This window comes from Pipistrellus kuhlii, unplaced genomic scaffold, assembly GCF_014108245.1.
Source record: "Pipistrellus kuhlii isolate mPipKuh1 unplaced genomic scaffold, mPipKuh1.p scaffold_m20_p_32, whole genome shotgun sequence".
NCBI classification, from domain to species: domain Eukaryota; kingdom Metazoa; phylum Chordata; class Mammalia; order Chiroptera; family Vespertilionidae; genus Pipistrellus; species Pipistrellus kuhlii.
Window position 1 is genome coordinate 6270582 of NW_023425532.1, and position 144179 is coordinate 6414760.

General features: G+C 38.0%; 1 protein-coding gene across 1 annotated transcript; it reads right to left on the reverse strand.

The window, feature by feature from the left end:
• Window positions 1–16738: 16738 nt before the first annotated feature.
• TSPAN7 (tetraspanin 7) lies at window positions 16739–100494 on the reverse strand. Its single transcript, XM_036460520.2, has 8 exons — window positions 100327–100494; window positions 35749–35937; window positions 29601–29675; window positions 28484–28579; window positions 26939–27094; window positions 22491–22574; window positions 17942–18017; window positions 16739–17679 (listed from the first exon to the last, which is right to left on the reverse strand). The coding sequence occupies exons 1-7, from the start codon at window positions 100405–100407 to the stop codon at window positions 17949–17951; spliced, it is 750 nt and encodes a 249-aa protein (XP_036316413.1). The 5' UTR covers window positions 100408–100494; the 3' UTR covers window positions 16739–17679; window positions 17942–17948.
• Window positions 100495–144179: the final 43685 nt, after the last annotated feature.

Genomic DNA, 144179 nt, shown 5'->3' on the forward strand with positions numbered 1-144179 from the left:
TGCCCTCAATATGAGTTGTAGCATTTACCTCACAATACCAGTGGAATGTTTGTTACACATTTAAAATTTTGCCAATGAAGAGGTGAAAAATAATTCCTCAGTATAATTTTAATTTGCATGTCTATAACTGTGACTGACATTGATTTTTTTTTATGTTTTGGGGCCATTTATGCAGTTTTATTTTGGGGAATCATGTGTGTATTTTCTTTGTTTATTCACCCATGTTTCTTGAAATAATTTTAGATTTTTTTCTTTTTTCTTTTTTTAAATTTGAATTTCCAATTCATTTGGAGATTGTTCTAGTGTACAGTTGTACAGTTTGAAGTATACATCTAATTTTGTATTTTTTTCAATTCAAAAACCAGTAGTCCAAAGTCTTCATGAGCCTAGAAATTAGAGATCTTATCTTTATCGTACAGTGTATACTAGAGGCCCAGTGCACCAACTCATGCACATCAAAAAGAAATTAGTTAGAAGAAATATTTTAATATCACTATTTGCCCTTTATAATAGAAGTGTCAACCAAATTCACAATCAATGACAGATCAAACACATGCATGTTATTGGCGCCAGTGAGAGCTTTATATATATATATATATATATATATATATATATATATATATATATCACACATGTATGAGTCAACTTAGCCTTTTACAGACATAGGATAAACTTGCTTAAGTAGACCTGCTTTCTGATGTAGCTAAACTTTTTCCAGCCCAGTGAAGCACCCCAACTTCTCTTTCAGGTAATTGTCAGCAACACAGCAGTAAATATCAACACGAAGCAGATTATTATCGTAGGTCATGCAGGGAGAACAAAGGGTATAATATTTAACTGCAGCAGTGTTTGACTATATTCTACACAGTGAGAAAACCTGAAATCATTTTCAAGGTCCACCATTCCTTACTTCTTTTCAGTCAGGTCTAGTTTCTAAGCTTTCTAAATCTCCATTTTCTGGCTAATGAAAAGGAGATAATATGATTCCACCGAGTCTCCTATCTACCTACTCCAAGACTTCCGGGAGGATCAAATGAGATGAGGCATGGGAAAACACTTCACAGATATTTGGTTACAGTGTGAAATGTTTCCATCTGCATTGAGTGTCTGCCCCCTAGTGGTCATTGGGCATCATAGCAACTGATCAGATGGTCATACACTTAGCATATTAGCCTTTTATATATATAGATTAGCATCAGGTACCTTGTTTAATTTATAGACTTTCTATTCTCTTCCATTGGTCTCATTCTTTAGCCAAGCATCCTTTCAACTGCTGAGACATTCCTGTATGTTTTAATTTCTGGTAAGGCCACTATCCTTGTATAGTTTCTACTTTAGAATTTCACTGGTTTATTTTGTAGTGAATATTCTTATAAATTTGTTTATGATCATTGAACCTTGGATGAAAGGACATGAAGGATTAAGATGACCTTCATATGTTATAGAAGCTGTTTTTCTATAGATGATTTTCTTTCATTTTTAAAATAAGTAAAACTGAGGTTGAATGAAATTACCAATTTAGAAAGAGAGCATTTTCTTGTAAATCTAAGTTTAACTTTGCATGGGCCAACATAACCCAACAGAATTTGCTCTAAAGAATTAACTTATCTCACCAAGTAAAGTAGGTAAGCCCACAGTAGTCAGGGCTATACCTTCCCAGATCCAAGGATGAACTAACTAAGCCAATGAGACATAAGGTCTTGGCTTCAGGTCTAATGACTTGAAGGGGTTTAGGAAGTGGTTGTTTAGCTATGATGAATGAAAGTTGAAAGAGTCATAAAATTTGTGAGTAAACCCTGCACGTATTACATGAATCTCATACTTTACCTTAAGCTTCTCCTTCTTCATGTTGGAAAATGGTGGCCCAGGCAGCTTGGCTTTGTCCAAGAGGAGCTATTCATTGCACATCAGCTTACCCATAGGCATTCATCTCAGGGAAAGTATATCCGGGCATACCTGCCTGGGGAGGGACTGAGGTTTGGAGAGGTTGAGAAAGAAATTCAATATAAGGGTATGCTTGAATTAGGTCTTAAAGGACAACAGAAGTTTGTGATAGATGAGTTTGGAGAGAGCATTCCAGAGAGAGGTAATAACACAAAAGCAAAGAAGTTCAGGGATGCATAGTTTATTCTGGGAATGGCAAGTGGTTTGCTGGAGATGTAATGAGCCACATAGGGGCATAGATGGTGCCTGTTTGGACAGACAAATCCTGCAGTTTTCTTTCTATAAATATCTGAAACTTTACTGTAACTCTTTTCTCTATGTGACCAATCACTGAAGGATTCTATATTTAGCCTGATTTTTATTATAAAAATCTTACTTTCACATAGTAAAACCTTTAATAGCACACATAAGTCTTAGTTGCCCCCACACTTCTCCTCCAAAAAGACTATTGCTACAGTTTCTTACATATATATTTTTAGACTTTTCTCTTCAGAAACATGTACTAGGGATCTTTATCATACTATGGGTATATGTCCTTTTTCAAAGGAGATTATACTTGGGTTTTTCCCCCCACTTAATTACTAATCTTCTCTATAACTATTCTTGAAAAATCACATCATATTTTGGAACAACACCTTTTTTGAATTGGTATATTGACTTTTTCTCCACAAAATATACTAAATAAATGCATGATAATGAGAATTTTGACACTTCAGTTCAGACAAAGAGACACTCACCAATTTACTCAAATAATAGAACTGTGCAACATGTTTGGATGAAACCAAAATGTTTTGTTTGGTAACTGCATCTCAAGCAAGATGGATGAAACAGTAGTGCCTTTTAGTCTGTAGTTTAGGGGTGTCGAACTCAATCAGAGAAGGGGCCAAAATCTAAAATCCAGCCTAAATCGCGGGCCGAATGGTTTACTGAACAGTCATAAACTGTCATTGTGATGGAAACGCAGCGGAGTGCAGTGATGACAGCGCGGTGCGGGCCACATTGCAAGGCCTGGCGGGACGGATTTGGCCCGCGGGCCTTGTATTTGACACATGTGCAGTGTAGTTCATATGTGCTATTTCCACATGATTAAAGCATCTATGCTATAACTTTATTTTAAGAACAGTGTATTGGCAAGATAACTATGAGTCCACATAAAAGTGAAGAAAATGGTGCAAAAAGCAGAATTCACTTCTGTGCCCCACTACACCACCAACCACCTACTATTAAGTCTCTTGTTTTCATCATTGCATCAATTTGTTTTTCTATCTATAAAACATTTTTGGTTATTTGAGTTTGGGTTAGAGCACAACACAATTTTCCAATAAGATTAATGTAGGTAGTTTTTCACGAAACAGCTCTTCACGTGGAGGCCAGGCTTTTGGGAACAAATCAGAGTCTTTCAGGGAGTATGTAGAAGGTCTGTAAGGGTATGGATCATGGCCAAGGCCACAATAGTGTGCACCCCAATCTATACCATTTGGTTTATGACTTTCCAGGGTCCAGTGTCTGTTGATACCACAGTGACTCCAACCCTCTTACTCTGATCTTTTACTGAATAATCTACATTGTTGTTATTGTGTGTTTTTTAAAGAAAAATCAACAGTAAAAAAAATGCTGCAATGGGGATCCTTTCACACACATCTTTTAAAAATATATTTTATTGATTTTTTTTACAGAGAGAAAGAGAGAGGGTTAGAGAGTTAGAAACATTGATGAGAGAGAAAATCAATCAGCTGCCTCCTGCACACCCCCCACTGGGGATGTGCCTGCAACCAAGATATATGCCTTTTACCGGAATGGAACCCAGGATCCTTCAGTCTGCAGGCCAACACTCTATCCACTAAGCCACACCAGTCAGGGCCCGCACACATCTTGAAACACTTGTGTAAGAATAGCTATAGGATAAATGTCTAGAATGGAATTGCTGTGTCAAGGAGTGTATGCATTTACAATGTGAAAGTGAATACCAAATTGTCCTGGGAAGATGCATTGATTTATACTACCATTAACATCACCAAGAGTCCCTATACCCTTACCAACAGAGAACAATAGCAAACATTTTTAGACTGGAATAGCAGTCACTAGTCTGTTTCTATGTGCATTTTTGCAATGTTAGTGAAGAGTGAAGGGGAGTATTTTTCATATATTTATGGCTGTTTGCAATTCTTTTTCTTTCTTTTTTTTTAATCTGCCTCACCATGTCCTTTCCCCATTTTTCCATTAATTTGCTAGCCTTTCCTTCATTGAATTTTAAGACTTAAGGATGTTAAATAAAGGTGAAATGCAATCACATTTTAGAAAGTTCTTTTGTTATCTAGCACAACATGGATATCATTTATCATGCAATTGACTATGTACCCGTATTTTAATGATTTCTGAAGAATTTGAGCATAGATTTCTCGGCAAATCTCTGAAAGAGAAAAGTTACTATAAAACTAGTTTACAAAATCTCATAAGCTAATTTTCACTGAGGGATAATTTTATTCTCTTTTGAAATTTGAGGGTTAGGCATAAAACCACAGTAAGCAGGACATTTGACAACAAAAAGAACAGAGAAATTGCACCTTCTAAAAAAAATGTCAGACTATATCAAGAGTGGAAAATGTAAGATACACTAGCATTGTATTAATTTCTCTGAAACTGTTTCATTTCTCTCTATAGGTCAGAAACATTTCTTCTTACTCCTCTTTGATAAACACATACTTGCTAACTGCTTGTTAATGAAGGCAACCCCTTTTCTGCACTGAGCTTTCTATTTCCCTTTATACAGAATCTCAAGCCCCCAGGCAGGTATTCGTGCCCTTTCAGACCTGGCTTTGAGATACCTTTCCAGTAGGACCTGTCTCAGTTCTCAAATGTGAACTAGCTGATCCATCCACAGTAGACATTACATTGACCGGCACCTATGACCTATCTGTCCCAAAGGTCAGCCAGGTCCTGCCTCTGTTTGTAATTTTGGTTCCCTCACGCCTAAAGTTCTCTATACCTTATCCTCCCTAGGTATTTGCTTCTCTCTTAGGCTTTCTTTAACCTCTTTATGAATGAGTTTTGTTTCCTCAAGAGTTCTGTGATAGATTTCTTAGTGGCTTCCTCCTCTCATAGGGACTATCGCAATGCTAAGCACTCAAATATTTACTAGCTGAATGGCATGAGTAAGATCTTGAGATACTTCTAACCTATAATGTGAGGTTCTTCTAAAAAACTTTCTACTACAAAATGCTTGCCTTTGACCATTCCTTTTCTACCCCAGCCTGGTGATCCACATCTTCCACCTATCCAATTCTGGAATTCTCTGGCCATTCAGTCCTTGCCCTTCTGCTCTACTTCTCTTCTTGAAAAATCTCATCCCCCCCCATTTGTCTGCCACTTAAGAGTGTAGCATAAACAACTCTGAAGCCAAACTCAGACCCCCTGGCTGATATTTACATATGTACCAGACAACTGCACTTAGATATCTCTGAGGTACCCAATCTCAACCTGCCTAAAACTGAACTCATTGTTGTCTCCCAGCCCTGCTCCTTTTTCTGTGTTCTCCATCTCCACTGGTGGCCCCACTACCCTCCCAGACATCCAAGTTACAATTACAAGAGTCATTCTTGTGTTCTTGTTTTTTCATTCGCCTGTCATTCCCATATGTAATCAATTACCAAGCCCTATAGATTTGAACACAAATATGTAACCACTTTTTACCCCAACTCTGAAAGTGCTTTAGTTAAGGCTTGCATCATCTCTGGATAATTGTAGCCACTGATTAAGTAGTCTGTCTGACCTTAATTTCATTCCCCTCAACTTCTTCCACAATGATCAGCTTTTCCTGTTCAAAACAGTTACCCAACCCCTTGTTGCCTATAGGGTGATATCTCTGATTATCAGGCTGATGTATAAGGTCCATAGAGCTCTGTCCCTTGTGTCCTGTCTTTCACAATTACCACTGAGTACAGAAGCAACACAGAACTGATTATGATACTTGTCCACCCACCACCATTACTACCCATCCTATATTCTTGCTTTGACTCTTGCTCCGAATGTCTGTCTTGCCTTTAATGCTCTTCCACCTTTTCTTTACCTGACCGCATCTGTTTATACTTTCACAGTGCACTCAGGATGCCATTTCCCAGGAAGCAAAGCATTTTATGGTATCTGATCCCTCCCATTTTGAATCCCAACTAAGCAATACCCATCCAAATCATTATAACACCATATAGAATGAAATGTTCTATTTATAATCTTTTTCTATTTCTATATTTGGCTTCCCACTCAATTGTGAGCTCCATGCGGACAGGGCTCATATTTTATGCATATTTAGCCTGACATATATTAAGTATTCCGTTTATTGAATGAAAAACATCAGTGTTAATGTCTCCTCAGAGTATAGGCTATTGCAATTTTATATATATATATATATATATATATATATATATATATATAATTATATATATATATATAAACAAATGATATATATATCTCATTTGTTTGTTTAGGATACTTCATAATGCACTACTGCTTCCTTATAAAATGTATATTTATGTGGATTTATGTGGGATAAAGTTTTCAGAAATTGGCATGAATGCCATGATTTATTACATATATTTGATACTTGCTTATTTGTTCCTTTAGAACTATTCCTGGCTAAACTTTAACACAGTGTTACCAAGTGAAAGAACTGAACTCTATGCCTGTTGTGAAATGACTGTGTTATATGTTAAATGTGTGTGGCAATAGGCTACCTCATAAAATCAGATTTGTTTGGATATTGTTTCTGGGATGAGACACAAGTTGCCAAGTGATGAGGGTAACCACAAGCATAAACCTGAATAAACCAAGTGGCTATCAAGATGAAAAGGATTGTAAAATTGGAGTTGGAGAGGAACAGAAAATAATACAATATTGCCTTTTATTCATGTAGCTGCTATCATGGTTCCTAGGTCAGTATTTCTTACCACGTGGTGACTTAAGCATCAGAACAGAAAAAAGTTTAGGCAAGCTTATTTTGGTTTCTGGTTCTTAGTAAGGAAATATGATAAATTCAAATTCAACTTATCATATAAGAGGCAGTTGTCATCAATATATCTCAAATCACTCCAAATGTGAATGGCTTTTCTGAGTAACCTGTTAATTAGCTTCCGTCGGCTTCTGCCCCCTAGTGGCAGCTTAAATCATTTTTGGTGTTTGGTGCCAGAAAGGGATGATTTTCCCTAAAAATAATGAAAAGAGAGTTTCTCTGTGTACAGGCCTTTGTATTTTAAAATTGAAGTTTTATTTCCTTTGTAACTATTCAGTAACTACCCACTTCTAAAAGTCTAGTTTAACTTATAAAGAACTCTATCAAGTGTTACTTTACATAAACCTAGGCATGCCCTTGAAAAATATTGTGGCTTCTTAATTACGGTAGAATGATTGACACATTGATTTCATTATCTTAATCCTGTCTAAAATTATTAACAGGTCGTTGTTCCACTTGATCTTTCTTCCCTTTTAATCTTTGTGATATTTGTGCTTTGTAATCACTTTGTAGACAGCAGTCTCAATGTAGTTTTCATTTTACATTAATCTGAAATGAAATGTTATTGGGTGAAATATCTCTTAGGAGTATAATGAAAATCACCCATTAATTTTCAGGGCAAATGGACTAATTACTGCACTCCCCTGAAGTCTGTATTAATTGTGAATAACTTTTTATAGAATTCAGTACGTGAAGTTAATTTTGATTTCCTCTTTCCAATGTACAGCATATCTGAAATGCTTGACCAGAACAAGAAAAGGAGCTTTATAAGTTTTGGGTGCTTAATAAATATGCTTTGTGATATTGCAGTTTGTATGTGTCAAAAGTAAAAGAAATTTGGGGATTCAGGAGGGAATGCTCATGTTTTTAATTAAAGAAACTGTAATTGGGAGACCTTAATATTTTATGAGCTCACACAGTGCACTCTATTTATAATAATAAAAGCGTAATATACTAATTTGATTGGACAGCTGAATGATCTTCCGGACGTCCTTCCAAACAAAGCTGGGGCTGCGAGGGCCTAGACAAGCCACCAGGGCTGCAAGGGCCAAGCCCGTTGCACAAATTTCATGCATCAGGCCTCTAGTAGAAGATAAAGAAGTCAGTCACAAAAGGCCACAACTTGTATGATTCCATTCATATTAATTGTGCAAAAAAATCAACTACATAGAGACAGAAGGCAAATAAAATGGTTGTTAGGGCTAGAGATAGGAGGATATGTTAAATATAAACAAGCTTAGGAAATTTTTGGGGGGGGGTGATAGAAATATTCTAAAACTGAATTATGGTGATGTCTTCAAAACTGAATTTACTCAAACAACAGTACACTTAAAATTAGTAAATTTTTTAAAAATAAGATAGAGAAGAGCCAGCATAGCATGGTGGTTAAGTGCATGACACTAGTGCCAGTTTAATTAGATGAGAATCCCAGCTCCACTGGTATAGCGTGGGGAAAGTTTCTTAACCTTCCAGTTGCTCAGTTTAATAATCTGTAAAATAGTAATAATGAGAGTGCTTCCTAATTCATATTGTTGCTGGAAAGATTAAATGAGATAATGTATATAAAGTCTTTAGAAGAGTTCCTGACATTAATGCATTAATCAATGTCAGCTATTTTTGTATTAAAAGACATTCTTATATCTGTCCTCTCATGTTCATTGCACTACTATTCACAAAGCCAAAAGGTGGATGCAGCCCAACTGTCCATCATTGAATGAATAAACAAATGTGGTATATACATGTAATGTAATATTATTAAGCCTTAAAAGGGAATGAAATCCTGTCACATGCTACAACATGGATGAAATCTTGAGATATTATGCTAAATGAAGTAAGCCAGTCACAAATAGACAAATACTGTATCATCCCACTTATATGAAGTATATAAGGTAATCAAATTTATAGAAACAAAGTAGAATGGTGGTTATCAGGGGCTGGGGAAAGGGAAAATGAAGGGTTGTTATTTAATGGGCATAGTTTCAGATTTGCAAGTTGAAAATATTCTGGAGATTGTACAACAATGTGAATACACTTATCACTAGTGAACTGTGCACTTAACTATGATTACGATGATAATTAACAAGTGTGGGAGAGGATGTGGAGAAAAGGGAACCTTCATATAATGTTGGTGCAATGGTAAATTGGTGCAACTACTGTGCAAAATAGTATGGAGGTTATTCCAAAACTTAAGAATAGAACTACCATATGATTCATCAAATCCTCTTCTGAGTATTTATCCAAAGAATATAAAAGTACTATATCAAAAATATATATGTACACCTATGTTCATTATAGTATTACTTACATTAGCCAAGATATTAAAACAACCTAAGTATCTGTCCATCAATATAGATGAGTGGATAAAGATTTCACATATACACCTGTGTGCATGCACACGCGTGTGCACACACGTATGATATATGACATATGTACATATACACATGGAATACTACTTATCCATAAAAAATATGAATATCCATAAAATATCCATAAAAAATATTGCCATTAGTGACAACATGGATAGATCTTGATAGTAGTATTATGTTGAGTAAAATAAGTCAGATGGAAAAAGACAAAAAACAGTATTTCACTCATATGTGGAATATAAAACAAGAAGTAACAATCAAACAAAGAAAATTAAAACAAACACATAGAGGACAATAGATTGGTGGTTACCAGAGGAGATGGGGGTGGGGGATGGCAAAATGGGTAAAGGAAGTTTAATATACAGTAACAGATGAATCTAGAACTTTGATGGTGAGTATACCATAGAGTATACAGATATCAAATTATGCTATACACCCTAAATTTATATAATTTTATTAACAAACTAGAAGCCCAATGCATGAAATTCATGCAAGGGGCTCAGCCCTCACAGCTGCAGTGGCTGCCTCGGCTCTCGCAGCCCTGGGTTGTTCAGCTGTCTGGTCTAATTAGCATATGACACTTTTATTATTATAGATGTGACCTCAATAAAAAATGAATTGCCCTAGCTGGTTTGACTCAGTGGATAGAATGTCAGCCCACTGACTGAAGGGTCCTAGGTTCAATTCTGATCAAGGGCACATACCTTGGTTGCAGGCTTGATTCCTGGCCCCAGTTGAGGCAAATGTGGAAGGCAATCAATCAATGTGTCTCCCCCATATTGATGTTTCTCTCTCTATGTCTCTCCCTCTTCGTTCCTCTCTCTCTCTCTAAAAATCAATGGAAAAATATCCTCGGGTGAGGAGTAACAAAAGAAAATGAATTAAAAAATTATAAATGCTGAATGCAAATTTCATTTGCCAAACCCCATTCTGGAAGTCAGATGTGGTAAAACAAAGAAAAGGTGCCTTCCCAAAGGTGTCCACTTCTGAATTTTCACTCACCTTCTCCCCACCTCAGCAATCCCCTGCTGTTTGGTTTATGACTTATATGCATAAGGTCATTCTATTTACTGCCTTCAGTAGTTTGAGCTAACCCTCCCCTGGAGGAATTTCATAGGTAAACTATTGCACACAATTGCATAAAATAAATTTAACTAGATAGGATGAGTAGCAAGCAGGCTAGTCTTTCTGAGTGATTCTACTGAGTTCATCCCTGGTAAAAAAGGGGAAATCACTACATATAAATGAGATCTAGCTGCTGTCTTAACCAGCTGATAAATTATATCATCTACTGGAAAGGAATTCTCAATGCCCTCACCATTCCCCCACCCATGTATAAGAATAGCCATTTCCCATTCTTTGTGTACTAGATTTCAAATGCAAGGAAAATGTCAGGCTGAGGTTGACTGTGTGTAGGGGTTCTATCAGAGTGACTTACACTATAAACCTGGTTCACCAGGTGGCCAAACAGCTCACACTTTCAGGACATCTTTCAGTGTGTGGCCTAAATCAGTGTTCTCAAACTTGGCTGCACATCAAAATCCTCTGGGGAGCTTTTACTCCCAGGTGATTGCAAAGCACAGCCAAGATTGGAAACCAGTGACCTAAATCAGCACCTCTCAAATATTTGTGAATATGAATCCCCTGGAGATCTTGTTAAAATGCAGATTTGGAGTGGGGCCCGAGATTCTGCATGCGTCACAAGCTCCCAAGCTAAACCCACACTGCTGACCTAGCCATATTTTGTGTAGCTCTGATTCCTTTCAGTAGCATAATAATCAAACTCAGTGATTTTTACACCCTTTTATTAAGCTATAAAACCATTTCTTCAAATCCAGTTTTACAGGAGTCATGTATAAAACATATAGAACTAGTGTGATTCTCAGGGTGAAAGGCCAGAGCTCACCCACAAAGCTAAACAACAATGATTATAGCATGCACATTCCTTGTTAATATATACACCACATTCATTGTTATGCCCTTCTACAGGAAGTTAACTCTTCTTTGCAAGAGAATAGCTATCTTTAGAGATTAATTTCTTAGAGAGTCTTCAGGGTCCTTATTTGGGGAATGATTTTAAGTTTATTTATATAACCATACATGGATGGTTTCCATACATACAGACAGCCATCAGAAGCCACACTGCATGATCCAAACTTCATGCATGTACAAACCTGATTTCAGTCCACCTTTAAATTAATTCAGATGAGAGGATATCAGAGCCTGAGTCCTCAGGCTCAAAAGTAATTCAAACATATAGTGAAGCTTGGACTGTTTAAGATAACGTAAAGTTACATCACCAATGTTACCAACTTTTATTTTTTCTTTAAAACATATCACTAACTAATCTTATCTATTCACACATTTATCATCTTGCTTCTGTGGAAATATAAGTTACATGAAGGCAAGAGCCTACTTTGTTTTGTCACCTCTGTAGTCACACATTCAAAAACAGTGCTTGACATAGTGTTTAATAAATATCTATGGAATGATTGCATAAAGGAAATTTATCAAAAATCTCTATTTCTTTTCATCCAAACCAGACTGATCCATACCTTCCCTCAGTGTGGTGTCCAAGTCAGCACTGCCACACTCTGGGTTTCTATACTTTCAGCCCTGTGGTTGTTGGCTCTGGGTTTCTATACTTTCAGCCCTGTGGTAGTTGGCAGCTGAACTGTACAGATCTGTAGCTCCAAAAATATGTGTGAGCTAGCTCTTTTAAAATGAAAGTTACTGGCATATGCATAGTCACTGAAGTAGCAAAGATGGGTAAAATTGCCGAGAAGAAGACTATGCAAAAGATGGCCTAAGCTTAAGCTCTCATGAACTCAATATTTAAAGAAGAAAATGCTTAGCATGCCCCATTCCTTTGCACACAGAGCCTCTCTAATATAACATAATTTCTAGGCCCTTACTATTTTGGACAGTATATTGGGTATATTCATTTATTGGTTTATCAATGTCCCCTTAAAATTTAATCATTTTGCTACTAAATAAATTACAAATAAAACAACCCTCAGGTCCCTTCATTTACCTGTAATAACTATCACTTAAAATAATTAATCGTCATGAAGTAATGGTGATGGAAGAAAGGGTAAAAATAAAATACCAAACCATTTACTTTTGAAGGTTTCTCTTCACTGATATTTTAACAAGACGTGTGTGGAAATGGGATAAATATTAGATATTTTTTTTCAAGAGAGGGTAGACATGCAGAAATGACAAAATCTCCTAAGATAATGGAAAAATAGTTCTGATATACTTGAAAACTAGCAGCTTTTGATTCTGCTGACCATCAGTAATTCTAACTCTAAACAGAAATATTATAGGAAGTGGTGCCAAAAAAAGCGTTGGCTAATCTCGAAAGAAACACCAAGATCAATGAAAATGGACTTTAAACTTACTTGTAAAGCAGTTTTCTTCCTAAATTTAGTTGCTATCTCAACTGTTATGAGTCATTCAATAAGTCCCAAAGAGGGGGGGGGAATCAAATATAGTTGTGGCAGGCATCCTTTAAGATGGTCCCCAGTTATCCCAGCCTCAGGGCATTCACACCTTTGTGTACTCTCCTCCCCTACTTGGAATAGACTTAATTCACTAACTTCTAACAGAATATTATAGAAGTGATGGCATATAATTCCTGAGGTTAAGATTATATATATATATATATATATATATATATATATATATGGCTTCTTTCTTGAATATTCTTTCATACTTCCTCCTCTGTTGGATTTCCCATTTTGGGGCAAGCTAGCTGTCAAGGACCCCTATTAGAGAAGCCTATTAGATGGCAAGTGCCCAATGCCTGCCAACAATCATCTGAATGATATCAGAATCTGATTTCCCTTCCCCAAGTAGAACTTTCACAGAAGATCACAGCCCTAACCAGTAGTTTAACTGCAACTTCATGAGAGACCTTGGGAGCTAGAGGCACCCAAATAACCTTGACCTGAATTCTTGATCCATAGAAATTGTGATAATGTTTTTTTTTTAACCTGCTAAGTGTTTGGGGTAATAGGCTATAAAGCAATTTATAACTAATATAGCTGCATTTGTAGATATTATATTGGCCTTTTCACAATCAACTGTACAAACCTGAATTGTTCTGGTACAGAGATGAATTAACAGCTTATATTGGGTCTAGTAATAATTAATGTCGTTTTTAAACATTCGTTTAAAATCTTGCTTGGCGTTGACTTGTATTGACATAACCTTCAAACACGTGGTATCTACAGAATGTGTGAAGTGCAATTAACAAGTTTTGCTTGAAAAAGTTTGTGTTTGGTTTGGTTTTTGTTGCAAAACTAGGGCTAAGAAGATGGCGGATGAAGAGCATATTTGGCACTGCATGCTTTACGAGTTCCAAACAGGCGTCTTCAAACTACGGCCCGCGGGCCACATGCGGCCCGCAGAGGAGTCTGATCCAGCCCGCCAGGTTTTTTGGGCAGTGAGCACAGCCTAGGTGTTACAGTAGGAATTAGTATTTCATATAGTCCGGCCCTCCAGCTCTCTGAGGGACCGTGATCTGGCCTCCACTTTAATAAGTTTGAGGACCCCTGAATTAGGAAGAAAAGCAAGTGAGGCTGCAAAAAACATCTGTAGTGCTCTTGGTCAAGATGCAGTTAGCACCAGAAAATGCCAGCATTGGTTTGAGAAATTTCGCGAGGGAAATTTTTCGTTAGATGACAAGAGTGGTCGAGGCCGTGTGTCCAATTTTGATCAAGAAGCTCTTCAAGCTCTTTTGGTGCAAAATCCTCAAATTACCCAACAAGAGCTTGCGACAACTTTAAATTGTTCACAGAAAACAATTTCCAATCAATTGCGTGCACTTGGCAAAGTCCAAAAGTTTGGAAAATGGGTTCCTCATGAGTTGACCGACAACAACTGTAATCAAAGAGTCACAATTTGCAGTTCGCTCCTCTCTCATCAAAACCGTTTGCCGTTTTTAGAGCAAATTGTTACCGGAGATGAACAATGGGTGCTGTATGTTAATTTGAAAAGGCGGCCTCAATAGTTGGACAAAAATGAGGCTCCGCAGCCCACGCCAAAACCTGACTTGCATGCGAAAAAAGTGATGTTGTGTGTTTGGTGGAATTTTAAAGGAATTCTTCATTATGAACTTTTACCATCTAACCAAACCATTACAAGTGCAGTGTATAGTGCCCAATTAGAAAGGTTAGCCCAAGCTTTAAGAGAAAAAGAACCCGCGCTGATTAATCGGAAGGGCGTAATTCTTCACCACGATAACGCACGACCGCATACTGCAAGAATCACTGCTGAAAAACTGCGCCAGTTGGAATGGGAAGTTCTCCCTCAACCTGCATATTCTCCTGATATTGCCCCTTCCGATTACCATTTGTTTCGTTCTTTGCAAAACTTTCTTCTTGGAAAAAAATTTAATAATGAAGAATGCCTCAAAAATGCATTGACCGAATTTTTTGCATCAAAATCACAAGAATTTTACAACAGAGATATTAAAATGCTTCCTGAGTGTTGGGCACAAGTAGTAGAAAACAACGGCAACTATATTGTTGATTAAATTTTGTTGTACTGTTTAAATAAATTTGATTTAAAAAGTATTAGAAAACGACATTAATTAGTACTAGATCTAATATAATCTATTATATACATACAAATTAATCAACACTGCTCAAAAACAAATATTTCCTTATGCTTCTTTACATTACCCATAGTCAAAATCCAGTAAGTACTCAATCTTCTTTGAATTAAACTATATTACTCCATGGAAACATCACACAATAGGTCAAAAGGATCTAGAACAGATAAATGAACTCCTCCTAGTCAGGTATCTCTCTGCAACAAACAGTTCTGGGTAATAGGTCAAGCATTTTGTTTGTTGTGGAGAGATACCAGGGCGAGGAAGAGTTATATGTTCTTGGATACTTTTAGTGTTTATTAGCCTATTTATACAAGTTATGTTGGAAGTTCTATTAGGAGACAGAGATCACCACTTTTCCTCCTCCAATAAACAAAATCTGGGGATTCTGACTACAAGTTTAGCTGAGAATCCAGGTTCAATCATAATACTACTCATGTGGAGTTGTTTGAGTACACTGGGAGAAACTATGATATAATCATGAAATAAAAATAGTGATATATTAACTGGAAAAAAAGTCATAAGGCAAAAATAGAGTGCCATAGAATTGTAGAGATAAAAAATAATAAAAAGAACAATAAAGCCAAGAGCTGGTTATTTGAAAGGATAAACAAGATTGATGAACCTCTAGCCAGACTCACCAAGAAACAGAGAGAGAGGACCCAAATAAACAAAGTCAGAAATTAAACCAACCCCACAGACATACAAAGGATTTTAAAAGAAATACTACCAACAACTCTACTCTAGCATATGAAATGGACATATTCCTAGAAAAATACAATCTTCCAAAACTCAATCAGGAAGAATCAAAAAATCTGAATAGGCCGATAACTACCAATGCGATTAAAGCAGTAATAAAAAAAAATTAAAAAATTAAAAAAACCTTCCAGCAAAACAAAAGTCCTGGTCCAGAAGGCTTCACATGGGAGCTTTACTGGACATTAAAAGAAGAACTAAAATTTATCCTGCTTAGACTATTCCAAAACATTTCAAGATGAAATAATACTTCCAAGCTCTTTCTATAAAGCCAGCATTACTCTAATACCAAAACTGGATAAAGACACTACAAAGAAATTGAACTACAGGCCAATATCCCTGATGAACATAGATGCTAAAATCCTCAACAAAATTCTAGCAAATCAATACAGCATTACATCAGAAAGATATTGGAATCTCCATACTAATTACAGGTTGTTCTACAGAGTAGGAGGGGACTTTTAAAATCCACTTATTTGGAAAACAGATCAATATATGCTTTACTAGCTTTTTAAAAGAATGATTATTAAGAAGGAAAAATAGATCATAAATAATACATATTGTACCTATTGCTAAAATGCACTTTCAATCAAGTGTAAGGATTTCATACTTCAATACAAACTGTGTATTGGGAGCACTAAATGGTGTTGTGTGATGTCATCTCTTCCTTAGATTAAGTGCATTCAATCCAGAGATTAAAGTGTAATATGTACTGTGCTCATTAGAATACATGCTCATTAGAAACAATGAACCAAAGAATAAATGCTCATTTCCTTTTCCTAAACAAAGATATTCAGACTCTTAAAACCTCTGCTAAAAAGTTCTATTTTTGTAGTCAACAACTTATTCTGTTCATGATAAATTATGTAAATTTCTAAAATTCCCATTTAAAAAAAATCTCTTCAACTTTTACACTGCCTGATGCTATTTTTGTGTGGTAAGATTGATGGAAGCATTTATGGAGGGGTGTATCAGCTTGTAGCAAGATAGAATAGAAATATGCGTTTAAAATTTCTATAATAACTAAAGAACAAAACCAGAACACAGTAATTTGTAGTGACTCTATTTATTAATACATGTATCACAAATGTTCACAATATCAATGCATTCTTGTTGGCATGCTAGAGGCATTATTTTTAAAGATCTTTTAAAAATATTTTGACATTTGTTCCCCCTTCACACTCGTTTTTTAATTGATTTGATGATGTCCTCAATGTCTGTAATATCAATGCAAAGGAAAAGTACAAAAAGAAGTAAAATAACACAATAGCAATTAATTGGAGAAAAACAGAAGTAATATTTTATTCATGTGAAGCAACAATTCAGCTTTTTAATTCAGGTTTCAAGTGAGAGGTATAGGTATACTAAACTGTCTATACATACCCAGGCATGTAATAATAATGAGCAAGGAGACCACCTAAAGTTCAACAATTTCCTTCATGCCTTTTCCTCCTTATAAACAATTACTGATGTATCTCTTTACATGTTCTAGAAAGCCTGGAGAAAGTAAGAAAAAGCCTTAGTAAAGGGATAACCAAACTATAGGAAGTTAAGCCAAAAGAACAGATAGCTGTTTATCTATATCAAGGGGAGTGACATTTATAAATCTTAATGAAGAGTTAACAGGAGCCTCCCAAAAACATGCAGGGCCCAGGTGGCCAGTGATGGAGTGATAACCAGTCACCTATCATGAGTTATAGTTAGACCAAGTACAGATGGAGGAGCCTTGGGTTGGCTCCACTAGGACTAGATGCAAGGAATCTCGCTATACTCTGGCACAACAGGGCTTCACAAAATGGAACACTACACATGGTTTATGTTGAAAGGCAAGGTAGTGACTGTGTGGGAGTATCAGCTGCACACAGGGCATGAAGTTAGGGGAATAGGGAAAGTATAATATATACTGTGCTCTAACATTCTTTAGAAGTCTTTCAAGGATTGCTGCAGTTCCTTTATTAAATCGGGTCTCTTATTCCGTCGTTCTTGAAAGACTACGAGAGAGATTAAAACATGTGAGTGACTCACCATTAATAAGGATTTAAAATAAGGTAACAATCTGAGAAGAGTATTGATACATTTTCCACAATAGTGGTGATCACATCTCCTTCCTAGCACCACCACAGAAATGAGGTTTTGTCAAATGGACCAGTGCCACCAAGATCAGGTAGTTAAGTGGCTGGATAGTACCCTTGTGCTTTGAAAAGTAGTATGTTCCCCAAAGGGATAAATTAAACACTCCCCACTGCCACTCACCTTCTCCTTACACCATCTCATACTGGTTGGCCGTGATGAACCGGGAAAGACAGCAGGCCAGCAGCATGCCAATCAGCTATTGCCAGGAGGAAAAATGAGAACAGAAATCTTAAGCCACTGAACTACACTGTGCTTTGACTCCCCGCCCCCCCCCCCCACCTGAGTGCTTTTGTACATGAATGGGAAAAGGTCACTAGAGAAAATGATTAAACCTGATTTCATCTGAGGTATCTAAGACTAAGAGTGTCTAACTGCTGATAGAGGATAACTAGAGGTTCTTGAACTGGCCACAGGTTCTAGTTCACTCTGACAATTTAAAACAACTTTTGAGTCCCAGTTGGTTTGGCTCAGTGGATAGAGCATAAATCTGCAGACTGAAAGGTCCCAGGTTAGATTCCAGTCAAGGGCATATGCCTGGGTTGCAGGCTCAATCCCCAATAGGGGCATGCAGGAGGCAGCTGATCAATAATTCTCTCTCATCATTGACATTTCTATCACTTTCTCCCTCTCCCTTCCTCTCTAAAATCAATAAAAATAATTTAGAAATAAATAAAAACTTCTGACACATAAGTATTAAAATGTGTTTATATGTTATAAGAGTAATGAAAAAATTAAGTACCACAGAATTAGTGAGAGATACATTTTAATGCCCCAATTAAATTCAAAACTATAAGCACATGCACTGGATGATGTTTCAACATAGTATGATACCCCAGCCATACCCAACTGACCAAATAATAGTTCTTCCCTTGAGACAATGAGATGCTATTCTTGGCCAGAAGAGTTTGCCAGTGAAGAAGTAATAAAGTCATGGCCTGTTAGAGGCTGGGGGATGTGGGTGAAGGACAAAGAGGCAAAGAGGAAAGGGGGGCTTTAATTTCTCTTCGTCTCTCAACCATGTAGATATCTTGGGCATAAATGAGTCCATCTACATCTAAGGGCCACCTGAATAACCAATATCAGTGTATCTCTACCTCCTCAGAGGACATCAATCATCTACCTGTGTTTGTGCCTTGACTTAAACTGTAGCATAGATAGATCTGATAAAAGCTGTTGTGACATTATGAAGACATCCTTAAGCACATCTGTTCAGCTCACTGGAAACCGAAATTCTCTTTCTTGACTCTGGAGGATTAGCATGCTTTACACAGGAGCTCAAATGTACACCTGAATTTAGAGGTTGCAGTCTCTCTTAGCCAAATTAAGTCTCTTCTCCTTAAGCAGTTAGCCATATTTTATTGGATCAGAGTTTGGAATGACCTTTAGAGAAAATTGGTAACAGTGTCCTTTTAGTCACCCTTATCTTATAGGTGTAATACCTGCAGCCAAACTGGGTCCCATTCTTGGTCAGGGCAACACCTGGACTCTGTTCTCTGAAGAGTTTGTTACACTGAAAACTCCTCAGGACAGAGACCTCAGAGCTACCATTTACCCTGCTTGTGGCTGGTGAAATCCCTAATCCTATATAGTTTAGGCAGTTATAGATCAGCTTATTTATATTTGATTGACTAAGACTTTGTACTTAGTACCCATCTAATTTTTTGAAATAACATTTTATTTTATTTTTACTACTATCTGCCTTGTCAGTATGTATTCTATTTTCTTTTGAGTTGTTAAAACCTCAGGGAGGTCCTACTGCTTCAACAACAGAGAAACCAGAGAATAGAAAGAGAGGCTGTCAGCAAAGACAAGAGATGTCCAAGGCAACAGGGCAAGGGTGTCTTCCTCTGCCATCATAGAGTTGTAAAGGCAACTTTCTTAACAAGAAAGTGGCAAGCAATAGATAAAAAAATTTAGATCCTTATAATGCCTGTCAATATTTTATTTTAATTACTTAACTGGAAAACTAAGTAAAACTTTCATGACTTTAGGAAAGTACCAAGGAATCTAACTAGAAATGAAATGGTATAAATGTTGTTAGGAAGCATCTGAGGCCCTGAAAATACTAATAGCCTTTTTGGGGCCATGTCTTATCAAGGCTATCAATAGCTTTGTCTTGCCCTCTACATAGAAAAGGTAAACAAGTCCCAGAAAAAAAATTCCCAGCCAATAATGAATCATCCCAGAAGCCTGTGAGCTCTGGGTGAGGCTCTACAGTGGTGAAGGTCAGGGGATGGATAGGTAGGAGGAGGATCTATTTTTTTTTATGAGTACCTTTTTCCTTCCAATTCCACAGATTCAAACCCTTTCATTATAAAAGCACAGAATAAGTTCCCTTTAGGTGCTATCCGAGGCAAGAACAAGGGTAAACTTTGGCCTAGATGTTTAATAGAGCAGACCAGGTGTGGGGGTCAGAATTGTAAACCTGGATCTATAGTAGATGCCCAATCTCAAGCAAGCCATTCAAACCCTATGAAAACACACTCAACCTCTTGCTATAAATTTATAGGGCAGCAGGACCTGCATATCAATTTCAGGCAAATGGACTTTTTCTTGAGAGGACAAAGGCAGTAGGAGAGAAGTATAAAAGGCCTGCTTTAAATTAGTTAACAGGGCCAGAGTTCTTGCACATTCTATTAAAAGACTAGACTCAGCTTAGTTTTCTTTTTACTTTATACCATCTTTAATTTCTGAGACAACAGATGTACAAATCCAGTTTGTTCCAATAGATGATAGCATGGAGGTCACAATAGCAGGTGAGGAAAAGGACAAGGAGGAGGAGGAGAGCAGGTGAGGAAACAAATCCCCTCTCTTATTGCCTCATAGGGCCACAGAGAAAACTCAGTAATTCCACATAAGGGATTTCTTCATGGTAGCACAGAGAGATTAATGCTCAATAGGCCAGGTAACCATTTGTCTAAGCACAAATCAGGTTCTTTATGACTTGGGTCACCTCACTAATGAAAATAGGATTGTCACTTCACTACCTCATGGCCACATGTATATATTCTTGGATGATGTTTCATACATGAGATTCCAGGCTCTTTGAGGCTCTCTTCTCCCCATGCAGACTACTGGCATCATGTACCTTTATGGTTCTAGGATAGCCATTAGTGAAGATTTCAGCATATTCCTACCTCCAAAGGGACAGCTCTCAAGTGCCCAGAAAAAGTCTGTCCTGTAGGTGGGTATGAACGTGTTGCTGCACATACATGTGGAAAGTAAATTGTATGTGCAAGCTGTCAAGTGCATCTTGTACATCTGCATCGAACACATGGTTTGGGATCCTCTAAAATGCTCCTTTGACTATTACAGATATGCTACTGAGATGTAATTACTGAAATATGATAGTAACCAGAAGAAAGTTCAGGGCAACAATTTCCTCTGAAATGCCTCTGGAGACTGAGTTAATTGGCCCTGTTTGTGACAGCACTCTGGTTTGTCTCTGTGTGGGTGTATTGAGATTTAACTCACTTCATGAGTTTCAAAAAGCAAACCAATGGTCAATGAATTTTGAAGCCGTCACAAGAATGACGCACTCCTATTGGCTGAACCCACATGCTCTTGTGAAATGAAACATCACGCAGGTTTTTTGAACCTGCTTGGAACAAAATTTTCTACTTATCTATGGCAAAAACTATCAGGCTAATGTTCAATTCCTGGATCTGACAGTCACATAAATATGTTCATCTCATGATAACTTATTAAACTGCATACTTTTAAGTTATGCACTTTTCTGCATGTATCATATTGTAATAAAAAGTTTTAGACTTAGCAGGAAGGAAAGTACAAGGGAGTGGGGAAAAATAATTACAGTCTGAGAGAGCCAATATAGAATTCAGGCAGGTGAAATTAGAGCTGTGGACACATTACTGATAACAATAATTAGACTCAGTTGGTCTGAAAAAATTCTAAGTAAAACATAAAGGTTTTATTTAAGTATATATCCCAATCCTTCTACCCATAGTAATATTATAGCCACAGTATATTTTTTAGCCAGGAGATCAGAAGCTTGTGGGACATTATACTGCCTGGTGGAGATGGACAAAATTTTAGATTTAGCTTAATCTTGTTCCATCTTTAGTTTGCATAATTACCTCTCGAACTGTTTTTTAGAGGCTGGGTAGAGATAAAGGAATATAAAATGCAATATACAGAAATTTGGTTTCCTCTTTAGAAATAATAGTCAAACAGAGATTAAAATAATAATCACAAAATGAAGTTGGCTAAATTTAGGTTTTCTTTAAAGGGAGAGACCTCATGCATAATCTACAGGAATTAAGAGAAAAGTGATAGGTTACACAGGAAAAAAAGGCTTCCCCCCAATCCAGATCAGCCATTTGATGTTTGGAGTTGTTTATGCTCCAATTAAGCCAGCATTTTGTTCAGTTAACCTCCATTTGACCTACAGAAGAAGCAAGTTGTTTTTCTGGAGCTAGTCATTAATTGAACTGTAACCAATATTCCCTTGATGGCAAAACTTCATTTAAGTTGAAAAAGAAAAATCAATAAACAGATGACCTAAGGACTAATGAGCATGGAGCTCTGACCCCATCTATCAGCCTTTCCCAAGACACAGTGAGGCAGGCAGAGCCTGGAGATCAGGGAGGGAAAGGAGAGCAGGAGACAGGGAAAAGGCTTGACTGGATCACACAATTATGTAGGCTACCTGGGAGAATGCAATTCCAAAAGCCACTCCAGCAATGATTCCCATGTTAGTCTCCATGAAACTGGTCACCAGATCATAACAACCCTGGAAACAGAGAGAGACAGTATCAGAGGCATGTTTTATCCAGGCCAGACTGGACTATGTTAACATTTTTAATTCACCCTAGGAACTTACCATCATTCTTTTTACACTTACAAATAATGAAAAATTTCCTACATACAAAAATATATACAGAGTAGAACAATGAGCCCCTAAGTGAACCTTTTTCTAACATCACAATTAACATACAACTAATCTTGTTTCATTTAAATCTCTCATCCCTTGGCTGAGTTATTTTAAAGTAAATCATATATATATATAGTGTATATATATAGTGTTGACCCTTGGATATAAAGTACATTATATATATATATATATATATATATATATATATATATATATATACACACACACATATATATATATATATATAGTGTTGATCCTTGAACAACACAATGGTTGGGGTGCTAACCCCTGCATGAAAGTCCATATATAACTTTGACTCCCCCAAAACTTAAATTGATCCTCAGTATTTCTCAGGGGTTTTTGGTTACAGGAATCCCCGCAGACACCACAATCCAAGGGTACAAGTCCCCTATGTAAAATGGCTCAGATCCATGCATACAATTAGCCCTCTATATCCACAGACTCCCACCCATAGTTGAAAATTGTACACGAATTTATTGGGGGGGTGAGGAATCAGTGTATATGAAGACCCACACAATTAGTTAAACCCCCATTGTTCAAGGGTTAACTATTATATATTCATTGGCAAATATCTCAGTAGTAGAATTAAAATTAGCAATGAAACTGTAAGACCTATGAAGCAAACACTATAGAGACACAGAAGTAAACTTGAACAGATGAAAAGGCAATTTAAATCCTTGAACAGGAAGACTCAGAATCATAATCATAGTTAATAGTATTTTAACAACAAATGGAAAAATCTTGGATAAAGTGAAATCATCTGGTCAGAGAGAGGTGATTGAATGCCTGACAACTTTATGGCATTTTAGGATTCTTCCTAAAGAGACTATTATATTTGTTGTTGTTTTTTAATGGGGAAAACATAAGTTCTAGAGTCTTTCCTACAAATTTACTATATCCCCTTGAACAAGTCACTTTTCTGTTCTGATGTCAACATCCTTACCCATAAAATGAAGGGAATTTTTCTTGAACATACTGGATTACATTTTAGCAATCTAATACAGATAGGATACACCAAATGTATATCACCCATAATGCAGAGGCAAAAACTCACTCTTCCTGTTAAAAGCCTCACAGGTCAAACAGCAGGGAGGGAGGAGGATGAAGTAAGAGGGAGGGAGGGGGAAAGGAGGAAGAGAGAAAGGAGGGAGAGAGAATGAAAAATGAGAATTAATTTATATGTATATTCATTCAAAACAGCCAAATCAACCTAGACTTCTGACATATGCAGCTTTTTGAAAAACTTGGTCATTTTCTAGTTTTCTGTAAAAGAGCTTCAATTGGAATGTATAAAGACTGTGAAAAATCAAGACATTACTTTTATAACAGAGTAAAAGGGACACTTGTTTATTAAGAAAGGCACTCTGAATTGTCATAACATGTAAAAAAAAAAAAAAAAAAACAAAGCAAAAGAACAGTGTCTCCCATTTTTAAATTCAAAATTCAACCATTTAACATTTTTCATAGCCTGTAAAAATTCTGCCAAGGCTGTGTCTTCTAATAAGTGATATTTTATGTATTCACAGTCTGTTTGCAGAGAAAACGATGCATTAACTTAGCAGCAGTGCTTTGACACATGTTTTTAATGCAATGGACAAACTATACTCCTTAGTTACCTGACATAAATTTGAAGGCCAGGGCAGGGGTGGGAAAGGAAATACATTATTACCATGGGGTGTTTTGAAATTTGATTCTCTCTTTATAGTATAGGCTTGCCTGCTAATTTCATTTTTACTAGTGAAACTATATAATCACACTATTTTTCAAAAGACAGTGAAAGAGAACAGTTTGGGGTAGGAAGAATTCAAAATGAGAAGGGTGGTGAATATCCCTAGCCATTTCCCAATGATAGTAGCTGAGTGTTTTGCTATGCTGGCCATTAATAATTGTGGCTTCTCCTCACAGCAATGGTCAATGATCTGGTAGAGGAATGAAATTCACATCAGCACTGGTACTAGGTCAGCTCAAAATATGGAAACACAAACCCAATTTAAAAAAAAACTAGAGAGAAGTGAGATGGGTTATTATTTTACTCTGCAAAATAATTTGGCAAAGATTTTTCTGGCTCATCCCATACATAGAGAGGTCACCAGTTTGATTCCTGGTCACAGCACATGCCTGGGTTGCAGATTTTACCCCCAGCAGGGTGTGTGCAGGAGGCAGCTGATCAATGTTTCTCTCTGTCTCATTCCTTCTCCCTTCCTCTCTCTCTAAAATCAACAAAAACATTTTTTAAATATATAAAGGAATTTCTATGGAGGAGGAACTCAGCCAAAACTTTTGGCCAACTGAACCTAAAGACATGCCATAATCCTGCTAACAGAAACAAAATAAAATCTGTCTCCCAAACAAAACAATAAATATCCTGCTTAGCTGTTTTCAGCTCCTTCCTGCTCTCTCACAGTTATTTATACAAGGTAGGTTTCTCAGGCTGTCAGATAAGGGCTAGAGTCATCTTTATGTGATCCTTCCTATGAAGACTGGCTGTGTCATTTTTAATAGAAGCCACAATGTAGTAGAGTGGAAGAAAAACATCATTGTCATGACATTTACTATACTACAGGTAATAGAAAATATTATAATTAACATTTACTGTGCCCTTACTCTGTGCCAGACACCATGCTTTAGATACTTTATCATCTTCAATCTTCCTATCAATCCTAAGGGGCAGGAACTATTATTATCCCCATTTTACAGATGAGAAACACGACTGAGAAAGGTTAAGTAACTTATTAACACTGTATGACCAGCAAGTGGCTGAGCCAGAATTTAATGTGGAGTCTGACTCCAGACCATATATATGATCTGGACTTCTAGACCTTCAACTTGCACAAAAGAAGAGGAAGTTTGGGTATAAAAAATACTTTTACCAAAGGTTGAGGTTTCTGCTTCTACAAATGACTTCCTGAGGCTTTGGTACACCAATATCTCCCTGCCACAAAGCTCTTCTTGCCTTTTATAAATCAGAGTAGCCACCTTGCGCTAGTAAGGTGGCATTTCATAAAATGGCATCATACTGACATGCATGGGTGCTTAGTGGGAATGTCCATGAAAAAAGCAGAAGTTATATTACTGATGAGAGGCAAATGGGCTTCAAACTTTAGGTTTATAAGAAAATTTCAGTAGGAACAGATGTCTTCTTATCCAAGATAAGAAACTGTCAGTACTGAACATGTTACCTCCCCAATCCAATAGCAAAGTCAGAAGCCCAGCATGACAAACCAAGCTTCTAGAATGGCAGCAATGCCTTGCAGTTTTTATGCAATAAATACTAACATTAAATGGGTAAAATACAGAAACCAATATCTTAACATTCTGATCCTGAGGAAATGCTACCTCCTATTAATTTTTCAGTAGTTGGCCCAGACCACATAGAATTTTGAAGACCTTAAAAGAATAGAATTTTATCTAAGAAAAGAAAATTTACCTGATGGCCAAATAACCACAAGTAAACTTAATAGTAGGGTTTTATTCTCTCTCTTGTTTATCAAACTATATGTTCTAAACATTTAAGAATATAGATGGCCTTCACATGCATTTGTACCTTATCTTTAACATAGTCTATGTAAACAGAATAAAGAATTGATATTCCTTTTCTGACTACGGAAATTTCATATTCCTCAATTCCACTACATATTAACTTTCAAATATCTTTTAGCCAGTTTTTCCTCTCTAATTCCTTTTGTAGTCAGGATGTTGACAGTGAGTTGGATTAGAATTGTTTATTTCTTTTCCTATGACAGTAAACTCCCTAAAATAAAGGCCACCCTCCTAGCAGAAACAGATGCTGTCTGTCAACTCTACTCCCCCTTCCTGCTAAGGACTGACACCCAGCTGTAAATGATTTTGTGTTTAGTAGATATATTAAGCAGGGAAAAAAAGACACCCAGAAAGAAGAAAGCCAGCATTCCGTGTTTGACATCAGCATCAGGTTTAACAGAAACCACTTGCTAAACCTTCCTAACCATGCCTGGCAGATTCTTGCTGGGAGAGAAATGCGGAGCTGAACTGAGTTACAACTTTTTCCTTAGAAGTGGGCAGCCTCAAGTACCTTTTCCAGGCAATAAAGGACCACAAAGGCAGATTCTTGACTCCTTCCTAGACTACCATTTCTTACCTACTTGTCATAATCTCACAGAAACAAAAGTGATCTCCCCAAACATTCACCACTGGTCCCATCATGACTGAAAGAAAGCAAGTACCTTCTGGTAAACTTTGGTGGAGGCCACAGTCAGATTGCGCAGATCGTGGGGATTACAATCAGTATCATTCATGCAGCAACTTGTGGGGATGCCATGATCTAGGAAGTAGGGGCTGGTGCTCCAGTTGGTGTAGTTCTGCACACCACAGCAGCTCAGCTGTTAACAGGGAAAGGAAAAGAATCAAAGTGTGTCAGATCAAAGACTGTGATCTCCTCACTCACCGCCCTGTAACTTTTAAAAGAGAAACATGGGCCTAGCCTCTGAGTCAACAGGCACAGCTTTGGTGGGTAAAGATGAGTTGAAGCTCCGCTAACAATTGTTCTCACTGGGAAGCCCATTTGAACTCAAAGAAGAAAGTTCTAAATGATGGGTCATGTTGGCATTCTTATGACCTCCTTAAATCAAAGCAGTGGCCTGGTTATGCATCAAAATCAACTATGTCAGCTGGGTGCTGTTAAAGGTATATAGATCAACTCAATCAGGACTGCTGATGGGGAAGCCAAGGCAAAAATGGTTTTAAAAAGCTCTTCAAAGGATCTATACTAATAAGTAAATAAATGGGATTTTTTCGGGGGCAGGGGAGATGCACATAGAGGTAAAAAGAGAGTTGGTGGAGCTATACTATAGCCCACCAGCTGCCTGGTTTCATAAATCAAGTTTTATTGGAACACAGCCAGGCCTCTTTGTTTACATGTTAACTATGGTTGTTTTTGTGTTACAGAGGCAGAGTACTTGTGACAGAGACTGCATGGCCCTCAAAGCCTCAAATAGTCACTATTTGACCCTTCACAACTGCTGACATAGAGAATATTAAAGCAAATTGGGTAAAATATAATTAATTAGTGAGTCTGGGTAAAAGGTGTATTTTTTGATAAGTTTGAAATTTTATCAAATAAATTACCCCCAAAATTAAAATGCCTCTGAAGTACATCAAAAACATCCTAACGTCAAACAAACAAACAAACAAACAAAACAAAAAACTCCCCAGGTGATCCTCCTGGGCATCAGGCTTCAGCACCAGCACCTGCCCTGCTGAGTGCCTGTAAGCAGGAAACTTCTACTTTCCTACTATGCTTTGTAAAGCACCAGGCTGTCTGGGCCATTCATATACCTGACAGACCCTCAGTTTCTTCTTGGTCCACTCTCTATCCTCAGTATGCTGCAAAAGCCTGTGAACGTAGTTTACTCAAGTTCTTCACCCAGACTAAAGATACCACTTCCAGGAATGCCAACCTTTGGGAGCCAACTCTAAGAAAAGCTGTCATACACTCACTGCCTACCTCCTTTCCAAGGCTTCAGATCTTCAAATTTTAAGGTCAAACTTGCTTTTCTTGAGATCCTCACAATCCTTACTTTAAAAAAAAAACAGAGCCAGTGATGCTTCTTGACAGTAATTACCTGGGTAATTGGAGCCTGGGCAAATACCCTAACCCTTGGAAATGGAATGTGATCAAAAGTTTGAGAACAGGAATCAGCAGCAGCAGACAACTCTAAAGCCACACCTCACAGGCAGTTCCCAACCCCCACTCCTTCCCTAGAACTTACGCTGCGCTGCACATGGTCCACTGCCTGGCTCCTCTCATCATTGCCATTGTAATTCTGCATGGCATCCATGTAAGTCCTCAGGAAGGTATCCTTGATCTATGGAAGACCAGGAGGAATAGCTTTAGAAATCTAAAATTTTACATATAAATTAAAAACAAAGAGCTGTGGGGGTTTGGGATCATGACTATCTTTTTTCTTTTTCCCTCACCACCAGGCATAACAGCAGGGCTCCTCATTACTGGGATGTAGATTTTACCCCCAAGTGGCAGGGGTGGCCCAAAGGGACTCCGGGGAGGAGAGAAGAGAGCACAGGCTGCTTTGGGGAAATCTAGCACTTTGCCTTTGGGACACAACTAGTTTGGTTTGCCTTCACAGTCTCAGAAATAGTTAAATAGATATACACTTGTGCTTTGCTCACATAGCTATCTTTAAAGGAGTATTTAATCTACAATATATTGAAGGTCACTGCTTTAAAACAAGGTGGAGAATAATTTTATGTAATCTATCTATCTATCTATATATATATATATATAGATACAGATATAGATATAGATATAGATATAGATATAGATATAGATATAGATATAGATATAGATATAGATATAGGTATAAATCTAAGTGACCAACCGTCCGTCCAAATGACCAACCCGCCAGTACATGATGCACACTGCTAATTTAAAAATAAACATTGACTCATACATGCACAATACATATACTAGTAAAGCTCTCACTGGCGCCAATCACACATGTGTGTTTTGATCTGTCATTGTCAATCATAAATTTGGTTGACACTTCCATTATAAAGAAAGGATGAATAGCAATATTAAAATACTTCTTCTAATTAATTTCCTTTCAATGTGCACAGACCCATGCACTGAAGCACTAGTAACTATATAAAAAACAGAGTGAGGATCAACAACTAAGTTTTTGAGTTTGGCTAAATTCCTGCCTTTTAAAATTTATTGGCATTTCTCCCCACAATATGAGATATTTGGAAAATAGCAATACCACTGGAGATGCCAGCTAGCCTATATGTGTCCTATACACATTTCAAGAGGTTTCAAATTTCCTCCCCCAAAGACTCTTTAACTAAGTGATCCACTTTGTATATACTCACCTCATGACGAAACACAAACCCTGAAATGCCAGCTACGAGCTCAGCCAGGAACACCAAGGACAGAAACATGGCATACTGAAAATCAAGTGGGCAGGAAAAAAGTCAAATATGTCAAGATTAAGAAGAGTGCTTCTTGTCAGGAAGAATTAGACAAACCCTCCTTTTTCCTAGACAAAGCTTAGGAAACATTTAAAAATACTCTCCTCCAAATTTACCCACATGAGCCTCAATATAGGAATATGTCTGTTTAACAGAAAGAAGCATTTTGGGACTAGTATCATGCCTGTCAGCTCAGGTTGACCAAGAGAAATCTAAAAGGGCTTTCTACAACTTAAGGTATCCATTATTTTTAATATTAGAATCCTTGAACTAGTCTAAGGCCACGCAAGTCTAACACCACACCTCACAGGCAGTTCCCAGCTCCAACTCCTTCCCTGGAAGGTCATTCTGGAAGTCACAGGACACAGTTCCACCCTGTCTTGGAGTCTTTCATACCACCTTCCTCTTTATGGTCATTTGGCATCTGCCTGCACCTTCATCTAGCATCTGAAAACCCAGCTCTACCCACCCACCCCTTGTAGTTCATTTAGTTTTCAAACTGTTTCAACTGCTGGAAAGACTTCCTTTCTTTTGTCCACAGACTGCCTACCTGTAACTTCCACTCACTGGTTTGAATCTGCTTTCAGGAGATATAAGAACCAGCCCTCTCTTTTATACAGCAGGCCCTTATATGGGCAAACACAGCCTTGGCACACCCTGCTTTTTTCCATTCAGACACACTACTCTAGTTTCCTTAAGTACGTCTCATATGAAATGGCTTCAAAACCTCTCCCTTTGGAATTGTATCCCTCCTGTACTTACAGAAAAATCAGAATGTGCACAGGTTGACCTCCTTTCCTTAATATGGTGGTCAGACTCGAATGCAGCATATACAACAATGGCTAATAAGCTACCTACCTACCTTTCTTGTTCTGCAGAGTACATGGAGTTCATAGCCTTTTAAAAAGCCAATATGCTACACTACTGACTAACAATGTTCGCAGGCACCTAAAACCCTTAATGCTTCTTTCTCATTTCATGCTTCCTGTATTTTCCAAGTTGATTTTGTGAGTGTGCATATTACATGGTAGTTACAAGACATTAACGGTTTCCATTTTTGTGACTTTGTAAAGCAGATGAAAGGAAAGAGAATTGATTCCTTTCCTACAAGGCATGTGTCTTACAATATGCTTCTTGTCTCAAACTATATAAAAGCCCTCAATATTTGGAATGGCCCTAGATGATGCTGAGGAATTTAGAAAGACTGCACATGGCCATACGACTTACTTGTAAAGTGTACACATGTCCTATAAAGTATAAATATATACACAGGATCATAAATTAATTTTCTCAGCTAGTGACACATATATTACAATGAAGAAGTACTGGCTTAAAATGCCAGTTTCATTTGAAATATTAACAAAAGTCTCTATACACTTAAAGTACAGCCACTAAAATAACTCCTAAGTTTGAGCCCTAGTCTTTCTGTGGTGAAAGTCTTAGGAAAGAGGCAGCCTCCCTAGACCCCATAAAGTGAAAATAGTTATTTTCAGGGGTTTTGCAATTAATGAGGTTAAATGAGAACTGTAAAATTCTAGACTGACAATCAAGTTATTTCCTCTCTCATCAGCAAGATCAGCAATATCCTGTCTTTCGGTGTTTCCCTGCTATCAGAACCTTCCAGAGAACAGCTTCTTCTCCTTCACAAGGCCTTAGCCAAAGTCTATTGGGAAGATCTTGTGCTAAATACAGATGGTAGGTCAAAATCAGATAAAGACAACTCAATGAAAGAGAATTACAGGCCAATATCCCTCATGAACATAGATGCCAAAATCCTCAACAAAATTCTAGCAAATCGACTCCAGAAGAACATCACAAAGATCATATACCACGACCAAGTAGGATTTATTCCAGGAATGCAAGGATGGTACAATATCCGCAAATCAATAAAAGTGATATATCACATAAACAAATTGAAAGATAAAAATCATATAGTCATATCAATTGATGCAGAAAAAGCATTTGATAAAATCCAACACCCTTTCCTGATAAAAACTCTCAACAAGGTGGGAGTACAAGGATCATACCTCAACATAATAAAAGCTATAAATGATAAACCCACAGCCAACATTATACTCAATGGGCAAAAACTAAAAGCATTCCCTCTAAGAACAGGAACAAGACAGGGATGCCCACTCTCGCCACTCCTGTTTGACATAGTACTGGAAGTACTAGCCATTGCAATAAGACAAGAGGAGGAAATAAAAGGCATCCAAATTGGAAAAGAAGAAGTAAAGTTATCCTTATTTGCAGATGACATGATATTGTACATAAAAAATCCAAGACTCCATTAAAAAAAAACGAATTGACTTAATAAATGAATTTGGCAATGTAGCAGGATACAAAATTAACGTCAAGAAATCCATGGCATTTCTATACACCAACAGTGAAACTACAGAAACAGAGACTAAAAAAGCAATTCCATTTACCATCGCACCAAAAAAATTAAGATACCTAGGAATAAATTTAACTAAGGAAGTAAAGGACCTATATGCGGAAAAGTACATGACACTGAAAAAAGAGATAGAGGAAGATGTAAAGAGATGGAAGAACATACCATGTTCATGGATTGGTAGAATCAACATCATCAAAATGTCCATACTTCCTAAAGCAATCTATAGGTTCAATGCACTCCCCATTAAAATACCAATGGCATATTTCACTGACCTAGAAAGAACTCTCCAAAAGTACATTTGGAACAATAAAAGATCCCGAATAGCCACAGCAATCCTGAGAAAGAAGGGTAAAGTAGGAGGGATCTCAATACCAGACTTCAAACTGTATTACAAAGCCACTGTTCTCAAAACAGCCTGGTACTGGCACAAGAACAGACATATAGATCAATGGAATAGAATTGAGAACCCAGATATCAACCCAAATCACTATGCTCAATTAATATTTGACAAAGGAGGCACGAATATACAATGGAGTCAAGACAGTTTCTTCAATAAATGGTGTTGGGAAAATTGGACAGACACATGCAAAAGAATGAAACTAGATCACCAACTTACACCATACACAAAAATAAACTCAAAATGGATACAAGACTTAAACATCAGACGGGAAACCATAAAAACACTAGAGGCATCCACACGCAGCAAAATCTCAGACATATGCCAAAAGAACTTCTTCACTGATACTGCCCCTAGGGTAATAGAAGCTAAAGAGAAAATAAACAAATGGGACTACATCAAAATAAAAAGCTTTTTTACAGCAAAAGAAATCATCAACAAAACAACAAGAAAGCCCACGGTGTGGGAGAACATATTTGCAAATAATACCACTGATTAAGGTTTAATCTCCAACATCTACAGACAGTTGATACAACTAAATAAAAGGAAGATGAATGATCCAATTAAGAAATGGGCAATGGACCTAAATAGAATCTTCTCAAAAGAAGACAGAAGGAAGGCCAAAAGGCACATAAAAGCATGCTCAAAGTCACTAATTATCCGAGAGATGCAAATCAAAATGACAATGCAGTACCATCTCACACCTGTCAGAATGGTCAACATCAACAAATCAACAAACGACAAGTGTTGGCGTGGTTGTGGAGAAAATGGAACCCTCATGCACTGCTGGTGGGAATGCAGACTGGTGCAACCACTGTGGAGAACAGTGTGGAATTTCCTCAAAAAACTGAAAATGGAACTCCCATTTGACCCAGTAATCCCACTCGTAGGAATATATCCCAAGAAACTAGAAACACCAATCAGAAAGGATATATGCACCCCTATGTTCATAGCAGCACAATCTACAATAGCCAGAATTTGGAAACAGCCTAGATGCCCGTCAGCAGATGATTGGATCCAAAAACTATGGTACATCTACACAATGGAATACTATGCTGCCATAAAAAAGAAGGAATTCTCATCATTTGCAGTAACCTGGATGGAATTGGAGAGCATCATGCTGAGTGAAATAAGCCAATCAATGAAAGAGAAACACCACATGACCTCACTCATTTATGGATAATAAAGAACATTATAAACTGATGAACCAAAAGATAGATATAGAGACAGTAAAGCAACAAGCAGACTGTCAATTTACAGTAGGGAGGGGAGGGAGATCTGGGGGAGATAATAGATCAACCGAAGGACTTGTATACATGCATATAAGTACAACCAATGGACATAAAACTCTGGGGAGGGATGGTATATATAAGAGGAAGGGAGGGGGGCAAAAAAATCAATAAAATATATTAAAATAAAATGATTTAAAAAATAAAAAAATAAAAAATAAAATACTACAGTAAAAATTATCCTGTCTCTGGAAAGAGACATTTATGTGTGTCAATACCAGCTCTCTGTACTGGAATATTACCTATATGAACCTTGGCAGGTTATTTAACCTCAAAGACTTTATCTTATAATGGAAATTACTTCATTCAGAGAAAGTGAGAAATAAATGTAGTATGCATACAGGATAGCATCTGTCAGGTAAAAGAAACTAAATAATAACTTTTAAAGGTAAAAAATAAAAACCTTTTGTACTCCCCAAAAGGCTCATCTGCTAACAAGTTCTCAAATGTTAGGAGAAAATGGGTAGCATGGTGTGGCATCACCTTCAGAAGAGGCCAGAGATAACTATTCCATTGCTGTAGCCTCTCTTATGCCCTTCACTCATACTATTTGAGCTGGAAGAAACCTTGGTGATTTAGTCCAATACTATTCTTTCATAAATGAGGACAGATGTCCAAAGAGGTTACATCCTTGCCACTAAACACATAGACAGTGTCAGAATCACTCAAGTCTCATGACTAGGTTTACTCCATTATTGTTAGACAAATGAATATTTAGCAATCCTTCTTTACTATTCATTTGAAATTAATTCTCCTCTTGCTGCCCAGGTGATGTAAGCATGCATCCAAAGTTGAGGACTACTATACTAGACTGAAATAAATCCTAGTGCTTGTAAGAAATACAAGAAGGAAAACTTAGTCTATTAGTATAGAGTAGCAGCTGAAAGCAGCAAATGTGCCTCAATATGACTTCACTATGGTTTTGCCACCAACCCAAAAGAATCAGTGGTGGCAGGGCATGTCTCTTGCATGGTCTGCAGAAGAGAAAGTGCCCAAATCAACCATGGCTCCTGTGAGGTTGTCAACAAAGGCACTGACCTGTGCCACTTTGAAAGGTGGTTCCTTTAGAGTGAATTACCTTTACACCCACATCTATCACTACATGGTATTAAATGTTACTACAACCTAGAGCTAAATGAAGAAGCACAAACAACAAAGTACTGGTGGTGGACACTTTGCTATTGAGCTCTCAAATGTTAGGAGGTGCGTTTGCTACCTTTTATCTATAAAAGCCTTTAACATTAACTTTTATTAATGAGGAAGATGAACAGTGAGTAGAGATTTAGGCAACTATTCTATTAAAACATTAAGAATTGCAGTAACAATCTTTTAACATCCTGCCCTTATTCTTTAGGAAACATCACTGCTCTGTCTGCCCTATTGGAGTAAAGGTACCCAGTACTGGTCCTGGTAGCCAATAGTTGGCACTGCATCAACCCTCTGTTGAGTGGAGAAGCTCTTGATTAGCTCAATTCCCATAGAACCAAGGTATACAGGTTTCCAGAAGAGTGCGCCCATGCATCCACAGCCAAGTTCAAGAATACAGAAAGTATTTCTCCAGTGGGAACTTGGAGACGAAAGACTGCTTATGTTTGGGATGCTGTCTTGCCCCCCCCCCCCAAAAAAAAAGCTGCACATCACATGCTTGAAGAGATTTCTAAGACAGGATTCAAAACTGGAACAGGACATCTTGCCACAAGGATATAAATGGCCTATTAGAACTGATTTCTCATCATTTACCTCAGGGGACCAGGACTGATTTTTTTTGTTTTTGTTTTTGTGCCAGGCTGTGTTTTGTGTTGTTTTTCCCTCTAAGGGATTAAAGGGTGGATTATGTAAGAGTCTGACTAAAATTAGAATCAATGAATATTGAGGTCTTATCTGTGGCTTCAAGAAAGCCACTTTGCTTTCATGTGATTGATTGCAAAAAGGAATTGAAAAAGCAGTATGTTGTTGTGACATACTCACCAGTTTCAACATCCATGGGCTACCACGGCATGTAGCAAAGCATCCAAACAGGCCAAAAACAACGATAGTAGTGCCAGTTCCAATGAGGACATAGGGGGCATTTGTGGAGTTCTCAGCAATGAGGGAGATATAGGTGCCCAAAGTGAGTTTGCCCCAGACTCCAACAGCCAGCAGGATCACCCCAGTGATCTGAAAATGGAAAGGGAGGAGAAGAGAGAGTGTAAAACTGCTGCTGAGAGAGGTGACAATCAGTGTGGCCTGACTATGTTAACTCATTTGAATGAGCAAATTGGCAATTGCTGTAGGATTCCCTAGAGAAATGGGAAAATGTTGAAGATTGTTAACTAAAGTCATCATAGAGCAAAGATACTGATTTTGTACAATTAGATCTATCTTACATAATCCCATATGCAGTTACTACATTAATCGGAAGTGAGACCAACAATAAAGAAGTTTTTAAGCTGCTTAAGAAATATATCCTAATACAGTTCTCAGAGACTTACTAGGTCTAATCTCAGAGCCACTGCCTGATGCTGAGCTAGGTATAACCCCAATAGCAATGTCAGCTATCCTCCTTAATGGTATGTGTGTACATAGCATGTTTTAAGGACATTTCACATGTTTTAAGGAACAAGGTAATTCTCTTTCAATATTTTCACAAAAATCTCTACAAAAGCAAAACTTTCAAAAATACTTTTGAATCCATATTGATCCACCACCTTATTTATATTACTTTAGTCGATATAAAACAACAGAAGAATCCAAATAACTCCTGGAATTAACTTTAATGCAACGTGTCAAACCCTACTGATCAGGCCAAAAGAAATCCCTACAGCATGTCTAAACTCTAGAACCTTTCATCAATTGGGCCCTTACTTCAGAAGATAGACTTGGGGCTGCATGCTATGCCTTACTCTCCATCTCCTGAAGCTTTAGTTACTAAAGCCAATGGTTGACTGTGTCTCTAGCTCCAAAACTGGATTCTCCTTCAGTTTATTGGTAGCTTAGCAATTAGCCCTCCACTACCACTTATAAAAGCTTATGAGGCCTAAAAGAACCTGGGTGTCCAAGGGAGCTCTTCCCCATACCAAATGCCTCAGTTCCCTGTGCAGTCTGCCCATTCAAGTGAGGAAGCCAGATTAGAAACTGGAGAAAACCAGTATGATACAAATCAATACCCACCTCACCAATATTTACCCTATCGATCAATACTGTTCACTGTTTCATAACATTTGTAAGTGAATACCACCAGATACATGCTGCATGAGTAACCAAACAGCTGGGCCAGTGAAGATGCCAAGGACTCCCTCCATATATTCTGAAAACTCCTTATGCAATTTGGAGCCATCAAGCTCCATCATCATACTGTTTCACTGTGCAGGAAAAAGAATAGACCCTGCACCTTTCCCCATATCAGGCGAGAGTGGGCTCCACATATTTGGGGAGAAGGGTTCAGTAGAAACAAGAATGGTGATACTCCCTTACCCCTACCCCCAATAACCTCTCTACTTTGTAGAAATATTAACCATGAAAGAATTAAAAGCATAAAATCATGAAAAGATTGAGGAACTAATGGAACTTTTACAAGATAAAGGAATGGGATGTGATATAGTCTTCAGGAGAAAATGTCTGACATTACTATTTGGGAGATAGTGGCCCAGTGGAGGTCTACTGCCTTTGAAAAGTTCCAATGGAAATGATTTTAGTAGAGAAGACAACCAAGATCTCAAATGTTGCCAAGAGTTTCACAGCCTCTGCTGACACCTGGTGGTTGCTACAGAAAGTATCTTCCTTGAACAGCCTCTTCTTCCATATTCCTCCAAATAGAAACATAAAAGGTTTTTCACCTACCAGAATCAAAATGTAACATTCAATTTTTCATTTATTAGGAATAAGAACAAATTTAATTGAACATTAGGTAAGAATGGTAGTATCTGAGCTGTCTTTTATTACTCAATGATTAGTATAATGCCAAGCACAGAGTAAATGCTCAATATTCATTGACAAATATATTTTATATCTCTGGGTCTTAGAACCTGTTTTATAAAACAGAGTCCATCAAACGCCAAATACTTACAAAAATTCTCCATAAGGTAAATACTGTGAGGTAAGTTAAAAATGGAACCAAAGAAAAACTTTCTCCCTTACTTCCCACTCTAGCACTATCTGCCTAAAGCTGAAATATCACAATGTGTTAAACAAAAACAAAAATTCAATTAAGCTAATCATTGTTTATATAGACTGAATATAGGTCTCATTTAGAAACTTGAAATTTCACATGACTGTCCCCAAAGATTCAGTTATACTTCAGACATACACTGAGCAGCTGGAGTCTATACATTACTATTACCAGTCATTATTACAATATTGTTTTAATGAAAGTATACACTGACCAAATTTGAGTCTATTATCATATATTTTTATGAACAGTGATTTCATGATGTTCACTTACCACCATAACAAATATTATATGTGGTTGTCAAAGTTAACACAAATTCTGATTTTAAGGCAAATAGTGTTAACATTTTTATTCCTTTTCCCCTTTCCAAAAATAAGAAATCTCTCCTCATGCAAAGTACAAAGTCTATAAAAACCTATAATATCAACTTGTTAAATATTCATTTAATGTAAATTATACAAATATCACCATTCCCTCCCTCCCCCCCCCCCTTTTTTTTGCAAACCTCAAGGATGCCTTTTAAAGACTGCCTGTGGGCACCATATTGCATGGGGGGTGGGGGGGAACCACCCAACATCTTGACATTGACCAAGTTGGTCATCCTCTAAGGAACTCTTCCACTGAATGACATGAAGACAGGGATAGCTAGGCCCCTTCAAGCACCCATGTGTTAAGAATTAAGACCAATCTAGAGAGAAAATGCCTTCTCAAATGTTGGTCTTCTACTGAAACATTCCTGATGAACAAATTGTGTTGGAAAACCCAAATTCCACATATTTGCAGCCTCATCTTCTTCATGACTCTTTGTACATACTATATCATTCCAGGAAAGTGTAGTTCTCTATGCACTTCCCATTCTTTATTGCTTCTTAACCATTGCCCTTGATGATTCTATTACCTAGCTTTGTTACCCTTCCTATCACTTCCTGTCTGCATCCTAAACTCTTTTGGTACACTGTACACACTTATCCCAGCCTCCTTAACAAAACTTACTCTGTAGTATTCCATTGTTTGTCATGCTGTGTTCTATTCTCCCTCCCATGCACATCTAGTAGTGATTCCCTTAAGGGCAGAAGCTGTCTGTCTTGGACATAGTCAATGTTCAATAGGTCTGTTGAATGAATGAATAAGCAACCAATTGTAGATTTGACAAGGGAAAAATTTCATGTTATGCATCCACCTACTCTACCCTCTGAAATTCTCTGAAAGCCTAGCCAGTATGAGTCAGCATTGTAATCTGGAGAAACAACAATGTTAAGGAGGTAAGTAAAACCATATCTGGTGATGGTAGTAGTGGTGAACTTGGGGTAAATATTACAAAACAATTGCCAGGCTATGGGAGAATAAAAAAAAAAAAAAAAAAACTACAAACAAAGGATCCAGGGATACTGTACTTTCATGTTTCTCAGATGCCCAGAGGCATTTTACTTGAGCCCACTTCCATTTGTGCTCACAGACCACAGATATTCTGATTAAACTTGTGTCATCAGAATAACACTCTGAATCTGTCACATTTACAACTTATTTTATTAAAATTATTTGTGTAAATGATTAATGTTTTAAAATAGACTAAGAACCAGAATTTACTGGGGCTTTTCCATGGGCTTGAGAACTCAGCCCAGATGAATGGCGAGAGAAGACCTGGTATATTTAAAAGGTAGATAAATGGAAGAGTTCATGGCTGGGTGTTAGGATGTCAGGATTTCAGCTGTAGTTTTGTCACAAATTAGCTATGTGGCCTTGGACAGATCAGCTAATCTTTAAGGGTCTCAGTTCCCTGATCAGTAGGACCAGGAGGTAGGCAAACCTGATTTTCAGTGCTTCCCCCATCTCTAACATTCAACAATAAATATGAACCTCAAAATTCATATTTATTCAAATTTATTAACTCTGAAATATATTATAATTATAGATGTGCCATTAGATAAATAAGCACAAGAAAGTTTGTGAGTTTCTCCCTGTGACTGACAAACCATTAGCAGTGAGAGTAGAAAGTCAACTCATTTCTGGATGCAAACCCGACTCACTGTTCTGCCAGCTTTCCAAGGTGACAAGTGGTTGCTGGGTGAGGGAAAGGAACATGCACAGTGAGTCATGTGTTATAGTTTTACACAGATTTCCAAAAATCCATTAGCTCATTGGCATGACAACAAGCTTTCCTTTTAAATGATGACACTGCTATCTTAAGAGCAACAAGACATATGCTTTGAGCTTCTTCTTTCTAGGCAAGTATGTTAGCCAATTCAATCTTTTTCTCCCTTAGTTTTATGTCTATGTATACGTATGTGGAAGAGAACACAATACATGGTGGGGAGATCAGTGGCATCATTAAATAGAATAGGGAAATTGAGAACAGTGAGAGAATTAAGAGGATTTTAAATGATGTTAAAACTGAATTTGAAAACCAATAGGAAATCTCTCTGTTCTAGGTCCTGTTTTCTGTTGCTTTTGAGGTGACACATATAACATGTTCAGATGGCAGTTATGGATGGGAGGCTGGAGTTCAGAATTTAGGATTTCATCAGAGCTGCAAGTGAGAGTTCAGGCCAGAAGTGACAGCTGAAGGAACAGTGTGTCTCAGGAAACAAAAGCAGAGGATGGTTGGAATGACAAGGGCTAAGGCTAGAATATGAGAGGACAATACTGGAAGACAGGTGATAGTGAGGAGATGCAGAACACAGTGGACATATCTATGAAGGTAGTTGCTAATAGGAAAAGTAGGAGACATGGAAGAGACTTTCTTTCTCTTCTAAAAACTTAATGGGGGAAGGGAATACCACCACAGTTCATTGACCCCCATGTGTGCCAATGAGCAGACATGGTACTCATTTATATATCCAGTACAGCCCACTAAGATTATATATACTATTTATTTCATCTTATAGCCAATTCATACAATTCAAGTTCCAAAGAATTCATTTGTTACAAACTTTAGCTTCCATTTCAATTTTATCAATGATTATATAACCATGGTCTGAAGTGCATACTGTCTAACAGATCATAGATGCTTTTGAATATATATATAGGAATTTGAATGGCACTATGAAAAGTCAGGAATTTCAGCTCTGATTGTGGGCCTACCATAGCATCTTCTTCACCTGGGTAGTGAAGCAGCTAATCATCTCATAGGAAATGACACTTAGAATACATTAAGTCCAGCAAACAATGCTTCCTTCTCCCAGATGTCTTCAAAATACAACTGCCTGCCAAAACTGGTTTGGCTCAGTGGTACAGCGTCTGTCTGAGGACTGAAAGGTCCCAGGTTCGATTCCAGTCAAGGGCATGTACATTGGTTGCGGGCACATCCCCGGTAGAGAGTGTGCAAGAGGCAGCTGGTCGATGTTTCTCTCTCATTGACATTTCTAGCTCTCTATCTCTCTCTCCCTTCCTCCTCTCTGTAAAATATCAATAAAATATATATTTTTAAAAATACAACCACCAGCTTATATATCAGTCATGTTGCATTATCTGTTTCTTAGTTCTTCATCTGTGAAATGACTAGACGGGCTCCAGTCACATCTATAGGAGCCGAGTGCTTAAGTTTTGTCTGTCTCCTTGAATTTCCCAAATGATCCTCAGAAGGGCCAAGATTCAACATTTACCAAGGGCCTGTATTGGTTGGGCTTTGTAATTAGTCCATGGGAGTCTAGGTGAGGAGTGGCTTGAGCATGTAACAGGCTAGAGACTGAATAATCTCTAATGGCCTAGAGGCCCAGGAACTGATAGAAACTGATAAATATGGTGACAATACTTTAAGAATTAAACACTGAGTCTGAACATGGTAGAAACATTTGAAATAGGCCTATCTCAGAAAATTAGGGCTATGTGGCTGCTAAAATCAAAATAAAGGGTACTTATTAAAATAGCCTTTTACTACTTAAATAACTAAATCCCTTCCAATAAGGCCCAAGCAGTTCCAGCTTATACTTAATTCTATGATTCAACAAAGTGTCACATTAAATTTCTAAACATGTTTTTAGGAACTCTGTAGATCTCACTAGGATAGAATGGACATCCCTGAATTGGTTTCTTATTTTCTGTATACTATCTTACAAGATTCAGAATTTTAGGTCTCTTCCCTCTTTAAAAAAAAAAATCCCAAAAGAAAGGCCCTAAAATCCTTTCACTTATTAACACATTGAGAAATATCCCATTATGCCATGGAGAAATTTTAAGGACAGCTTATCATGAGCCTCTTGGCATTACTTTTTTTTATTTATACTAGTAAGTATTGTTGATGAGTTCTCCTTAAAAAATTTACACTAATAAGGTGTGTCATACTCCAACTTCTAATCTCCAAGAGCATGTAAAAGGAAGAAGTGAACAAACCGGAGGTTAAGGCTGTCTAGATGTAGCTCACATCTCTGGTTTTAGTAATGACCCAGATATATAAATAGACTGCATATACTAGTAGGTGAATACCTATTATGAATTGGGGCCAGCAAAGCCACTTACAAGGAGATTTACTTAGAAATTAGGAGCAGCTAAAATGGCTGAAGTGACAGAAGCTTAATGTTTTGGGGATTCCCTATATGACACAACCCCATTTGATTTCACTTGTATATAAAATATGTTGACCCAGTTAACACATAAAGCATGAGTACCAGGAGTATGAACAGCATTAGCATTATTAGCAGGTGGCTGACCAAGTGCAGGAAGCACTGTAGAGAGAAACCACTTCCTTTGCTTCCATTCCTCAGTGACCTAGGACTGAACCAGCTGTGAAAATATGGATAAAATTCTAAACTAATAAGAAAATATATTTTAAAAGAAGATCATGTCAGGATAAGCTTATCAACAAGCTACAACTATATTATTCATGTGTATTGATAGAAAGCTTCTGCTGACCACAAATGTATCATATCCTGTATTGTTAATTGTGTATACATCAAAATTTAAAGAGCCTTGTGGGAGGAAATAAGGTCCTTTAACTCCTTTGTAAACACCAAAGCCTCACTCATATCCTGTGCCTGATTTTCTAACACATCATGTCCTTCAGACATTCTGTCCTAATATCTATTTTAAGTAGAATCACTGCTTGTCTGATCATAATTCCCATTTTTTAATTTGAAAGCTAGCTTGTCTGATCATAATTTCCAATTATTTTTAAATATATTTTATTGATTTTGTACAGAGAGGAAGGGAGAGAGATAGAGAGCTAGAAACATCGATGAGAGAGTCATCGACCAGCTGCCTCTTGCACACCCCCTACTAGGGATATGCCCGCAACCAAGGTACATGCCCTTGACCGGAATCGAACCCGGGACCTTTCAGTCCCCAAGCCAACGCTCTATCCATTGAGCCAAACCGGTCTCGGCATAATTTCCAATTTTTAATTTGAAAGCCAGCTAGTCTGACCATAATTCCCAATTTTTAATTTGAAAGCCAGTCACTGCACATATAGTGACCACATAATAGAAGCTTCATAAATGCAGAATAAAACTTAGTATCAATCTCTTCTTCAAATTCAGCTCCCTTACAGTGGCCATGTCCTTGAGAGTTACTGAATAAGAATGAACCTGTATAAACTAGTCCTAGCAATTATTCCATAAATGTGAACCTACATGCCAACCTGTGACTAAGCAGTACATGTTTCTCTCATGATTATTATGTTGAACAAATTTAGATTTCTAGGAGTTCCATTATTTTAAAAAGGGAATTTTCTTTGCATAATTTCTAAATGGGATTATCATCTTTAAAATACCAAAAAAACAAAACCATAGTCATATATATATATATATATATATATATATATATATATATATATATATAATATATTAATATATATGATATATATATATATATTCATTATATCTTACACATACCTGTGTAAATAAACAGGAATAAGTTAGAACTTAGTGAAGAAATCTATTAAAGCCTGTGCTCTACCTGGCTATGAATTGATGGGGGTGAGTGGGTGAGGGGGGTTTGAAGAACTCACGCCTCTTTGTCCATGAAATTGGAGCTGATAACACCTAATGCTAGAAGAGGGCCTATTATTGAGTAAAACAATATGTGGAAGAGGTATGCATGTAATATTCAATAATAAGATACCTCTTTTAAGTAGTTCTAACTTTCTTGTGGGATGAGTTAGGGGTCAAAATCACTTCCCTCTCAACATTCAAATATCCTCACTACACAAATATGTGATACTGCTACCAATAACACATAGGGGGAAAGTTCAAATGTCTAATGTTGATAGGTATTCTGGGAAAAATATTAACTGAAGGGAATTGACCACATAACAGGTTTTTATCTGAGTGCAACTACCTGCCTGGTCCTGGTAAAGTCAAGTCCATATAGTGGACATTGCTTCTCAAAATGCTTCACAAATGTCTGCTTTTGACCACAAGGGGGCCTAAATAAGAACACATGGGAATGATTGGGTCTAATCTATCACCACTAATGGAAATGTAATTTGAAGCTCTAACATTCTATAACTCCATGAGGTCTGTAATTGACGGTTAGGAAAATGAGCAGTGCTTATACCAGCAAAATTTTTCTCTCTGAAAATAAACAAAAAACAACTGTACAATAGTTACTATGTGCTGGACACTATACTAAGTGTTCTAATGTAGCCTTACTGGAGAAGGTTCTCTCTCCCAAACCCTCCACTTCTAATAGTTCTATAAGAAAACCTCAAAAGTAGTGTCATCCATCCTGGCACTGATGCCAGATTGACTCTCAAGCCCTGAGAATTTGGCTGCCACAATTAAAAAATATAATATTCAGGCATAGTCACTACTTTATTTAAAAAAAAATGCTCTCCATTATTCCTCCCCCTTGAGGCAGAAAGCTCTATAGAAATGAAAATATGTTCTGCTCCATGCTACATCTTGACACTTTAAAAACCAGGATGGGAAATAAATATCCTGATGTATATGTTATGATAAGCCAGAAATGGTAACTATCACAAACAAATCTACACAAGGACCATTTGATTTTCAAAGTGGTGTCCTATCTGCCTACCCCATAGCCTGTAAGGGGAATATGCAATCCTTCATAAACTAAGGGCATAGTCTGAAAACACAGTTAATTGTGTATGTGCCTGGAATAAATGGCCTTTATTGAGCAGTACTGTGCTCCCTATATACTTCATCCCATTTATTTATTTCTATCACACTTATTTTTAATCTCTGTTTTACAGATGAAAAACAGGCTTTGAAAACAGAGTTAGACATGATGCCTGTTTCAGATCAATTTTCAAAAGTCTATATTTATGCCAGAATTAGGAAAGTTAACAGAAGGAAAGATTTTTGTTTCAACACAAGGAAATTTTTTCTAGTAATAGGCATTGCCCAAAATGAAGTGGGTTGCCTTGCAAATGCGACAACAGAAGGCAACCATAGAACAGAAGTTCTATGGATGGAAAGCCAGCAGGGAAATGCAGAATTGCCTGAAAGGTTATTTGATGCTATTGTTCAGGAAACCTAGTGATTTTCCTCACCAATTATCTCCCTGGATTTTCGTATATGACTGAATAGGAGCTTTGCAACACAGGAACCAGGGAAACCATTTTCCCAGATTCTGAGTTACATTTCCTTTTATCTCTAAAAGGAAGTGAAAGACCACATAATTTTTGTCACATGAAGAGCAATGTAATGAGATTGCAACTAAAATAAGCTGTGTTCTTTAAAAGGGGATATGGCACTTGAAGGAGTGTTTGCCCTATTAATAATAGCTCTATTTTCTCTAGACAACTATACTCTACCATATTTCAGCTAGAGTAGAAATCCTGGCTGACTTTAAGAATCAGTGAAGCTGGTTAAATATATTGTAAATGTATGAAGACTATAGAGGCAACCTTCATATTTTTCACATATAGACAAAGGTTCTTTCAAAAACATGACACACATTAGAAAAAGAGAAGCTATGTATCTAATAAGGTGCTATTAGTAACAGTATATTGCACCAGAAATCTATTCCCTATAAAACAAGTATATAACTCCTTAGAAGAGCTATGTAACTAGGTCTTGGTCATGGTGATAGGGGAAATATAGCTCTACTTTTTATCCCTGTGGTGACACAGCTGCCACTGCTGAGCTCACTCCAGCATGGTGCCTGCTGGTTCTACCTGCTTAGGCCTCCTGTTCCACTGATGCCCAGCCAGGTCCAACCTGCCCTCCAAAACCCAACAAAAATGCCCTTTCTGGCAAGAGGCCTTTCCTGAAAGACAGTAATAATTTCATCCTCTTCTGTTTGTGCTTAGGATTTTCCATGCTATCTCTTATAAATGGTCTTTTAACTTGTGTTCTACACCTCTGTGAACACTTTAGCACAGCCCCAGTAAACAACTCCCTGAAAGCATATGCGTCCCTCTTGGGACTGTGTTAACTATATATATCCTGTGGCATCTAGCCTCTGCTTTTGATAAACATGATTAGATAGAGCACTCTGATAGCAAATAGGTCTCATCTAGGACACATCTAGCACAAGCAATAGAAATAAAAATCTTCCAAAATGCTAGATGGTATTAATATTTTTTCTTAGTAAATAATATACTAAATTTAAAAAGCAAGAAAGTTTAGAATTGCGCCAGGGGCCCTCTTTACACAATGGGAATAACATAATAGTGGCATTTGTTGATTCTTAAGTCATTTAAATTGCAAAACCCTAAACTAACCTATGATATATAAATCATAAAAGTGACTATCCATGGAGGGGACAAGGCTGACATGAGGGGTGATGGAGAGAATTTTTATCTTGATCAAGCTGTGTTTTGGGAGAAGGCCTCAAAACTCAAGCAGAAAAAAAATTAGTGAAGAAATGTTATATAATCACTTGAGGCCTGATACATGAAATGTGTGCAAAGGGCTCAGCCCTCGCAGCCCCAGCTTCATCCAGAAGGTTGTTTGGAAGGATGTCCAGGTCATTTGGCTGTCAGGTCTAATTAGCATATTATGCTTTTATTTTTATATATTAGAGACAGCAGGATTTCATGTAACAAGAAAAATATTATCTTACATTTGTAATGTGCTTTACAGTATAAAGTATTTTGTTCATGAAATTCTATGTAATACTTGTAATATCCTTGTCATCTTAACATACAACCAGTAGCATTCAGTATCAGTGTCCTACTTACCACACCCACTCAAGAAATGCTTATTTCCTCAATAAGATTTTGTACCTGTTAGAAATTAACAGTCTTAAAAAGAGAATTGTGTGACAAAATTCTGTATAGAAATATATTCAGTGAAACTTAGGACAAATTTATTGTGATGGTTTATGTATTAACTGAATGTGTTTTCTCCCTTCAATCCAAGTGGGAAATAATTTACAGAACTTAACTAAAAGTCTGTAGCTAGCAAAAACAACCTGTAGAAACTTCTGTTAGAACAGGACAGTGAAGATAATTTTTTAAATGTTTGCCTTTCCAGCTGAGTGTAAATAGAAGAAAATCTATAGTCAGGCCACCCCTTTCTAAACTTCCTTGCAGATCTTCTGCTCCAGGGCACCTTAATGTTCTTTAAAGATCAGATTATTTTAAGGCTGAATTATATTCAAGATATAGATTAGTGCTGCTCTTTCTAAGTAGAGTACAAGAGAATGTAAGTGCTGATTTCAGTGAAGGACCAAGAACTCAACCTGCTCTCTCATGGCCTCCAGACTCTGGCAGCCTTAAGACACACATATACCAGAAGTAAAGATGAAAGCAATGAAGTTGCTTGATTGCACATATGCTTGTTCTCTCTCCTAAAGAGAGAATTTTAAAAATGAAGTAACACCTGAAAACTATCACTTTACTGCAATATTCTATCATTTCAGGACATTCAATTTCACATGAATGCATATAATTACAACATATATATCATATATCACTATGCACATAAACCGTGATGAAGTCACTAGAGCTTTCCTCATTTGCAATGTGGGTTCAGTGATGACAGTGCTTTCTTGCTAAAGTTGTTGGGAAGATTAAGCAAGTTGATATGGGTAAAGTACTTAGAATACTATCTGGTGCATCCGAAGCATTCAATTAATGTTAGCTATTATTTTTGTCAACTTCATCACCTTGTCCAACCTCCACAATTTTAAAAGTAAGAAGACAGGGCTAGAGAAGCAAAATATTGTCCCCAAGATCATGCAGCTAGCTAGAGGCAGAACCAAAACTAGAATTTAGTCACTTGTTTATCCATATAGATTCCTTCAAAGTCTATAAAGTGTACCCTTTAAAGGCCTCTGAAAAATTCTAGTACAGCAAGCATGTCAAACTCAAAGGCTAACATGGGCCAAATAAACAAGGTTTAAGTTTATGTGGGCCACAAAAACAAAAAACAAAAAACAAAAAAACCACAAGCTTCAATTTCCATAGAAACGTAGGTTTATTTTGATAGAGACATGCTGAATAGAAAGGGCTGAAATAAATGAAATAAATTTATATATATATCCCCTAAGCGACCATTACAACTAGTCTACTGAACAACCAGTCAACCTAACAACCAGTTTGCTATTTGCTATGATGCACCCGTTGCTATGATGCACACTGACCATCTGCCCCCTGGAGGTCAGTGCACTCCCACAGCCAACCTCCTGCATGTAAGGCACGTAAGGGAAATGAATGCAACACAATTATAGTAATCAGTCATTAGTGAACATTGTAGTTTGTTATTAATAACTAGTGGCCTGTTGCATGAATTTGTGCACATTGAAAGGAAATTAATTAGAAGAAATATTTTAATATCGCTATTCGCCCTTTCTCTATAATAGAAGTGTCAACCAAATTCACAATCAATGACAGATTGAAACACACGTGTGTGATTGGTGCCAGTGAGAGCTTTATATGTGTCACACATGCATGAGTCAACTTAGCCTTTTATAGATATAGAATAAACTTGCTTAATTAGACCTGCTTTCTGATATAAAATTTTTCAGCCCAGTGAAGCACCCCAACTCCTCTTTCAGGTAATTGTCAGCAACATAGCAGTAAATACCAACACAAAGCAGATTATTATTGTAGATCACACAAGGAGAACAAAGGACAAAATATTTAACTGCAGAAGTGTTTGACTATATTCTGCACAGTTACAAAATCTGAAGTCATTTTCAAGGTCCACTTCTTTTCAGTCAGGTCAAGTTTCTAAACTTTCTAAATCTCTATTTTCTGTCTAATGAAAAGAAAATAGGATTCCACTAAGTCTCCTATCTACCTATTCCAGGACTTCTGTGAGGATCAAATGAGATGAGGCAAGGGAAAACACTTCACAGACATTTGGTTAAAAGTGTGAAATGTTTGTACCTGCTATACAGCAAGTCCTGTTCCTGAGCTGAAGAAACTGCAAGGAAACTAGTCTCAGGGAAGAGGAAGCTGGACGTTGCTATGTGACATCATTACCTAGCACCCACAGAGACCATTTCCAGGCTTGGCTGGGCTGTGGGCCACATTTTGCACCATGGGGTCTTGGCAGTGTCGGCTGTGATTTTATGGGGTGTCGCTTCAGGGTGATGGCAGTCGAATGTTGCTTTGTGGGCACCATGTTAGCAATGCCATTTCTCTGTGGGCATCATGGCAGCTCCTGCATTGAGTATCTGCCCACTGGTGGTCAGTGCATATCATAGTGACCAGAAAGACACTTAGCCTATTAGCCTTTTATAAATACAGATTATGTATAACAGGATATTATAAACCTTTAATATAAAAATTACAAAACTTTTATTAAAACATTTCTAACATACCATTATATTGGCTGGGCCACAAAAATATTCATTGTGGACTGATATGGCCCATAGGCTGCGAGTTTGACATGCTTGTAGTACAGAGAGGGGTATGAAAGAGTTTCTGGGAAATGAGTAGATTTATCAGAACTGTTTATAGTGACCATATTTAATTTATTTAGAAATTCAAAAATCATTAAGAAAATTCAAAAGATACAAGTTAAAAGGGACACTCATTAAATTATTGAACAAACAAGGTACACTATGCTGAATGAAGATTTATTTTTATGTTAGCGTGCCTTCTCCCTATTCCCAATAACTATTGTCCAGTCATACAGGTTGAAAAAAAAATTGAACATCACAGAATGTCACAAGAACAATAGTGCTGCTGTTTCTTAAACTCAAGGTCAAAAGCATCCGCATTTCTCAGCAAAATGGTCTCAAAAACAGGTGACTCGGAATAATTTTAGCCTATACATTACTCTATTGAATCAAAATATCTCTCCTGTGCATAGTTTACTGAGAACAGAGGGATAGTTTGAGCTCCACTAATTTTATCATACTCATTGGAGCTATTCATCCTACATTAAGAGCAAAGTTCATAGTGATGGAGTGAGAGAACAGAGAATTCATGGGGTGCTATGAACTCTGGTGAGTTACTTTATTGGTCTTTTATAGCAAAGATATCAGCCCTTTTGCCCTTCTCATTAACTTTCATTCATTACCACCAAAGCAAAATGGTTTAAATTTCCAATTTTTCCTCCTTAACCTCTGCTTTGTTCCCTTGTCACTGATTTCTTTCCTTTCATGTCAAGCTTCCATACCGACAATTTTGTTTTCCTTAGTAAAATTGAAGAAACTAGTTTATTATAGACCAAATCTCAATTTCATGTTTTATTATTAAGTACTATTTCCTGAGTCTTAACAACCAAGCACATTGCTAAAAATGTCCCCATTGTGACCTTTTTTGTATATTTTTTTTATTTGTTTGAATAAAAAGTGTCAGCTCTATACATTTGCTCATACAGTTTCTCCAACCTGAAAAACACTCCTTCCCATCTTTCAATATTCTACCCATCCTTTAAAGTTCAATTTGGGTCATGCAATTTTCTTTGTTCTTCGACTCTAAGAAACATCTCAAAGGAATGAACTTTCATTTGAGAAAGTTCAAAGCCTCTCTTTAGAACTGCAGACAGTATAAATTCTTAGAGAGGGCTACACTCTGAGCATCAATCACACTGGAAACTACTTGGGACCTCTCATTGGAAGGTTGTGCACTCATCTCTAAGGTCAAGAATCTATTCACAAATCATCTTTGACATGAACACTGAGCACAGTCTTATGACTAGATGCAAAATCTAGCTCCTGTAACTACCTAACCTTGGATGGGACCATGGGCAAAGCTTCCCTTATCTCATGTGTAAGTAGGGGGATACCATGCTTATCTCATGGAAGTATTGTGAAAATTGAATTAATTACAGCTAAAGTGCTTCATACTATGTCTAAAATTTAGAAAGTACTCAATAAATGTATTCCTCATCACTGCCATTTAACCTCCAAAGCAGAATCAGTCTCCTCACCAGCAGATGTCTCCAACTTAATGTCATTGGAGAGGTATGAGGTGTGAACTTGCTCTAATCTTTACTTCTCATATAAATGCCAGTCCCTGAAATTTCACTTTATTTTTTTTTCCTGGAGTTTATTTTTTTCCCCATAATCTAGAAGTTTTTATTAAAGTTTCTCCTCAATATTTAAAATTATTGTTAATTTAATTTAAGCAAAGGTGAGTATTTACATAATGGGAAAAAATCTAGAAACAAAGCAGTAGAAATACAATTTTAGAGAAAATAGCAAATATATGTCAGAGAGGGCTTTAAGTAATTTGTGGCAAAAGCCTCTTTTTTTCCATTAGAAATTATATTTGGTCCAAAGGTTATGTGTTATTGTTAAGCTGAAATTTCACTTTAAAAGGCATATTTTGTATTAAATAATAGTATTTTAAGAGAGAAAGGTGTATTTTTTTGTTAATCCTCACCCAATGATATTTTTTCTATTGATTTTTTAGAGAGAATGCAAGGGAGGGGGAGAAAGAGAGAGAGAGAGAGAGGGAGAGAGAGAGGGGGGAAAGAGAGAGAGAGAGAGGGAGAGAGGGGGGGAAAGAGAGAGGGAGAGAGAGAGAGAGAGAGAGAGAGAGAGAGAGAGAGAGAGAGAGAGAGAGAGAAATATTGATGAGAGGCCTGCCATCGAGGTACGTGCCCTTCACTGGATCAAACCCATGACCCTTCAGTTCTGTAGGCCAATGCTCTACCTACTGAGCAAAACTGGTCAGGACAAAAGGAAAATATATTAACAGGCAATATAATAGCAATCCATCTTTAGGTGTAAGTGATTTAATCTAGCATTCTGCTATTTTCTACTGTATTGAAAAAGTTGTTTATAGGTAGCAATCAGATTACACCCTAGAGTGCATGCTTAGTGTTTTTGAGAGAATATGTCACATAAAGTTAAGGTAATAAGTAGACACAATTTCAATTAAAATGGACAGAAGCTAAAAGGCTACACTATATTGCCAGAATTAGGGAGTTAGTGGGGAGAGAAGTATAACTCCCTAAGATGTTATACCTGTAGGGAGCTCCCCTTCCTTCCCCCAGAGTTAACCACAGATTCATGCCATGCCCTACAAAGTCAGGACACTTAGTAGAAAATCCTTAACACTTTCCTTCAACAGACCATTCAAGAGTTGGGGGGCTTCATGGTACTCTTGGGAGCTCCAGGTCTGCCATAATAGCCAGCCAGCCCTCCTGGAGCTGGGAAAATCTATTACCTCTTGAGGAGCATACAGCATATCCTAATCTTGACACATCCTCTGCTTCACAATAAGCCCCAAATCACTACAATATGAAAACATTTTTTTTTTTGCATCACTTGAAACACCAGAGACACTTCTCCATGAAGAAGCTTCCATCAATGAGAAGCCTACTGTGTCATAAGCCACTTGTGTGGCACAGCACTGCCATCCAGGAGAAACAAACTCCTTGCTGTTAGAGAAAACCATTGGCAGCCATCCATGCTGGCAAACTGCTGTGTATATGTGCACACAGAAAGATTTCCTATCAGCAGGGATTTGCTCTCCTGTGAGGAAAGATGGCTGTGTTTCAAGAGGCACCAGGAAGGAAAACTGAGTTCAACATCTCCAATAATAACTAAGCAACACAGGAAGGAAACCAAACTCTGCTGAACTTGGCTACCCAACGTATCCAAAATGGACATGAAACAATGACTGCTATGACATTTCTAAATCTAGGACCAAAGCCATAAGATTATGTATCTCTTAGATATGTACATGGCCTTGAGCATGTAAAATGAAGTCAAATGAGGAAGGAGTCTTAGAAGAAGGAAATATGTGCTATGGGACACAAGGTTAAAACAACATCAGAATAACTGTATTCATGGACACTCACAGGTCATATGAATTAAAAACAGCACATTAGGAATTTTCAGAAAGGAATTTTGTCTGTAAGAGTACTCAACAGCCAATTTTCAGGATACCAAAAGCAACAGTAAGCTAAAATCCTACCACAACACAGGAAGTTCCAGTGTGGCCGGCTAAGGGAAAAACCTCCCAGAAAGTCCACATGTTTTGTGAGATCTAAGCAATTTTCCCTGTGATACTTCTTCAGTAGGACCACAGTTTTATTAGAGAATGTACTGGAAAAAATTACTGCCTCACCCTCATACCAGCTCTGCTAGTCACAAGGGGCACAGCAGGGCCCATCCCACCAGGTGCCTCAGCACTGTCCTCTACTGTTGGTATCATCTTTCACTTCTGCTCAACATGATGGCCTCAGGGCTAGAGTTCCAACTTTTTCCATGATGCTCTACTCTTTGTGCTAATTGTCAACCAAAAATTACCTTCAGGATTTGCTGAGTGGCCTCTCTAATCCCAAGTGTAAGAAATTTGTTTGTGAACCGGGACAACTGTTTGAAACAAATGGTAATTTGCAGTTTTAAATGTCTCTTTATGAGGAAAAAAGGATTAATATTCACTCAAAATCAGAGTAATGGTTATGAAACAATTTGAGGAAGGGAAAAGTAAAACAATAGCTTTTGTCCAAATGCTGAGTGGTTTGACTTATTAAAGAGTAGAAAGAGCATATACACTTAAACTATTCTAATCAATAACAATGAGAGATTGTTGCACTATTTGGCTCAAATGTGGCCTGTCTGAGGTTAGGGTATCCATGTGCAAAAACATTTTACCTAATTAGAAAGTGCATATAAATTAGTGGGGCTGCCAGTAGGGAATTTTAAAAATTTATCTGAAAATGAATCCTTTGCCAGAAATAGGAAGCCTGCAATGAAGTTATTCATAAACTAAGGCCTGCATGGCACCCCCTGAATTTTGCAATGGGGTAGCTACTAGATTTTACATTGGAAAAATAAGCCTATTTCTAAAAGTAAAGGGAAAAATGGTTTTTCCTGTATTTGCCTAAGAAGCAAAAAATAAAAAATAAAAATAAAACACACACACACACACACACATATATATATATATATATATATTTAGTAAAATAATTATTATGTTAATCAGAAACTTGATTATTTTAAATGAATACATTACTTAATACTGTTTAATAACAATAATAATAATACATAATCTTTCAGTCTAATACATTTGACTACCTTCCCAGGGTTTGAATTTTAAGAAACTTTTTCTTGACCTAGAATTGTCTTTAAATCATTTCAGCAGGTTCTAGAATGCCTCAAGTGTTTGTTTTCTCTCTCATAAAAGAAAATTTTATACTTAAAATATATGGGAAACTCTGTTAAATAAGGAAATAATTATATTATATTTATATATACATATTAAATAAATTCTAATATGTTTTCATTTATAACTAATTGTTGTAAGTTATAATATTCTGGAAATTGTGTTTTACAGAAAGGACAAGATTCCATATCATTTACATTACTCTATAAAGTATCTGAATTTATAGAAATACTAGCAGGAAAAATCAGAAGAAACAACAATTTTATTATGGAGTTGAATAAATTAAAAAAATATATATATAGTTTTTGTAATTTTTGTTGAAAGTATTGCTAATTCTTAAACTTTTTGTTTTTCAGATATAAGAAAACATTTTTAAAGCAATTTAGTAAATTAAATGTTTCTCTCGGCAGGCAGTCTGGCCTAGGGTAATCTGACTAATGCTACTGTGCCTTCCATCCTCTGTGTAAGGAAAATTATGCAGTAGGACCCCATTCCATTGGGAAGTTTGTTGAGGAAATCATTCCCATTTGATGGTTTTGGGGGACCAACAGGTTATAGATTGGAGCCCACATGGTCATTTGCAAGCCAACCATATTGACATGCTGGTAAACTATACATCTAATGCTAGTTATATCAGTTATACAGATATACCTGAGGTTTGGACTAAGGGAGGGACGAGTTCCCCATGACCTTGAGTACTAGGCTTGCCAGTTCAGAAGATTAGGCCATGTTTTCAGCCCTTTACCCTTTGAAACTGTGGCACAGTGAGTAACAGAACCCCTCTGGCCATTACAGTATGACTTTTATTGATAATCTTACTGACAATAACCTGATTTGCACAATTCACCCCTCATCTTTGTTATGGGCTCCAATTTACTAATAAGTTCATCTTTTCTAGTACAGGTTGAAGAAGGAGCTTATTCTGCATCCTGTATTACCACCCATTACCTCATTGAACATCAGCACTATTATGGTACTTAGAAGATAAGCAGAAATCCTGATACCTGTTAATCGCACTAGGAAATGGCAAGGCTCATCAGCTATTGAGGTCATAGAAACCAATTAGCCAATTATGGCCCAAAAGATTTTTGGGAATACTCGTTGAGGCTGCTGTTATTCTTACTACTTTTAGCGTCGCTGTGGCGGGCCTGAGTCTGTGCAGACACCACATTTGTGGACAATATGGCCTATAATGTAACTAGGGAATTCACTGTACAACCACACATAGATTAAAAAATATATATTAGCTAGTCTACAGACAGTAGAGGCAGCCATTGAATATCTGGAGGAAAGACAGAATGCTATATCTGGGGGAAAGGCAGGACACGATAGCATACAGGCAAGTGCTTAATTGCAACTGGGAGCATAAGCACATATGTGTCACCCCTTAAAATGGAGCAGTAGTCACCACGAGTGGATTGATGTTAAAAAGCATCTATATGGAGTCCTTCATGATAACCTTACTGAAGAAGTAAACATGTTGCAAAGGCAAATTAGAGTCCTTACTTGCTATCAATAAACATGAAAAACAGACTACTGCTTGGAATAAGGTAAAGGAGCATTTGGAGTGGGTAGATCCCACCACATGGTATCCTAAAATCAATTGGTACCTGATCAGACTAACCATTGCTGTCATTGTAATTATCTGTTTTTCTTATAGTCTACAAAATCAGAACTAAAGCAGTGAATGCACTTTGCAGACCCCTACCTTCCAAAGCAGAAAATTTGCCGCCTCCCTCTGTCTTCTACAGCCAACAAAACAAAAAGGGGGAGTTGTGGGGAAACACAGGACTTGGTTGGGAAAGTGTGTAAGGAGGATTTACCAAAAGGTAGGTGTCCTCTGGGAGGACCTTGCCAAAGGCGATAGCCCCTTCCAAACAAGTCCTATCCCCTGGGTGCTTTGCTAGAATCTCTATGTTTAGTCTTTAAAGACCCAGCCTTGTAGAAGCATATACTTTCTCAGGGATACTTGCCCTGCTACTTGTATCTAGAGGTTAATTTGAGTTCAAGCTGAGGTAACAATAAAAGTCAATGAGGCAGACAGACAGGGCTGCTTTTACAACTAAAGAGTCCCTTAGCCCTCTATTTCACAGAAACCTGTGTTGGGGTAATCTGTTCATCCATCGCTCAGGGTCTGCTGGTCAGCCCTGGGAGCTACCTTAGGATAGGACGAGCTTCTAAAACAGACAAACGCACAAATTTCTTCCTTAACCTTATGTTTCTTGTTCATGTAGAATTATACTGTGGAAATTTGGCAGGGGGACATCCAAAGATGGTCTTCAGTTAAAGAGAGATTAAGGGAGACACTAATAAGAATATATTACACTGAATAGTGCATAAAATGTATCTTTTCTATGCCCTGGTAACTGGCTACGTACAAGTAGATAGTGTTCCAGATTCTGGACAATTAAAATGTTTAAAGGCAAAGGGGAACTGTGCTTCCTTTTCATATTTTTCACAAATAATAAAATTATAAAGACAATTGTAAGTTCATATGTCTTATAGAAAACAAGAAATTAGGACAGACATCTGCAAAGTATTTTCAGTACCAATTACAAGAACTTTCAAACCCTTGGTTGTGCATTAGAATAATCTTGGGAGCTTTTTAAAATTCTGATGCCTGAGCCACCAACCCACATCAATTAAATTAGAATCTCTGGGGATAGAATCCAAGAGATGCTAATGTGCAGGGAAGGATGAGAACCATCACCTTAGAAGAATGGGCACTCAAATATTTTTACTTTTTGAGTGAACAAGATACTGAAAGATTAAATACACTACTTATAACCAGGTAAGATAGGTCTGCCTTAATCATTTGTTTCTTCTTGACTTAATCTTTTAGGCTCTAGGAACTGTTTCTAGGCAACATTTCTTAGTTTAGAGAATAGTAATACTGAAATCTCTTTCTAAGGACCTGTGAGCTTACTGACCTCTAATAAGACTGTACTAAGAGAAGTCAGCATAAGTCAAAAAGCAGAGAAGTTATTCCACTGCTAGCATAAATAACTTAATAACCTAAAAATAAATACAATAATTTGCCCTTCCATAGCACCTTTCATTGTGAATCTGGTTTTAAGGGTCTCAAGATATGTGCATGGTCAGAAACAAACTGGCAGCAATGTTTCCTCTAGCAGCCTTATGATTCAAAGTTTTAAATAACAGCACTCTTCAGGGCTGAGGATTGTGGCTTACTGGATAGAAAACTAAAATGCTGACTAGAAAATTATGGCTAATACTTGTATATTACTCGATTGTACTTCTTGCCTAGAGTCAACCTGGACTGTTCCATCTTTATATATTACTACACTGGATGACCGCAGCTATCTTCCAAGAGAACAAGAATATATGAAACCTGGCTGTGAGACCTTGGGCCTCTGTTCTCAGCCTTAAAATAAGTGCAGTGAATGACAATGTGTTTCAGTTATAATATTGAGACACTTATTTCTCCTGTTTGTGACTTTCCCCCAAGCACTTGGTGGAAAACAGAATATCATGAAGAAATATATAGAACAATATTTGAGAGAGAACATAGTGGGACCTTAAAGAAGGATACAGCTGTAGTTAGAACTGGTTCTTTTGTTGTTGATTTTTAAAATACTTTTATTTATTCAGAGAGGGAGAGGATGAGAAATAATCATTGATTGGCTGCCTCCTGTATACCCGCCACTGGGGATAGAGACTGCAATCCCACATGTGCCCCTGACCAGAATCCAACTCAGGACTCTTCAATCCCAAGCCCAGTGCTCTATCCACTGAGCAAAAACTGTAAGGGCTGTTGATATTGTTTTGAGGAGAGATCAGTTGATACTTGGTATACACTGAATAGGAGATATCAAAGTAGAGAAGACTGTAGAATATGAGTTTGGGATTCAGAAAAAATCCTGGGAGTTTTCAAGATTTACATGGTATTTAAAAAGTCATGAGATGGGGACCCCATTGATGGAGGGGCATGCGACTAGGTGTATGCTGGCTGCAAGCCATCTGGGGGATCATTACTCCAGCCTGATCCAGTAGTTGGCCTACTACAGGGACCCCTTTTCACCTGCGGAGAATTAGGTGGCCACTGTCTAATAACTGGCTCACTTCGCTGTTTGTTTCGAGTGAGGCTACTTGGGAAGCACTTTAAAGCAGGGGAGAGAGGAATAAAATATGCTGTTTAGAAGAAATCTATTATCTAGATTCATGACTGGCTTGACCAGGCCTTCCCAAAGCCAATTGTGACAACTCAGAAACTGAGAGAGAAATCAACGCAGGAGAGAGACATCCTAAAAAGAGAGACTATGGGGAGACAAAGAAACACTCCACAAATGAAAGAAAAGCAGGCATCACCAGAAAAGGAAGTAAACGAGTTAGAGGCAAGCAACCTACCAGAGCAAGAATTCAGAGTAACGATCATAAGATGGCTAAAAAGAATGGAAGACAAATTTGACAATATGAGTAAGACCCAAGAGGAAATGAAGAAGGACCAAGAGGAAATGAAGATGACTCAAGAAGAAATAAAAAATGACATCATTACTATGAAGAACTCAATAGAAAGCATCAAGAGCAGACTAGAAGAAGCAGAGGACCGCACCAGTGAGCTAGAAGACAAGATGGGAAAAAAATACCCAATTAGAGCAGCTTCTAGAAAAAAAAAATTATGAGAAATAATCATTGATTGGCTGCCTCCTGTATACCTGCCACTGAAAAGGGGTCCCTGTGGTAGGCCAGGAGCTTTGGGACAATGGAAAACAAAACAATATCTGAATAATAGCGTTTCTGGGAGGAAAGGGAACTGAGGTAGACATGGAAAACGTATTTCAAGAAATAATGACAGAAAACTTTCCTGAGATAGAGAAGAAAAAACCCACACAAATCCAAGATGCTCACAGAGTCCCAAGCAAAATGAATCCCAGAAGACCAACACCAAGGCATATTATAATTAAATTGGCAAACACCAATGACAAAGTAAGAATCTTAAAAGCAGGCAGAGAGAGACAGAAAGTTACATATAAAGGAACCCCCATCAGACTAACAACTGATTACTCAACAGAAACTTATCAGGCCAAAAGGGAATGGGATGAAATATACAAAGTCATGCAAAGGAAGGGACTGAATCCAAGAATACTGTACACAGCAAGGCTATCAATCAAAATTGAAGGTGAAATCAGGAGCTTCACAGAAAAAAAAGACTAAAGGAATTTATCTCCACCAAACCAGCAATGCAAGAAATGCTAAAGGGTCTACTGTAAAAATAAAGAAATAGGAAGCAAAGAAGGAACACAGGGGTATAGAATAAAAATGATGTCAAATGAGTACCTATCATTAATAACTTTAAATGTAAATGGTTTAAATGCTCCAATAAAAAGACATAGGGTAACAGAGTGGATAAGAAAACAAGACCCATACATCTATTGTCTACAAGAAACCCACTTCAGAAAAAAAGATGCACACAGACTGAGGGTGAAGGGATGGAAAAAAGTTTTCCAGGAAAATGGAAATGAAAAAAAGGCTGGAGTAGCAATACTTATATCTGACAAATTAGATCTCAGAGTGAAGAACATAACAAGAGATAATGAAGGCCACTTCATAATACTAAAGGGAACAATCGAACAAGAAGAAATAACCCTGGTAAACATATATGCACTCAATACAGGAGCACCCAAATACATTTAAAAAAAAAACTGCTGGAGGACATTAAGGGAGAGAATAATAGCAATACAATCATAGTAGGAGATTTTAATACCCCACTGTCCTCCTACAACAAATAATCTAAACAAAAAAATCAGCAAAGAAATATCAATCCTAAATAACTCACTAGGCCAGATGGAATTAATCGACATCTTTAGAATATTCCACCCCAAAGCCACAGAATATACATTCTTCTCAATTGCACATGGGACATTCTCAAAGATAGACAGCATTTTGGGACACAGGCAAAGTCTCTTCAAATTCAAGAAGATAGAAATCATATCAAGCATCTTCTCAGATCACAGTGGCATAATACTGGAAATTAACTAAAATAAAAAGAATCCAAAGAAATCAAACACATGGAGACTAAACAGCATGCTATTAAACAATGACTGTGTTACCAGAGAAATCAAGGAAGAAATTAAAAACATCCTGGAAACAAATGACAATGAAAACACAACAATCCAAAATCTATGAGACACAGCAAAGGCAATTTTGAGAGGGAAGTTCATATCCCTACAAGCCTATTGCAAAAAACAAGAAAAAATGGTAACAAATTATCTAACTCTACAACTCAAAGAGTTAGAAAAAGAGCAACAAGAAAAGCCCAGAGTAAGCAGAAGGAAGGAAATAACAAAAATTAGAGCAGAGATAAACGACATAGAGACCAAAGAAACAATACATAAGGTCAACAAAACCAAGAGCTGGTACTTTGAAAGGATAAACAAGATTGATGAACTTCTAGCCAGGCTAACCAAGAAACAAACAGAGAGGACCCAAATAAACAAAATCAGAAACGAAAGAGGTGAAATAACAACAGACCCCGCCAAAATACAAAGGATTGTTACAAAATATTACGAACTACTCTATTCCAACAAACTGAACAACCTGGAGGAAATGGACATATTCCTAGAGAAATACAACCTTCCAAAACTCAATCAGGAAGAATCTATAAATCTCAATAGAACAGTGACTTGGGAAGACATTGAAACAGTCATCAAAAAGCTGCCAGCAAACAAAAGCCCAGTGCCAGATGGCTTCACAGGAGAGTTTTACCAAACATTCAAGGAAGAACTAAAACCTATCCTCCTCAGACTATTCCACAAATCCAAGAGGAAGGAACACTTCCAAACTCCTTCTATGAAGCCAGAATCGCCCTAATACCAAAAACAGATAAAGACAACTCAATTAAAGAGAATTACAGGCCAATATCCCTTATGAACATAAATGCCAAAATCCTCAACAAAATTCTAGCAAATCAGCTCCAGCAGAGCATCACAAAGATCATACACCACGACCAAGTAGGATTTATACCAGAAATGCAAGGATGGTACAATATCTGCAAATCAATAATCGTGATACATCACATAAACAAATTGAAAGATAAAAATCATATAGTCATATCAATTGATGCAAAAAAAGCATTTGATAAAATCCAACACCCTTTCCTGATAAAAACTGTCAACGAGGTAGGAGTACAAGAATCATACCTCAACATAATAAAAGCTATATATGATAAACCCACAGCCAACATCATACTCAATGGGCAAAAACTAAAACCATTCCCTCTAAGAACTGGAACAAGACAGGTTGCCCACTCTCACCACTCCTGTTTGACATAGTACTGGAAGTATTAGCCATTGCAATTAGACAAGAAGAGGATATAAAAGGCATCCAAATTGGAAAAGAAGTAAAGTTATCCTTATTTGCAGATGACATGATTTTGTACATAAAAAAACAAAAAGACTCCATTAAAAACTAATTGACTTAATAAATGAATTTGGCAATGTAGCAGGATACAAAACTAAGGCCAAGAAATCTATGGCATTTCTATACACCAATAGTGAAATTGTAGAAACAGAGCCTAAAAAGGCAATCTCATTTAACATCGCACCAAAAAAATTAAGATACCTTGGAATAAATTTAACTAAGGAGGCAAAAGACCTATACACGGAAAACTACACGACACTGAAAAGAGAGATAGAGATAAATGTAAACAGATGGAAGAACATACCATGTTCATGGATTGGTAGAATCAACATCATCAAAATGTCCATACTTCCTAAAGCAATCTATAGGTTCAATGCACTCCCCATTAAAATACCAATGGCATATTTCACTGATCTAGAAAAAACTCTTCAAAAGTTCATTTACAACAACAAAAGACCCCGAATTGCCACAGCAATCCTGAGAAAGAAGAGTAAAGTAGGAGGGATCTCAATACCAGATTTCAAGCTGTATTACAAAGCCACTGTTTTCAAAACAGCCTGGTACTGGCACAAGTACAGACATATAGATCAATGGAATAGAATTGAGAACCCAGATACCAACCCAAATCACTATGCTCAGTTAATATCTGACAAAGGAGGCACGAACATACAATGGAGACAAGACAGTCTCTTCAATAAATGGTGTTGGGAAAATTGGACAGATACATGCAAAAGAATGAAACTAGATCACCAACTTACACCATACACAAAAATAAACTCAAAATGGATACAAGACTTAAACATAAGATGGGAAACCATAAAAATACTAGAGGCATTCACAGGCAGCAAAATCTCAGACATATGCCAAAAGAACTTCTTCACTGATACTTCCCCGAGGGCAATGGAATCTAAAGAGAAAATAAACTAATGGGACTACATCAAAATAAAAAGCATTTTTACAGCAAAGGAAACCATCAACAAAACAACAAGAAAGCCCTCTGTATGGGAGAACATATTAGCAAATGTTATCACTGATAAAGGTCTAATCTCCAACGTGTACAGACAGCTTATACAACTTAATAAAAGGAAGATAAATGACCCAATTAAAAAATGGGCAATGGATCTAAATACAATAGAATCTTCTCAAAAGAAGACAGAAGGAAGGCCAAGAGGCACATGAAAACATGCTCAAAGTCACTAATTATCCAAGAAATACAAATCAAAACAACAATCCGGTACCATCTCACACCTGTCAGAAGGGACAACAACAAAAAATCAACAAACGACAAGTGTTGGAGAGGTTGCGGAGAAAACGGAGCCCTCGTGCACTGCTGGTGGGAATGTAGACTGGTGCAACCACTGTGGAGAACAGTATCGAGCTTCCTCAAAAAACTGAAAATGGAATTCCCATTTGACCCAGTAATCCCCCTCCTAGGAATATATCCCAAGAAGCTAGAAACATCAATCAGAAAGGATATATGCACCCCTATGTTCATAGCAGCACAATTTACAATAGCTAGGATTTGGAAACACCCTAGTTGTTCATCAGCAGATGATTGGATCCAAAAACTATGGTACATTTACACAATGGAATATTATGCTGCCATAAAAAAGAAAAAATTCTCATCGTTTTCAGCAACCTGGATGGAATTAGAGAACATCATGCTGAGTGAAACAAGCCAGTCAATGAAAGAGAGACACCACATGACCTCACTTATTTATGGATGATAAAGAACATTATAAACTGAAGAACCAAAAGATAGATATAGAGACAGTAAAGCAAGAGGCAGACTGTCAAATTACAGCGGGGAGGTTGGGGAGATCTGGGGGAGATAAGAGATCAACCGAAGGACTTGTATACATGCATATAAGTATAACCAATGGACACAAAACTCTGGGGAGGGAGGGTATGTATGGGAGGGGGGAAGGCCAAGGGTATATGTACAAAAATAATAATTTAATAAAAATATATTAAAAATAAATAAATAAATAAATAAATAAATAAATAAATAAAAAGTCATAAGATGGGATGAGATCACCAAGTGAGTTAGTATAGAGTAAATAGGCACAAACTGAGACCAGGGGCCTGCGTATATTAAGAGATTGGGGAGAAGAAGAACAGGTCAAGGATGCTGGGGGTGGAGGGAAGAGTGAGGTATAAGGAAAAATCAAGAAAACGGGGTACTTTGGAAGCCATGTCAAAAAAAAAAAAAAAAAAAAAAAAAAAAAAAACCTCCTAGAATATATATGAGCTTTAAAATTCTCAACAATTGACTTTTAATCCTCTTCTTACTTAATTGGAAGAATAAAAGATTTGATCTTCTGCCTTAGGAACTCACCAGTAGCTCATGTCATCATTCCAATGAAAGCTAAGTTGCTCAGAAAACACATGGTCTGCCAGTAACACTTATTAATAGGAATAAATAAAACTGAGGATCATCACACTTTGTGTGTGATATGTTTACAAAGTGCTGCCCCACCCTCAAAGGGCTTTCCTTAAAACTCCATAGCCTCCCTATGATGTGAGGAGGGGTTGTACTCAAATAAAAAAAATCTACAACTCAATTGATACTTGTTCAAGGCCAGCCATCTAAGGTTGTAGAAAAGCTAGATGAGAGCTTGGCTCTTCAGACCTCAAATCTTTGGCTCCATCTCACCATATTGCCTGTTATATAAATGAAGAGAAAAAACATTTCTTTATTATCCTCAGTAGGCAAGTCTATCCTGAACACATTAAAACAAGTGCACAACTAATATTTACATACTGCTTTGTGGATCACATCATCACAAACTCATCATCAGGGAAAGAAAAAAAAATACTTGATGAGTTAGGGAAACCAAAGTTAAACATAGGCATGAGAAATAGGTCTGTTTTTCTTTGCCTCACCACAGTCTTCCTTTATACTCTACTGAAGGTGAATTGCCAACATGGTTATCAATTCTTTCACTTTTCCAAGAAGATTCAATCCTGATCTAACACAAAATATCACATACCAGCCAGAGCTTTAACCAAAGTTACGCAGAGCCTTTCAGTTCCAGGCAAATCAAATAAAGCTTAGATTCTAAACCTAAGCATGAAAAATTTCAAAATTCTCTTAAAGAACTAATTTCAAAGCCAATAATCAATAGACTGATCTGGCCAAGGCCTGGTAACCTGAAGTTTTTGTCTTGCATCAGGGATTCAGAAGCAGGGTAGTACATTAAACTAAATCCTTTTGGCTATAAAAAGCCAAGCAGTAGATTATAAATGTAGAAGCAACTTATCTCTACAGCACTCCCTAGATTAAAATTTTGCATCCTCATCTGTTTCTGAAATAGGCCTCATTGGAAAGTAATTATAATACATCAGCAAAACCAAGTGGGTTGGGTCAACACAATTACCCTCAGAGTTGGATGCTGTTTCTATAAAAACAAGTGATTCAGCAATTATTCACTCATTCTCATCAGAAAGCTGCTGTTTTTGTTTGTTTAATTTCTGAAAGCTCATAAATGAATATAGTACAAAATATAAAATACACAAAGACATTATATGATAAACCTACCTAAAACTTCTTAAACCATTATGTCAAATGAAGGTTAAAAATTATCTTTAAGAGTAAAAAATGAAATTACATATGATGGACTGATATTGTTTAAAAACCAGTGAATCAGTATGTTCTAAGGGTAAATTAAAATGTCTAAATGTCTTTCTAAACCTATGCTACCCTTTGCTAACACACAGTCCTCATATATGAGGCCTGCTTACATCAGGCATAGTTTCTTAGAGTATAGTCAGTAACTTTTTGGCAGGCTGTAGGTACTTTTCCTATGTGCTAGTCATTGTGCTAAATGTTGGAAATAGGCAGACAAGTCCACCCACCCTTCCTCTGTCCCTCAGGAACTTCCAAATAGACCTGAATAACAATAAACACATCACACTTCTTTATTTAACACATAAATACCATTGTCTTAAAGAAAAGAATGGGAAAATATAAACTTTTTAAATTAGGAAAATCTGAGTAGCTTCATTTTTGGTTTGAATAACTCACTTTTTTAGTAATTCTTTTTGCATTTCATCTCCCAATGTAGGTTTCTTAAAAAATTTCTGTATTTATTACTATCTACAAACCCCAAATAAAAAGATGATGCATAAAATGCAGGAAAACCCCAAATAATCCTAAAAGTCCATTGTTAAATTGTATAAAATTTTGCAGTTTAATCTCAATGTGCTCTGTGTTGGCAAGCCACAATACAACATAGAGAATGTCAACACTGTGGAAGTCACAGGACTGCCTAGATTTACAGTCTAATTTAGGAACTAAAATGACAAGATGTACTGCCTGAAAACAGGCTCCTGCCCTTCACACAGCTATCAACCCCTTAAGGTTTCTATGGCTCTAAAAATAAGTAGCAAAGAATCATTTCAGAAACAATACAAAGACCTTCTTTAAAATTATTTTTTATAGTTAACATACAATATTATATTAGTTTCAGTTGTACAACATAATGATTACATTTATATACCTTACACAGTGATCATTCCAATGAGTCTAGTACCTATCCAGTACCATACAATGACCTTTTAAGAAGCTTTCCAAGAAGAACCCTAAGGCCATGTCTTAGGTAATGAACACTGGTAACCTTCCCATCTCAGCTGCCCTTTGAAGTATAAGCAAGGTGAGGGCAGGAAGACTATCTTCTACAGAAAGAGAAAAGCATACTATTGCTGTGTTCTTTTAGGAGGCACCAAGTGCTCGAAGCTGAGTGAACACAGCAGGGGCTGGACAGCAGTGTGGGGTTCATATTCTGACGTCCCAAATTCCAGCAGGGCAGACTATAATGCTACATTCCTGGCACTAGTGGGACCCAAACAGCTGCCATGGCTACTACTATCTCTACCACCTGGTCAAGCAGCTGGACATTCTTATCATCCAGGCTCTTGACACTAACAGAAAACTGCACTTGTGGGTTGGCTAAGATTTCGGAATAAATGGTAGGTAACTTGACAATGGCAGCAAAATTATCAGATACTAAGATTAAAATCTCAGAGCAAAGATGGGGATGGAGTCTTTAGTAAGACGCAGGTGTAAGAGGAGCACAACATGCTCAAAGCCAGCATTTCAATCAACTGCCTAGTCTGTGCCAACAGGTACACCTCCCACCATAAAAAAAAAAAAACCTCTTACCACCCACTCTCATTTCACACAACCAGAATCTGTGTCCACTATCTCTGGAAGTGCCTGTACCTAGTATAGTATTTTTCAGAGAATTCTTCCTTTTAAACTGCTGAACTCATTAAGAAAGGAAATTTATATGAATATTTCCCATTAGCATGAAATAGCATCATTTTCAAGGGAGCTCTGTGACTAGAGGTACAGTCTGAGAAGCCAGGACTTAGTGAAAGACTTGTGGGTGACTAAACCTTCCTTACTCTCTCAAACATAAAGGACTGCTCCTCTGGAAAGCAAATCAGAGGGAAATTAGGTCTTAACCACTATGACTTGATGGTAATTTCCAGATACACTGTATCAAGGACACCGACCTATCTGTCCCTTTGCTTTTTCACACAGAAATAAACCAGTAAAAATGAAATCAGCTTGCTGACAGTCTATGGCTTATCTGAATTTCCCCATATTCCAGAAATGTACAAACCAAGTTTGCTATTCTGTCCATAGAGGAACAACATTTGATGGAGCAGAACAGCTGCTGCCAGTTAAAGATCTACAGGGAAGTAAATGTGTAATAGATTGCCAACTTAGTGAGTTCTCACTTACCTGATGTGTTTATTGAGATATCTGTACTCATGACTGACTAAAACCCATGCTGTTTTCCCAGTCTCTGTCCATCTTACAGTCCCTCCCACACAGGTCTAATGCTCACTGTCTCTCTTCTCCACTTTCCTACAACTGCACTAAGAGCTCCCAAGGTTTAATTGTCCTCTGTTGCAAATAACCTTTCCTTAGTCCATACAACTTTTTTTTATGATCATTTCAGATTAAGTCTCCCTCCATCCCTTTGGTTTTTCTCTTTGACATGAGCAGACAAATAGTCAAGATAAAAGATGGCAATGAGTTTTCCCCAATATCCTGTCCCTACCACACCCTATAACAAAGAAGCTATTTATCATTATTTGGTCAAACGGATGGGTGAACCTCAAAAAATGAGGGTTGGTTTTCCTAAATCAGGGGAGAGGAGTCCATAACAAAAAGGGATATTCCAGGTAAAAAAGAACAAATAATGCACCTGTATATGGTGTTCCTCAAAGTGTGGTATGAAGAATTCTTGCTGGACCAAAACTTTGGAGATGTGTTCAAAATGCAGATTTCTCAGTCTAACATCAGATCTATAGAACCAATCTCTTAGGGCACATGTGTCAAACACAAGGCCCGCGGACCAAATCCGTCCCGCCAGGCCTTGCAATGTGGCCCGCACCGCGCTGTCATCACTGCACTCCGCTGCGTTTCCATCACAATGACAGTTTATGACTGTTCAGTAAACCATTGGGCCCGTGATTTAGGCTGGATTTTAGATTTTGGCCCCTTCTCTGATTGAGTTCGACACCCTTATCTTAGGGTGTATAAAATATTTATTTCAAAGGAAAATTCTGTATCATGTACATATAGCACATCCTTCTAGATTATCAGGTTTCATGCTTTTTTGCTGGTGCTATTTTGCAACTCTCTAAGTTAATGTAACTGACAGATTTTTCCTTTTAAACTGATTATAGCATGTGCTAGGTTCCCTAATATGAGTAAAATAAAATTGTTTCTCTCTCTCTCTCTCCTTATCCCTTCCTCTCTGAAGTCAATAAAAATATATTTTAAATAAAATAAATAAAAAGGTATAATCTAGGCAATTCTTCAGCACTACAAAGGGGAACAATCAGCACTCTGTGGCAAGGCTGGCAAAAGACAGCTTCTTTTTGTAAAGTTTTCTTGGAACACAGCTACACACATCTATTATTTATTGTCTATGGCTACTTTCAAGCTACAATGGAGAACTTGTGACAGAGACCCCATTGCCTACAAAGTCTAATATATTGTATTTATTATCTGACCCTTTACAGAAGCACTGTACCAACTCCAGCTCTTGATGACTAGCTTTCAAAAAATATTAATGTATATATTAATGTGTATATTAATATAGTACCTACCTTAGAAAGTTGTTATGCTTCAATGAATTAATACACATAAAACAGAAACTAAATAGCAGTAAATGCTGTCAATTAGTGCTATAGTAGTAGAGCTCCCAATTATACATCAGTTGTTATAGTAGGCCCTTCCTTCATCCATGTTCCTGCTAGACTTTTCAATGACCATGCAACTTGGGAATTATGCCATCCCTGGTACTGACACAGAAACAGTACCAGAGATGTCAAATTACTTTTCCAATAATCCAAGGTGTGGGCAGAATTGAAACCTATATCCAACTCCAAAGACCAGGCTTTTTCCAGTATAAGTCCCTTCACCCAAGATCTAAAGGGATAGTGACTCTAAGATTAATTTCTCCTACATTTCTCTTCTGTGGTGACAATTTCTTCTACATTTTTCTTCTAATTAAAAATCTGGCTCTGGTATAGCAGTTTTCTTATATGAGACACCTAAATGTTTTTCCTTGGGTAATAAGAATGGAAGAGATATTCCTGTAATGAAAAAATGTTTAAAAAATAAATTAAAATATGAAGTGAAACTATTTTATTTCTCCCAAGTAAAATACTTAAGGCATATGTTACCCATCATTTTCTCTCCTATGTAAAGATCTAGTTAAATTTTAAGGTCAATACTGTAAAGCAGTTTACAGAGTGTCCTTACAATGTTCTTTTCTTTGGAACTTGAATAAACATAAAAAGACCCAAGTGTGCATTTTAAAACAGCTGAAATTGGTCCAGCACTCTTTTAATCCCTTTAAGTGAAAACTGTTCTCTCCATAGAGACTAAAGATAATTTGGCTTGAAACACTGCATTAAAATGTAACCCCAGCTAATTTCAGAAGTGCAAAAGCAAGTTGATGTTTCTTTGCATTAAAAAAAATACACCTTGTTTTTAGCTATTTGTGCTTTTGAATGCATTCTTCTAGGCAAAAGACTAGCTATAGTTATGGGAAGGAATATACAGTAAGCAATTTTATTCTTAACAAGCAAGTAGTCGTTCTTAGAAAGCTCATTAAAGCTGAAACCTGGGGGGGGAGGAGTGAAGACTGAAGACAGCATAGAAGGAAGAGGGAGGCAAAGTGGAAAGCAAGGCAGCTGCTGCCGCTGGAGGGAAAGTACTGGCAGAGGGGTGGGTGGGGTGCATAGCTGCATGCGGTTGTGGCCACAAGGAGGAGGCCTTGGAGAAGGCCACGTTGGCAGGGGGAGGCAGTGGGTCAGGTGGGAGGGCGGGGCGCCCAGCCCCAGAGGCAGTGGCAGAGGGTGTGGCCACAGAGACCACCACAGCTGGAGAGGTGGGGGTGGTGAGAGGGAACTCATCAGGCAGAGGCTTTAGGCTTGGGAAGGGGCTGAGCCTGCCATTGGAGGGGTGGGGATCCCCTTCCCAAGCCTAAAGCTTGGGATGGAAGCTTTAGGCTTGGGGAGGTGCTGGGGGGAACCCCTCTCCAAGCCTAAAACCCAGGGCAGAGGCTTTAGGTGTAGGGAGGGGTCAAGCCTGCGATCTATGGTGCCAGGGGCGGAGGAACCCCTTCCCAAGCCTAAAGCCTGGGGCAGAGGCTTTTGGCTTGGGAAAGAGCTGAGCTTGGGATCAGAGGGAAAAGGAAAATATCAATGGAAACATATCCTTAGATGAGGATAAAAAGAAAAATAAAGAAATGTCATATCTACCCTAAAAAAATAAAAAATAAAAAATAAAGCTGAAACCTATTATATGAATAATACTCTCAACATTAAAAAAGTAGGTCTCATTATTTGCCAATACTTCCAATACTTTAATATTCAAAACTATCTAGTCCATATTTAAAGCTATTAGCAAAGGCCAGGAGCGGCCAGGCCCGGAGTGGCCGGGCCCGGAACAGCCGGGCCCAGAGCAGCAGGGTCGGGAGCAGCCAGGCCCAGAACAATAGCAGCCAGGCCAGGAGCAGCCAGGCCTGGAACAGCCGGGTCCAGAGCAGCCAGGCCCAGAGCAGCAACAACCAAGCCCAGAGCAGCCAGGTCGAGAGCAGCCAGGCCCGGAGAGGCCGGGCCCGAAGCAGCCAGGCCGGAAGCTTCCAGGCACAGAGCAGCAGCAGCCAGGTTGGGAACAGCCAGGCCCGGAGGAGCCGGGCCCAGAGCAGCCTGGGTCGGGTGCAGCCAGGCCCAGAGCAGCAGCAACCAAGCCCAGAGCAGCCAGGTCGGGAGCTTCCAGGCCCAGAGCAGCAGCTACCAGGCCAGGAGCGGCCAGGCCCGGAGTGGCAGGGCCCGGAGCAGCTGGGCCCAGAGCAGCTGGGTCGGGTGCAGCTAGGCCTGGAGCAGCAGCAGCCAGGTCAGGAGTGGCCAGGCCCGGAGCAGCCAGGCCCGGAGGAGCTGGGCCCAGAGCAGCCGGGTTGGGAGCTGCCAGGCCCAGAACAGCAGCAGCCAGGCGGGAGCAACCAGGCCCGGAGCAGTAGCTGCCAGGCAGGGTGCGGCCAGGCCCGGAGCAGCAGCAGCCAAGCCCGGAGCAGCCAGGTCGGGAGCTTCCAGGCCCAGAGCAGCAGCTACCAGGTCAGGAGCGGCCAGGCCTGGAGCCGCCGGGCCCAGAGCAGCCGGGCCCAGAGCAGCCGGGTCGGGTACAGCCAGGCCCGGAGCAGCAGCAGCCAGGCCAGGAGCGGCAGTGGCCAGACCCGGAGCAGCTGGTTGTAGAACAGTCCAGAGCAACAGAGGCCAGGCCCGGAGCAGCCAGGCCCGGAACAGCTCACTCCTTGCCTGCCCCTGCCCCAAGGCTGCCTCTCAGACATGGCTGGAAACTTTTGGGGGAACTTGAGGGTCTGCTGAATCAAGTGATGAAGGCTTAGATCTGGATGTGTTAAGTTATTAGTGCTGGAGTGTTGATCTATGAGTGCCTTGTGTGGGGTCTGGATGAGGTTGGTTGATCTATTTGGAAATGTATTTTGTGTGAATTGTATCCTTGGGCATGTGGAGGTATTATTGATTTGAGAAAATGCTAAGTAACTGATTTACTATCTGAAAAATTTAAAGTTCTGAAAGTTTAAGGTCTCTTGCCAAAAAGAGGTTTTAAAGCTAACACCTTAATTTTAATGGAGAAAGGGGAAGACAAGCCCTTCCCAACCAGAACAGGTAATCCAATTCCAAACAGCAGCTATCTTTAAAAAATGTGTCCATTTACACTTGAATGGCTATACCTTTTAATAGCCTAATGGCAAGTTTACATGTAAACAAGTTTGCTTCTCAATTCCCAGGGCAGAAAAAAAACAAGGTTTAAAATCATTAGATTTTAAAATTTATTCTTAGAAGTGTAAAAGTTTATTAATTAAAAAAAAACAACAACAACAACAACAAAAAAGGAGATTGAAAAACCTGATGAACAATAATGGCTGTTCATTGTAGTAGAGTCGGCGATGTGGGAGGGGAGTGGACTGACTGTTCTCGTGGAGGGGGGAAGAGACTGAACATAAACTGTGCATCTATGGATGAGGACAATGGGGGGTAGGGAGGGGGCGGAGGGTGGGGTGGGAACCTGGTGAAGGGGGGAAGAAATGAGGAACCTTTGTAATATTATAATATGAACAATAAAGATTGATTTAAAAATTAAATTAAATTAAATTAAATTAAAAATTAAAAAAATAAAGCTATTGTCAAAATTAGAGCCCTGAAAACCATAATTTTTTTATATATAATTTGTTCTGACAATTGGTTTGAAAAAGGTTTGCAAAAAACCATAAGAAATAATTCAATCTCTAAAGACGCTAAATATCCCACTGCCCATTGCAACCATATTTTTTTGCAAATCAATAGAGTCCTACTGTTGCAGTAAAAAAGCAAAACTGTCAATAGGGAAATGACATGCTAGTGTTCTTGAAATTGAATGGGCAATGAGTTACCTAGCCTTGTAGCCATACACAAAATAAGTCCTTCTTTATAGCACAGTCTCACCAATGACACACACATTCTACTGGGTGGGCCAGAAAACCATGTTTGCTTTGTTCTCCAGATAGATAGCACAACAGTGCCTATGAATGAACTTCAGCCACACACCAAGTTAACAGGGAAGCATGAGGCACTGCAGCTGGGGAAAACAGGCACTTCTCACACTCAAAGGGTGCCACATTCGCTTTTCAAAAGCCCAAACAAGATTACTCAACCCAATATATGTGGGAATATTTTTCTCCTTGAAGGTCCAATTTACTCAGAGATCCCCACAGAATTCACAGATATTCGTTTAAGTCAGCTCCCACTATAAGGAAAGCATGTGGCTTGTTTAAAAACCTTTCACAGGGTTTCAAAACCCAAATCTTGGGCTGAATTCATATCCCAGAGTTTTAGCAGTGACCCTGAGTGCACTGCTTTATCTGAGTGTCACCAATTTTGTCTTTTGTAAACTAAGAGAAACATCCATTCCCACTTGCAAGTCTACACATGTAAAGTGTTCAACAGCAACTGGCACAACAGTAGTAAATAAGTGGTCAGATACCTTGTTAATGGATGTTGGCTTCAAATAGACAGAAATATACTGGAACCAATAATGTAAAAGGAAAAGAAAAGTTCCAGCTTACAGGTTAAGTTGGGGGACTAAATACATGAACCTAATTTTACTCTCTTGTAATCTCACTAAAACCACATAAAAGAATTGTGTGTGTTTTTTGTTTTGTGGTTTTGTTTGTTTGTTTGTTTTTGTAAAAGACAAATCAAGGAGAGGGAGCAACAGCAACCAAGTTTTGGAAGTTGCAAAGCAGAAAGACAAGCAGTAACTAACTCAACAAGTTATCTCAGACCATCAGAGAGAAAAGCTGAACATGGGCACCAAGCTGCTCTGGAACTGGGGATAAAGAAGATAGCAAAGTGTAAATGTCTGAAAAGAAAGCTCCATTCCACTGAGTGATTATCCTTTCCCTGATACAGTGTCATTTCCAATTCTTAGAAGGAAAAGAGTTTACAAGATTCCCAAGAGAAAAAATATCAGGTCATAAGTAGCTTGTCAGGAATCAGAATGGCTTCACACTTCTTGACAACAGTAGTAGAAAGGACAGTGGAGAAAAGTCTTAATTTCCCTTCAGAATTTTTATTTCTAACTTGGAATTCTATTCCCAAACTATCGGTCAAGCATGATGATAGAACAGACATTTTCAGGCATGCAAGGCCTCAGAAAATTTACTTCCCATATACTTATTCTCACAAAGTTACTGGAGGGTATGCATAACCAAAACACTACAGAACCATCAGATATGCTCATGGTGGGGAGCCCAATTTTGGGCTGAATTCATATCCTAAGGCCTTGCCCACCCACTTCCCCAGAATAACCTCATGGCACTTGAACTGAGACTTCTCTCAGATACTTGGCTCACTTCCCTTCTCTTTGGACCTTCATCAGCTAGAAGCATTGTCTATCTTATCTTATGGACAGCTAGGTTTTTGCTTGCTGCTTGGTTTACAAAACCAAAACAATGTAGTGTTTAGAGATACATACATACATGGGGATACTAAAAAGAAAAGTAAGAAAATGAGCAACACAAGTCAGGTAGTGATCGTCTCTGAAAGGAAGGGGTATCATGCAACTGGGAATCTTAAAGGTTCTGCTATTGTCCCATTTCTTAAACATGAGTGGTTATTCTCTATACTATATTATAGCTACTGGACATTTTTTTTCTGTACTTAATGATACATTTTGCAATTTTGAAAAAATTATTGGGGTCACAGATTATATTACAAATTCCACAGAATTGGTATCATTTGTCTCTGTTGTCCCCCAACACAGCCATAGACAGAGTATTCCAGTTATCACAATCCTTTCATGTGCCCCAAGACAGCAGCCACAGAAATGCAATTTCAGAAGACATTTTACAACAGGAACAAACAGAAACAGGACTTTTTGTAATTAGCTTTCATGTACAGCTATAATGAGAAATGCCCTTGTGCTCCTCTACCAGTGGGATTCCCATGAGCCAACATGCTTCTGAGAGAAACTGAAATGTCTAGTCAAAATAGGTTGTGCTCACCATCTCGCTGACATGTTTTAGTCTTACTTGAATAGAATGGCAATTCCAAAACAAATATCCTAAACAACAGCTTCACTTTTCCAGCATGATTCAGATGAAACAACAAAAAATTTTACCATTAACTACTGACCCATGTTTCATAGATTTTCTTAAATATTATGTATGCTATGCTCATACCACCATGACTAAAAGTCATTTTCTTGAAAAGCGATTTGCTATTTAATTTCACAAAGCTGCTCCAACAGAAACAGCCATTCCAAATTCTAAGTGCTTTTAAATTTTTTTAAATTTTTTTATTTTTTATTATTTTTTAAAATTTCTTTATGGATTAAGGTATCACATATTTGTCCTCATCCCCCCATTCCCATCCCAATCCCCTCCCCACATATGTTCCCACCCCCCTGTTGTCTATGACCACTGGTTAGACTTATATACATAATGTTTCCCTTCCATGTCCAGTCAAAGAAAGAAAAAAAATTAGTTCTATAGTTCTCACAGGGAATTGAAGATGCTGCAGCCCAAGCCTCTTAACTTTGTTCAACCATCTGGCTGAGACATGGCTTTCCTTCCCTACTGCTCTTTTTCTGGTAAAGTAATGGCCTTCAGTAATATATCTTCTAGATCAGAGTTTCTCAACCTTGGTCATGTGAATCACCTGGATAGCTTTGAAAACTACTGGTCCCTGAGGCCCACTGGTTTACCAGATGAGGGTCTGTCTGATCTACTTCAGCTTGAAAAGCTCTCTAAGTGACTCTAATATGCTGTCAAGGTTTAGAACTATAGCTAACTGGAGGATAATGGTGAATAATTTATTCCTGTTATAGATATAAACTAACATTTCCTAAAACCTATCACTGCTATGTGCATGCTTATATATGCCAGGCAACACAACTAAGTTATTAGGAGCACACAATCTTGGTTTTGCCAATCCACTTTGTCACTGGCTAAGTATTCTTAGGCAAGTTATATAATTGTCCTATATCTCAGTTTTCTCACTTGTGAAATGGGCTAATATTAGTACAGATAATTCATAGGATGGTGGGTATTAAATTAGTTGGTATTCACAGAATGCTTACAACATTGGCTATGACATAGAACATACCTTAGAAATGTTTGTTAAAGACAACATCAAGCCAATTTCTGTCAACTCCCAAAGAGAAACTGAAAAATAAATTGGCAATTGTATTAACTAAAATAATTCAGAACCTAAAAAAAAAATGTTCTTCCGGATGCCAACTGCAGATTTTCTGGACTAAAATCACACAAATTTTCTGTACTACTTTTTATGTTTTATAACTGAACTTCATCCAGCTCTGGTGAAAAGGACATTTTTGAGGTCCAAGAGGGACATTTAACAAAGCCTAGCAACATTCTTTCTTGCTGTGTCCACCCTTCTTTTCATCATTCAGACATCCATGTCTTTGTTAATAACCTGGTGTGAAATCAGAGCACTCTATTTGCAGGAATTGGCAAAAATGGATTTAGAATTTCAAGTTTTTCTTTTCAAAGGAATACATCCTTGTCTCACTCAGAAGATAAAGGAGTAGTTTTTCAAAGGATTCTTTGTACAATTGTAGGAAACAGAGGTCCCTGAATTTTTTAACTTTATTTTTTCTAATGCTGTATGCCAAACACCATGCACAGAAATCTGTTCATTCTAAAAAATATTTAAAACAGGAGATCAAACCTGAATGTAGTCTTGAAATGTATGTGTGAACCGATATTTGGCTGCATGGGCTTTTCTACTGCAAGAATAAATATAAAGTAGTATTTGAGAAAGATATTTTCATACATGCAGCTCCTAAGCACAGAGGAAGCCCAGTGGTAAACACTTTAGCATCTCACCCACCATCTTCCACTAATAATGGAACTGGCTGACCATGGCAGTGCAACAATGCTGCAGAAAGGTTGTGTGAAGAGAGAACCAGAAACACTTCAGATACATCCAGTTTGATAATGCTTTCATTCGACACTTAAATTCACTAATGCCATGAAGCAGTTCTTAAAAATATTAAAAACTTATTTTGAAACATGTAGATTACTAATCAGACACTGCTAAGAGTGTATGAACAGGCCCAACATTTCTACAGGGCACTTTGTACTGGTATTGGATTACAGAGTGAATATCCTCTGACCTATGATTCAGCTTCTGAATATTTATCCTTAGGAATTAATGGGGCACACAAGTAAAAATGCATATGCAAGGAAGTTCATCACATTGTTTAATAGCAAAAAACAATAACCCAGGAATAAAAGTATCATAGAACACTGGTTATCTAGAGGATTCTTATGGTATAGAAATGTATTTAACAAAATGGAAAAATATCTGCAATACTGTTAGCAAAAAAAAAAAGTGATTAAATAATTTGGATAGCTGGACTCCATTTTTGTAAAAAGTAAGGATACTGATTATAAAAAAAAAGTATGAAAGAATGTACTACAAAATGTTAAAGGAAGTCATCTCTAAGTAATGGGGTTGTGGGAATTTTCCTTTGGGGAGTAATTTCTAATTATTTGATTATGTATGGCTGGTAAAATGAAATGAGTGATTAAAACATGAAATAAAAATTTCTCTCAAAACTAAAATTAGACCAAAAGCCAGTCCTTCTGTAGATATTAAGCATGGCCATGGTTTGGTTTCCCCATGTTCAGAATGAAAGTGAGTCTTTTTTTTTATATATATATATATGTTATTGATTTTCCACAGAGAGAAAGGGAGAGGGATAGAGAGCTAGAAACGTTTATGAGAGAAAAACATCGACCAGGTGTCTCCTGCACACCCCCTACTGGGGATGTGCCCGCAACCAATGTACATGCCCTTGACCAGAATCAAACCTGGGACCTTTCAGTCCGCAGACCTACGCTCTATCCATTGAGCCAAACCGGTTTCGGCTGAAAGTGAGTCTTAAAGATTATTGAGTAATTAAATGGCCAGTGCTCACATCTGGTCTCAAGCACATGCCTCAGATGTGAGAATATGAAATCAGAGAATTGTAGAACATTCGAATTAAGCATGGCTTTCTAAATTTTATAGATAAATGCTACCAAAGATGTGGTTGCTTAACAACATTGCTTATGTGCTTATTATAAATGCTAACTTTCAGGCCTTACCAGAAGCCCATGTATCTGCAGGTTTACTAGCTCTCCAGGTGCTTAGAGCTATCTTAAGTGAAAACTACTATAAATAATAAACCAAAGCACAGTGAGGGTACAGTTGTCTTCACAAAAATAGAGGAAAGAGAACAGTTATTCTAAGTGAAACATCTAAATAAAGCTACATTTCTTCATCTGTTTCAACATTTACAATATTGTATCTGCAGGTCTCTGGATTATCTTTAATTTCTACCTATCTTTTCCTTTTTACATTACTACACTGGAAAAACTGTAGGAACCAATAAAGAGCAGCCTAAAGCAATCTCTGAAGCATAAAGAAGCATTTAATTCAAACTCTTTTTACAAACCACTGGATAAATAAAATTCATCACACACCAGAGTTTGGGGATGTCAACTGCATGCAAATCACATTTAACCAGCTAAAGTTCAGACTTCTACATTAGCTCCTAGGACATAGGAGCAGCAAACATGACTATGCATGAATCTATAAGAATTGGAGCCCTTATCTTATCTTCTCAGGCTCTCCTATTCTACATCCACACCAAGATAGAGAGGAGCTCTTAACTGTATGCAGTTCTATCTCACATAAAGCTGGATTCCCAAAAGGTTCATTACTAAGTCATTTATTTGAAATCTGGACACATTTCTTCATACAAACAATGTTATAAATTACGTTCAATTTCAAATCACAATAGATTCACAATAAAACTGATACTATTTTTAAAATCTAGCCATTAAAAATGCTTCTACTAGGAAAAAAAAAAAAAAAAAAACAAACATGTTCTAAGATTCAATTTAAGTGCATCTTCACAAGGAAGACTTCCCTTGTTACAATGGCTCCCCTGAGTGTGGGGGTCACAGTAATGCATGTGATGAGGTGGAATTGTTGGGGGAAGATGTCCTTTGTGGTGTTTATATCCTCCCTAATACTGACATTATGGGCTCTAGATTCAGAATCCCATAATCAAAATATCTCTCTTACCATATCAACTGCCACACTAAAACTCGCCCACTACTGCCTTCCCCCCATCTTGGGACCACATGGGGGCGGCCATCTTATAACCACATGAAGGTGTCCATCTTGTACAACGGTATGACGGTCAATTTTCAAATTACCTCTTTATTATATTGTGTGTGTGTGTGTGTGTGTGTGTGTGTGTGTGTGTGTGTACATATTCTCTACTACTATCCACACCAGGTGGTTGCGGCAACACACTAGTTGTCTTTCCCACTGCTTTGTGCCACCTGAGGAACTCACCATTACTCTTACCTAAGCCTGGAATGCTTCTAGAGCACATGGCCTATGCCCTCACTTCAATCAGGTCTCTGTTCCAATGGCACCACCTCATAGAGGCCTTCTTTAAAATTACAAACACTTACCTCTTCATTCCAAAATCCTTCATTTATATTATGTAAGTGCTATGAAAATAAATTAGAAATTAATACTTGTCAATTATATTTGTTTGCCTTTCTTTGACTACTGATTACAACAAATGCTTTCTTAAATGTTTATTGACAGCTATGTGTATATTTAAAATTTTTCTTTTGTAAATATCTTATTCATGACCTTTCCTGATTTTTCTGTAGTCATTATTTGTCTTTATTATTAATTTTTAGAAATGTTACTCCTTTGTCTATTATCTATAATTTTCCCAGGTGTATTTTTCCTTGTTTATTCATTGTATTTACCATATAGGAGTTCTTTATTATTGTGCAGACTAGTTTATTAGTTGTTACAATTATCCACTGCCTTTAGTGCCTTATTTTCTCAAGAAGACACAAAAGTGATTAGGTTATATGCCTCAGACACCTTTCATAAAAATCCCTTCACCAGACTGTCCTATGATTTTGAACTCAAAAAGTACATTCATCATACCACTGCAGAAACTTGGCTTTCCTCTATTCTCAACTCTCATCCTTCATCCCTCATTCCTCATCCCAGCAATCAGAAACTCTGCATTCATTTTATTGAAAGCATCTGACAACTCAAAAGTCTACTCTGAGAGACTAATTAACACCCCCAAATGTCACACCTCCTGGTATCCATGCTCTTGTATAGTCTCCCCTCCAACAATGACTCTGGGCTTTATGATATGACTTGAGTAGGTCACTGGGAGTCTAGAAAACTTAATGTAGATAAAGGCAGAAAGAGTGTGCTTGTGCTACTTCTGGGAACTCTTCTACTAAGATGTGAAAAAGCCCAGGCTGGCCTCCTAAAAGATGGGACAGAATGTAGAAATAGTCCCTATTGCTACCAGAGAGAATACAAATCAGCTTTCCTCCTAATTGGGAAAAAAGAACATTGCTTTTAGTTAGAAATTCTCCAGAGTCAATCAGGCAATAAGTTAATGACACTTGCTAGCTACACAGAGAATAGAAAGGAGGCTAGGAAAATGCAAAAATATCAGTAAATTATAGTCTTTCAGGCCTCCTATTTATAGACCATCAAATAATAAGATCCCACTCTTAGCTGGGTTGGGCAGGCATGACAGAACAGCTGGCAGAGCTTAAGAGCTTCCTTTGCAGATTGAAGAAACAGAACAAAGGGCCAAAGAAGATAATGGCAGCCAGCAAGCCCTAAGTGATGTATTTTTCACAAATGGGCCTTCCATTTCTGTGCTGTACAAAAAAAGAAAGTAGGTGGTTGGGGAGATAAACAAGATCAAGGGAAACTTAAGACTCTTTGTCTGCTTAGACTTCCCAGCTGGGTACACAGCTCAACCCAAATATCTATGCTCTCCGGCTGTTACTAAAAATACATGGAATAGCTCTTTCAGGAGGAAAACGGTCACATATCACCAAGGAGATAGGAAGACACTCATGATATAGTTTTTTAAATGACTTAGAAATCCAAGCAACGCTTGATTTTTCTATCCGGACTTTGCCAACAAGGTAAATAAAGCTCCTGCCTAAAGAGAGATAGAATTCAGATATAATTTTGTCTGTGCACGTCTGATACTAGGAATCAGCTGAAATCTAAAGTGCCTTTAAACTAGCTCGTTGTGAATGCAGACATTCTGGCATGAAAACTAAAAAACGCTGCCATGGACATAAAAATGCACATTGTCTTGCACCAATTGCTACTAGAAAGAGATTGCAAGGATTCTAGCAGAAAAGGGAATGTGGGATTGACAAGAAACAGCATGACAGATAGTGCTGTTTGGGAGCAAGTAAAGCAAAACAATTTCAAATAAAGGATTTTTCTCAAAATTGGAAGACAGGGGTCTTTTTCTTTGGTATGAAAAACAGAAGAGATAGGATGCATATTTTTCTCACAAGCTGCACAGTTGCTTTTCTTCGAATAGTGTCCTTTGCTTTCTTTCTGTTGCCAACAAAATGTAGGAAAAAATGGGGGACTCCATTAAAGCTGATTGCAATTCTTCTCCACATCTCTAGAACTTGATTGACTCAAATAAGACATGCTATTTGTGCATTGTTTCGATTATTTTCTCATTTTTGTAATGCCTGTTTTCTTTGAATTCACCATTAATATTACATTTTAAATTTGGTCATTTTATTAACTTCTTTCCCATATTAACTACTTAAAATCCTTACGTATGTGCTTGATCCACTTTCAAAAAATGATAAAGTGTACAGACTCCCCTATAATTTCTAAGTAAGGGTTTTTTAAAGTATAGAACTCAGGTAAAAATAATTTAATAGCTCAGTATGATCAAAATCCTTGGTTCATGACCACTCATCATGGCGTTCCTGCTTATTTGTGTTTATTATATTAACACACACAAACCCATTATCTAACATGGAGATTAAAACATGGACAAAAACTTGTATCTCTCTATGTGGTCTCTAGGGAAGGGCTCTTGTACCTATTTTTAAAAATATATTTTTGTTAATTTCAGAGAGAGGAAAAGAGAGGGAGAGAGAGAGAGAGAGATCAATGATAGAAGAGAATCATTGATGGGCTGCCTCCTGCATGTCCCCTACTGGGATTGAGCCCAAAACCCAGGCATGTGCCCTGACAGGGAATCAAATCCTGACCTCCTGGTTCATAGGTCAACGTTCAACCACAGAACATTTCTCAGCCTCAACACTACTGACATTTTGGGCCAGATACTTCTTTGTTGTGTGTGTGTGTGCGTGGGAAGGGGGGGTTCCTGGGATTTATAGGATGTTTAACAGCATTCCTCTACCCACTGGATGCCAGTTGCACCTTCTCTCCTCAGTTGTGACAACCAAAAATGTTTCCTGACATTGTCAAATGTCTGGTGGGCAGAGCGGGGGGGGGGGGGGGGGGGGGGGGGGATGGGGGGGGATGAGGGCAAAATCACCCCAGGTTGAGCACCTTTGCATTAAATCCCTACAGCAAGATCAACTATATAAATTTAAACTTAAGTGGTGGTGAAGGATAACAAACCCAGAGAAAGAAAAAAATGGAGAATGTTGATGACTTTAAGGTTATGTAGGACACTTTCAAATACAGGCAATCAATGCCTTCCTCCACAACTAATGAGCACAGGCAAATCTGGAAACATCTCAAGTATTATTTTCCCACATGTTGTCATTAAATTTATGTGTGAGGTTTTATCAATGCCTTCCTCTACAGCTAATGAGCACAGGTAAATCTGGAAACAGCTCAAGTGTTATTTTTCCACATGTCATTAAATTTATGAGTGAGGTTTCATAACCATAAATCATCACCATTGACCTGCTTCTCAGTAACTTCATAAATTGGTCATTTGTTCCAGTAGAACATGAGGGAATTAAATAAATGATCATATACTCTGAGGACAGAATGGAAATATGCACTAGACTTTTAAGAAATGATTTTTCAAGGAATTGGCTTTTCAAAACCTAGGACTCTTAGTTCAATGTTTAGTCAACTTAAAAGAAAAATCTATTCTACATCCCACTAATTAACAAAATTCATATTAAATAAAGTTGTATGTAAAATAAACTGTGTAAATTGCTAGCTTGATCTAGTTCATCTCCTAATCTATGAGATACCAGGTTAAAAGAATTAAACTTTTAAATAAGTCTACATTTAGAAATATATTCCAAGGAAATTATGCCTAAAAGAAATTAGATAAAAATATTCAAAACCTTCCTGATATCAAATATTGTATAATACCCAATTCTTCAAACTGAAGTAAAGGAAAAGACATAATACTTTATCATACACATAGATGTTGGTTTAAACATGAGTTTCTAATCCAATACTTGGTCTCCAAACCACTGAGCTCCAAGTAATGGTGCTAAGCAACAAGATTCAGAAAAACAAAGAAGCAAGCACAGTCAGATTATGCTGTGGGTAAATGACATGATTAACAATTATATACTTTGTACATATACAAATTACTATTTGTGTGCAAATATTGGATACAAATATATTTTTACAGTTATAAGAAATTATACTTATAAAATATTCTTAAAATGGAATTAATCAAAAAATTTTAAATCATAGAAATTAGGGGGAAATAAGATGCATTTTTATGGGAAAAGAAAATAATTTCCCCAAATTGATATAATGGGCAATAAACATATGAAAATATACATTTCCTCATTATTAATGAGGGGAATATAAATTAAAAGAGCCATAATATTATTAAGTAAACAGTTGATTGGAAAAATATTGAGGAATTTAACAAGACAAAGCACTGGAGATGTGAAACATGGGCAAAAATAAAGCAAATAGAGTTTTCCTACAGAGTGACCTCTTATCATATCATCTTCTCTCCCATTGCAAGTTCACACTTGAATGACATCAGCTGGAAAAACCAGAACTCACTGTGTTTAGGATGATTATAATTGCATAGACTTGAAGGTACAATGATAAATACCACAGGCTAATTGGAAGTGAAATGACAACATGTTCATCAGGGGCTTTTCTAGATGTGAACTGATTCTACAGCTAATATTTATCAGCGATGGAAAATTTTTGAGTTGGCAATTATATTTAATGCTAAAAAGATTTTATTATCATAAAGCAAAATTCTGTATTTTAGTGGTATAATCATAAAAGAAAGATAGAGATACTATGTATGAATAACCCATGAAGACACATCAGTTAGGATAAAAGAAAAATAAATGGAGAAAATTTCAATGTTAGATATAAGGGAAATGAGAAAGAAGGAAAGGAACAAGCAAGTTTCAGAAAATGGCAGAATGACCCACCCTATTTTCATTAGCTCATACCAATCACAATTATATTTAAAAACAAAATGCTTTCTATCATGGCCAACTATTACTTGCCCATGTGTAGGTTAACCAAAGAGGTGTTTGTTTGTTTGTTTGTTTGTTTTGATTTTACATTTCTACTGCCCTGTTTACATACCTCCCTTAAAGAGAGGCAAACAATAAAAACTTGCTTTCCTGTTGTTTTTAATGCTAAAAGAACTGATAATTAGGAAGACAAACCTGATGCTGCTGCCAGTGAATGGAGGGAAGGGGAGGGAAGGTGATAACAATTCAAATCAGTAAACTGACTTCTAATATTCATTCACACACCTTTCTTTTCCTGTATTTTATCTCAAAATAATTCCCATGCCAAATACACAGAAATTTTAGTTTAAAAGACTTTGATCTCAGTCCCCGATGATGGAGAGAAGTACATTTCCCCTCCATTTGTGATGTAGGCCAAATCAAAGCTTCCCAAAGGACTCATTGAGCCACCACTCAGAGAGCTGCCTATTCTAAGCCATTTGTAAAAACTAACAGGATAGCTACCACCTCTGTATACCAGGACTATTTTATGAAGAATACAACATACAAAGCCGTTACTTATTTATCCTCAACACATCTCTGAAGAAAAAAACCCTGCCAGCCTCACTTTGCAAATAGAACAGCTGCTGTTAATGTGATTAGTAAGTAACTTGCTGCTACCCCGTAACAGAACCTTCATTCCTTAAATAAGACTTACTGGAAATTCAGGCTTCCATTATTGCTGCTAGCTGGATGCTTTGCTATACTTTTTACACCTATCGATATTATCATCAAGCAAGTTAGCATCAATTGCATTTAACTCTGGGCTCACTCTGTAGTTGAAAAGAATACCGTTTATTATCTCATGCCTCTTACATGGAGATAAGGGCTTTTCTCAATTTGCATTTCCACATCAACCATCTCTTTCAATTCTAAACCTGCCTTTCTAATGGCTTCCAACATCCACATAATCAAGGAGAGCTACTGTTAGGAAAAAGAATGGGCTGCTATAGAACTGTCCAGGAACCTACACAATCTAGTGACCAGGAGTCCACTGTCCCACTCAGCTGTTCACCACTCTCATAACTTGGGTTTTTCATGTCCCTGAAACTTCCCCCAGTGTTTTGTTCTCCTTCTGTCCCTATACCAGCTGTCTCTCTTGTATCTCAAGTTCAAATGCCTAAAAAAAGAACTGTTCCACTCAGACCTTACAAGCCTGATCATCTCAAGTTCCACTGACTAGCCAACAAGCAAATATCCAAAGGTCTTCTTCCCTTGTCAAATAACTGTGACCATGGTGGACGGTTGGAAGGGTCAAGAAGTACAGAGATGGCCAAAAGTAAAGAATTGCCCAGGTCTGCTTTTGTTAGCAAAAACAAAAATTTGCAGGCTTCTGAGAGCTGGCCTATTTTTTAAATCTATTGGTACTCAAACTAAACACATACAAAATTGAACACATCATGCTAGTCTCAAATCACTTCTGGGGCCTGCATTTCCATGAGGGCATAACTTCATGCCGGTTTTTTGAGCACATAATACTGGGTTTCTCACTCACTCACAAATATCCTTGCCACAACATAAAGTGGCTTTGTGCTATTCTCTGTTCCAGTTTCCCCAATCCCCAACTCCCGTTAACCTTTGTTAAATCACATTGTCACACTATGTTAGACCTTTGTTCTTCCTAGTTAACCTGGTTTCATAACTTCTTGCCTTTCTTATCCTAATTGTACTGTTTCTAGATTAGACATACAGATTGCTTCCAAAGTTACCATTCCCTGCTAAAAAATATGGCCTTGACCCAACCTCAACTCTGCCTCTCCACCTGCCAGCCAAAATAGGTCCAAAGCCATAACCCATGAGGCCAACCCACAATAACGCCTATGCCTACTTAGATCCATCACATGCTTTGTCCCTTATTACTGCTAAACTCACTACTGTCCCAAACTAAGAAACCATATTGCTTCCTCCACACTTCTATTTATGCCACTTCCTCTATCCAATAGTCTTTTATTGTTTAAAGTATTACATATACTCCCATTCAACCCAGTAATCCCACTCCTAGGAATATATCCTAAGAAACCAGAAACACCAATTAGAAAGGAAATATGCACTCCTATGTTCATAGCAGCACAATTTACAATAGCTAGGATTTGGAAACAGCCTAGATGCCCGTCAGCAGATGATTGGATCAAAAAAACTATGGTACATCTACACAACGGAATACTATGCTGCCATAAAAAGGAATTCTTATCATTTGCAGCAACCTGGATGGTATTGGAGAACATCATGCTGAGTGAAACAAGCCAGTCAATGAAAGAGAAACACCACATGACCTCACTCATTTATGGATGATAAAGAACATTATAAACTGATGAACAAAAAGATAGATACAGAGACAGTAAAGCAACAAACAGACTGTCAAATTACAGCAGGGAGGATAGGGAGATATGGGGAAGATAAGAGATCAACCGAAGGACTTGTATGCATGCATAGAAGCAAAACCAATGGACACAAAACTCTGGGGGGGGGGGGGACATGTATGGGAGTGGGGGGGGTCAATGGAAAGATATGTACACATATAATACCTTAATAAAAAAATAAAGTATTATATATAGTAGTACATATATCTCTTTTTTCGCCCATTGACCTTCCTCCAGCCTCTCCTACCCGCTGTTGCATGCCCTCACCCACTCCCCAGTGTCTTGTGTCTATTGGTTGTGCTTATATGCATGCATACAAGTCCTTTGGTTTATCTCTCCCCCCCCCCCCAACACTCCCCAGCCTTCCCGCTGTAATTTGACAGTCTGTTCAGTGCCTCTGTATCTATCTTCATTATCCTCCCAGAGCACCATTTGTCAAAATCTCATCATTCTCCAAGGTTGATTCTGTCCACATGACCTTTCTAAATTCCACAGCTAGATGAGTTCTCTCCTTTCATTCCATAGCACTTAATTTAAACTTCTAGTGCTTCTAGTCCAGTGCTGTCCATTAGAGATATATTAGTAAGCTATATGTCTAACTTTCAATTTTTTAGAAGTCACATTCACATTAAAAAGGAACAGGTGAAATTAATTTTTAAAATATTTTATTTAACTCGATGTCTAAAGTGTTACAATTTCAACATGTAATCAATAGGAAAGTTGAGTTATTTTACTTTTATCATGTTAAGTCTTCAAAATTTGATGTGTATTTTACACTTAGAGCACATTTCAATTTGGACTATTCATATTTGAAGTGCTCCATCCAGTCCCCGTCTCCTTCCTCTGGCCATCACCCCACTGTTGTCTGTGTCCATGGACTATACATATGTCCTTTGGCTAATTTCTTCACCTTTCATCCAGTTCTCCCAACTCCCAACCCCCATTGACCTTTGTTAAATTATATACACTAGAATTTATTTCTGGATTTCCTATAATTTCACTGACCTATTTGTCTAGTATATTTTTTATTCCAATTAAAATCCTTCTGGAATCCCAGCTCTCTTTGATTGCAAACTATAAAACTCAAAAAGTAAATCATCATTAATTTCCAGGATGGAAAGTGTTCTGATTAATTTATATGCTTATCAAATATTGTCATAGGCCCCCATGTGTAAGAAATTTTAAAAAAAACACTCTACACTATAAGGAATAATATTGCTAAAACACATATATCAAACTTCACAAGGCACTTGAATGTCACTTAACCTTCAACACTTTACGGAGGTGTGGAAGCATAGATATTCTCAATTCTGAAGAGGAAACTGAGGCTCAGAGTGGCTATGTGAGGTCACTTGTGTAAGGTCACCTGACAAATGAAGCAAGACTTCAAATAGAACTAATTTTAAATCTCCTGCAATAGAAAGCAAAAATTAAAAGAATACCAAGTGGGTGATACAGTTTTGAATATGAAACAAAAATTGGGAGAAAAATCTTCAAAAGCTTCATCAGAAATAAAAATTGAACACAAATCAAGACAAAAATGTGAAAGCAATGTTTAGGAACCGTTATTGCTCAGCCTCATTATTAAGCTTTAGGTTGTGGGAAGTCCTGGTATAATCCCTGGAAATCATAAACTCTTTTTAGTGTTTGTATAATAATAGAACAATGAACTGACTGAGGAGTTCTATATATCACCATATGATGTTTGAAGTATGGTAATTGAGGTGCACAAATCACCTCATTTCACTGAGAAGCAAGAATTGGTAATCTAAAACAAGAATAATTATCTCTATTCTCCTGGGATGGAGGGGAAATAAGATTGATTATTCAATAGGCACGATAAATAGTAACCACTAGAACACACTTTTAAACCTATTTGATCAATGACAATTCACCTAAATCTAATTATCAATGACAACTCAACTTGCATCAGGGAACATACTTCTGGAAGCCAATTATAATTAGTGTTCCATAAAATTCAATGTCAACCAATCAGCTGCAGATGCACTGCAGTGAATATGTTTCTCAAAGTCAATCAACAATGTTCTCACCCAAATAGTCATGGTTCTAAGGCAAAGGTCAACTTTTTATGCCTCCTAATCAAAGTGATCCCCAACCACCACCACACTCTTCCCAAAGAGATCAGCAATCTGTTTCACTCATAAACTTTGGTAAATAATGAATTCAGCTTTTGTGTTTTACATATTAGACAATAGTTTCTTTTTTTGACAGAGGGCAAACAATGATGCTTAACTTCTCAGTGCAAAGATGAACAGAAATAGATTCCTGCTAACAGATGGAAATTACCCCAAACTCTGAGTGCAATTGGAGAACCTTGCCAAAGACAGACTGAGTGAGTGAGAAAAATTACTAGATTGACTACATCTTGTTTGTGGAACCTCCTCAAACTAGGTTTATGGTACCACAGATCAATAAACAAGAAAGAATTCATATGATAATATTTTTTTTAATAACAAACTGTATCATAGACCATAGAGTCACCTTCCAAAAATCAGAATCACCTTGGGAATAGTTTTTTAAATAACAAGCTGAGGCCCCTCTCCAGATAAATTGAAACTTCACAAGAAGTTTCTATCTGTGTGTTAAAAATCCCTTTAGCCTGGCCATTGTGTCTCAATGGTTGAGCATTCTCCCATGAACCAGGAGGTTACAGGATAGATGCCTGGGTTGCAGGCTCTATCCCCAGTATGTGGTGTGTAGGAAGCAGCCGACTAATGATTCTCTCATCATTAATGTTTCTACCTCTCTGTCTCCTTTTTTTCCTCTGAAACCAAAAATATATATTTTTAAAATCTCTTTAGTGTTTCTGATGAGCACTCTTCTATTTAGGAATAAATAGCAAGGTCATGTAAGAGTAACAGAGCCATTTTGGGTTACTAAGAAACTGGAAAGCTAGTCCAGACTTTTGTACAAAGCAGATAAAACCAATAGGCCAATGCTAGATACTCCCTAGCTATCTCTATATCCAGAAGATTCCAGATGAAACAGGCCTGCTATTATATACTGAGTTCTCTCTGCATTAATGGTTTTCAATCTTACTTGCAAAACCAAATCACCTGGGAGATTGTTTTTAACTAGTGGCCTGGTGCAAGAAATTCATGCACATTAAAAGGGGATTAGAGGAAATATTTTAATATTGCTATTTGCCCTTTCTCTATAATAGAAGTGTCAGAGATGAAAGAAAATTAGTAAAATGTATATGAAAATCTCTCTCCTGTCAGTCTGGGGCAAGCCATGGGACCCAGAGTCAAGTCCCCACCCACCCACATGCACCTCAAAATCGCAAGAGACCCAGACCCAGTTGCCCGCCCCACATTGGGCTAAATCCAGACCTGGCTAGTCCCACCCCATCAAGCCCTGCTGGGAAGAGGGGTCGCAGCCTCAGGTACCCCATTGCACCCTCAGGTCCCCTGGCCTGGTGCTGGGGCAGGGAGCACACCTTGAGGGGGTGAGGTCTGATATTCTCCATCAAGCCCCATTGGGCAGGGGGCGCAGCCTCAGGTCCCTGCTGATTGCTCATCAAGGTTCTTTATGGGAACTCAGCCTCAACTGTGGGTGCAGCCATTTTGTGTTACAGAAACCCCACTTCTGCTGTGCGTTCTGCCATCTTTGTGATGGTATGATGGTCAATTCCCATATTCCCTATTTATTAGATAGGATATACCAATATTGGTACCCCATTCAAGACCATATGTTAGGGTGGGTCTAAGCAAATATGTTAGAAATCCTTAGGCAATCGTTTTGAGTAAATAGGATTCACTGATGTAGATGGCTCAACTAGTACCTGTCCCTGCCCCACCCCATCTTCTAATATAAGACACCTGCAATTTCTCCTAAAATAGATGATGAAAAAGCCCACCACACATTACAAAAAGCTCTAAGGAAAATATTCGACAGTAGAAGTGATCTTTCATTCTATCACCAAACTATGTAACATGCTTACATGTTCAACTGATAAAATAACCTAAGGAGAAAACAAAACAAAGAAAAACTGTCTTTTCCCCCTCCATCCTTTCTTTTTCTTTTATGAATATTGGGACTCTATATAAAAGAGGGCAAAATTGTTCAGCCAAGAATGAAAAGTATTCTGTCATGGCAAGAGAGATAACAGCCCCCTCAAAAAATTAAAAGCAGTAATTCGATGATCTGCTTGCCATCAGGAGCTAACCCAAATTGGAAGCAGGACCAAAGAAGAAAAGACATAATATATAAAAAATTTTAATTTTTAAAATTGTATTTTTCAATTACATTTTACATTCAATATTATTTTGTATTAGTTTATACTTTACAAATTTGTACCCCTGATATTTAAAGTACCCACCTGGCACCATAAACAGTTATTACAATACTAGAAGCCCAGTGTGTTCCTTAGCCAAGCCTGTACTCTCTCCAATCTGGGACTCCTCGAGGGATGTCCAGTGGGATCAGGCCTAAATGGGCAGTCGGACATTCCTCTCACAATCCAGGACTGCTGGCTCCCAACTACTCACCTGCCTGCCTTCCTGATTGCCCCTAACTGTCCTTCACTGCTGGCCTGGTCACACCTAACTGCCCTCCCCTGCCAACCTGGTTCCCCCTAACTGTCCTCCCCTGAAGGCTTGGTCACCCCCAACTTCCCTCCCCTGCTGGCCCAGTAACCCCTAGCTGCCCTCCCTTGCCAGCCTGGTTGCCCCTGTCCTTCCCTGCAGGCCTTGTCACCCCCAACTGCCCTCTCCTGCTGGCCATCTTGTGATGGCCATCTTGTGTCCACATGGGGGCAGGATCTTTGACCACATGGGGGCAGCCATCTTGTGTGCTGGAGTGATGGCCAATTTGCACATTATTCTTTTATTAGATAGGATTATTGACTATATTTCCTATGCTGTATTTTATATCCCCATGACTACTAGTATTTTGTTCCTAACAATTTGTGATGGATTAAGAAATACAAATTAGTAGTCATATGAATATATTTTTAAAAATTTTATTGTTGACAGTATTACAGGTGTCCCTCATTTTACTCTCTTTGCCCCCCTCCACCTAGGTCTTCCCCACACTATTGTCCATGGGTTATGCATACAAGTTCTTTGGTTAATCTTGTCCAAGAACATATTTTTAGAGTGTGTTTCAAATTGATGTAGCAGTGCATTAGGTATCTATGTCAAGGGTTTAAAATGTTTAAACAAAGAAACACAGTCACAGATTACATTTAATTCCCAGCACCTTCTGAGGCGCTTACTTAAAACAGTATATATTGCTGAACAGTCAATGAGTCATAAATAATGTAGCTCAAGGAAAGGTCAAATCAAGAAGTCTAGCTATAATTAAATATGAAGAAAGTATTTTATTCTATTTGGACAAAAATTGAGCTAGTTTCTAAGCAACAACTAAGTGGAAAAGACTTAATGTTCCCTAAATGCTATTAAAAGTAGTGCACATATCCTAACTGTAAATTGCATATTGGAAGTAAAGGTGATTAAATAAGAAAAGACTGTTCAGATTATAATGTACAAGTCCTATAATAAACATGAAGGGCCATCATTGTAATAACAGAAAAATAGCCCAGCAATAACCTATTTAACATTAGTGCCCCACTCACCACCATACTTTGAACTCTGCTACTTCCACATTAAATTAATCTAGCAAGGTCTGAATTAGGTCAGAAGACCTATGGGCCTTCACCTGGTGGGTAGAAATTAGAAGTGCAGAAAAAAGCAGCAGTAACCTTCAGAGCTTCATCCCCACTTGCCACACCCCATTCCCTGATTACCAGATGACCTTAAAGAGGATGTGCCTTCATAAGCCTGTTGCTGGCTTGAACACTCTCCTTGACATCAAAAGCTTTTTAAAAATTGAAAAGTAGATAGCAATATCTACTAGAATAGCCCAACCACTGCCATTTTAGATGCTCTACTCAATCACTCACAATCAGCTATGTATTTAATTAGGACCATGCCATGTAGAAATACAGATATAAAGGGCTCCCAGTTAAAGATGGTGGACTGAAAACATCTATTTACTTTGGCCAGCTCCCAAAACTCCACTGAAATGACACTAAAATTTTTTAACCCACAATAAGAAAGAAAATGAAACAAGAGACAACCACAATAACATTTTGGAAGCTGAGAAAAAGCCAAATTTTATGGCAGCTATGGGAAAAATCCAAGAATTAAATATTTGCACACAAGTATTCTCAAAAGGCAGGTGCATGCACATCTAGAACTAGGGATGAAGGGGTGCTAAAATAAGGAGGCTATGGTAAAAAGCGTTTTGAAAAGCAATTAGATTTCCTCCTTCTGACTCTGGTCTATTTCACATTTCAGAACAGATTCAGATATTTATTTTCTAGGGAGGGTGAAACAGACCTGTAGAACAGAAGTGCAGAGGACATGGGTTCTCTACTTGAAATATCAGATTAAATAAAGGTTTATATACTGCAGTGAAGACACCAATATCCCTAACCTTCTTCATCCAGAGAAAAGATTGAAAAAATTTTCTGTACCAAATCTGATTGGACCATGGGAAAAGACTTAAAGATATTGACCTTGCTTCCAAAACTCAATTGCCAAATCACCCAACTTATAATCAATAAACTCCAATTTCATGCTACAAGCTTTCAATCAGCTTTTTAGTGTTCCACTCTTAAACATGTACAGAACAGAGAACAAATGGACACCAGAAATTTGAGGCAAGTCTGTAATGTGCCAGAAAATAGACAAGTTTGGGAGAAACTATGTAGGAGAAAAAAACACTTTTAAAAAATCATTATTATTTTCAGAGGGATTTTTAAAAGATATTATACTTATGAAACAAGAACAAGATGATAGGTAAAGGAATATTCAGACCTTAAAAAGAGCTCATATAAATCAACATATAAAATAAATGAAAAATGCAATGTGACAATTAGAGGATTTGTCTAAAAGTTCCAACATTAAAAGAGAGAAAACGGAAAAATAAAAAATTTAAAAATTTGAGAAAATTTCCCCAAACAGAAGGGCCTGAGTTTCCTAGTCAAAAGTTTGCACAGGAAAGAGATGAAAATATAGACAGAACTAGGCATATTATTGTGAAATTTCAGAGCACTAAGAACAAGAGTTTCCAAAAGCTTTTAGAGAAGAAAATTTTAATTTTCAGAAATGTCATAAATATTTGATTTCTCAAAGTTAACAACAGGAGCAAAAAGTCTGAGGGTTTAGGCAGAGGAAGACAGGGTAAATGATTTACAAAGTAGAATTCTGTACTTAGCCAAACTATCAAATGAAGTACAAGAAAAAACAATATTTTCACACCTGCCAGATCTCAAAAATTTAACCTCCGATGCACTCCTTTCCAGAAAGTTACTAGGAGATTTGTACCACCAAAATGAAGAAACTAAGAAACAAAAATTGAGGATCCAACATAAAAGGAGACAGCATTCCCCAAGATGAGAGTAAAGAGAGGTTATAATGATGTCAGCTATTTCAAAACTAAAGGGAAAATAAGCTGTGCAAGCAATTAAAATATACACTATATGGCTCAGCTGTGAATAGGCTTACCTAGTCACAATGTGATCACTGTAGGATGTTACAGTGAAGGTGTTACTATAGGAAAAGGGAGTATGAGAGCTAAATCTTCATGTTCCATTGTGGGAAGACAATACATAATACCTAACACTGGAAAATCAAGAAGTAGTAGAATAAGTACATTACTTAGAAATGAAGGTAAAATGCTAAATGTGGCAGCTAACCTTCTATTTAAATAACTGGCATATAAAAGACATTCAATGAATGTTTACTGAGGTGCACTGACATGCAATATAAACTTCAGTATGTGCCCAAATTCAAACACTATAAATGTTAGGGACTGTTTTTTAATATTTCCCTCCTCTATTTAACCCAATTACACAAACTTTCTTGATGACAAAAAAAAATAACAATCATTTTTTAAAATATTCCCCCCCAAAAGATTAGTGATATTTCCCAAATGAAAAAAACAATCACTTATATTTCACCAAAAGAGAATTTGATAGCACTATTGATAGCTAATTACCTCATTGCATAATCAAAAAGGAAATACAATCTAATGTACAGTGGAATGAAGCAAATAATATTTCTTTTCACAATATTACTTAGCAATTTAGATACTATAGATTTAAATCTTAGCTTAAGACACAAATGAGTGTTAAAATATGCTAAAAACTTAGAAATCCAAATAGAATCTACTCTTTAAGCAGCATTTTTATAAAGTTTTCCTGCTTGTTGTTGAAAAAAATGTATTTGTCATGGAGGGATGTTTTGTTTTGTATTAGGACAAGATTGATACCTTTTTTTATTCAAGCTTACCAAATTAAATTTCAATTAAAATTTTAGATATTGAGCATGTATGGCAAATTAGCTGACCACTAACATATAATAATTGAACTATTGATATCATTAAGCAAATATTTATAAAGTCCTGTACCCTAAGTTTCCATACATCAATGTCAGGAACACATTTAAATCATCACAATAAGACTGGAAATAATATTGTTTTTAAAAGCCTCTCAAGTAAAGTGAGTAGAAATAAATGATCACAAGAGTAGTTAATACAATTTCATTTATTCATTCATTCATTAGGTAAATACTTCCTAAGTAAACCTCCTAGGTGGAAGGCATTGTTTGCTAATCTTTAAAGCACAGGATAACTTACTCCTAGGTGTGTTTTTTCCTCCTCTTCTATAAACCTGAAAACAAAACATAAATCGGGGAAAATCAAGGATCCATTTATATAGGATTCAGGTAAATGTTATTGAACTCTAAGACAAATCATCCTAATCATCTAAACACTATTATATAAAGAAGTACCTACCTTTTATCTTCAAATAATGAATTATGGTACAGCATAAAGAATGTTTTTCTTCTTAATTGCAACTGTGTTGAGTATATTCTGGTATGGTGGCTCTAAACACCAGTACATAGAGCGAGTTTTGCATAACACTTTTTCTTCATAGGACTTACTTCATGTAAAGTGCAGTAGTGCAGAGGTTGCAGACATTGTTTATATTTTGAGCCAGATCATTATTTGTTGTGAAGGTCTGTCCTGTGCATTGGAGAATATTTAGCAACACATGTGGCCACTACCTACTAGGTGCCAATAGTACACCATCTCCAGATGTGACCAAACATGTCTCCAGAACACCTCAAAGAGAGATAGTTATTGTAGACAGCTGATGCAAAGTAAAATAAAGATTTCTCTTTCATAATTGTAGACTCCTACTTTAGCATATGCTCAGGTATAATACATCAACCTCTTAATGCTACTGGTCTACCACGATTTTAAACTCAAATGTCTTCTAGTCTTAAATTTAAACTGTGGTAATGGAAGAGAAGTAGTCCTACTAAAATGATTCACCAAGAACAAAAAGGAAATAATCTTGCCAATATTCCCTCCATCTTCCACTTAAAAGAACACCAAGGTCATTTTTTTAACTACTTTAATATAACCCTAGAAGTCCTGACAAATATTTGAGTATTTATTATGTGCCAGACATAATGCCAGGTGCTAGAAAAAGATACATTTATCAACTGCATTTACTGAATTGATAAATCACTCTTATAAACAGCATTTTCTTCATGATCTTTGATTTAGCAAATGATTCCTACATATGACCAAAAAACAGCAAAAAAAAAACACCAAGTAAATTGGATTTTATCAAAAATTAAAAAAAAACACTTTTGTATATCAAAGGACACCATCAAGAAAATGTTGAAATAACTCAAGAACAGGAGAAAATATTTGCAAATGATATATCTGATAAGAAATTGGAATCAAGAATATAAAAAGGACATTTACAACTAAATAAAAATGATCAACCCAAATTTAAAAAATGGGCAAAGAATATGAATAGACATTTTTCAAGGAAGATATTCAAATAATGAATCAGTACATAAAAAGATACTTGACATCATTACTCATCAGGGAAATTCAAATGAAAACCACAAGATACCTACTAGGGTGGCTAGAATAAAAAAGTTGGTTAATAACAAATGTTGGCAAGGTTGTGGAGATATCAGATCCCTCATACACTGGTTGAAGGAATATAAAATAATGCAGTCACTTTGGAAAACAGTCTGACGGTTCTTCAAATGATTAAACATCGAGTTACCATATGATCCAGCAATTCCCAGCAAAGATAATTAAAAACATATGTTCATACAAAAATTTGTTTGTGAATGCTTATGACACCATTAGTCATTATAGCCAAAAGATATAAACAACCCAAATGCCCATCAATGGAAAGTGCATTAACAAAATATACAATCATGCAATGGAGTATTATCTGGCCATTAAAAAAATGGACATCAATGAACCTAAAAACATTATTCTAAAGTGGAGGCCCGGTGCACAAATTTTTTTTGTGGGGTGTCCCTCAGCCCAGCCTGCAGCCTCTTGAATCTGGGACCCCTTGAGGGATGTCCTACTGTCCATTTAGGCCTGATGTCCTCGGGCAGTCAGACATCCCTCTCACAATCCCGGACTGCTAGCTCCCAACTTCTCTCCCCTGCAGGCCTGGTCCCCCCAACTGCCCTATCCTGTTGACCTGGTCTCTCCCAACTGCTCTCCTCTGCTGGTCTGGTCACCCCTAACTGCCCTCCCTGCAGGCTTGGTCCCCCACAACTGCTCTCCTCTGTTGGCTCAGTCACCCCTAACTGCCCTCCCTGCAGGCCTGGTCTCCCCCAACTGCCCTCTCCTGTTGACCTGGTCTCCCCCAACTGCCCTCCTCTGCTGGCCTCATTACCCCTAACTGCCTTCTATGCTGGCCTGATCACCCAAAATTATCCTCCCCTGTAGGCTTGGGTTACCCCCAACTGCCCTCCTCTGCTGACCTGGTCACCCCTAACAGCCCTCCTTACAGGCCTGTTCCCCCCCCTCAACTGTCCTCCCCTGAAGGCCTTGTCCCCCACCAACTGCCCTCACCTGCAGGGCTGGTCCCCCCCCCCAACTGGCCTCTCCTATTGACCTGATCTCTCCAACTGCCATCCTCTGCTGGTCCAGTCACCCCTAACTGCCCTCCTTACAGGCCTGGTTCCCTGCAACTTCCCTCTCCTGCTGGCCTGGTCACCCCTAACTTCCCACAACTGCCCTCCTCTGCAGACCATCTTGTGGTGGACATCTTATGTCCACATGGGGGTGGCCATTTGATGACATGGGGGTAACCATCTTGTGTCTTGGTGTGATAGTCAATTTGCATATTATTATTTTATTATATAGGATCAAAGAATCCACTCACAAAAGACCATGTATTATATAATTTCATTTATATGAAATGAGCAGAAAAGGAAAATCTATATACAAAGAGAATAATTAGTGATTGCTTAGGGCAAGGAGGGATGAGAATTGGGGGGAATTGGGGGATGATAGCTCAAGGGTATGGGGTTTCTTTTTCAGATAATGTAACTTCTAAAATTGACTGGGGTGCACATGTATGTGAATATACTACAAACTGCCGAATTATACATTTTAAAAGGGTAAATTATAGAGCTGTTAAAAATAGCATTTAAGGTACAATGAAAAACACAGCATTTAGACCAGTTTATTAATGAAAATATCTTATTTAAAAGACCCTTACATCTGGGGAGATCTCATTCTTTTGGCTGTGAAATAGGAAATGATTACTAAATTGTATTTAAACTATTGAAAATGTTCCAGATAAACATTTCATTTAAGACTATATGGACAGTAGGAAAAATTAAAATGCAGGCATCAAAAAACTTCAGAGGGCATAAAAAGCCATGCTTAAGACATATTAGGAACATTAAGATTCACATGAGGGTGTTAGGAGGAGGGGAAGGTAAGTAAGAAGAGTTAAAGAGCTCACACAAAAAGCCTCAGTCTATAATAGAAGACTCCTTCCTTTACCAGTCTGCAGTGATGCTTAAGGAACAACACTCCTTTGTATATACTGTAAACCTTATTTTTCAGGAAGCTAAAAATAATCACCCATATGATTTACTCCAGTAACAAATAGGAAAGCAAGTAAATACTAAAGGGCAAACACAAAGAGATTTAAGGAAAGAAAAAAAGGTAAACCAGTTCCCAGGAATAGCTTTTAGGAAGGTTCAAGTAGCATGCATTATTGCCTTTTCCAGGCAGGACATAAGATGATCTGTGCATAGCTCACAATTCCACTACTGTACATGTTCAATTTATCGTTTTCAATACAAATAAAGTGCGTTTCAGTTTGCCTTGTGCAATATGCCAGTTAATCTATTCTATCTCATTGTGGAGCTCTTGATATGCCTAGTCCCCAGGGTCCACAGTTTACCTGACTCAAAGAATCACCAATGCCTGTGACAAGAGGGTGTGTGGGGGGGAACATTAGGGATTTTTTTTTAATCCTTATTAAATTTCAGCTTCTTCCTTGGTCATTACAAACAGCCTGGCTCACCATCAAGCGAAGTCTGGTACCTCATAGAGCAGGGTGCCCAGTTTTAAACCAAAATTAGAGCTATTTGGGATGGGGGGTGGGGGGTGGCTGTGGCAAGGAGAAAAACAACCAAAGGCAGGACTGGCTTTTTCTACAGAGCCTCGGATTTCAAAATGACTGCCTTGGAAGCTGAAATGACCCAGATTATTGAAGAAGGGGTGGGGGTTGGCGGGGAGTGATGGGCATTCATTCTCCAGCAGAATGGCTGTGGTTTGGTGTGGGAATGGAGAATTTCAGGGAGGAGGGGGGGGCGGGCTATACATAAAACCAGAAATAACAGGAAATGTTCTTTAGGTACCACCCACCCCTCCATCCAAGTGAATCACTGCAGTGTCAGCCCAGCATTGATTCCACGAATTGCCAAATAGGATGAGGTAAGGCACAACCATGAGCCCCCACTACCTCCTCCCCTCGCCTGCCCCCCCACCCCCAGCGCTCAGCTGCACTCATCTCAAGGTGAGGTGCACCACACAACCCCTGAGACCTCGGCTGAAGGGCTGACGTCACCCTTCTGCATTGAGCTTCAAGGACCCATAGCAGCACTATTAAGATCCTGTCACCAAGTGGCGGAGATCCTCCCCCAGGGCTCTGCGGAGGAGCTCACACAACGATAGAAAGATCGCAATGATAGAAAGATATGATGAAAAGTATGAGAGTGAAGGGGAGTGGGGAAAGGGTCGTAAGACCCATTTCCTGTGTCGCAGAGAAAGCTCAAAGATGCCTACTGGTTTATGTAAGAGCCTCTCCCCTCCATGCGTCTTCCCTCGGAGGTGGCTGCTTTGATGGCGGCGCCTGACCCCCTACCAGCTCCATCAGTGCGCTTGGGGGCCTCTGGTTACCCTTGTCCTGCCAGAGAAATACAGATCTCCTGGCGCTTCCCTCTTGCAATCCCGCGGGTTCGGGAGTAACCAGGAATCTGGGATCAAACCCTGAGCTCCCACGCCCGCTCCCAGCTGGCCACAGGTTAGCTCCAATTGGCACCGGAACAAGCTGGTAAAGGAGGTTATGGAGGGGTGTTCAGAGAGGAAAATAGACTAATAAACCCGCAACTTTCCCCACAAGCTGATCTATGCAGAGAGCTTAAAAAATAAATCAATGCATTGAAAAATATTTGCAAAGGTCGACAACCTGCCATTACCACCACCAAGCAGCCCTTTGCAGCCTACACCGGGCAGGGTCCAGAGTCCAGGGTCCAAGCAGCCCCAACGCACCCCCACATTCTGCAGCCCTGGCCCAGCACCCTGTTGGGGGTCCAGATTTGATTTTGGATTTGGGTGTTTTCCTCCCGCTTCCTTTCCCGCAGCATCACTGCACGTACTAACCCACTGCAGCCAGCTTCCAGAGCCGGCGTGGTCACTCACCCAAAAGACGAAGGAGTAGATGATAAGGAGGGTTTTGAGACACGTTATCACAGGTTTGGTCTCCATTCTCCTCGATGCCATACTACGGAGCTCCGGTGGTGGCGGTGGCGGCAGCGGCTGGCTGCGGCGGGCGCTTGGGAGGGGGGAGGAGGCGGGGCCGGGCGGGGCGGGGCGGGGGCGTGTGCCACCAGAGGCCTCGTGCACGCGCGCGCAGGCAAGGCTGTGAGCAGGGCTGTGAGCGAACTTGAGCGCGCACTCCATGGGGCGCCCAATGAAGGAGCAGGACCTGGTAGTGACTGTGCATGTTGAGAAGGCTGCCTGCCAGGGCCAGGCCGCGTAGGCCCAGACCCCCAGCCAAGCAGCCTCACCAGACAGCTGGGAGTGAGAGCCTGGAGGTTTGGTAGTCTGTCAAGGCTACTAGTAAGTCTTACAGGCCGCTGTGGCACATTTACTTTGCACGTAGTAGGACTTTACATATGCCGGCTTTCTGCACCTGGCTATGAGATGATTATTGGCATCCCGGAAAAGCAATTCTGTTTCTGCATTTGGACGCCCCACCAGTCCCTTCTCAGTTGGAAGTGGCCCAGTAGTCATGTCCTTGGAACAAGCAGGCCTTGTTTGTGCCAGGAACAGACTGTGACAGGTGGTTGGAGATACAGCTGGAGGGATAATCAGGAATCCCAGAGTTCAGACAGACACCCCAAATCCTCGCGACCATTTTTTTTTATTTCCTCACATTTTGAAATGATGAAACTGAATGACAAGAAGTTCTCTATGAAGGTACCATTATTCCCGCATATTAAATGTTTAACAGATTTAAAAAAAATGTTTAAAGTGCCGAAGAATCATTTTCCCCATCCTAACAAGTACAGACCAGGAAAGAGAGCTGTATCAAGGTAAAAAAATAATGCTCAAAAACAATTAGAAAATTTCTCAAAAAAGCTAAACATAGAGTTAGCATATCAGCCAGCAATTTCACTCCTAGATATATACCCAAGAGAAATGAAAACATCTTCACACAAAAGCTTGTATGTGAATGTTCATAGCGGTACCATTTATCATAGCCAAAAAGCAGTAACAACCCTAATGTCCATCAATTATGAATGGATAAACATAATGTAGTGCATACATTCAGTGAAAAATTATTTGGCCACAAAAAGGAATGAAGTACTGATACAACATGATAAGTGAAAGCAGCTAGACACAACAGAACACATAGTAAGTGACCCATTTATAGGCAACACAATAGATCTACAGAGACAGAAATAGATTAGCAGTGGCGGGGGGTGGGGGGGGCACCAGGAATAAGGAGTGACTATTAATAAATAGGGGCTTTCTTTGTGGAGTGACAAAAGTGTTCTGGAATTAGTGGTGATGGTTGCACATATGTGTGAATATACTAAAAACCACTGAATTGTACACATTAAAAGGGTAGCTTTTATGGCATATGAATAAAATAATAACATACACTTCACCCAGATTTCCTGTGGCTCCTTTGTTGAGGAACATACAGTGCAGATTCTGTGGGAGATGGAGCTTGATTCCTGAGCAGCTCGCAGCCAAAGTAGCAACACTATCACAAGCTAACTCAGTCATGGGTGATGTTAAGGGTATTTCTTGTGAAGGAATAAAAACAGTCCATAAAGCTTGAGGAAAGCCTGCCAAGGTCAGTTGTTGCAGGAGTAATTATTGCCTCCAATGAGTTATACATGGTCCCAGGTCAGTGAGGTCATTGTATAAATAGGACACAAATATGAGGAAGAGGAGAACCTGCCTAAGGAAATGACCAACCATTATATCGATAAAAGGTTACGTGGATTTAGAGGGGTGGAGAGAGGAATATGGGTACTGGTTTAAAAAAGATTAGGAAAGGATTGTCAAAGTTTCTGTTGTAAAGGAAGACCCTGCATAATGATTCCCAATTCTGGTTGCTCATTTGCTTCAGTTGGAGAGCCTTAAAAAACAAACAGAAAACTATGACTGCCTGTATCCAATCCCAGGTAGCCTGAGTCATTTGGTGTGGGGTACAGGCTCAGCAGATTTTAAAGTTCTTCAGCTGGTCCTAATAGGAATCAAGTTGAGGAAAACTCCCAATTGCAATGAGCTTAAACTCAACGTCAGAAAGGAGTGTCTACTCCCCCTTTACAGCTTTCAGGCAGCAGTAGGAAAAGGACACTGAAGACTAAAAGCTCATTGGGTACCCTTACCCAAGCTAAGGTTTAGCTTCAAAAAGTCTTGGCCATACTAACCTAATTTTAGTTTAGCCTTCAACATAATTTGTTCCCTGGATAATAGAAGAAATATGAATACAGTAAGTTTAAAAGATTGAATTGGTGCTTGAAATGTATTGGCTTAGTTGTAATTTTTACACAGATTAATTATATTGAGGTATAAGATACTCAGCAAATTGCAAATTCTTTTGTACAGAAGTGTGAATAACAGTCATAGTAATTCGTTTTTATAAATTGCATACTTAATACACTTGCTATATATGGTCATTTTTCTCTGGTAGTAGTTGCTATAAGCCTTGCAATTCTAATGTGGTTATCCTCTGCTAGTTTCAGCAATGCATGTATTATTATGCATTGGATAATAGTTTTAGTTTTAGTTTTTGTTTTAAGCTTTGTCAGATGACTCTGTTTTTCTTAAATATGTGTTTCCCTACTTTAAAAATAATTACTGACAAATATGCATTTCCTATATGTTTGTTTATACTTGGATTATTAAAAAAAAACACTTTGTTTTATTTTTTAACTTGCTGCACTGTTTTGATATCTTTTTTGTTAGATTATGTTTAGAAACTTTGCATGAGTTCATAAGTCTTAATTATGAAAGTGTTTACGTGATTGATGCATTCCAAAGTGCATCAGAACTGTCATTCCCTTCTATTATCTTCTCAGGAGTAACACAAATCAGGTATCTCATCACCATTTGGTAAAACACAAACTCCAGTGACTCCCAAGGACACTCACAACGTTTATATTCACAGGCTGTTTGTAAGGGTGTGGGTATGTGTGAAGGGTTGCGTGTAGACACTTACTCTGTGTTTGTGTGTATCTCTATGTAATCAGATATATACCACATTGAAAATATTCAATGAAAATCTCTAGATGTGTAGATATATGTTTGTGTGTATCTCTTTCCTTTTGTTTAAAAATTTTCAAAAAAAACCTGAGTGGCTCTCTTCAATAGAAGAGATGTAGATTCCAAGCAACCCATCTTTTTTTCAGTGTGTTCTGTACATAATTACCAGAGAGTATCAGTATCAGGCATATATAAGACATATATATATATTTGCCTATTAGCAGTGGTGACTAAATTGTCAGGTTAACATGTGCTATTCCCTACAATAAAAATACTGTGAGATGAACAAGTAGAAAAGCATTTCTTCAAGCTCTCAATGACAACCAGGGAGTTTATGTGTGGACATCAGTCACCTTTGGGGTTGCTGTGTACAATGAGATTTATAATCATGATATTCTTGGGTGGTAGTTTTAAGACAATACTACTACAAAGCATTCCAGCTCTTGCTGGCAACTACTGTTTAACAATCAAATCTGCAATAATGGTTGGAAGTGGTGGGATTATGAAATTGTAAATGTTTTTAGAAAAACTTGTGAATGAAAATGAATCCAAGTGTTTCATGTGAAGATGTTGAGCCATTTATATCATGCATTCCAGTCTCATGGAAGAAATTTTTGAAGATTAAAAAAGAAAATAATCAAAATGCTTTTTAAAAAAGTCTTGCCCAATCATGTTTACTCCATAAAGGGGTCAGAAATCGCAATTTTCAACCAAACAGGGACATTACTGAGCATCATAAATAATTTTGTGAATGAATGTATGATAAATGGTACCCATCAGCTCAATTCACACCCCATTTCAGAGTTTTTCTGGACATTTTTTTAAGGCATCTACATATTAGGTTCAGATTCTTGAAAATTTGAACTGTACTGGCAAAATAAATTATTTAAATGTAAAGATAAATATGAATATGCAGTAATGGAGTTAATGGGCAAATTAGCATAGCTGGTGGCTAGATCCTTACTCCTCAAATTGTGGATATAATAGGGTGACAAAACATCCCAGTTTTCTCAAGATTGATGAGTTTCCTTGCACTTTGGATTTTCTTTGCTCTTGGGCAAACCAAACCTTAGGTGACACCCCAAGCCTATATTTACAAGATCCCTGTGAAATTCAAATGCATAGTCATATTTGTCATTAGTCATTAACTGAATTGTGTTGCCCAAAATCACAAGTTGAAGTCCTAACCCAAGGACCTCAGAATGTGATCCTATTTGGAAATAGGGTTGTGGCAGATGTAATTATTTAAGTCCAGATGAGGTCATACTTGAGCAGGATAGACCCTTAATCCAATATGACTGGTATCTTTAAATGAAGAAGAGACACGGGGAGAAGGTCATGTAAAGACACAGTGGCACACAGGGAGCATGACATGTGACTGAATGGAATGAGGCAGTTGCAACGCAAGAAATGCCAAGGATTCAAGATCACTCGTAGAAGCTAGGAAGAAGCAAGAAAAGAATCTCCCCAACCTCAGAGGAACCATGGCCCTGCAGACACTTTGATTTCAGACTTCTCACCTCCAGAACTTGAAAGAATAAATTTCTGTTGTTTTAAGCCACGCATTTTGTGATACTAATACATGTCTAAGATTCACTGGTCTCCAGTTCATCAAAATATAACCACAGCTGTCATATCACCCTGCAATTCCACTGCTAGGCATATACACAAATGAACTGAAAACAGGTGTTCTAACAAAAACTGGTACATGAATGTTCAAAGTAGCACTAGTCATAATAATTTAAAGGTGGAAACAACTTTAAAAAATGTCTATCAGCTGATGAATGGGTAAAGCAAAATGTGATATATACTTAAACAAAATACTATTCAGTCATAAAAGTGAATGAAGTACTGACACACGAGACAATGTGGATGAACCTTGGAAACATTATACTGAGTGAAAGAAGCCAGACACAAAGACCACATACTGCGTTATTACATTTATATAAACGCAAAACAGCCAGAGACAGAAAGCAGAATAATGTTGCGTGAGCCTGAGGGAAAGGGGAATGGGAAATGACTACTTAACAGGTAAGGGGTCTCCTTTGAGATGATAAAGTAATTCTGGAGACGAAACTGGTTTGGCTCAGTGGATAGAGGTTGGCTTATGGACTGAAGGGTCCCGGGTTCAATTCCGGTCAAGGGCATGTACCTTGGTTGTGGGCACATCCTCAGTGGGGGGTGTGCAAGAGGCAGCTGATTGATGTTTCTCCCTCATCGATGTTTCTAACTTTCTATCCCTCTCCCTTCCTCTCTGCAAAAAAATCAATAAAATATATGTTTTTAAAAAAAATAAATTCTGGAGCTAGACAGTGGTGATGATTGTACAGTGTTATAATGTAATTAAAGCCACTGAATTGTACACTTTACAATGCTTAAAATGGTAAATTTTGTGTGTATTTTATCACACAAACATACATACATGCACACACACACACACTCAAAGCATATAATAATAATAATGACAAAGGCCCTATGGAGAGCTTGGAGACATGTGGAAATCAGGGCTTCATTCCCCCCATAGATTCTGATTGACTCAGTCTGTGGTGGGGCCCCAGAAATAAGTATTTTTAAAAGTTCCTTAATAATCTAGCTGGGATTAAAACCTCTGGGACAGATAAAATAAACTGTAGAAATAGAATAGACAGTCCTTGTAACAGTGAGAAAACTTGGAGGATAGCATTTAAAATGCATAATCTTAATAATACATTCAAAAAAGGGACTAGTTTACATTTATTACAAATATGTATATGAGGAAACATTTTAGTTATAAAGAGGAATTTTTATTATAATAAGAAATGAAACAATAGGAACATGTATATGCAATATGGTCTCAACCATGTTAGAACATATAGAAAAAAAATTGGAAGAAAAACCATAGAAAATTTTCACATTGGCAACTCTAAATAATGGGGTTATAGATGATTTTTTATATTGTATTTCACAGAATTTCTATGTAATATTTATAAAAGAAAATAGGAATATTTTATAAAAATTATTTCAAAATTAAAATATTAAAGTTTTAGGACTAAAGGAAGGAAAACTTTGAACTGTTTTGAGAACCTCCTTGAATGAAATTTGAGCATATATCTATTCATCTAAATTTCTATCTTTATTGAGATAACTATGTGCTTTCAGGAACTCTACTTGAGCACCCAAAATTATTTTACCCTGGGATACAGAAATGTCTGCAGGATTAAAATTGTATTTCCTATAACTTTGTAGCAAATTATTAGGATTAGGTCAATTTCAGCACTAAATGCATAGGTTGGTTTTCTTTTTTTTTTTTTTTTAATCTCTATTGTTCAGATTATTACAGTTGTTCCTCTTTTTTCCTCCCATAGCTCCCCTCCACCTGATTCTTACCCCATGCCTTTATCCCCCACTATCCTCATCCATAGGTGTAAGATTTTTGTCCAGTCTCTTCCCTCACCCTCATACCCTCTTCCCCCAGAGGATTGTCAGTCTGCTCCCTTTCTATGTCCCTGATTCTTTTATATTCACCAGTTTATTCTGTTCCTCAGATTTTTAATTCACTTGATTTTTAGATTCACTTGTTGGTAGATATGTATTTGTTGTTCATAATTTTTATCTTTACCTTTTTCTTCTTCTTCCTCTTCTTAAAGAATACCCTTCAGCATTTCATATAATACTGGTTTGGCAGTGATGAACTTCTTTAGTTTTTTCTTATCTGTGAAGCTCTTTATCTGACCTTCAATTCTGAATGATAGCTTTGCTGGGTAGAGTAGTCTTGGTTGTAGGTTCTTGCTGTTCATCACTTTGAATATTTCTTGCCACTCCCTTCTGGCCTGCATAGTTTCTGTTGAGAAATAAACTGACAGTCTTATGGGTGCTCCCTTGTAGGTAACTAACTGTTTTTCTCTTGCTGCTTGTAATATTCTCTCTTTGCCTTTTGCTCTTGACATTTTAATTATGATGTGTCTTGGTGTGGTACTCTTTGGATTCCTTTTGTTTGGGGTGCTCTGTGCTTCCTGGATTTGTAGGGGGAAGATTTCAGTCATTATTTCTTCAAATAGATTTTCAGTCTCTTGCTCTTTCTCTCTTCTTCTGGCACCCCAATAATTCAGATGTTGGTATGCTTGAAGTTGTCCCTTACACAATGTTGATATTTTTGGATTCCTTTTTTATTTTTGTTTTTCCAGTTGGGTGTTTTTTGCTTCTTTGTATTTCAGATCTTTGACTTGATTCTTATGATCCTCTAGTCTGCTGTTGCATCTCTGTATATTATTTTTTTATTTCAGTCAGTGTATGCTTAATTTCTAGTTGGTCCCTTTTCATATTCTCCAGGGTCTCACTAAATTTTTGGCCTTTTCTAGAAAATTATTGAAAAAACTTATAACCATGGTTTTGAACTCTATATCTAGTCATTTGCTTTCCTCCATTTCTTTCATTTGTGATCTGTTTCTTTGTCTCCACATTTTGGCTGCTTCCCTATGTTGATAGAGTGGCTTTGTGTGCTAGGTGTCCTATAGGGCCCAGTGGCTCACCCTCCCCAATTACCTGAGGTGGACACTCTTGGTGCACCCTTTTGTGGGCTATGTGCACAGTCTTGTTGTAGTTAAGCCTTGATTGTTGTTGGTATCACTGGGAGGAATTGACCTCCAGGCCAATTGGTTCTGAGGATCAGCTGTATCTACAGTGGTTGAACTTCTGTGCTGGAGACACCCTTACGGGACAGGACTTGCTTCAGTGGAGCTTTGGTGCTCACTGAGTCTTCCCCCTGAGGGTGTCCCTCATGAATCTGAGGAGTTGTAATCTGGATGGTACCACTCTGACTCCTGGGTACACTGGCTCTTGGATCTCCAAGGAGGTGCTAATTTAGCCTCTGCCTGAGGACACCCATCAGGAGCTATGGAGAGATCTGCAAATTCCTCTTCTTTGTTTGGGTTTTGGAGATGTCCAGATGAGGTCCAGGTGCGAAGCAATGCAAGCTGCTATGGGGCTTTGGGCCTTCTTTTAGATGTTCTTGGTCTGTCTGTATCAGCTGCAGTTTGTTAGGTAAGTTTAGAATTCAAGGGACCAGGCCATTCATATGCAAAAGCCTCTGTGCACAGCCTGGTAGGGCAGAGTCTCAGAGCAAAGCAAACAGCAATGGCTTCCCATCAGCCCTGCCCTAAGAGGCCCCCGGGGCTCAGTGTCCCACAATAATCACTGCAAGCACCTCTGAGAGAAAGCCACCCTCAAGTTCCACCCAATACCAGACAGTCCAGTTTCTCCCCTGATGAATCTGGATCCCCAGAGTCTCACCTGAAACTGAAGTTCAGAGCAGTTGGGAGCTTGAAGTTGCAGCTGTGTACTCAGTTGCCATGTACCTCTGCCTTCCACGCCTCCTGTGAGTCTCAGTGAGCTTTTCTCTTTCCTTCTAGTTGTAGAATTTCCACTCAGCCAGCTTTCCTGTGGTTCTGGATTATGTCCATTTTGTCTTTTCGTTTTGGTTTTGAAATTGTTGTGCGAGGCAGCAGTTTAGGTGTTTATGCCGCCATTTTGGTTTCTCGCATAGTTTGGTTTTCATTTGCCTGACTAGGTACTGTTACAAATGCTATGTCCTTAGAATGGAATTCTATATAGCCATCAAATTAATGTTGAAGTATAACTCTTTAATGCAGGGAAATTCCCACACTATGTTTTTAAGTTAAAAATTAATTTATAAATAGTAAATGTAGTATGATGTCAATTTTGGAGATACACATATAAATAGTGGTAATTATTACCTTATGATCTGTTTTTTTATTCTTTATCTTTTTTGCATTTAGTAAATATTCTATAAAACATATACTTCTTTTATAGTTAGACAATATTCTATTTTCAATTGTTAATTTTTCAGGACATCTAGATCCATGTTTGGTTTGGGTGAGCCATGATACCTCCTATAACTTCCCTTTTTACCAATATATTCAAAATGACTTTTTTTTTCCCCCAAAAAAAGAGCATGGTATCTTATCTCTGCTAGTAGTATTCCAGGGTGGTTGGCAGTCACTCTTGTTGCCCTGTATTCCATAATCACACGGTATCATCTGAAGTACTATATGAACCTTTTTTTTTTTTGTCTTTCTGTCATCTTTCTAAATAATAATTCAAATAATCTTACTACATAGTAGCTGCTGAAACATCCTCCTGACATATATCCTATGGCATTTTTGAAGGATTTTGTGAGAACTTAGAAACACCACAAAGCTAGTTTTAGAATATCATCTCTTTTCCTTTTAAGTTTCAAATTCTAATTTTGTTGTATGTTGTATACCAAGTAGGACTAGAGGAAATTGATCTATGTTAATCAATTTTAAGACAACACACAAATCCCTAACACTTTAGAGCAGAATATGACTTTATAATTTCTTTATAGTTCACATGTCACCCTATCCTTTTATTAAAGAAGCCTGTCATTAATAAAAGAATCTACATTGCTTCATTTGTGTTGGAAGAGCTGAAAATGCTGTACTTAGTAAGTTAACAGCCTCACTGCCAACAGACATGCACCTGCCAGGTTGAGAGGGTACAGCCATCTGGAACAGCAATGAACATGCTGAGGAAAGCTTTTTTTTTCCAATTTTCAAAGAAAGAAATTACTGCATAAAATGAGTGCAATGGGACCAAAAAATTAATGCCCTCTCTACTCAACTGCTGTTCCTAAGCAAGAATTAATCTAGTCATTTGGTTCTTTTCAGGGAGTTTTGGGAAGAAAATCCATTTCATAAATCCCCATGGAGACAGAGATTGCTGCATAGTTATCACACCCACTGGGCCCAGGATCCCTGTGGACTGTTACATGCCTTGGCTGACTCTAACTCACCAACACTTGCTGCTGTGAAGCACTTTGATGTCCTCACTGCTAATAAGCCCAGTATGAGGTTTTGAGAGCAATTGATCCAAGATGAAATGGCTATCTTGGGCTCATTACAGGTATTAATACTCTTGGTTTTACTTGGGTGGAAGTAAGAAGACTAAAATGGTAAAGATTATATATTTAACCCACTGCATTCTCAATCTGAGAATATAAGGAAAAGAGCCTTTTATTGACTTTACCCTTAAGATTTCCAGGATCTCTCTGGGAGTCCTGATGATACCAAAGCAATGAATATTCAATTCAGTTATTAATCAGACAAAGTGAGTGTCTTAGTTTTGCTACCCCAAAAAAGCAGACCTCAAAAAATATCCAAATGCAAGTAATTTATTTGGGAGGTGATTCTGAGAAACACTATTAGGTGAATGGGGGAGCAAGACAGGGAAGATAAGGAAAGTGATAAGGGGTGAATTTTCCAGCAAGATACCACTGTGGAATCTGAAGAAAACTTGCTGACCTTTGGTGCAGTTATCTTAACTGAAAGGCTTGAGAGCTGGAGTCCTTATTCACCAATTCCCATCCATCAGTGCATGAGAGCTGCTCCCAGAGGGCTTTAATTTCCCAGCACATATATGGGACTTGTGGAATATACAGATATTCTGTGGTGTTTTTGTTTGTTTTGTTTTGTTTTTAATGAGAGAGAGAAGAGAGGGGAGGGGAGGGGAAGAGAGGAGGAGAAGAAAAGAGAGAACATTGATTTGTTGTTCCACTCATTTTTGCATTCATTGGTTGCTTCTTATATGTGCCCTGACCCAGGATCAAAACCACAACCTTGGTTTATCAGGACAATGTTCTAACCAACTGAGATACCTGACCAGGGCGCAATATCCAGGTATTCAGAATTCTATAAAAATTCGTTATCAATTCCAAATAACATAATTTCATATTTTCCTAATTAAACATGAAAACACACATTTTGTAAAGTCTTAGTTTTTTGAATTCCTGAGAAAACTCAGTTTCATTCTGGGTCCAATAGCACAGAATGAGTTCAATGTTTCTGTACCTGTGCCAATCATAGATTGAATTAAACAATGTATCAAGTTATATAGAAGTGTATTAAGTTAAAAATATGCTGCCTCTGTGATATGAAGTTTGTTTTCTCAAAAGACAGCAAACCATGATAATGGGTAAGTTGTAGATGAGAATGTCATAAGTCTACATAACTTCAAGTAGATAGTTATTTCAATTAGAATGATATCAGTGAGATTAAGTTACTTATTTAATCTCATAATTAATAATATCTTGCTTATAAGTAATTGAAGTTGATGAAAAATAAAAGACAGAAGCATTTTCCAAGTAGTAATTGTAAATCAAAATTGCCATTTGCTAAGGCAGAGTTGTTCTGCTACAGGATTCTAAACACCACTCATTCCCAAGTCTGTATATCCTCTGCAAAGGTGCTTATTTATTAAAAATATATTTATAAAGTATAATAGTCATATATAAAAGTTGCACATTTCTTAAGTGATAACACCTGTGATATTTGACCCTAGGTCAATAAATAAGATATGGCTAGTAAGACCAAAAGTCCCATCATGCTTATTTTTTAAATAAAGCCTGAACTTAGCCAATTTTATACAGCCTTTGTAGGACTAATTTACTTGTATGGTCAGACACCACCAAACTCTTTTTATTTAAAAGTCACAGTAGCAGCATAGCTTACAATCCAGAATAAATAATTCAGAGAAGATTAAATTGAAAACAAAATCAAAGTTTTTACTCAGAAACAATTTCAAATTCATTTCTGGTAATTAAAACTAAGCACAATTGTTTCCTCCAATTATGTGTTAAAGGATCCAGAGTTTAGATATTTATCTAAACTAGATATTTATTTCCCAACACGCAATTGTTTTGTTAAAGAGAAAAAGTCTTTTTGTCCAAGCCCCAATTAAAAGTTAGAACAAACTGTATACTTTAATGATATTCTGCATGCCCTTTATTTTTTACTGGGCATGCTAGAGAACTCCCAGATTAAGCGTTGCCAAATTTCATTAGGACTGTATAAACTTCCTCCTGCTAATTTAAAGGTTAACCTTCCTGTGTTGTGATTCTCCCACCGATGACAAACCTCCTATGCAAAGCTATCCCAGTTTTCCTGCCTTAGGAGGAGGATTGGGGATAGCAGGGTAAGAAAGCACTTATGACCTACTTCTAGTTTTCTGGCTTGCTTTATCTGTTTTCCCCAGGACAACAGGCACTTTCCTCCCACTATTTAAGGTAGTTCCCAAAAATTCACTTACTCATTCAAGTATTGTATTCAATTGATAAATCTTTGAGCCCAATATGTCAGACAATATCCCCTTATATCCCCCTGCCTTAACTCATCCCCATCTACCACATACCCACACCCCTTTGACTCATCTCAGATAAAGCATAAGGGAGGCTAGGGAAATGTATGCCCTGTCCTGGGGTCTTTCACATTACCAAAGTCAACAGAACCACATGGCATATCTCCACAACTTTAGATGGTAGAGCAGGGATGTGGTGGTTTCATTGAGAGTCCTTCAGGAAACCAAAGTGCTAATACCAGCAAGACCCTTCTGTCCTCTGAATGCCATTAAGCAGTTGAGTAGGTTTGACTATCAAAAGAAATCAAAGTTATTAAGCATTGCAAGGTGTCAAAGTTCTAGCTAAGATTTAGGCAACCTAACTTTGGGGTTTAACAAGATAGCTCTGGAAATGGATGACAATTAGAGTTCAACTCTATGCCTATAGAATCAGTTTTGTACTCAATATTAGGAGAATATTATTTCTGTCTACATTAGGCCAGGCAGCATGGTATATGACCACAACAATTTTATTCCTATTTCCTTTCTCCTTGAAATAATAGCTAAATGTTTTCCTGAGGGTTCTAACCTTAAGCTAGTGGATTTGCAAAAGAGTTTATCTATTATTAGTGTACCAATATTATGTCTTCCTCTTCTACTGGATATTTTTCTTTTGAACAATAACTAGCCCCTTATTTCCATATTCTTTGAAGGAATCTATTATATTATACCATGCGCCAAATTTCATTGATACCTGTGAGATCATATTGCCTCAAGATATTAAAATTATCATTAATTTTTAAAGTTATTAATTAAAGCTAATGATAACTACTCCTTCTGTTGTTATACAGCAGGAGTAGCAAACACATGGTAAGTATGCTCTAATTCCTCCTTCCTTCACAAAGCAGGCATTGCTAATCAGACACAGCTTTCTGAATACAGCTTCACAATATTTTTCAACACAAAGTTCAGAAACCACTACCAAGTTAAAGCCTATTTGCCATTCTTGGGAAGTTAGGTATGAATCCTGTTTTTAGGGGTTAATATCAAGAAAATTACTTTTGAAATAGGTCTGAGTCTATTTTTAATTTGGAAGGGATGAAAAGAAAGAGAATAGCAAACAGACCATTGCTAATATAAAGCAATGTTTTTCCAAGGAGAATGCTTATTGGATTTAATTCCCATTGCAGCAGATGGATTCTAATGTATAAACAGAATCTCCTGAGTTTGGAGAGACTTCTTCTGGGTCATTTAGCTCATAGCTCAGCACTACCATAAGTTATATCTCATTATTTTTCTTAAATCCTATCTTAAAAATGAATGTCTAATGATTCTTTAAATAGCGAAGATACTCTGGAAGTACCTGCCATAATTTCTGTATTTTAATAGCTTCATAACTTAGGTATTCCAATAGCTTCTGTATTTTAATAGCTGCCAATTATTCTCTGATATTTATTCAAAATTTCCCCAAAGTATCACAAGTCCATTGCTGCATCCTTTATGCTCACCTCTGCTTTTAACCTTTTGAACTAATTTGATAGACAGTCACAACTGGCAGCCACTGGTCATTATAACCCCTCAGAATTAACAATTGTTCCCAACCAGTTCCCATTATGAATTCCATCTCCCCTTACTCCAAAAGCTTGCAAAATACTTGGTAGTCATGCATATGGCCCTTTGGATTTAATACTGTTGCTTTGGGTTTTGACTTTTCTCACATGTTTCCGTGGGGGGGTGGGGGTGGGGAGAGGGGGTGTTTAGGGCTGCTTCAGCCAAAAACCCCTGCAGTGATTCTCTCTATTATTCAACTCACATAGGGGTAATTCAGACAAATTCTTCTAGAGCCTGATTTAGAATGTTGACATTAAAGCATGATTATGTCTAGACTGTGCATGCCATGGTCTATTAATTAGCATTCTTATTACCCATAAATGGAGGAAAGTTATCTTTGTGGTATGATTGGAATGGGTAATCTCTATAATGGAAAATACAATATCTTCCCTATTCAGAGGTGCTCAAAATTCCTCACAGGAAAGCCTTCTTCTTGATTAATAATAAGGCAATCCAAGATTCTCTTAAAATTCTGATGACCTTGAAGAGGTGAACCATCAGCTCAAAAACTCTAATATGAATTTGATTTTTTAGCCCACTTTATTCTCAAACAGATGATAGTTTAGCATAAGTAATATAATGGAGTCTTTGGAAGAAATTTATTTATTTTTTTGTTAATTTTTTAAATTAAATTATTATCTGTGTACATAGTTTACCGTTGACCCCTCTCCCATACATACCCTCCCTCCCCAGAGTTTTGTGTCCATTGGTTGTACTTATATACATGTATACAAGTCCTTCAGTTGATCTCTTATCTACCCCAGATCTCCCTCCCCTCCCCACTGTAATGTGACAGTCTGCTTGTTGCTTTACGGTCTCTATATCTATCTTTTGGTTCATCAGTTTATAATGTTCTTTATTATCCATAAATGAGTGAGGTCATGTGGTGTTTCTCTTTCATAGACTGGCTTATTTCACTCAGCATGATGTTCTCCAATTCCATCCAAGTTGCTGCACATGATGAGAGTTCCTTCTTTTTTATGGCAGCATAGTATTCCATTGTGTAGATATACCATAATTATTTGATCCAATCATCTGCTGATGGGTATGTAGGCTGTTTCCTACGTGCCTGTAGATTGTGCTGCTATGAACATAGGGGTTGCATATATCCTTTCTGATTGGTGTTTCTAGCTTCTTGAAATATAATCCTAGGAGTGGGATCACTAGGTCAAATGGTAGTTCCATTTTCAGTTTTTTGAGGAAACTCCATACTGTTCTCCACAGTGGTTGCACCAGTCTGCATTCCCACCAGCAGTGCATGAAGGTTCCTTTTTCTCCGCAACCTCACCAACACTTGTCATTTGTTGATTTGTTGATATTGGCTATACTGACAGGTGTGAGATGGTACCAGATTGTTGTTTTGATTTGCATCTCTCCAATAATTAGTGACTTTGAGCATGTTTTCATGTGCCTCTAGCCTTCCTTATGTCTTCTTTTGAGAAGATTCTATTTAGGTCCATTGCCCATTATTAAATTGGATCATTCATTTTCCTTTTATTAAGTTGTATAAGCTGTCTGTAGATGTTGGAGATTAAACCTTTATCAGTGATAACAGTTGCAAATATGTTCTCCCATACAGTGGGCTTTCTTCTTGTTTTGTTGATGGTTTCTTTTGCTGTAAAAAAGCTTTTTATTTTGATGTAGTCCCATTTGTTTATTTTCTCTTTAGCTTCCATTGCCCTTAGGGGAAGTATCAGTAAAGAAGTTCTTTTGGCATATGTCTGAGATTTTGCTGCGTGTGGATGCTTCTAGTATTTTTATGGTTTCCCGTCTTATGTTTAAGTCCTGTATCCATTTTGAGTTTATTTTTGTGTATGGTGTAAGTTGGTGATCTAGTTTCATTCTTTTGCATGTATCTGTCCAATTTTCCCAACACCATTTATTAAAGAGACTGTCTTGACTCCATTGTATATTCGTGCCTCCTTTGTCAAATATTAATTGAGCATAGTGATTTGGGTTGATATCTGGGTTCTCAATTCTATTCCATTGATCTATATGTCTGTTCTTGTGCCAGTACCAAGCTGTTTTGAGAACAGTGGCTTTGTAATACAGCTTGAAATCAGGTATTAAGATCCCTCCTACTTTACTCTTCTTTCTCAGGATTGCTGTGGCTATTCAACGTCTTTTATTGTTCCAAATGAATTTTTGGAGAGTTCTTTCTAAGTCAGTGAAATATGCCATTGGTATTTTAATGGGGACTCCATTGAACCTATAGATTGCTTTAGGAAGTATAGACATTTTGATGATGTTGATTCTACCAATCCATGAACATGGTATGTTCTTCCATCTCTTTACATCTTCCTCTATCTCTTTTTTCAGTGTCATGTAGTTTTCTGCATATAGGTCCTTTACTTCCTTAGTTAAATTTATTCCTAGGTATCTTAATTTTTTTGGTGTGATGGTAAATGGAATTGCTTTTTTAGTCTCTGTTTCTTCAAGTTCACTGTTGGTATATAGAAATGCCATAGATTTCTTGGCATTAATTTTGTATCCTGCTACATTGCCAAATTCATTTATTATCGATAAGTCAATTCATTTTTTGATGGAGTCTTTTGGGTTTTTTATGTACAACATCATGTCATCTGCAAATAAGGATAACTTTACTTTTTCTTTTCCAATTTGGATGCCTTTTATTTTCTCTTCTTGTCTAATTGCAATGGCTAGTACTTCCAGTACTATGTCAAACAGGAGTGGTGAGAGTGGGCATCCCTGTCTTGTTCCTGTTCTTAGAGGGAATGGTTTTAGTTTTTGACCATTGAGTATGATGTTGGCTGTGGGTTTATCATATATAGCATGTATTATGTTGAGGTATGATCCTTGTACTCCCACCTTGTTGAGAGTTTTTATCAGGAAAGGGTGTTGGATTTTATCAAATGCTTTTTCTGCATCAATTGATATGACTATATGATTTTTTTTATATTTTATTGATTTTTTACAGAGAGGAAGAGAGAGGGATAGAGAGTCAGAAACATCAATGAAAGAGAATCATTGATCAGTTGCCTCTTGCACACCCCACCACCAAGGTACATGCCCTTGACTGGAATCAAACCCGGGACCTTTCAGTCAGCAATCCGACGCTCTATCCACTGAGCCAAACTGGTCTCAGCTGATATGATTATATGATTTTTATCTTTCAATTTGTTTATGTGATGTATCACGTTTATTGATTTGTGGATGTTGTACCATCCTTGCATTCCCAGAATAAATCCTACTTGGTCATGGTGTGTGATCTTTCTGATGTGCTGCTGGAGCTGATTTGCTAGAATTTTGTTGCAGATTTTGGCATCTATGTTCATAAGGGATATTGGCCTGTAATTCTCTTTCATTGAGTTGTCTTTATCTGGTTTTGGTATTAGGGTGATGCTGGCTTCATAGAAGGAATTTGGAAGTGTTCCTTCCTCTTGGATTTTTTGGAATAGTCTGAGGAGCATAGGTTTTAGTTCTTCCTTGAATGTTTGGTAAAACTCTCCTGTGAAGCCATCTGGCCCTGGGCTTTTGTTTGCTAGAAGCTTTTTGATGACTGTTTCAATTTCTTCCCAAGTCACTGGTCTATTGAGATTTTTAGATTATTCCTGATTAAGTTTTGGAAGGTTGTATTTTTCTGGGAATATGTCCATTTCCTCCAGGTTGCTCAGTTTGTTGGAATAGAGTTGTTTGTAGTATTTTATAACAATCCTTTGTGTTTTGGCGGGGTCTGTTGTTATATCACCTCTTACGTTTTGATTTTGTTTATTTGAGTCCTCTCTCTTTGTTTCTTGGTTAGCCTGGCTAGAGGTTCATCAATCTTGTTTATCCTTTCAAAGTACCAGCTCTTGGTTTTTTGATCTTATGTATTGTTTCTTTGGTCTCTATGTCATTTATCTTTGCTCTGATTTTTATTATTTCCTTCCTTCTGCTTACACTGGGATTTTCTTGTTGCTCTTTTTCTAACTCTTTGAGTTGCGGAGTTAGATAATTTGTTACCATTTTTTCTTGTTTTTTGCAATAGGCTTGTAGGGATATGAACTTCCCTCTCAAAACTACCTTTGCTGTGTCTCATAGATTTTGGATTGTTGTGTGTTCATTGTCATTTGTTTCCAGGATGTTTTTAATTTCTTCCTTGATTTCTCTGGTAACACAGTCATTGTTTAATAGCATGCTGTTTAGTCTCCATGTGTTTGATTTCTTTGGATTCTTTTTATTGTAGTTAATTTCCAGTATTATGCCACTGTGATCTGAGAAGATGCTTGATATGATCTCTATTCTTAAATTTGAAGAGACTTTGCCTGTGTCCCAACATGTGGTCTATCTTTGAAAATGACCTATGTGCACTTGAGAAGAATGTATATTCTGTCGCTTTGGAGTGAAATGTTCTGATGATGTCGATTAATTCCATCTGGTCTAGTGAGTTATTTAGTATTGATATTTCTTTGCTGATTTTTTGTTTAGATGATTTGTCCAAAGGTGACAGTGGGGCATTAAAATCTCCTACTATGATTGTATTGCTATTAATCTCTCCCTTAATGTCCTCCACCAATTTTTTTAATGTATTTGGGTGCTCCCATATTGGGTGCATATATATTTACCAGGGTTATTTCTTCTTGTTTAATTGCTCCCTTTAATATTATGAAGTGGCCTTCATTATCTCTTGTTAGGTCCTTCCCTCTGAGATCTAATTTGTCAGATATTAGTATTGCTATCCCAGCTTTTTTTTCATTTCCAATCACCTGGAAAACCTTTTTCCATCCCTTCACCCTCAGTCTGTGTGCATCTTTTTTTCTGAAGTGGGTTTCTTGTAGACAACAGATGTATGGGTGTTGTTTTCTTATCCAATCTGTTACCCTATGTCTTTTGATTGGAGCATTTAATCCATTTACATTTAAAGTTATTGATAGGTACTCATTTAATGCCACTTTTATTCTATACCCCTGTGTTCCTTCTTCACTTCCTATTTCTTTATTTTTACAGTATACCCTTTAGCATTTCTTGCATTGCTTGTTTGCTGGTGATAAATTCCCTTAGTCTGTTTTTGTCTGTGAAGCTCCTGATTTCACCTTCAATTTTGATTGATAGCCTTGCTGGATACAGTATTCTTGGATTCAGACCCTTCCTTTGCATGACTTTGTATATTTCATCCCATTCCCTTCTGTCCTGATGAGTTTCTGTCTAGAAATCAGTTGCTAGTCTGATGGGGGTTCCTTTATATGTAACTTTCTGTCTCTCTCTGCCTGCTTTTCAGATTCTTACTTTGTCGTTGGTGTTTGCTAGTTTAATTATAATGTGCCTTGGCGTCAGTCTTTTCGGGTTCATTTTGCTTGGGACTTGGCAAGCATCTTGGATTTACGTGGTTTTTTTCTTCTCTATCTCAGAAAAGTTTTGTGTCATTATTTCTTGAAATATGTTTTCCATGTCTTCCTCAGTTTCCTTTCCTTCTGGAACCCCTATTATTCTAATATTGTTTTGTTTTGTATTATCCCAAAGTTCCCTTAGGCTGTCCTGCTTTTTAATTTTTTTTTTCCAGAAGCTGCTCTAATTGGGTATTTTTTTCCATCTTATCTTCTAGCTCACTGATGCGGTCCTCTGCTTCTTCTAGTCTGCTCTTGATGCTTTCTATTGAGTTCTTCATAGTAATGATGTCATTTTTTATTTCTTCTTGGTTCATCTTCATTTCATCTTGGTTCATCTTCATTTTCTCTTGGTTTTTCTTCATTTCCTCTTGGTTTTTACCCATATTCTCAAATTTCTCTTTCATTATTTTTATCCATCTTATGATCATTTCTCTGAATTCTTGCTCTGGTAGGTTGCTTGCCTCTAACTCGTTTATTTCCTTTTCTGGTGATGTCTGCTTTTCTTTCATATGCCAGCTGTTTCTCTGTCTCCCCATGATCTCTCTTTTTAGGATGTCTGGTTATGTTCTCTCTCTCCTGCTTTGATTTAAAGTCACAAAATACAACACAACCAGGTACAACACACAAGGCACTGAATAGAAATGTGTTTGTGATATTAATAACCTCCAATAAAGGTGACTGACTAGAACCCAGCTAACAAAAACGTACAATCAAACAAAAAGAATAGGCAAACCAATCTTACAAAAAAAAAAAAGCATAAAACTTCAATATAGTTAATATTCAACATACAACTACAAAGGGATAGAGAGAAAATCTTTTTTTTATTTTTTATTTATTTATTTATTTTTTAGGACAGCGACGAGGGAGGTATGAATGGGCTTGGAGCAGGGGGTTGGAAATTAAATATACACAAGGAGGTTGGAATTTTAGGAGGGAGTAAACAGAAAAATAGGGAAAATCTAGAGCAGGAAAGGGTTAAGATAAACAGGGTACCAAAGGAAAAGGTTAGGAAGAGAGTGATGGCATAAAGGTAGGGTTGAGATAGAATAAAGCATTGGAGAAGGAAAGATAAATATAGACTGTAGAACAGTAATCCTGAAATAATAATAATAATAATAATAATAATAATAATAATAATTAAAAACAAAAGAAAATAAGATAAAAAGGTAAAATAGTACTAGTAATAATGTTGATTACATATACAATGTAATAATTTAAAAGGTAAAATCAAGTGAGGAAAAAAGAAAAAAATAGTTTCTTGAGTAAACGTTGCAAATAATGAAAAAACAACAACAACAAAAATTTAAAAATTTTAAAAAATAAAATTTTAAAAATTTAAATAAAATTTGCAATAATGAAAGTCATTCACTCCCTCTATTGTTCTGTTTGGCATGCCTGTTTCCCAGTCCGGACAGTATTGCAATTCCCTGCAGTTCACTGCTCCTCAGTGTTGTAATCCGGTCCTGATTTTTAAGCAGGTCTTGCTTTGATTTTATTATACTAGGGTCAATTTGTGATTTAGCCTCTGGGTGGCAGTGTTTCTAAGTTGACTTCCCAGGCTCTAAAGCCTCTCTAGCTCCCCCCCCACCCCCCTCTGCGGCACTGATCTATGGAAGGGGGGAGGGGGCAAGTCCGAGCCAACTGTAATCCCTTGTAATTCTCTGATATCCCTCTGAGTCAGATCCAAATGTGTTGCTCTTTAGATATCTCCCCTATTAGGAGCCCCTACTTTCATGGGTGGCACCCGCCCAACAGCCAGGGGCTTCTACTTATTATCACTGCCCCTGTTTTCCAGTTTCTGTGAGCCTGGCGCATGCAGACTTTTGTCTTCCCGAGAGCACTCACTCACCCTCTCCCCATGAAGTCTGACCTTTTGAGTTCAAGTGTTCGTGCCACCTGGGATCAGCATTCTGAGGGTCACAGCTGCTTGGTGGTCAATGCAACCCTGGATATTCAGGCCTCTGACATGATCCAATTTTCCCTTCAGGATGGTGAGATTTCCCTGTCCAAGCCTGTAGGTAGCTCCGGGAAGGGACCTAGCCCCACTGTGGGTGCTTCCCTGTCAGGGGCACCCTGATCAGTGGCCCCTCAGTTTCTTCTGGTGTTCGGCTGTCTCTTGGATTGCTAATAAACACTCACAGCACGTCCTTCTGCTGCTCTCTCTTTCTGCTTCGGGACAAGGCTCAGAATCTGCCTATCTATTCTTCCACCATTTTGTCTCCTTCCATACTATTAGAATTAATAGGAGAGTTGAGCAAGGTGATTCAACTGCTTTCCTATACTTCTGCCAGGACAGTGTGGCTCAGTGGTTGAGTGTCAACCTATGAACCAGGAGGTCACGATTCAATTCTATTCGAAGTCAGGGCACATGCCTGGGTTGCAGGCTTGATCCTCAGTGGGGGCATGCAGGAGGTTGCAGATCAATGTTTCTCTCGAATTATTGATGTTTCTCTCTTGTTCTCTCTTCCTTCCTCTCTCTTGCTTTTCCCATGCTGGAATCTCCCTTTTACCTTACAGTCCTGAGAATTCTTTAGATTCCAATTAAGCAGTTTTTTAAAAGACCTGTGGACGGTTTATGAGGGTGCAGAGAACCGTGGAGCTGTGCATATCTGGAAGAAATTTAAAGGGAATTAAAAATTAAAGGGAAGAAATGACAGCAAAGTCATATTACTAAAGCACTAAAGGAATATTTTGCCTATTTCACCATGTGGTCATGGGCTAACCTGAAGTCAAGTCTCACACCCACTATGAGTAAGACTTGTTTCCTTAAGGCTTTGTTCCAGATTAATATCTCTCCCCCTTATCAAATGTTCTTTATTAATTTATCTTACCTTTGACTAGTTGAAACTTCAAAAAGTAGCTTAATGCCATCTTATTACCAGTATCCAAGAGGCCTTTATTATTTTTCACTGTCCATCAAATCTCAGCTTCCTCTCAAGGCCAAGATCATTACATATTACCCAAAAAGCCTTCTTTGAAACTTTAATGCTGACATAGTATCTCCTTACTCTAAATTTCTGTAGCAAATTATGTTCATTGAATACCCAGTTTACTCCAGGCACTAAGCTAAGCACATCTCAAAAGGTATCACATCTTTAATATTTACAACAACCATTTCACATAGTTGTTAGTATCTCCATTATATAATAAAAACTGAAATCAGAAAGGCTCTGTAGCTTTCCAAAATTAAAAAAAACTAAAATGGGTAAAAAGTTGTCCTTTTAAAGAACTATTTTAATAAAGAAGGGTTTCAGAATACTACTCCTTATTTATGATGCACATGGTTAACTTTCTTAATTGACAAATGAGACTCAAGGCAAATGATGCTAGTTATACACTGAGTGGCCAGGTTATGATGATCTCTGAATGCATAATAATCTGGCCACTCAGTGTATATCCTATATAATAAAAGCCTAACATGCAAATTGTCCCCTCAACCAGGAGTTCAACCAGCAGGCTGGCAGGCCGGCCAACTGCTCATGTCTCCTCCCCCTAGCCAGGCTGTCCATACCCCACCCATGCAAGAATTCATGCATCAGGATACACACACACACACACACACACACACGCACACACACTCAAAACCATAATAAGAGATCATCTCACACCACTCAGAATGACTATTTTTAAAAAGACAAAAAATTATGTGTTGCTGAGGAAATGGAGAAAAAAGAACCCTCATGCACTCTTGGTAAGAATGTAAACTGGTATAGCTACTGTGGAAAACAACATGTATGTTCCTTAAGAAATTAAAATTAGAACTACCATATGATCCAGCAATTCTACTTCTGGTTGTATTAATCTGAAGAAAATGAATTTGAAAAGACATATGCACCCTATGTTTATTGTAGCATTATTTACAATAGCTAGGATATGGAAGCAACCTCAGTCAGTGTTCATGCATAAATGAATGGGTAAAGAAGATGTACTATGTATATATGTAGACACACACAACACAATGGATTATTACTCAGCAATGAAAAAAAAAAATGAAATCTTGCCATTTGCAACAGCATGGATGGACCTGCAGGGTATTATGCTAAGTGAAATAAATCAGACAGAGAAAGACAAATATTGTATAATTTCACTTATATGTGGAATCTAACAACAAAATGAGTGACAAGGAAAAGGAGAAATAAACTCTAGATAGAGAGAACAAGCTAGTAGTTGCCAGAGGATGTGGGTGCATGGGTGTGGGGATGGGCAAAATAGGTGAAGGGGATTAAGGATTACAAACTTATTATAGTTATAAAGTAATAATTCATAGGGAAGTAGCAAACAGCAAAGGGAATGTAATACAGTAATAACTTTGCATGGTGACAGAACATAACTAGATTTATTATGGTGATCACTTCATAATGTACATAAGTATTGAATATAATATTATAAGTCAATTATACTTTGATAGAAATTAGTGTTCTCCTTTACTTCTTGGAACATTTTAATAATAGTTGCTTTAAAGTTTTTGATATTTCAACATGTGTCATCTAGGCATTGGTGTTTGTTCATTGTCTTTTCCCATGTGAATTGAGGGTTTTTTTCCTGGTTCTCTGTATGCTGAGTAATATTAGATTTTATCCTGCATATTTTGGGAGACTCTGAGTTATGAAATTCTGGATCTTGTTTAAATACTATTGGTAATAGAGATACTTTATAACAGGCAATCAAATTACTTGAGTTCAGGCTGCACATTCCAACCAGCCTACCAGCCTTCTATGGGTTGTGGTTCTAATGTAAGTTGAATTTCAAAGCTTTTGCAGTATCATTCAGATTTGTCTTATGTGTGTGTGCCACCCAGTGGTCAGTGTGGGACCTGGGATGTGTTCTAACCCATAATTCAATTCTCAGAATTTGTGTTATGTTGGTTAGGGTCAGATCTACGTAAGCTCAGCTAAGGAGTGAGCCTGGGAATTTATAAACAACTTTATAGGATGGTTTTCCCAAGCCCTACTCTCTTCAACATTTTCCCATTATTTTTCCCCCTGGGATGCTCCTTTAAGTCTCTGACCCCAGAAAGATGAGGTTTTAGATACTATGCTACACACTTCCCACTATTGTACCCATGTCTGGTTCAGAGGAAAGGGAGAGAAAAACTGCAGTAAGATTCACCACAGACTCCTGAGACATAGCTCATCTGATCATACATAATGATTTTCCTCCTCACACAGAGTTTTGAGGATTTGTAGGCCCACATCAATAGTGCTGTCTCTGTGCATCAGAAATTCTCTTTCCTTACCCTTCTAAATTTTGGGCTGCATTAAGTCTAGGCCATGGATAGCAGAGGAAAAATAATTTATAAACTCACCACTAGTTTGGTAGTACTTTGGATTCTGATCTATCTTATTTCCTAGTCCTCTTGTTATTGTTTACTTTTCAGAATCCTCGAATAGCTGCTCTATGTGTTCTTAGAACCAGAATCTCCTGTTTTATATCTTGCTACAAATACATCTCTGTATGTATTAACAGAATATCTTTTTATATATTAACAACTTTTTCCTTTAAAAAGCCACCACAAGTGCTGATTAACAATAGTACCTTAGGTAGAGTAACCTAGAAGCTGAGAATGAGATCGAGATTCTTTGAGGGAGTGTTCTCAAAAGAAACCTCTAAGGCCATGGTGGGCAAACTGCAGCTCATGAGCCATATGTGGCTTGTTGGCCCTTTGTGTGTGGCTCTTCCACAAAATACCACGGTCTGGGCAAGTCTATTTTGAAGAAGTGGCATTAGAATAAGTTTAAGTTTAAAAAACTGTGGCTCTCAAAAGAAATTTCAATTGTTGTACTGTTGATATTTGGCTTGTTGACTAATGAGTTTGCCGACCACTGCTCTAAGGTAATGAAGGAAGCCGTAAAGGCAGGAGAAGAAGCAAAACAAAGAAGTTATTTTCTATTTAGCAGCTCATAACTCACAGATGCACTTTTTTTCTGGAGAAATTATCTTGATTCTGGGTAAGATGGAGTCAGCAGCTGGGAGCTGGGTGGGGCATTAATCACACATATCAGTGGTGATAATCACTGAGTGCAGACATTTCCTTCCAAAACACAGAGAATCAATAACTAGTGATGGCATTGCAGCGTAAGGAAATGCTTATCAATATTTAGCATGCATGAGAATCATTAGGAGACTTGTTAAAGGTATAGATTCCAACACCAATCTAGAGATTCTTATTCAATAGATCTGCATTGGGGCCTGCATTTTAACAAGGATCCCCATGATTCACTTTTAGATTATGTGAATGGTCATATAATATAACCTATTTCAGTGACGGCAGACATCACTGTTTTATTTTTATCTCCCCCAATAAATTTGAAACTCTTATGGGTAGATGTTAAAATATAGTAGTTTTTACTATGGTGGTGTTCACAATTATAATTTTTTTAATACTGAATGTTTTTTAAGAACCCTTGGTCAATTCACTGTTCCAAGTAACTACTTCATGAAGGACCTGAAATGAAGTGGTTATAGGTATCTGGGGCACAAAAGCAAAATCTCAGAGCATGATTCATAGGAGTTATAGAATCCTAGGAAGTAATAGAGGCAGTTATCCCCAACAGCAGCGAATCCTAACTTTTAAAAAATAATCTTCAGATAGTCCAGGGGTATCAGAGGCTGACAAACATAAAATGACATCTCTGTGCCATAAATCAGAACATATGTCTGGGATGGGCCTGGGAGTCTAGCATCTGTTTTTATACTGTAATTGTCCCTATAGATTGGGATCAGTATCAATCATGTCAACTTTCACTATAAAAGACAGGATATTGATCAGTACCCAGGCCTGCCTAAAAATACCAGCTCCATTTTAGATATCTAGACAGAAGCAGATAAAAAAATGAAACAAAATTTCCAAAAGGACATAATAAAACAAAAACTAATATGAGAAACCAATAGACTGTCGAGTATTTCTATAATTCCTTAATTCTTAATCCTGTAAGAATTAAGCTCCGTGCTTTCAAAGCAAAGGGTTTACTTAGGAAGATCTAGTTAATATGTTAAAGTATCCTCCTAAAGAACATCTTTAAAAAATAAGTAATTATACTGTCCTGCTTTTTATCTTTTATGATTTTATTCATTTTTCAAATATGCTATACTGTTCTTGAAGATCAAATGGAAGCTATATGGTTTGTCCAGTTGTAGTTTAAGAAATCTGATATGCATGGAAACATGTTAAGATCTTATGAGCTATTAAAAGTACAGATATTTTAATGATTAATCAGATCAAGATGTCATTTATGGTCATAAAAATAAGTGGTTTGGTATGTTATTCCCAAAGTGGGTATCCTTGAGGCTGACCCTTGCCCAAGGACATGTTTATAAATATATCAGCTTTACAAAACAGGTGAAGGTCTTAGTTGTTTATATTCCCTTAATGACTGATGCTTTGTTTGCTCCTGACATATAGTTAAATGAGATTGTTTTTTGCTGATAAATCCTCCTAGGACTCAAGAAGTCAATGTAAAGAACCAGTGTTGTGTAGCAAACCCTGATCATCTGTCTCACTTCCTTAAAGAAGGAGAAGTCCTGAGCTGAAGAAATGAACAGAAGGCAACAAATTGATTAATGGGCATTGGGAAATATCATTTTCTGGTTTCATTTATGTGCTTATGTAAACAGGCAGGCTAGACTAGTCATACCTCTGAGAAAATGTAAAATAATTATTGAGGATGAGTTGGGTAATTTATTAAGGAGTTATAATCCTAGGAGGCCATTTTGTATTCTGGGTTGAATAGTTTTGGGAAGAATCCAAAGACCATGAAAATGAGTGTGAGTGAATAGACTGGGCTTTCCAGGAGGCTGACTATGAGACAGAGCATAGGAGGGAGGAGGCTTATTAGGACATGCCTTTGGGATCAATGCCTGGGGAAAGAAGGAAGCAAGAGTGGGAAATCCCCGAATGGGCTGAGAACTAAGGGTTGTCTACCACCAGAACACCTAGGAGATGCAACAAAGAAGACTTAATTGAAGGTAAATCTGGGCAGTGTATGAAAGTGGCTAACATAAATAGTCAAATTTGAAGTGTGGCTTACTTACATGAGTGATTATAATAGGTAATGGGAACTGAAAAGAACTCTAAGGCTAGTTGTAAACGGCAGGCCGTGCCACCTGAATTTTGTTGCTCCTGACTAATTATTTTATTTTGAGGTCTGACAAAGGGCAGAAGTTGGAAGTTCTTGCCCTGACCCTAGATTTAAAGTATGGAGACATGCAATAAGCTAAGTAGTAGATAAACATCTAAATAATGTCAGATAGTGGTAAAAGTTGTGAAGAAAATGAAACAGCATGAGGGCACAGAAAGCCATTGGGGTGAGGCTGTGGGAAGTGGTGACTGTGTGCTACTTAGAAAAAGAGACCAGGAAAAGCCTTTCTGATGAGGTAACATCTGAATAGAGACCTGAATGAAGTAAGGGAAAGAGACAGGCAGTGATCTAGAAGAGAAGTCCATGCACAGAAAATTGTGAGAAAAGCAGGCACCTCCAAGTTGTTTTGAATTGGGAGATGTGGACTGGCCTTAGAAGGGGTCAAGATGTAAGGCAAATCTGTTTTCTTCAGTGAAGGCAATTTCCAAGGTAGGATGATAGCTGAAGGCTACCTCCTAGCATCACTCCTGGCAGCTGGAGGACTAAGTGTTTCAATCCCAAAGGACCATATGAGTGGTTCATTCCAGCTTCCATCATCCTGTGTTTGCTTCTGTTGTTTGTTCTACTATTTGGCTTACTTATGGAGAAATAAACCTTTGCCACCAAAGAATATATGCTTGAGAGAGAAACAAGATGGTGGCCTAGGTACGTGCCTAAACTGCTGCCTCACACAACAGTTTCAAAATAACAACTAAAAGACAGAATGGACATCATTCAAAACCACAGGAAAGCTGGCTGAGCAGGAAATCCACAACTAGAAAGGAGAGAGGCTCACAGATCGGACTGGGAGCTGCAAAGAGCTGAGGTAGGGAGACACTCACATAGAGTGGAAGGGTGGCCGTGTGCTGGGCAGGTGGGTTGGGAAAGGAAGCCCCTGACTGCCCTGAACCCCAGTTCCAACTGCACTGAACTCCAGCCCCAACCGAAACCCCGTGGACCCAGGCTCATACGGAGGGAGTCTGGACTGTAGAAAAAGGCACCCAGAAACTCAAAGACTAGGAGATGCTGGGGAGCCAGAGCTGCAGCCCGAGACTGAGTGTGCACAGAGAGGTCTGACCAGACTGGGAGACCAGGGGAGCTGGAGCCGCAGTGCGCAAGTGAGTGCTTGCTGAGAGGTCTGACCCCGGAGATTGCTGCAGCCTCTCCATAGCGGAAGGAGTTGGAAGCTCCTAACAGTACTGAATCCCCAGTTCCAACTGCACTGAGCACTAAAACCCAGATAAGGGTGAGCCTTTGGGCTACCCATGCTCTTACAAGGGGAATCTGGACTGTGAGGCAGAAACTCAGGGGATCTGTGGAAGGCAGAGGTCTGTGACATGCGCACAAGGGCAGGATTGACAGGAAGCCAAGACTGGTGGCTCAGCCCTGAGACTCCACCCCATCCAAGCTGAGCTTAGAGGCTTTTGCAATTTTGCAAGTCTGATCCTATAAGACTGTCTCCAATACAGAAGGTATCCTGGTGTAGACACAGCTGTTACTCACATCCAATAGGCCTGGAGGTCAATTCCTCCTAGTTATACCAATAACAATCAAGACAACTACAACAAGGCTGTACACGCAGTACACAAAGAGGAGCACCAAGAGTGTCTACCTCAGGTAACTGGGGAGGCTGACCCACCAGACCATATAGGACACCAAGCACACAAAGCCACCCTACCACCTCAGGGAAGCAGCAAAAATGCCGAGACAAGGAAAGAGATCTCAAACAAAAGAAATAGAGGAGAACAAAAGACTAGATATAGAGTTCAAAACCAGTTATAAGGTTTTTCAAGAATTTCCTAGAAAAGGCTGATAAATTTAAGGAGACTCTTGAGGATATGAAAAAGGACCAACTAGAAATTAAACATACACTGACGGAAATAAAAAATATTATACAGAGACCCAACAGCAGACCATAGGAATGCAAGAATCAAGTCAAAGACTTGGAATACAAAGAGGCAAAGGAGAAGCAAGAAGAGAAGAGAATCCAGAAAGTTGAAGATAGTGTAAGAAGCCTCTGGGACAACTTCAAATGTACCAACATCTAAATTATGGGGGTATCAGAAGAAGAGAGAGAGCAAAATACTAAAAACCTATTTGAAGAAATAATGACAGAAAACTTCCCCCACCTGGTGAAAGAAATAGACTTACAAGTACAGAAAGCCCACAAAACCCCAAACAAAAGAAATCTAAAGAGGACCACACCAAGACACATTATAATTAAAATGCCAAGGGCAAAAGACAAAGAGAGAATCTTACAAGAAGCAAGAGAAAAACAGTTAGTTACCTGTAAGGGAGCACCCATATGACTATCAGCTTATTTTTCAACAGAAACTACCCTGTTTCCCCCAAAATAAGACAGTGTCTTATATTAATTTTTGCTCCCAAAGATGCGCTAAGTCTTATTTTCAGGGGATGTCTTATTTTTCTATGAAGAAGAATACAGTACACATTTATTGTTAAATGAAAATAAAGGAAATTTATTACCTGTATATGGCACGGTAGTATGGTAGTTGTCAACACAAACCAGACAAGCTGTGAATCCTACAGTATCAAGAATTTACTCATTTATTCAATGACAATCATGTCATCATCTTCTGGAACATCATCATAACAATCCAATTCCTGAATTTCCTGGTGAATTTCTTGTGACTCCATTTCTTTCAGAATCAGTGGACCAAATCTCTCATGTTTAGCCTGGGGGGGGGGGGGGGGCTTATTTTCAGGGGATGCCTTATATTTCACTCAGAAGGAAACCTGTAAGTAGGTCTTATTTTCAGAGGATGTCTTATTTTCGGGGAAACACATTATGCAGGCCAGAAGGGAGTGGTAAGAAATATTCAAAGTGATGAATAGTAAGAACCTACAACCAAGATTACTCTACCCAGCGAAGTTATCATTCAGAATTGAAGGGCAGATAAAGAGCTTCACAGATAAGAAAAAGCTAAAGGAGTTCATCACCACCAAACCAGTATTATATGAAATGCTGAAAGGTATTCTTTAAGAAGAGGAAGAAGAAAACGGTAAAGATAAAAATTTTGATCCACAAATACATAAATATCAACAAGTGAATCTAAAAATCAAATGAATTAAAAATCTGAGGAACAGAATAAACTGGTGAATATAATAGGATCAGGGGCAAAGAAAGGGAGTGGATTGATAATTATCAGATGGAAAAGGGTGTGGGGGGTACAGGAAGAGACTGGATTAAAATCATACACCTATAAATGAGGACAATGGGGAGGGGTGGGAATCGGGTGGAAGGGAGATATGGAGGGAAAGGAGAAACAATGTAATAATAGAAGCAATAAAGATTTATTAAAAAATAAAATAAAATATATATATTAAAAATGGTCTTTCTTAAATTGGGGGGGGGGGGAAATAGAAAAAAAAGAATATATGCTAAACATTTTGAAACTATCACCAAAATTTTTGTGCAAAAGTACAAATTGTAAAATGTTACTTTGGATGTAAGTAGCTAGAAAGAAAAAGTTGGAATACTGAATAATATAGGAGAAAAGAGCAAAAGTCTAAATCTGAAAGTTCTTTGGAAGGGAGTAGTTGGCAGATGGATGATTTTAAAATGTGCTATCATGGGTTCTTTTGCAACTTGCTAACACATAAACACTGCCCACATGCTCCAGAAACCATGTAAATGAAGAAGGTTGTCATTAGAGCTGTAAATTGCCTTGTGAATTTGGCAACATTTTGCTCTTAAGCCAGGTTCAGATTTCCCTGTTTCTGAATTCAAACTAGTAATTGTCATTAAAAGTGTTTTGGGGAGATAGTTGCTAGAGATTGTGGCAAGAAGGTAGAATTCTCTGCCTTTTAATGCATCTTATCACAATTTTGGCAACATATGAGCATTCAATTTAGCAAACTGAGAAGCCATTCCCATAGCAAAAATATAAACTACTGTTTGACCCAGGGAGGGAGCCTTTGGCTATTGTTTGTTGACCTGAGCCAAGGAAAATAAGATGACAGATTGAACAAGCAGCACACCATGCAATTTATGCCCTTCACGGACTGTCAAACATTAATTTAATTTAATTTTAATCATGACCATCTGGTGCTTAGATAGTCAAGCCAGATAGATATTTCCTTATCTTGAACAGGGGAACAGTGCTACATTTTGGCCTGCAGCCAGGTCCATACACCCTAAGGATGAGGCAGGGGGACTATGGAAGTGCATATATGTACTGGCTATGCAAACATCACCAGCCCCAGAAGCTGTAAATGGGACCTGTGGTTGGTGCTGGTCCCACCACAGGTCAGTAGCCCCTTCTCTGCCTCAGCAATGAAGACATAAATGCTGAATCATGTCTTTTTATTCCTGGGTGTGGTGTATAGGTGAATTGAGATATCTGACTCTGTGGCTCAAACCTCTTGAGTAGCTAAATTGACTAGCAGTCACATTTTATGTTTATCATGTAGTCATTAAGCAATGTCAATGGTGATAAGTACTGAGATCAAATGATATTTGAGTTTTCATCACTCCTGAGAATCTATGATTCTTTGTATCTATCACAATGCCCGGCCCAGCAGGGAATAGAAGTATAAGGAAGCATCCCTGTCCTATAAGTCATCTCAGTCCCAGGATGGATTTTCCTTTCTTCCCAGTCCTCAGATAGAACCTCAGGTTTTTGGTGGCTGGTCAGAGATAGAAGGATTGCCAATGGAGTTCCCAAGGAAGTAGGTAAGGAGAACATAGAGAAGCACTTCATTTTCCTGAATTTTAATTTTTCAAGTGCAAATTAGCTTGGTATCCACAGCCTGGAGGTTCCCATCCATCAAGACAGCTCTGGCTTCAGGAAACAAGCACTGAGCCCTGTTCATTGCTTAATGGACCAGGTTCATATGACTTACTTGAACAAGGAGAGCAAGTTTTTCCCTTTTCTTTGAAAATAGAAACAGTTCTTTTTCTGATTTTTCTGCAGTAATTTTATATACTTCCTCACACACAGATACAGACCACTGTTAACATCTTGGTACACACACACACACACACACACACACACACATCATGTTAAAGGTAATGAAAAACAAAATCTCTTCCTGGGTGATTTTCTTCTATAGCCAGATGTCAGCATGATCAGAAGGAACATTCAGGGGCTTCAAGTAGGGGAAGGGAGAGTGGCATTGCAAAAACTGCCACCTCAAATTTCAAGTCTGGATGTTATTTCAGCTCAAACTATATCTGACCAACCTACCTCTTGGCAACCACCAAGGGAAGACTTGCCAGCCCTTCTGAAATATGAAGCCATCAATATTCAGAATGTGAATCTTGTTTCTATGAAACATTACATATTTTCCATGCTAAATGTAACTGAAAGCAATTTTATTATAGAGGGCTAATGGACAAGTGTGGGGTTGGAAGAAATATTTGCAAGATTTAAAATGGAGCAAGGAAAGAGAAAGTAATTTTCTGCCTTCTTTTCCTGAATAGGCAATTTATTCTTTATGCTAAAAGAGAACTCAGTTCCATATAGAATCCATTTTGAACCATGTGCATCAAAATTGAAAGAATGTGATCTCCAAGTGTATGTTGTCCCAGATGAGGGTGTGTTTGAAGCTCTCCTTGTGGGGGATTCCACTCTCTTTTGGAGAGTGACTAGAGTAGAGGCCTAAAGAGCCAGGCCATGTGAGGAGAGGTAGAGGATGCCAGGCCTGTGGGGTGGACTTATTTTATATTTTCCGGGAAATTAGCAACAGAATGAAAGGATCAAACATTAAGCAGAGAATTGACAATGAGATTTTAGGATAGAGGAGGAAAATGAGTGGAAGCACCTAGTATGTGTAAGAAATTATGCTAAATTACTTGTGTTATTTAATCTTCACAGTGATATTAAAAGGTAGATATTACTGATATTTTATAGCTAAAGAGAATAAGACTTAGAGAGATCAAGTAACTTGCTCAAAATTACATAGCCATAAAGTGGGAGAGTTCAGGTTTAAACTTAGATCTGCTTGGCTCCCAAGTGGCTTTCTTTTTCCATATCACACTCTCTGAAAATGGAATGGGTATCCCTCATGATCTAAGGCACATGTGTCAAACACAAGGCCCGCGGGCCAAATCCGTCCCGCCAGGCCTTGCAATGTGGCCCGCACTGCGCTGTCATCACTGCACTCCGCTGCGTTTCCATCACAATGACAGTTTATGACTGTTCAGTAAACCATTCGGCCCACGATTTAGGCTGGATTTTAGATTTTGGCCCCTTCTCTGATTGAGTTCGACACCCCTAATCTAAGGTATTCCTGGTAACTTGGTGTATTCAAGCAAAGACTCAATGATTATTTACCAAAATGTTCTTTTTTAAAAATATATTTTATTGATTTTTTTTTTTACAGAGAGGAAGAGAGAGGGATAGAAAGTTAGAAACATTGATGAGAGAGAAACATCGATCAGCTACCTCTTACAGACCCCCTACTGGGGATGTGCCCACAACCAAGGTACATGCCCTTATCCAGAATCGAACCTGGGACCCTTCAGTCCCCAGGATGACACTCTATCTACTGAGCCAAACAAGTTTTGGCTACCAAAATGTTCTTAAGGACTTTCATACATTGGTACAGAGCTGGAATACAGGGTTTCTACGAATCCTTGGAGTTGCATTTTCTAACTAGGTCTCTCTACCTAAAGCATATCACTTTTTCTTGTGTCTTAGGATACTTGCTATGGTTATGATTAGATTACTTTTTTGGCCAAGGCATTATCTTCAGAAAAAACACTGAAGATATATCCCCATGGATGAAAGACCAACTTCATCATACATTGTTGGTGCTCTAACCATACATGTTCAGCACTCACCATTCCCACACATGCCCATGGAGTCCTGCCACAAGAACCCAACCTCTCTAAGTAAGGGATTTTTTTTTTTGTAATATGTGAAGGATAGGCTGGGAGTATCAAACAGTGAATATCATATGGAGCAGTTCTCAGCTCCTGATAGATGGGATTTTGAAGATAAATATTTCTTGTCTTTGTTTGGGACAATTCTGAGGTGTGCCTCATATAGTCTCCCAGAGTTCCCCAGTAGGAGTGAATCCTAGTTGCCCATGGGGGTAACCTGCTTTTTAACACACCTTTTATTGGCTTTTTTCTTCTTCCCTTTCTCATTTACCCTAATGTTTACTAGTGCTTTCAGGGATCATCTCTCAAAGAAGCTCAGTTGTAGTCAAATCCTTATCTGCTTTCGGGGAAAGCTAAACTAAGACATCAACATTATTTATCCATTAGCACAAGATTTCTCATCCTTGACACTACTGGTATTAGGGGCAGGAGAATTCTTTTTTTTTTTTTTTTTTTTTTTTTGAGGCAGGGCTATCTTGTGCACTGTTGGGTGTTTAGCAGCATCCTTGGCCTCTACCTACTAGATGCCAGCAGTGTCTTTCCCTAGCATGACAACCAAAAGAATGTTACCAGACATTACCAGACATACTCAGCCCCAATTGAGAACCAGTTCTTGTCTGAAGTGCCTATAGGAAGCACAGAGGGGGTAGATTTTATGAGACAGATGTTTGGAGTGAGCTGTAGACAAGCTTTTCAGCGAACTCAAGTTTAGTGAAAGGCACAGGCAGAGGTGGGATGTGGAGAGAGAGAGAGAGAGAGGAGAGAGAGAGAGAGAAAGAGTGTGTTGGGAGAGGAAAATTATGAACCAACTCTTCCTGTTTCATAACTATGCCTGGTTCCAGGCTATCCCTTGCCAAAGTAGATGAACAGCTCAGAACAAAATTGTTCCCTTTACAGTTCCTTTTAGAAAAATGACAAGCACATCAAGAAAATTTTGCAGTTTGTGTAACATTAGTTTACAGATGAATTTAGCTTGAATGAAAGGTCCTCAAGAAGCCATTTAGCCTGTCAGTCTCTGGATTTCTAGGGGTGTTTTCACATTTAAATACTTGTGTGCAGCTATTGAAAAAACCAATACACAATTACAACATGGGGAATGCTGTCAAATAAAGTAGAGGGTCTCATAAAAATGCAAATATTTTCTTTTGTGTGTGTGGGTTGTTTTTTTTTCCTTTTGATTACATTTATTGGTGTGACATTGGTTAGTATGATCATACAGGTTTCAGGTGTGGGTTTCTATGTTACCAAGATCTGTATATTGCAGTGTGACCACCACCCAAAGTCAAATCTTCTTTTGTCACCATATATTAGGACTCTCTTCACCTTCCACCCTCTTCCCTCTGGCAACCACTACACTGTTGTTTGTGTTCATGAATTTCAGTTATATATTCCACATATGAGTGAAATCATATTCTTGTTAGCATTTTTTTTACTTACTTTTCACTTAGCAAATATTCTCAAGGTCCATTCATGTTGTTGCAAATAACAGTATTTCATCCTTTCTTATGGCTGAGTAGTATTTCATTGCGTAGATGTACTACATCTTCCTGATCCAGTCCTCTATTGTAGGACATTTTGGTTGTTTTTATGTCACAGTCACCATGAATAATGCTGCAGTGAATATGGGGGGGGGGCATATATCTTTGCAAATACATGTTTTCAGGTTTTGTGGAGAGGGATGGCTAGGTTATATGATAGCTCTATTCTTAACTTTTTTATGAATCACCAGCCTGCTTTCCATAGTGGCTGTACCTGTCTACATTCCCACCAGCAATGAATGAGTGTTCCTTTTTTTCTACAACCTCTCCAACTCTTGTTATTACTCGTCTTGTTGATAATGGCCATTTTAACAGGTTTGAGGTGGTATCTCATTGTAGTTCTGATTTGCATTTCCCTAATTGCCAGTGAGATTGAACATCTTTTCATGTATCTATTGGCTATTCATATGTCTTCTTGGGAGAGGTGTATTTTTAGGTCCTCTGCCCACTTTTTGATTGGGTTGTTGTTTGGTGTTGAGTTTTATGAGTGGTTTATATATTTTGGAAAGTAAACCTTTTGTCAGAGTTACTGTTTGCAAATATCATCTCGCATCTAGTTTGCATGTTCCGTAACTGAGGATCAAACTGTGACTTTCTGGTTCATAGGTCAACACTCAACCACTGAGCCACACTGGCTGGGCCAAATTTTAAAATATTAATATGCTTTATATATTGTTAATGATATTGTATCAGTGCCAAATTTCCTGATTTAGATAATTCCATGGCAGCTAGGTAGAAGAATCTCCTTGCTTTTGGAAAACACACATTAAAGTATTTAGGATGACCAACAATTCTGGTTTGCCAGGGGATGAGCTTTTCCCCAAAATACAAGACTTTCAGTGCTAAAATGAGAAAAACTTCAGACAAATAAGGACAGTTGTTGCCAACTACTATTTAAAAGGGATGAAGAAGGTGTGAGATTTTCTCTGTGGGTCATATATAATTGTCTTTATCTTCTGGACTTTTTCTATTCCTACAATCATTTAACTGTGGCTCAGTGTCACCCATTCCATCATTACAATTTCTTGGTGTGAAACTTGGAGGGCTGCATATTTTTCAATTTCTATCTTGGATGAATTTTAAACTATCATCCCAAGGCAACAAGAGAGATAAAAAGTTGGAGAAAGCATCTTTGGTTGGTGTTCATTTATATGATAACTGTGCTATATGTGGGTAGGGATTGAGGGGCACAAAGAGGCACATGTCTGAAAACACAATGGTGACTGGGAGGCATTGAGCATAACTTTGCATATCATTACACAATATGCCAGCTGATGCCCAATTTGCATTGTTGCTTCTTGATTGATTAATTGATTAAAACAAGCACTAAACCAAAGGCTTATTTTAGATGCATTAAAAGTTCTTTACCCAATCCTCACTCATAGTTTATGTGTTGTTTACTTGGTTCTAAGTGTATCGAGTACCAATAACACTGGAAAGTTAATGCTTTTTAAGCAGTTCATTGCCACTATTCTAGCTAAGTTTATTGGACTGTAAAAATCACAGATGTGATAGATTATTGGTTAGCCTTTCTATTGGTAAGTGCTGAATCAGGAGTTGAAAGTGTTATGGAGAATAACGACTGTCTCAGTTTTTCAGAAAGCAGGTGTATTTTTTAATACCACGTATTTATTTTCTCCAATTTCTGTAAGTCAGGAATCTGGGCCTACCTTAGTTGGATGCTCTGGCTCAGGATTTCTCATTAGATGCAATCAATATTGCGGACTGTGGCTGTAATCTCACTGGGAAAGGATTAACTTCCTGCAGTTGTTGGCAGGATTCTCTTTCTTAAAGGGGTTTGACTGAGGTTCTCAGTTCCTTGTTGGCTCTTGAGTGGAGGCCATCCTGAGTTCTTTGCCACATGAGTCTCTCCAATATGCCACTTGTTTTAACAAAGCCAGAAAGAGGTTCTGTTGGCAAGAGAGAAGTCAATCTTAGGTAACTAATCATACATCATCTCATTATTTTGCCATATTCTAATTGCTGGAGGGAAATTAATAGGTCCAATTCACACTCCAGGGAAGAGAATTACATATGGGTGTGAATACCAAGAGGCATGCATCATATGGGGACTTCTTAAATGTCTGCCTTCCATTTAGCAGTTTTGGAAGGAGCATAGCAACTCCAGTAACCTGAGGGCAGCCATCATTGTGACTTCTATCACTGTTATTGATTGTTTTTCTATTTTTTTATTTTCAATGTTATAGAAATGAAACCTTGCAGCACATACTCATTGGTGGTGTCTGGCTCCTTTCACATGTCATGTTTGAGAGTGTCTGTCATTGTATTCACTGCAGCAGATTGTCTCATATTGGAACAAATTTTTGCATATTAGGTGGCATGCCATATATCTTTCACCTTCAGTCCCTGTGCTTACACTTTCTTCCCTGCTATCATTCTTCATATCTTGGTAATTTCTGGCAAGTGAACGAATAGAATTCAATGATTATAAAATGACAATGAGGCTCAATTTGTTCTGCTGTGATAGTGCCTGAGGAAATCATTGATTTAAGAGATTTGGTTTGGTAGATAAAACCATGGACATTGAAAAACTCATCAAGGTTAGAGAGAAAAATAATTACCAAAATAGTGTGCTGGAAAACCTTTATGAGTGAGAGGAAGAAGAAAAACAGCAATAGGATTGACAATTAGCAAGTCATCAGTGACATTGGTAAATGGTTTCTGTGGGGGTAAGCTATGAGAAAGTTATGATAATTTCCTTCAAGAGATTTGATTGCAGTGAGTTTGGTAGTTTGTGGCAGTTAGGATATAATTATTTTTAATAGATAATAGATCTAAAAATGTAAGCAAGGGGAACGGACAGTAAAACAGAATAATTAAAAATATAAACTGATGGGGCCAGATCTAAAGTGTCACCAGAAGAGATTAAGGTCAAGAGACTATATGCATTCTTCTAGTCACCAGTCAAGTAAATAAACTCATTACAGCTTCCTGTGATTGATGTAATAATCATTCCCTCCAGTTCCTTAAAGCTTAGAATCTTTCAAATTGTTACTCAGTTTCTCTAGCAAAGTGCCTAATTTCAGATGACGCTTGCCTTTTGAGAGAGTAATTTGTAAAAGATGACTATATCAGGGTGAGGAATAGTGGATGCCTGCCTAGCAGTGAAAGCTCACAAATCCGCCCACCACACTGATCATTATGGAGCAATCACTCCAAAACAGAATGTAATTTCCATTTTAAATATTTGGTTTTTGTTAAAGTTTATAGCAGCACACAGATAAAATACCCTTCATTTGAACTTCATGTGCCAAGTCATTCTTGATACCTCTAAAAGTAATGATTTACAGACAAGTTTGTTAGTCAAATGCTCTAAATAAGAAATGAACCTTAAAATTAGTCACTATGCTATTTTTCTTTTCAATATATTGATATTTGTTGCTGCTATTGTTGTTTGGATTGCTTTATTCAGACACCAGAAGAAGGGATTTGAGATTCTAAAGTAGGCGTGGGGATGAAGACAGTAAAGCTATTTTGTGAAATTATTAGTATTTCCCAGAGTAGCAACCTGGATTAAACACATGAAATTAAGCTTCTTAGACACAGAAAGAATCTACCTTGCATAGACAGTGACAATGGCAGCTATGTTCCCCATTTAAGGGCTTGGTGGTGGTGATGGTGGTGGTGACCTCTAAAAATTTTGTAGAGCATTGTTTAGCCACTTTAATGCTGCTAGATTTACATATGCCATTGTTAACAAACTAGAAATTAATGTAGTCATATGGTATGTACATTAGGTGGCTTATTTTCAGCAATCCGTAGCCCAGAAAGAAAAACAAAAGCAACTAAGGAGCAAACAATGGAATAGAAAGAATTCACAGATATAAACCCAGAAAGCATTGCTGAAATAAAGGCAAGAAATTATCAGACTCTAGAATTTTTGGGGAGGGGAGCCTAACATGGAACCAGCTGGTAAATAAAAAAATGTACTATAATTTGCAGAGTCTCAGACCCAACATCACCAAGTAGAATATACAAAGTTATGTTTGGAGCTGAGAGATTAATAATTGGCATGCTCATCCAGTATAAAATTTTTCTGAGATACATTATATTATTCCCATCTGTAACTACAAGGCACCCTGGGGGCAGAGAGCAGGATGGAGAAGAGTAGAAAGTTGAAGTGAAGGGATAAACAGAATATCTAACACACAAAAATCCTTTCAGCACCAGTATGATTCCTTAATATATCTGAACAAAAGAACAGACTTTATAAAGATGCTCCCAGCCTTCAGGAATTCTCAATTTCATCCTCATGATCAAAACCAATAAGAAGCAGGCTCACCCGGCCAGCATTTCTCAGTGGTTGTATTCCAATGCAAAACTAGTTCATAGCATATTAACTTATTTTCCCAAACCTGACCTATTTATCTGAAATGGCCAATTTTTTCTGGTGTGTGTGTGTGTGTGTGTGTGTGTGTGTGTGTGTGTGTAAAGAGAGAGAGAGAGAGAGAGAGAGAGAGAGAGAGAGAGAGAGAGAGAGAGAGAGAGATTCCAAACAAATTATTCAATGCATACCAACCATTATTAAAAGTTTTTTCATAATCTGTGTTTCAAACATTTTTTTCTTTTTTTAAGGAAGTTTAAAAGGAAAAAATCCTCTCATAGGAATCATTATGAGCAACTCTTGGTGAATGAAGACTTGGAAAACCTCCACTTCAATTACTGCTGGAGCTGCAGATGACCAGCTAAAGACAGAGGCTATAGTTATTTCCATATCAAATGTCTTCTCTCTCCAATGAGAACTATTATTCTGTATATGCTAGTAGTGAAAAACATTTAGGAAATACTTTATGAATTATACATATGTAGTATGGTATATGAGAACCAAATTATAGTGTGATGAAGTCAAAATGCTTGATACTTGAAAGTTTCTAGCCATTACTCTCCCTGTGCACTTTGCAATGAACTGTTTTCTTACCCTCCAAGAAGGGACTTCTGATGACAGACTAGCTCGTGAGCTTCTGTGCTGGAAAATCACAGGAAAATGATGAAGCAGATTATGTGGACAAAATTTTCATGGAATTGTGAGTTGCTAGATGTGGCTCAGACATCCATGTAAACATGGATGTCAAGGTGTTGTTCAGAAGAAAAGAGATGGGAAAACACTGTGGTGTGTGATGGGAGAGGAATAAAAAAGGGAATTTTAAGGCTTATTGCTGAGGACTGTGTGTTTTCCCTCATGGAATCGCTGAAATATAAGTAAAAACTTAACCTGTTTAAACTTACTTTTAGTTGTATGTAATAATGCTCCTTTGAAACCAAAACCATTTGCGGGATGGTTTTATAATACTAATTTATCGCCTTTAAACTAGTAATATTAACTAGTAACATATTATTCTGTCCTTTTCCCTCTCAGGGTAGGCACACAATTTTGAAGTTGGGTCTTCAGATGGTCTGTAAGAGTTGCTAGATTTTCTTTTGTTTTAATATATTTTTATTGACTTAAGAAAGGAAGGGAGAGGGAGAGTGATATAGAAACATCAATGATTAGAGAAAATCATTGAGCAGCTGCTTCCTGCATGTCCCCTACTGGGGATTGAGCTCATAACCAAGGCATGCGCCCTAACCAGGAATCAAACCATGGCCTCCTGGTTCATAGGGCAATGCTCAATCACTGAGCCATGATGGCTTATCTAGGTTTGTTTTGTTTTGTTTAATATATTTTATTGATTTTTTTTACAGAGAGGAAGAGAGAGGGATAGAGAGTTAGAAACATTGATGATGAGAGAGAATTATCGATCAGCTGCCTCTTGCACACCCCCTACTGGGGATGCGCCCACAACCAAGGTACATGCTCTTGACCGGAATCGAACCCGGGACCTTTCAGTCCGCAGGCCTACACTCTATCCACTGAGCCAAACCGGTTTTGACTAGGTCTTTTTTTTAAAATATATTTTATTGATTTTTTACAGAGAGGAAGGGAGAGAGATAGAGAGCTAGAAACGTCGATGAGAGAATGAGAGAGAAACATCGACCAGCTGCCTCTTGCACACCCCCTACCAGGGATGTGCCCGCAACCAGTGTACATGCCCTTGACCGGAATCGAACCTGAGACCTTTCAGTCCACAGACCGACGCTCTACTGCTGAGCCAAACCGGTTTCGGCCTTTTGTGTGTGTGTGTGTGTGTGTGTGTGTGTGTGTGTGTGTGTGTGCGCGTGTGTGTGTGTTTTGTGTGAATGCAAAACAAACATGGATAATATTGAAAGATTCCTGTGAATCAGATTTGACATTTTATTTGGGCCATTATATCCTGATTCAATTAAAATTGAGCCATCTTGCCACTTCATGAGAACCTCTTAAATGAGGAATAGATAAATAACATTTACAATAGTTTGGGATTCCAAGATGGTGGCCAGGAGGATGGCAGTGAGGGAGAGAGTGTGAGTGAGGAAGCAAAAGGGGAGTGTATGGACATGTGGTGTGTGTGTGTGTGTGTGTGTGTGTGTGTGTGTGACAACTAGAACTCGCAGGACCTTAAGGGACTCGTGGACTGTGGTTGCATAGCCAGGCAGCCTCAGCTACTGCTGTAATCTCTACCAAGGCAGCAAGCCCTGCCACAGAGGCTGTGCCATTTTGAGGAGGAGAGCTGCTATGACTGGGAGCCCAGTTTCACCCCCACCCAGGGTACTCTCAGATACTACCTGGGACCCTACAGCCACACAGGCCAGGGAACTGCTGCCTTGGATGCAAACCTATGAACACTGACTCTAACCTCCCCAGCTGAGGGCTACAGTGAGTTCCAGAGGGCACTCCCTTCCTGCCAGCCAAACACTTTAGCCCTGGGCACTGCAACTGCATGTGTGAACAGCTTCCTCCTGTGACCACACAGGGAGCCAGCAGCTGCCACCCATGACAGCGCACATGATGGTAGCCAAATGCCACCACTTGCAAACATGCACAAGGAGATCCAGCAGCCACCACTTGCAACATTGCATGGAACCAGGAGATGCTGCACACAACTGCATGGGAAGCCAGCAGCCACCACCCACAACTGTGTGGGGAGCCAGCAGCTGCTCCACAACCCCTGGGGTGGGAGCAGCCAACAACCACGTGGAGAGCAGCTGCCGCTTGTGACAGCCCAAAAAACAGCTGCCCACCCATAACTGCCTAAGGAGCAGCCATGCCTGCAACTGCCCAAGGAGCAGCCACTGCCTGAGACTTCATGACCTGCCAAGAGGCCCTTGCTGCAGCCACTGGCTCCACATGATTAGACACCTAGAGCCTTTAGTGAGAGCAAAAATGGTGAGATAGAACAACCCCCAAAGGAAAGAACAGGAAGAATTGCCAGAAAAGAAACTAAATGAAACAAAGGCATGCAATATGTTGGAAAAATAATTCAGAATAAGGGTTATACAGTTCATAAACTGGATGGATGAGAAAATCAACAACCTATGTAAGAATCAAGAAGAAATAAAGAGTGATATAGCTACAATAAAAAACACTATGGAAGCTTGCAACAGTAGACTAGGAGAAGCAGAGGACCAAATTAGTGAATTAGAAGTCAGGGAAGTAAAACACACCCAAACTGAACTGCAATTGGAGAAAAAAAGGTCAAAAGACAGGAGTAGAGCCTGAGGGAGCTTTAGGACAACATGAAATGAAGCAACATACATATAATAGAGATGCCAGAGTGACAAGAAAAAGAGCAAGGTCTAGAAAACCCAATTGAAGAAACAATGTCAGAAAACTTCCCTGATTTGGGGAAGAAAAAGTCACACAAGCACAGAGATTCCCAAACAAGATAAACTCAAAAAGACTCACACAAAGGTATGTCATAATTACAATGGCAAACGTTAAAGACAGAAAATCTTAAACACTACAAGAGAGACAGAGAGTTACCTACAAAGGACCTCCCATTAAATAATCAAATTATTTCTCAATAGAAACACATCAAGCCAGAAAGGAATGGAATGAAGTATGCAAAGTGATGCAAAGCAAGAGACTGAATCCAAGAATACCTATCCAGCAAGGCTATCACTCAAAATTGAAGGTAAAATCAGGAGCTTCACAGACCAAAAAAAAAAAAAAAAAAAAAAAAAAAGGCTAAGGGAGCTTATCACTACCAAGCCAAAACTGCAAGAAATGCTAACGAGACTGTTGTAAAATAAATAAATGAAGGAAGGAAGAAAGGAAGGAAGAAAAGGAAGGAAGGAAGGAAGGAAGGAAGGAAGGAAG

Coding starts and splice junctions, on each gene's coding strand:
- TSPAN7 (XM_036460520.2), bottom strand. CDS start 100,407: ATGGCATCGAGGAGAATGGAGACCAAACCTGTGATAACGTGTCTCAAA. Junction 27,095..28,483: donor TGGACCATGTGCAGCGCAGC/GTAAGTTCTAGG, acceptor CCCTGTTAACAG/CTGAGCTGCTGTGGTGTGCA. Junction 22,575..26,938: donor CCACCAAAGTTTACCAGAAG/GTACTTGCTTTC, acceptor CTCTGTTTCCAG/GGTTGTTATGATCTGGTGAC.